General features: G+C 41.0%; 9 protein-coding genes and 2 long non-coding RNA genes across 30 annotated transcripts in view; 6 read left to right on the top strand and 5 right to left on the bottom strand.

Annotated features, from left to right (window-relative positions):
• LOC111246829 (uncharacterized) overlaps positions 1-5,062 on the top strand; it is a 108,454-nt gene extending 103,392 nt beyond the window's left edge. For 7 of the 10 annotated variants that reach the window (XM_086983400.1, XM_086983394.1, XM_086983398.1 and 4 more), the window contains 3 exons: positions 2,404-2,532; positions 2,869-3,316; positions 4,574-5,062. In XM_086983400.1, the coding sequence (XP_086839526.1) occupies positions 2,404-2,532; positions 2,869-3,279 (540 nt within the window). In that variant the 3' untranslated portion in view covers positions 3,280-3,316; positions 4,574-5,062. Of the gene's footprint in view, positions 1-312; positions 544-761; positions 844-2,403; positions 2,533-2,868; positions 3,317-4,573 lie in introns of those variants that run through there. The other 3 variants (XR_002671817.2, XR_015323529.1, XM_022797073.2) reach the window with 3 other exon arrangements.
• Positions 5,063-24,386: 19,324 nt separating this feature from the next.
• Positions 24,387-55,191, top strand: LOC111248132 (uncharacterized). 2 transcript variants are annotated; one of them, XM_086982604.1, is made up of 9 exons: positions 24,387-25,670; positions 25,870-26,003; positions 26,798-26,843; positions 27,161-27,206; positions 27,783-28,190; positions 28,632-29,226; positions 34,281-34,425; positions 51,821-51,966; positions 53,301-55,191. In XM_086982604.1, exons 2-5 carry the CDS (start codon positions 25,988-25,990, stop codon positions 28,113-28,115), a joined length of 441 nt encoding a protein of 146 aa, XP_086838730.1. In that variant the 5' UTR covers positions 24,387-25,670; positions 25,870-25,987; the 3' UTR covers positions 28,116-28,190; positions 28,632-29,226; positions 34,281-34,425; positions 51,821-51,966; positions 53,301-55,191. The 2 variants fall into 2 exon arrangements, with proteins under 2 accessions (XP_086838730.1, XP_086838731.1); XM_086982605.1 differs by lacking the exons at positions 51,821-51,966; positions 53,301-55,191 and adding exons at positions 35,429-35,803; positions 36,287-36,717.
• On the bottom strand, positions 29,994-41,638 carry LOC147756717 (uncharacterized). 2 transcript variants are annotated; one of them, XR_015323040.1, is made up of 3 exons: positions 40,898-41,638; positions 32,378-32,502; positions 29,994-31,293 (listed from the first exon to the last, which is right to left on the bottom strand). It is a non-coding gene; the product is annotated as an uncharacterized LOC147756717 (long non-coding RNA). The 2 variants fall into 2 exon arrangements; XR_015323041.1 differs by having other exon boundaries at positions 41,201-41,638.
• LOC111247974 (innexin shaking-B-like) lies at positions 43,138-46,720 on the top strand. The gene is made up of 3 exons (XM_022799616.2): positions 43,138-43,656; positions 43,998-44,175; positions 44,553-46,720. Exons 1-3 carry the CDS (start codon positions 43,454-43,456, stop codon positions 45,243-45,245), a joined length of 1,074 nt encoding a protein of 357 aa, XP_022655351.1. The 5' UTR covers positions 43,138-43,453; the 3' UTR covers positions 45,246-46,720.
• LOC111246773 (uncharacterized) lies at positions 54,594-72,422 on the bottom strand. 3 transcript variants are annotated; one of them, XM_086982590.1, is made up of 11 exons: positions 72,270-72,422; positions 62,512-64,057; positions 60,724-61,706; positions 60,200-60,517; positions 59,658-60,029; positions 59,063-59,454; positions 58,732-58,910; positions 58,266-58,600; positions 57,641-57,968; positions 57,299-57,438; positions 54,594-56,985 (listed from the first exon to the last, which is right to left on the bottom strand). In XM_086982590.1, exons 2-11 carry the CDS (start codon positions 63,962-63,964, stop codon positions 56,728-56,730), a joined length of 4,758 nt encoding a protein of 1,585 aa, XP_086838716.1. In that variant the 5' UTR covers positions 63,965-64,057; positions 72,270-72,422; the 3' UTR covers positions 54,594-56,727. The 3 variants fall into 3 exon arrangements, with proteins under 3 accessions (XP_086838716.1, XP_086838717.1, XP_022652671.1); XM_086982591.1 differs by lacking the exon at positions 72,270-72,422 and adding an exon at positions 70,594-72,198; XM_022796936.2 differs by lacking the exon at positions 72,270-72,422 and adding an exon at positions 69,446-72,197.
• Positions 72,423-75,543: 3,121 nt separating this feature from the next.
• Serinc (serine incorporator TMS1) lies at positions 75,544-82,496 on the bottom strand. Of its 3 annotated transcripts, none has more exons than XM_086982600.1 (5): positions 82,325-82,496; positions 78,526-79,309; positions 78,048-78,239; positions 77,834-77,914; positions 75,544-77,606 (listed from the first exon to the last, which is right to left on the bottom strand). In XM_086982600.1, the coding sequence occupies exons 2-5, from the start codon at positions 79,306-79,308 to the stop codon at positions 77,355-77,357; spliced, it is 1,308 nt and encodes a 435-aa protein (XP_086838726.1). In that variant the 5' UTR covers position 79,309; positions 82,325-82,496; the 3' UTR covers positions 75,544-77,354. The 3 variants fall into 3 exon arrangements, with proteins under 3 accessions (XP_086838726.1, XP_022654671.1, XP_022654672.1); XM_022798936.2 differs by lacking the exon at positions 82,325-82,496 and adding an exon at positions 82,035-82,318; XM_022798937.2 differs by lacking the exon at positions 82,325-82,496 and adding an exon at positions 82,035-82,318 and having other exon boundaries at positions 77,378-77,539.
• An 82-nt stretch (positions 82,497-82,578) lies between these two features.
• Positions 82,579-84,416, top strand: LOC111247012 (transcription elongation factor SPT4-like). Its single transcript, XM_022797528.2, has 2 exons — positions 82,579-82,964; positions 83,431-84,416. Exons 1-2 carry the CDS (start codon positions 82,815-82,817, stop codon positions 83,641-83,643), a joined length of 363 nt encoding a protein of 120 aa, XP_022653263.1. The 5' UTR covers positions 82,579-82,814; the 3' UTR covers positions 83,644-84,416.
• Positions 83,359-86,093, bottom strand: LOC147756716 (uncharacterized). The gene is made up of 2 exons (XR_015323039.1): positions 85,891-86,093; positions 83,359-83,586 (listed from the first exon to the last, which is right to left on the bottom strand). It is a non-coding gene; the product is annotated as an uncharacterized LOC147756716 (long non-coding RNA).
• Positions 86,094-86,266: 173 nt separating this feature from the next.
• Positions 86,267-111,036, top strand: poe (E3 ubiquitin-protein ligase-like protein poe). Of its 2 annotated transcripts, XM_022795744.2 has the most exons (27): positions 86,267-86,517; positions 89,570-89,636; positions 89,914-90,039; positions 90,341-90,621; positions 90,726-90,912; positions 91,155-91,401; positions 91,690-91,840; positions 92,020-92,193; positions 93,657-93,832; positions 94,241-94,474; positions 94,711-97,610; positions 97,836-98,027; positions 98,235-98,942; positions 99,135-99,464; positions 99,579-99,721; positions 99,907-100,232; positions 100,499-100,761; positions 101,041-101,313; positions 101,511-101,733; positions 101,954-102,256; positions 102,377-102,546; positions 102,781-104,739; positions 105,283-105,465; positions 105,717-105,941; positions 106,232-108,447; positions 108,734-108,974; positions 109,336-111,036. In XM_022795744.2, exons 1-27 carry the CDS (start codon positions 86,441-86,443, stop codon positions 110,572-110,574), a joined length of 13,614 nt encoding a protein of 4,537 aa, XP_022651479.1. In that variant the 5' UTR covers positions 86,267-86,440; the 3' UTR covers positions 110,575-111,036. The 2 variants fall into 2 exon arrangements, with proteins under 2 accessions (XP_022651479.1, XP_086838712.1); XM_086982586.1 differs by lacking the exons at positions 86,267-86,517; positions 89,570-89,636; positions 89,914-90,039; ... (2 more) ...; positions 91,155-91,401; positions 91,690-91,840 and adding an exon at positions 92,584-92,716 and having other exon boundaries at positions 92,066-92,193.
• A 764-nt stretch (positions 111,037-111,800) lies between these two features.
• Positions 111,801-115,278, bottom strand: LOC111246323 (TBC1 domain family member 20-like). The gene is made up of 3 exons (XM_022795749.2): positions 114,409-115,278; positions 114,017-114,232; positions 111,801-113,614 (listed from the first exon to the last, which is right to left on the bottom strand). The coding sequence occupies exons 1-3, from the start codon at positions 114,691-114,693 to the stop codon at positions 112,979-112,981; spliced, it is 1,137 nt and encodes a 378-aa protein (XP_022651484.1). The 5' UTR covers positions 114,694-115,278; the 3' UTR covers positions 111,801-112,978.
• A 4,760-nt stretch (positions 115,279-120,038) lies between these two features.
• On the top strand, positions 120,039-143,025 carry Not1 (CCR4-NOT transcription complex subunit 1). Of its 4 annotated transcripts, XM_086982588.1 has the most exons (22): positions 120,039-120,283; positions 120,894-121,016; positions 121,188-121,511; positions 124,771-125,260; positions 125,637-125,769; positions 126,069-126,454; positions 126,689-127,201; positions 127,459-127,781; positions 128,228-128,420; positions 128,750-129,034; positions 129,283-129,421; positions 129,968-130,116; positions 130,732-130,824; positions 131,086-131,687; positions 131,985-132,597; positions 132,881-134,015; positions 134,416-135,745; positions 136,127-136,458; positions 136,680-137,497; positions 137,696-137,789; positions 138,100-139,165; positions 139,394-143,025. In XM_086982588.1, exons 4-22 carry the CDS (start codon positions 125,078-125,080, stop codon positions 139,449-139,451), a joined length of 8,445 nt encoding a protein of 2,814 aa, XP_086838714.1. In that variant the 5' UTR covers positions 120,039-120,283; positions 120,894-121,016; positions 121,188-121,511; positions 124,771-125,077; the 3' UTR covers positions 139,452-143,025. The 4 variants fall into 4 exon arrangements, with proteins under 4 accessions (XP_086838714.1, XP_022652338.1, XP_086838713.1 ...); XM_022796603.2 differs by lacking the exon at positions 120,894-121,016; XM_086982587.1 differs by having other exon boundaries at positions 120,039-121,016.
• The last annotated feature ends 416 nt before the right edge of the window (positions 143,026-143,441 follow it).

Raw genomic sequence — 143,441 nt, 5'->3', positions numbered from 1 at the left:
CTGTGGTTGTTCGTACTGCTGTTATTACCGTAGCCTGTAATGCTCTACGTGAACTATTTCGCGTGGCATTGTCTTTGATTGAATTGAAGAAACTGAGGGGGGCTAGTGCCGTTGTCCACCGACGAATTAGCTACTAAGAGGAACCGAAGTCGATCGTCTCATTAATTGATTGTGTTTTTAATTTACCACACGACAGCAGCAGCAGCAACGATCCGGTGATGCTTGACATATTCTCGATGACACGGTAAGCACATGCAAAGATTTTAGCAGAAACGGTTTAATTGTTATGTTTATTGATTCTTTTGTTCATAGGTTTCCCGTACTGTGTAAATCAAGAGAGACGGACTCTAACATCTATTCCGTGTGACTGATTGGCTACCAGAGCAGCGCTATAAGTTAACAAAACGAATAGCTATACTTTTGTTGACGATTCTGACGGAAGCAAATGTGAAATAAGAATCGCTTTGTCACGATTTGTGATTTAAGGGATGCACGCGTAGGGGGCGATCAGTGTGTTAGAATGGAACACTGAAAAATCAGAAGGTAAACTAATTCGATGCTATTCATTGATCGCTTAGTAGTAGATGAATTCAGCACAATGGCTAACAGCTTCCGATATATATATATATCTTTAGCTATGATATCGTCGTGAACACTTGACAAGTACAAGATTTTTTGATACGCTCAAGTATCTTACGCCTGTTATAAGCTCCATTTTATTCAACCGTGTCAAGTCGTCACTCCTCATTTCCTCATTCCAGAGTTTTGCATCGCATCCGGAGGGCAGAATAGATAAGCGTTTCTGATTGTCTATCAAGCAAAATCTGACTGTCCGCTGACGTGGTAATTATCGAACCAGTCTCCTGCTGCTCAACAGGGAAATAATAACATACTAGACGAAGGGCAAAAATGCTCCGGCATATTCCAACAGCGGAAAGACTAGGAAAGGGTTTGACTATAATTCTAGTTTCACCCTTTCCTGCTCTCTTCTATTTTAGTTGGGTTTATTGATCTGTCTATAGTGCGAAACGTTTGCTGTACTTAAGCTAAGCAAACTTAACATAAAAATAAGTTGAAGTGAGTAACAGAGAAAGCAAGCAAATTTTTTAAGTTGCTTTTCCCTTTGAGCTGGTTTCCCAAAGCCTAAATTCGGTCCGTCTTTCAATGAATTCTAATTCGAATTCAATAGTAATCTATTAGAATTCGAGATCATAATGATTTTCTGCATCACTTGCATTAATATTTTCGTTGCGAACAACGAAAATATTCATGGGCCATTTATCTCGATGTGGCTCTGGTGCTCAATATTTAAATACTGAATCTAGATAATTACATGCTAGACTTACCGTGCGGGCCGATTGTAATGCTGCTCTGAAAAGCATGGGAAAATCAAGCTGTAGGATTCCGACCTGGGATCAATTTTGTGTGTTCTGGCCGGGTTGCCATCAGGTGGCCTACACGGCCCAAAGAATGCCTGCCGCTTGATTGTCATCTTGTGTTTCGGTCATTTCGACAAACGTTAACTTTCGGTCACGCTTATGATCCGCATCACTTACGGATCGTAGCAGCGAACTATGAAACCGATAATTAATTCGCAAAGGAGGTTCTCTTACAAGTTAATACGAATATTCAGGACAGAAATAAATTCAGCCAAGGAAAAAGCTCAGTATTGCTGTGGCTTTTAATTAGTGAAAACACTAAATTATGGATCTTTTTTTATAACAAACATTTAATTATTGAAGCTCGATAGAGAGTCTATAGAGGACGGTTTAAAAAATTCAACCTTAACCTCTTTCTCTTGGCTATCCAAGTTCAAGCGGCGCCTGATTTTACTAAAGGCTTTCCTAGTTGTTTTACTAAATTCCTACGAACAGAGACACACGAAGTTTACAGCACTGAGGATAGAATAGGACAGCACAGCAAAAACGGAAAAGGTTCTATCCACACCTATAAAGATGTTTCTCTTATATCGGGGTACTGTAAGTGAAATCGGAGCATATTTTTCTATAAACTTTGCTATGGAACAGTTAGAATTAGTTATGTTCATGCTGGGAATCCGCTGTCTGCAGCAATATTTGACGGCGTAAGCACCAAAACAACCAAGCTGTCATTGTAACCGGTGAATGACGTTTACCCCCCCCCCCCCCACGTTAGAACTCTTCTTTCAATGATGAGATGGACAAAGGATTCGTAACTACGTCTAGATCTATAATGTAAGTTATCTCTTTTCGTGTGTTTCTGTCACCCGCCCTTTTTTCTTGTCTTACGCGTTAAGAACGTTTTTGGTGAGCTATGAAAATATATGCATAGAATAAGTACCTCGTGGTTTGGCCTAACGCGCGTTTGACGTCTCGGATTGTTTTACGTACATACATCATAAGCTCGATCATTATCTGAATTTAGTTCCTCTTCTGCTGCTTACATCGAGTAAGCGTTGGCGGGGCTCATTTTTGGTGTGGCACTTTTGGAAGCGGACAAAACCTTAAGTACGATACGTCGTTAGTGTGCACTTCGATGACGTACCAATCGTTGGTACGTATCATAGTATTGTGCGTAAAAACCCCGATCATTATAACTTTATTGGGAGTTTTATAGCAAAGTCCGTGTATTTTATTCGTAGTACATTGTTGTAATGTAACATTTACTTTCGTTCTATTCAAATTCGTTTTGATACAGTCTCACTGTAATACGAAATAGAAATATTTTTTTTAGATTTTTGGAAAATATTTTGAACAAACTACGTCTTGATATTAGCTATGCATAATGCATACCTATATAGTATGCAGATGTAGATGTATAATAATTTTTGTACTATAATATCTCCGTGCTCTGATATAACACCATCTTTTCTATTTTCGCATTGTTTAGGACAAGTTAGAAGACCAGCTGGACGAGTATCGTCGTCGCGATGAGAAACGCGACCAACAGCTACGTAAGAATGCCAAGCTGCCTATCGAAGACCAATTGCAACAAATCCGTAATTTACTGGGAAAATTGCGACGCTTATTGCGCAGTGAAGAGTGTCACCTAATGATCGACACCGTTGAACACTATGTGGTCAACAATACGTGCAAGAATTCTTGCGAGAGCAATGGCGCGATGCCGGCGGTGAAGCTTGACCCACTGAGGATCCAGCCCGGACGGACAGCGACCACAGCCAGCCCAGCTCATATACACCGCGCATCAGTTGTCATTGAACAGAAGACAGTCCAGCAGAAGATTCATATAGTTGAACAAAAAGGAAATTGCCGAATCTCTGGAGAACGAAGACAAAAATGAGCAGTAAGAACCGTTTATCGAGAAAGAGGCATAAATAGTAAGTTAACTACTGAGATCGTTACAATATATTAACATGTGCTTGTCGTTAATGGTGGTAACGAAGAGCAGGATAATGTTCAAAGGGTTCTATTGCCAGTTGACTTATATCACAGATACGCTGGGAATTATGTAAAGCGGTTTTTCTCTTCTATATGTTTACATAAGATATACCAAAAGTGAGTACCTTACAATTTTGAGTGTTTACTTATTTGGTGTGTCATTTTTCATAATAATGCTATTTTAGATTATGATACAACAATTGCGTCCATTTTTTTTCGGTGACTTGATAAGCAATCTATCGGCCAGCAAAGTTTACTTGCTTCATATATATATATATATATATATATATGCGTACAGCAGCTACACAATATACATTTACGTCTATGGTTATTTTTGCTATCAGCTGTGACCCGACTGTTTCGAAAGCCAGAACCTATCAAAAACGTGGTCATTATAATACTAATGAAATAGATTATTCGCCTTAGGACATCTTTATGAGCAGAGAGTTCCGACAAAGCTGTGCCAAAAATGACCATCTTTTGTCAACTAACATTTTATTGGGTTGCACCTTACTACTTTTATTACTTTCTATATGATTTAATCAAGTTATTGCCACTCAAATCGATGGGGAAACCGATGGGTTAATTAGCTACGCGCTGCCATAACTGCCTGTTCCCTGTCTTTTATAATCGTTCGTCTGAACTGTATCGCTAGACCGCCTGCTTATTGGAGTACTTTTTCTCAAACTAACCCTGTACGGTACGGTAGTCATCATTTTTTGAAATGATAACAACTACAGCGCAGGATAAAAAGTGGCGCTTGAAGTTGAAACGGATCAGGCGCTCCGAACGTATTATTAAAATTATATTCCACTTGGAACCTGGCTGCCTGCAGTACTCTAATCTAAATGTCGAATGTTTAAAGGTCGATAAAGCAATACGCAGAACGGCTCAGACAGTGCTCACTGAGTCCTATTTTCGACGCGCAGCAATTTTAGGTCTTCGCAAGTTGTTACTCTCTTATATGCATGACTGCCAATATCATTTCGAATCCTCAGAATACAAGTTTTTTCCGTGATTGATTACTTAACTTGATCAACGCAAACGTATATATAATAGGTCGAGTTACCGCTAGTTAAGGCACTTTATTTTTATTAGATAAAAAAACCTTCGCCTCACTACATTACATGTGCCTTTTTCCCATTTAAATGAACGAAGCCTTTTTGCCCTTTCCTTCCGTGTAACGATTTTTACAGATCATTTATTCGAAAGTGAGGCTAAAACGGTTTTACAACTAGACAAAGCAGAAGCAATGGGCTCGAGGGAGAAACACGCTAACACCTTAATGAAGTTCACGCGAAATCAGATATCTATCTACCGATATCGTGCTCACCAATAGTATAAAATTGTGTAAGGATAGAGACGCGGGCAGCGCTAGCGAAGGAGACAAAGAAGCCGAAAGGACTGAAAAAATATAGAGAAAAGGACTGCAGCTGAACGAATGTTGAAAGAGAATCGCTGGCGTTTTAAACAGGTATAACTCGATTAGTCGGATACCACGCTGTGGTAAATCGTACATCGGGCATCTCCGCCAGCTGACCTTCCCTGACTCCGCGCAGGGACATAGAAGATTCATGCTGGTTTAATTATATATTCTGTAATATATAACTAATAATATAATCATTACAGTGGCTAATATTAATTACGACTATAATGAAACTAATAATAATGACCATTTTGTCTAAGTGATCGTGTTTTCATTTGATTTAATTGTCTACTGGTTTCTAGGTAGGCGCAAAATCACCTTAGATACTCGCATAGAATTCTGTCAGACCTATATTAAGGCCTATATTTTTTAATATACGGATGTTCAAGCGAGTTTAAATTACACCATTCGTATGTCGAAGGGTTACCCGCCAATTAGCTGAACTAATCAGTATAGAAGTATCTGTTGTTACCACTTCGGTCTAACAAGACTATTATTTGGTATCTGTAAAAAGAGATATTAGTTTATCTTGTTTGTTTTAACGTTCCATCGTGTAGCATGGGTTTCAAACTCTAGCGTAGGTACATAGGTAAACTAGTCAGGACCGGTTAGCCAACGGTAGTTATGTACACTATGTATTGTTCAAACGTGATCTCAACCTATGTTGATTTCTAGCCCTTTCTCTACTGAAAGTTTAACTGTGTTTCTAACGAATACACAATCACTCTAGCATACAGATCAAAGGTAATAACAGGGCAATTGTATTATTTTTCAAAGCTGCTTACGATTAGTACGAATTATTCAGTCACTGTCTAACTTCGGATGTTTTCGTATTGTGAGTGAATATGCACCAGTGAAACGTGCATTTATTCTCCTAATACACTTCAAAACAATCAAGTAAATCGGGTTTCTCGTTTCTTCGGAAACTTTTTTTCTACACGGACCCAACGATTCAGTCGAGCCCAGAGTAAACACAATCGCCTCACGATAAAGCTCCGTACATCTAGGTCGAGGTTTTCGTGATCGTTCTAAGCAGTTATAGGCGGATACGATATTTCTCGACTACGATTCGGCAAGGATAGTATTGCCGTGGCCAGCGGTTCAACAACGATCCGTAATATTGATTTGGCCAACGTAAACCGCGTAAGAAAAAAGCGGCAATTTTTCAACAAAGGCTGCGTATCGACAGATAGACACCCGCTATCCGCTGACGGTGCGACACCCGCTATCCGCTGATGGTGCGCGGGAAATGAGAGCTTCTAAGAGAAACGAATCGTGAGCGCTGGGCGCATGACGGATGTTGCCTAGGCCTAACTCCGACAAGATATGTTCGATAGCACAAACGGCAGCAGCGTTGGTCCCAGTGGCCACCGTCAAGTTAACTAAGGCGAACATAGCTGTCAGAATGGACAAAAGGTTCAGGCTAAAAGTAGCAGATACGGTGCTTGCTTAATTTTTGTGTGGACCTCGTTTAGCATCGTCGTTCTCTTATATGCCACGCAATGGCGGCCAGGTAAAATGATTGTGGTGTTAGAAGCAGCAGTAGCAACAGAAACAACAACAACGACCACAATAATGGTAAAAACGATTCGAGAACGATATTATGGACTACCACTCATAAGGTACCTGTGATGATGTTTACGAGTCAGAGAAGATATTGAATGTTTACATGACCGCTGCCTACATGTAACGCTTTTTTGTCTCAATTCTATTATAGCAATAGGTGATCTATGATAGTATTTTTTTTTAGTATCGAACGCCAAGGGTTGAAGTGGCAAAAAATATTTACAATTTCTTGGCCGCCAAGACAACGCGCTGAGAAAACGGCGCAAAAGTAAGTGATAAGCATTTTCCGCCACCGCTAGCCTTCATACATTTAGCGCTCCAGCCGAGCTGCTTGTTGCTAACAAGCAGTGAACCACCCGTGCTAATAATAATAATACTAGTAATATTGAGATACTTGCTGTGTCGACAATTAACACTTAACCATTGATAGCGACAGAATAACGATTTTTCACATATCGGTCCTTTACTGGCTGATTGCAGAGCGGCAGCGTGCGTAGAACACTTACCGCCTTTTTTCCCCGTTCATTGCTCCTCTGTTTATTGTAAATATCACGGCGGTTGGTGGCCGTCCAGCTTTAGCTGTACCTCGATCTTCATTGCACAGTACCGAACTCAGTTAAGTGCCTTAGTAAAAGAAAATGGAAGGCCGATGCACACACCGCCCTATATGGACAAAAGATGGCCAGAAGCATAAAGTGTTTAAGTGCAGAAGTGGCAGCAGTAGCAAAGACAAGCAAATCATAGGTAGGAGCAGATGGATGTTGATCGAGTCAAATGAGTCTGCTCACTCATGGGGCCGGCCTGCTTTTGGCTGGTTTGGTCCTAACACAGTTGGACGCTGTGTTCTACAAGTACGACAGATATAGACACATGCTAGGATTACCTCGTAGCCGAATTTCGGTAGAAAATGCATCAAGTGCTGTGGGTTGCGCCCAAAGCAAAACTGACGACTTAATGAAGTGTCCGATAAACACAGCGGGGGGTCCTTAGCATGGTATAGGGGGCGCGCCAGTAAGAAGTTGCGTTTGTAGCGCTGTCCGGTTGTACGGTGACGTGTTGTGGAGTCCACTCCTGCTGCTCATTCGTTTTATGTTATTCCCTGTCCTGTTCTTATTCTGTGATCTGCTATCTGATCCCAATAACTAATGCTTTCGGTGATTGCAGTGAGATGCGGCAGACATACACAATTTATTCCTTTTGTACAACAAACATAACCGTCGATGTCTGGAAGAACTTCGAGCGCTCGTTGTTTCGGCCGCCAGTAGCAGATATAGCATGAATCGGGAGAAAATACGATACGTATATACATATAGTTTACAGGGTACGATTATAGTTAACATGAACAGATGTTTAAGCAAAGATTAGCAGAACAATGTTTCATAGTACAAACCACGGATTTATTAATCGCTGACTCACAGTAGTGATAATTGACGAGCACAATTATTTAGTCTGAACTACAGTCGCCCTGTTCCCTTAATATCATGGTATATATATATAGGCAATCTGTTCCTAATTCAAGCAATGCTCAACAACAGCACCACACATAAAAGTCGGAACATTTACTTAAAGTTATATACCCAATTGTCGCTAAAAACCAAGTTTGAAGATATTCAATCAGTCATGGAAGTGAACAGATTTTCATGAATTACAATTAAGTATCATTGCAGCAAAAAATTTAAGTTTCCGAAACTGAAATTTTTCATTTCGTTGTTGACCCGTCTCATTAAGCCCCATAAAATTGCTTGGCTTAATATCCTAGATATCTTCAAAATCCAGACCCTGTTTTTACAGGTTTCAAAGATATTGAAAACGAGCTCCTAGGACCCACTATTTTAAGACGATTGTTTCATTACAACTTTAATTTGGCGAACGCACAATTAATATAAAATACAGATGTGAAAGATAAGGCTATCTGAGCTTACCACATCTCAAGACTATGTGATACACGAATCAATGAATTGTCGTTCGTGTCATGGGGAAGAAATTTAGACGCATAGCCTATCATTTGTGCAAAATATTATTAATAATTATGATCATGGATTAGAATTTACCGTGGGTAATTATTTATTCCAAATTCATGCCTACTACGACGGGCACATAGGTTTCTATCCAGTTGGGTTAACTTACGAAAACATTACACCTGTTCCTTTCTACACTCGTCGATATATCGTTATTGGGACTGTTCAAGACTCGCTTTTATATCGCATGGAACGGCCTATAATCAACAAATGACTGTTTCACTAGGCAGCAAATTATCATAAAGCATCGCATTTTCTAAGCAGAGTCACAGCCTTTTTTATGGCTGCTTTCGCTTACGTAAATGACTTCTTCGCATGAAACCCATATAGTTCAATTTTTGACCGATCTGACTCCGCTTGGGTGAAATATAAGAACAATCGGCATAAATGTCTTCAACCCATATTTTCTCAAAAATGAATTAGTTGCAATGAACTCGTCTATAGGTCACCTTATAGAATGTGTTTGAATATTTTACTCCCTCATTTCAGCCGGTATAGTCTCACCTTTATATATATATATATATATGTATGTATAGGGTTGGGCGCGTACAAGAATTCGATAAGTCGTTAGTATAAAAGGTCAGTCTATGTTCACAGAGTGGAAAAGCTTTGGGTTATATGTTTTCGACGCTTGTAGATTGCACATTTAGACAGTAAGCGCGACTTCGCACGTAAGTCGACGCTTTAATCAGCGATGTTTATGTTTCTTTCGAACCTTATTTCGCACGCAATCTTTCCTGTTCTATACCGTTCTGGTTGTATCCACGCAAATTGATGATCCGAAAGATAATTGATGGGTAACGCTGATTCCGGAATATGTGAGTCTGTTTTGTCTAAAAAATGTATAGCCATTAATCGAATAGTCATTGATATAGTTGGCTGTATTATTATATTATGATGACGATTATATGCAAATGTTATATATACACAATGAGTTTTTTTAGGATGCGGAGCTCACACGAGTATATCGTAGCAACAGCAGTAGTTTCTGACAGTGATTGTATCGGCGACAGCACTCGCACCCTAAGACCGCAAATAATGGAACACAAACTGTGCTTTACATTCTTTACACTAATTAGAAGGAATAGCATCAGCTGTTGTGTGAGGTGGTTCCTTTTGGTCCCACAGGCTCGTTCCGCACTTTGATGGGTGCTATTTCCTCTAGTTTTGATTACCTTTCCGTTTAATTCAGTCATTTTCCTAGAAAAGGTCCATTCCTTCGATGGGTGGTCATTGAGTACCGACGCATCAGTCGATCACTTCGCTAACGTTCCCATCCATCGAGCATCTAGACTCAAAACAACCAGTGTCACATAAGGAACGTTCGACGGAAACGCTGAACAGATCTCATGCGAGATAGACCGTTTTGCCACTCTTGCTGGTTCTGTTTGAGCCGATTCCCAAATTCGAAATAGCAGCAACTGGAAAATTGCAGGCACATGCCACATCGAATAATGTCACTCACCCCCCAGCCGGCCGGGAAACCAAGAAGGAAGGTAGTAGTTTCGATTAGGAAGTAGTCGACAGCAGCATCTTGAACGAATTGTCTGCCTTTACAGGAAACCCAGTTACTGATCATCACTCTTATCATCGTTTCGACTCTTATTGTCACTTGGATACTACTTCATTTGCGGCGGCAATGATGATGGGCGCAGCGACAGGGGTACCACTCCAGCGCTAGTAGTACTGTCTATTCTCTGGAGAGCGACACTGCCCGCAACAACTACTGAGCGAATGTGTCGGAGATGTACTACAATCGAACGTGCGTTAGCGTCAACATGTTGTACGGCAAACCAACATCGACTTAATCCACAGCATCTGCAACGATAGTGAAAGTTCTAGCCACGCAATACCACACGTATTCTCGTCCGCTGATATCTTCGACAGATATATTATTCCTCCATATCATTCTGCAATAATTCCAATCACCCTTCTCGTGTGCATTTATTGTATCATCTGGTCTGTCGTGTTGTATCGCGTAAGCGCATCAAGCACGACTGTGACAGTGGTGAAACCGGTAATCGGACCGCACTTGGCAACTGGGTTGAACAATAAAAGGACTGACTATTGTAGCCTGTGCTTACGTGTGCTTATGTGATGACAGCCCAAGTGTGGTCATCGATCGAATGGAAAGCGTTTCATCGCTGAATGCCAGGCGGCCTATACAAGGGCACACGACTTAGTCGACAATAACAGCGTTACATTGAGAAACGACAATGTAGTAATTCGCCCGTCGGCAACTACGTACGCAGGCGTTGACAGCAAATCGCAAAAAAAGGGAAATGACTCTTTCAACGACAACAGAAGCAGATGGATTTTAATGGCGAAAGGAGATCAGGAAGGTGGCGCCGCGATTAAGCGGCTGTGTTGTCGCGTTGTGGAATGAGCGCTCATTGCGCGGAAACCCGTTTGGAACATTTGCTTTGGAAGGAGGCTCCCATTCAATGATTGTGGCGTTTCTTTGGATTAGTCGGGATTGCCGATTCGGCCATTCACGTGCTGACGACGGGTTGGTCGCTCGCCACATTCGAGCCCTGGACAACACTAGTAACAATTGTAGTCCAATCCCATCAAAACGTCTCATATCTGTGTGCCCCCTATGATTAGCCGCTGAATTGGTGGTGAATAGTGGTCACGGTGGTAACAGTGGCAAACGTGGTCATACTGTCGGTGCTATTTTACGTGCCGGTTCTGACGTGCGCGTTCTGGGCCACCTGTCGTTCATCGATGTTCGAGGGAAGTTTGCTGGTCAGCGACAGCTAAACGTGACTGACGCATTCCCATCGTCGTAGTCTTGGATGTTTGTCAACTAGGACGAGCGGAGTGCATTGGAAAGTGTAGTGGGTGATCGATAGAAACAAGCAGAGATTCAGCTCTTGGGAGGAGATATACTCAGGGAAACAAGGAACACGGGTGAAAATCAGGAGTCATCTCCTTCACGAGTCAGTTTTTGCCGCCGTTATGTCTCTACTTAAAATGCTATTGCAATGGAACCATATGGGACAGATGTTTGGAATTGGCCGTTGTTCATAATAAGTTCACAGAGAACCAAGAAAACGTATTAGCTCTCGCATTACTTAACGGTCGATTTTCTAAATAAATTGTATGAGCGGAAAAAAACAGCCATAGATTAAAAGTTAAACCGTTTTGAAATGTTGGCTGACTAAGTCAACCATGAAGCGTCAAAAACATTTATATATCATCAATAAACCCCTGCCATGAATAATCAGTTGTGATGGCTCGCAAACTTCCGCCTGATTTTAGGATAAGTATATTCTCTTGTCTTAGAAAATCTAGTATCTATAAGAAGTCATTGCGGGATTTCAACAAGCGGCATTTACCTGTTGCCAACACAGACAACCATTTCGGTCATAGGCTACCTGTTACGTACGCTCTTTCCGAATAACTACCCTGTTTTTCATTTTTGGAGATTTTTGGCGTTTATCCCTACTTTTTTTTACCCTCTTCTTGATGAATATCCATCAACTCCCATATATAAGTGCCGCCAAAACAACGATCGGTCGGAAAAATCCCCGCATCTCGACTGGAGATGACAAAAACGTTAATAAAGGAAGGCGCATTGTCGCAGATGACGATGAGGGGCCCGGATCATCAGTAAACACTGGAGAAGGGAGCGATTACATGACATCGAGCTCATGTCGTTCGACGGAACTTCAAACAAAACTAAGCGCTAAAATGGGAAGAAACTCTGCGTACTTCACTGTTTCTCAACACCGGTTCCGCTGCCGTGGCCACAGAAATGACAGCGAAAGCAAAAGTCGTGCAGATCGCGATATAAGAGAACCAACATTAGCAAACTCAGCCCCAGCTAAAGCAGAAAACCAAAGCTGAAGTTTCGGCCATCGGCGCTCGTCTGACCGATCTGTCTGCCGACGTTTGTCTGATCACCGGCACCTAGTCGAATGTCTAGGTATATACATTTCTGATCTTCAATTTTCCCATTAGATTTCTTGCCCCTCGACTTTTTCATTGCTTGCGTCTATTGCTGTTACGGTTCCTCTTCTTGTGTTTTTGATTTGATGCTAGCATTTGTTCAATAGATCTACACTGCTTTAGGTGCGGTCCTGTGCGGCCATGTTACCTATCGTTTACTTACCGACAATAAGCGTAAGACCTCCTCACATTGGTCCTACATACACTCAAACACGCACGCGCCGGCGTCGACAGCCTTTCCTCTATCGATTGAAAGCGTGCCATCGAAGCCCCAGACGTCTGCCGGCAGTGGATACTAGCCTGTCGTACGCAGTCGATTTTGCAGTCTTCGGATCGCGTTTTCTCCTGCTAAACCAGCCGTCCCTAGCTTAGTAACATTTTTTATCCTTCTTCACTAAGGGCGCCAGTTGCCCCGTCGGCGACGGTGGCGCCGATAGCGCCAATGTGGAGTACCATCTCGATTTCTCCTAACCCTGCGGGACACCCAATAGTAAGCGCGCCACCGTTCATCTACGGGAAGCAAGAAACAACACAAGATTACTTTCTGTTGTGATGGAACAGCAATCGACAGGAAAAATGATTGAGAGGACCACGGCAAGTAAATGGCAAGGCGGGAGAGCAGAGGGAGAGAGAGAAGAGAAGCACTGAAGACTTGGACAAGATAACTTGATTGTCTTCTGAAAGTCTTGACATATCGAGCTCACTTAAAAGTCTGTCTCATCTAGCGCCGCCTTCTCGAACTTGACGCTCGGACAAATCGTTTGGAAAATTAGCGCGGGCGAAGCAGGTTCTAAATCAGCCGCTGCTCGAAAATAAGTCAGACGGCTTTATCCGATTATTCGTCCGTTTGGCCCGGCATCCTTTAACATAGTGAATATGCGCCTCGCGCATACATAAGGGGACGTGGTACCGACAAATATCTAGAGGCTATACTAGCGAGTTTAATCTGTAATTGTGTTGTTTTAATGAGAAAGAGGTTATGAACGTATATATCAGCATGAGATAAATCATCACCAAGGCTGAGACGTTACTTCACTGCTTGATCACCCTACAAAAAGGATTGTGTGAACAACTCATACAGGTAAACGCAGGATATTTCATATACAATAATCGTCTGGCTTACCACTGTAAGGCAATCGTGCCTGTGGATTATTTCGTGGTACACCATAGAGACAATTAGAGATCAGGCAATTAGAAAAATTGCCCTGAAGACAAGTAAATTACCTAGGTGGGCGATCAGCAATGACTACCTGGCAATGACGAAGCGTCTTTGGCGGACTCTTTTCATGTCTGTAGATATGTGTATGTTTGTGCTCTACACATGAAGATATACTTGTTCAGACGCCGGCCTGAACAGACATGTTACAGGCATATATTGCAAGGTATGAGCAGCGAAATGATCATATGGATAGCTGCAGATATACGTCGGAACAGCGCTCGCACAGGTGGGCGTTACCCAGACACAGAAGTCTACCCGATCCACAATGATTGACGCGAAATAGGTTTCCCTTCAGACATATTAAGCTTATTATTATCACTTCTATTACTATTATTATTATTGTTATGCCTTTATCAGCATTGTGTAAAAATACATAATCAAAGCGGACAGACACTACGACTAATTTCGTTTAGAGGTTATTTAAGGGTATACCTTCTATACTTATACCTTATGCTTCTCCTCAGTGTCCCACGGGGCTTTTGTAGATTCATATAATTAAGGATAAGCTGTTAGCAGTTTTTTTCCTTATACCTACGACGAAGAAAAATACAATATGTCTAGAGGATAATAAATCACCTGCAAAAGGCCTCCTACGCTACTCACAACTGACGTATCCTCAAGAACGGATTACTCTATTTTTATAAACCAGGCGCCTTGTAGACACAAGACACAGCCAACATACTTGAAGATTGGAGCTCCTTCCAATGTTATGTACACGAATGCGGCTATTCCACGGATCATTCAGGGTGAGCTCGAAGTATCTCTTCGTAAGTATACGAGACTGAGCACGCACTAGCGCAAAAAGATCTCTGCTAAGACTCGTACGTATTCGTACATACATGTGTGCCAAATATTACTAATATTGTCGAGACAAACCTTACGTGAGTGTAGTGAAGTTTGCTTTTCTACCTATATAAGACATTTGCTGATTACTTATTAGCAATTAAGTCGGGTCCGTAATTAGAGTTTCGACATATCTGAGGGCTAGAGTGCATAAAAAATATCTAGTATAAACTTACAAATACGTAAAAGAATTATGTATTACCCGACAAACGTACGGAGGCAACGTAAGCGCGAGTATGAAGCGAGCCATACTTGAATACTCTTAGAGATTATGCTTGAAATGCGCGGAATCTGAAAACATTAGGACTAGTTGGTCAAAACACGGAAAGGTGCTCGACAATGCCGTAATTTCTACTGCCGTCTACCAGTGTCCATTACATATTGAAATTGTTACCAGTTAAATCCTTCAACGTAACATAATTTCTTATTTCGGAAGATGGCTTTGAGGTCCGTGGGTCTACACCTCTAGTACGTCTAGCCGAGATGTTTTATTGATAACTATTACGACTATTATTTTATAGTGAGTTGGCGTGAACGGGCTATTCAAACGGTCGCGATAATGGTGGATGCGGTAGCTAAGGCAGGAGGATTAAGATTAGCTGCCAGTTTTAACTTCATGTTAGTAAGTACAAACGGGACGTTCAAATATGCCCGCCTTACATTGATACCGACATCTACCTACGAGCGTTCCTGGCACACGATGATTTCGATGAATGATTGAACTTAGAGAAAGACAAAACGAATCGCTCCAAGAAGGAAAAATCAGGCCTCCACGTGGCACACAACTAATACATCCAGTTCTTTGTGTGTTTCATGTCTGAAAAATGATAAAAAACAGATGGCGGATTTGGTGAACTGTGCAGGTGGATAGTATGCTGTCCTATTGCTTCAAAGTGCTCACTTTACAAAAAAGTCAGCTGCTACATGTTCGAGCGTAAAGTCACTAGTCTAGTATTTCTAATTTTAGCGAACGATATGTAAATCTTAAGTAGAGCCAACTTCTAACATTGCTTCGACGTAAATGTTTGTTATTGATAGTATACTACATGTCTCTCACCAATTTTTTTTTAGGTTTTTGGACTAACTAATGGGCGCTTGTGTTTATATTCACATTATTTAACATAACAATACATGCAAGTAACTATTTCTAATTATAATATTAAAAATACATCTATTAGACACCGTAACCACATTTCATATTTTGAAAGTTTCTCACAATAGACAACTAACGCATAACCTCACTTCTATCTAATGACCGCCTCTTGAATAATCCGGACCAATTAGTAACATGTTTACATTTAACCGTTCATTGCCGGACGATACTCGCATTAACGACAAAGGATGCCGCTATTCCCGACGGCAACAAATCTTCAAAAACGCAGCAGTAGATTAACATGAAATGGTGAGAAAGAGCCACTCAGCATTCGATAAGCCCCAACGTCGTTGCTAGCTTGTTCGTAGGTGCCTTGCCCTACAGTCACAAGCAATGAAGGTGCCCATGTGCCCTCCAAAGAATCGAAGAAACGTCATTGTTGTTATTGTTTTCAACAAATTAGGAGTTACACAGGTTCCGTACCAAAGTCAAAAGCCTCACCTATTCACGATGTTATGAAATAATTAAAAGCCAACAACCAGCGGTTGTTGGCGGTCCAGATAGCGGTCGTGCAGCTTTGATCTCGCTCACTCACTTTGGGCGATTCCGTTAAGAATCTTTTTCTCCTATACATCTCTTGGTTTCGACTAAGCGTCCTCAGCCTGTGAAGTCGCGCCGCGCTGCGTTTGCGCCACGAGGAAAAACGCATAACCAGATCTTCGTAGTGGCGAAGTGCGAGCATAAAAACTTCGCCAAGGTGAAATCTCCGTGACATGTCCCGGTATCGTAAAGGCACTCGTCGTCAGTATCGACCATCCGTCGCCAAAAACGGTCAGCGCCGATGTTTGCCGGCTCCCGTCGAAATGGCACGAAATGTACGCGGAAGCAGTGCGGTAGTACGCACCTTTTTGCGCTTGCGTTGTACTTCGAATCCACGGCCTCTCTCAGTTGTTGGTGCTAGCCCTGTTAGGTAGAGGCCCAGCATCGCCCTCTGCATTTTCGCATGGGTAGTGCGGACTCCTTAGAAGGCAGGAGGTGCCCGCGATGCTGCTCACTCGATTGTATCTGTTTGTAGTTGAAAAGTCCATGAATCAGACTTGTCGAAGTATCGCTTGGTTGCGCACATTCAGTCGGTTCTATCTCCCTCTCTTAAATAAAGCTAATTGCTTCTTCATAAAAAGCCGCGGTGGAGCCAGCTGATACAGTAAGCATTGATACAAAGGCAAACGAAGGCTAAGCCCCATCGGCGACTACAGAAGCTGAAGAAGTCAGCCGAGGCGGCGACAGCAACGGTACCAAGATTTAACAGAAGATGGAAAGTCGCTGTCACAGCAGTGGATGATATTAACGATAATTGCCTATAGCGATTTTTGCTCTTCTGCTAGTGTTTTTTCTTGCCAGTATGCACCTGTAAAAACACTAATACTGATGTATTTTTAATGATCTTGATGGATATAATATCTTGGTTATGCGCTGAATTTCTCTGCTGCGCCGATAAGATTTCGCAGAAATCTCACCATAGAAGTAAACCTATTTTTGATCTTTTTATTAACAGCAGTGCCTATCGAGCTGCGAAATATATATATATGGGTTTAGTTACCTATAACGAATATTGAATAGGCAAGATATTGTCAATATATGTATATTTTTGTGCATTGCCTACTGGCATTGTAAATATAGTGTTATACTTTCAGACAGAAATAGCCTTTCTTAAAAAATACAAATTTATATTCATTCATATTTATACTTGTGTACTATAATTCCACCAAGAAATCGCTCTATACTTTCGAGAATTCAGGCCACAAAGATGTTTTGATTTGAGCGTAAGGTATGCTAACTATACACGCCATAAAGAACTATCTAAGTGACTCAATAGATTTCGTTCTTATCCGTCGTCTTCTTGAGATGTTAAGAACGGAGTTTCAAGACCTAGACGTGCCCGATCCGCAAATGTGAGTGCTCGCATAGCTTATATGGACACACAGGTGTACATTGCAACTTTGATCGACGACATATTTCCCACCCATGAAATTTTATCTGATTTAGTTTGAGAGAGAATTTGACGCATAAATATTGTTACTCACAGAACATTTTGAGCTAACTAGCATTGCTGCGAAGCCTAGTGATAGAACTTGCTAGACTTAACCCACCCAGAATATCTTGAATGCGAAGACGTTTTAGTTTACCTACGGTGGCTGCAACAATAGAATAGCCAAATCTCCTGTCTTCACTCAGTGTACTAGTCTCTATAAGGCACGCTTCGTTAACTTTTGTATGTATAGTTGGCCTAGACATCGGCCATGACAGACAAGACTTTTCTCACTGCAACCGACGAAGAAGCCTAAAGTAGGTTGAAGGTAGGTGTGCTACAATTGGCCCACGCCTCTACCGGTCCAGACACGCCCGGGAAATTCTTCAAATTTCCTTTTTTGGATCGACGATCAACATGCTTGATTCATCTATCGTTTATTTCTATAGTAAATTCATTTATTATTAGTGGTCGGTGTTTGCCCCTCAATGTTGAGCGAAAACGTCAATCGAAGGGGTGGCACAGCCCAAGCCCAGATAGGTACGGTACCACGCCCCGGGAATTGTGGCCATTTGGGGTACCACGGATCGTCAACATGGTGACATGTGAGCAAATTGCCGGCAGTCAGCCTTCAGAGTTGATTGTTGGGCAGCCTCGAAAAAAAAATAAACCCCTTAAAATCCATGTAGGAGCATCTATTTAAGGTATAGAGAAGTTTTCATAACCATTTGCTTAGTAATTCTGTTGGTGTTGACTTTTCTATTTATTTGCGATAGATGATGTGAAAACCTTAGCAGAATAACAGTGGACCCTGCGTTTGAAAAGTAATGATCAGTTCAAACGATAGATTTATGAAGCCTCTATATAAGGTTTTCAAAAAGAAAATCGAAAGAAATAATCCGATTTCACTGTCGTGTTGTATCACATTCAAATTATTCAATAGTTTTAGGTTTGTATACAATCAATGCACGATGTAACCTATATATGACTTTCTAGAGTTTTATATACTTTTAGTTGGGTTCCACGTGAAGGAAATACCCATTGAAGAAGATGGCATCGGCACGACCGCACCGCCATACCGATCGTAAAGAAACCGATAGTAAATTGTTCACAACAGCGATACAAGTCTAGTCCAGCGCTTATCACTCTGCATTTGTTCATTCAAGATCAGCAGTTACCGCATATTTATGTAGCCGTAAAATGCACTACAAAAAAAAAGCTATCGTTCTATTGCTTTTGTAACATGTATATGCCAGGCAAGCTTTATATGCTGTCTAAACTTAGCGGATTTAAATCGCTGCACAAAATCGTTACACGACATCATAATTAATATACTATAAATCACTCGTATAATACGGACTGCGATGAACAGGTAACAGATATACAGACTACGATCTTAAAAGCTAAGCGTTGTGTATTGCATGGCAATGCCTTGAGTGCATGGAGTCGCTACGAATGGATGTTCTCACGACAGGATCTGACAAAATAGGAAGTATCTTTTTTTTTTTTTATAGAACAAATCCTACGGATCGATCGTTACACAATCGAAGTCCATTTGCTTGCCGCAGACGAGCACATAAAAGGTAAATTTGGGGAAAGTAAAGCGGGTATTCTTGCCACTCGGGTAACAACAGCCATCAACAACTGTTATATGTGCTATTCAAACAGGCATGTAGGTATTTAGTCGACTGATCATTGGCTAAGTCTAAATGAACGTGGTAAAGAAGACTTTGTATAGGTTGATGGTATCCGTTTTCCTTTCTCATATCGTCATGTGAAAGAGACTATTTGACAATTCCCTGTATATTTCGGATGAGAGCACGTTCATCCGGGAGTATTCTCAGGGTCTCCTCAAAGTCGCGTCGTGCTGATTGGACCTACACAGACGTCGAACCCACCCGTCTAGCTGAGGTACTGTGGACACATGGCCATGAGCGTCACCGTGCACGAGCAAAGCAGCAACAACTATCGGCGTTATAGGGTGGGGGTAGGGGGGAAGGGGTCTACAGGTGCGTTATTCGACATTGTCTGTCTGTGCGGACAGTGAAGAAAAATAACGGCTACACAAAGAAGTGAAATCAGCAAACATTTTTTTCCCCTAGCACATTGTACATTTGGCAATGTACGAAGATGATAGAGGAAAAAGCGATTCTATCGAGCACCCCTGATGGCAGCGGACTTCAAGATGTGTCGGTCATAGCGGCAACAGTATCGACACGAACTGGTGAAGATCATGTCGAAGATCACAACGGACGTGTGAGCATTTTCCGTTGTTCTTTAACGTACAAATGTATCACTTCAAAGGGTAGAAGCTCAGCTTTGCCTCTTTTTTGCCGCCTGTTCTTGGCGTCTGTTGCAACTGTTGGCGCTCCTGATGATGCCTGGTGGGGCTAACTACCTATCCAGCATAGCAGCAACAGTAGCGAAGTGCCAAGGTGTGCTCTCAACGAATTCACCGATTGTCACGGTTTTGGGCGGACGCTCACAATCAATATCCCATCCACTAATGAGGCAATACTGAACCAACTGACCCAGCCCACAACACAGTATTTCTAAATTAAGCTAGCTGCATCAATAGCCTCAGCAGCATTATTGCCACAACGCGTATGTGGACTGATAAAGGGAACATCGTATCTTTTCATATAACGTCCGTCTGTTTGCCTATACACAGCTAAACAGCACGACCAGCTACTTCGTGGCGAAGTCAACCTTCACCTCTGTGCCGATCGTTGATTGTTACTGCTGCTTTTTTACAACAATAGCTTCGATGGAACATGGGTTTTGAACGTCGCGGCCGCTGCAGCCTGCTTAGTTTCCTGTTTCTGTCAGTTGCTGTGGCTTCAGCATCGAAAGGCCATCGAACAGAAAGACATGACGCACGAAACACAGCAACAGTCGCTGTCGCCCTGAAGTAAATAACGCCGCGCAATGGAAGAAAACGACGTCAGTAAAGTGCAGTAATACCATCCGCCGCAGCAATACGAAAAGCGGCTGTAGCCTCAACAGAAGCAATAACCCAGAGCAGGTGATTCTGCAGCTGTCCTCTACGAAGACATTGGCCAGTAGCAACAGCAGCGGCGGCGGCGGCGGCGATGGTCCGGGCGGTAAAATAGTGTATATAACATACACGCGCACACGGACGTATGAATAACGTTACTACGTAAGTCTCCCCTGCGTAATAGTCTGCGCGACTTATTATGGTGCCCTGCAGTGAGTGTGCCCACTTGCTAATAGAACATAAACCAATCACCAATAAACGGTCGTTAGCAGACGACATAATAGTACCACATGGGCGACCACAACAACAATGACCGACAATAGCGACAATAACAATAGCAACAATGAAGCCACTGCAGCTGTAAGCAGCAGCAACAAGGCAAAAGAACGAACAATTATGTGAACGAATTAATCAATGTAAGGCGATAGTAGCTGTTGACTTTTTAGTCAAGCTGATAGCGCCACGCACGTTTCGGCGGTCACCTGCTCCGACAAAAGGATACAGACCAGGAGACGGAAAATAGTGGGAGAGAGAAAGGACGAACAAACTTGAGAAGAGAAGAAGGCTTCGGCGCGTATATCGAATCCCACAAACATCTAGCAAAAAAACAAAAAGCTCGAACAGCCGGCATGAGGCATTGCTCCGCCAGAGGTAACGAGCGTTAAATCATTAAGTGTAAGAAACTGAACATATTTGTCAGAGAAGAATATAAAAGCATCCTTGTTGCATGTTTATAAATCGATTGCACTATAAACAGATTGAGAGGTTTAAGCATATCCACCTTGCGAAATGCACTCGGGAAAGAAACTGGAAAATGGAGAATACCTCTGTCAGCTGTTGTGGATGAAAATGACGGGAAACGATGCTGCTTCTATAGTCCGAGCGACGGTGCGAGGACTGAAAAAAGTTTTGAGCACACTAATTGTACAATGAAAATCAATTTATAAAGATTAAGCAATCACCATTTTCATCATAAATAGCTTAATGCCACAAGTTTATTTAATAAGATATAATCGATCTTAAAGGAAAAGTTACAGTCAACTATGACTGATGGCTATATATCGCTCGTATTAAGTTTCTTATTGTCAAAACTTGTGCATAACATCCATAAAACATAGCCATCATAAGCCTTTATATGTATGTGCAAGTGTAAACAACTCGGATAACCTATTGAAAGTTATACCTAACTGATATACATTTATATTTTGAAAAACTGACTATTTCAAGCTTCACGAGTTAGTTGTAAGCTTGCATTAACGGGCTGTTTTGCTGGGCCATAAATTAAATAGATATCGGTCAAATACAGAGATGTCTTTTTGTTGCATCATGTATCTGGTATATATCAGCCCGATGACTGTTCAGCCGATCGTAGAAATCACTTGTTATAGATAAAGTAATGAATTGTAGTTTGCTATTCAATTGCGCTTGTCACCACACCAACCCTTGGTTAGATTAATCCGGATACGCCTAGAAAACTTGACGACCACAGATCAGATTTGCGTTACTTATTTTCACAGGATTAAGATATAGCGATATATTCTCCTTTTGCCAAAGTTGACAAATATCGACGTCGTGGAAACGTTTGCATTGGACAAAGGAAAAGATGCCTAGCATTCTTTCAATTTGACTTTTTAGTAGTGTTGGTAACCAATAACGAATCGAATAAGCGCATTTAATTATTTTTATGAGCCAGTAATACTTTAACGTATAGCGATTTTTATTAGGAAAAAATATCATGTCTATATTTAATAACACACAAGCACAGTTGTTTCTAACCCATTTGGCCAAGGGCAAGCCATACGGGCGAGCAAACTTCCTCTGTTAGGTTCATTTCGAATAACTGAATTACCTTAACGTAACTAACTCGCCCCGACTTCTCTTCAAAAGAAGGTGACATTGCTCGAGGGGCATCTTATGAAACAGTCATCAACATCAATTTTAAGCCCGTCAATCGCAGGTGACCTGTTCAACGCTTTTTGCTTGAAATTTTCAGTACATTCGTTGAAAGCAACTCAATTTTATTATTGCCGCGCAACCTTAAATCTAAAACAGTTAGGCCGAACATGAGTCAGGCAAAAATTGCTAACTAGTCAAGCGATGTTTTTGAATACAGCAAATGGCTGCCGTATCTCTCCAAATCAGCTTCTTTTTGTCTCCCTTCGTTTATTGCGATCAACAATTGGGCCTAGATTGAAAGAAAAAACCTTGTATATATGATTCACTGTTGCCCGCAGGAAGCCGTATTAATACAGCGGTCATTAAGGCCAATCTCGATAGGTTTCTCGTTTTTCTAAATGCATAGGTCTTGAGACAAGGAATTTATCAATAGGATTTTATCAATTTTAAGTGTATCTAAGTAGTTTTCTCAAACGCCAAATATTTGAAAAATGTACATATACACATATGTGTATATGGACTGTTTGAAGACCAGACGTTAAGTCAGACATATTATGAGCGCACCCTTACCCTTATGCGATACGGATGTGAGCGTTGTGAGACGAACCCGTCCAATAAATGAATGCAATGTCCCAGCATGGTAATTCATGATCCGATCGATTTACAGAACTAAATATAATTAATCTGGGATTGCCTTTGATCACATCAGTTTATGTCAACTTTGATGAATTTTAATAGTAATTAATAATATTACGCTTACCTATATAACAGTATAAATAATCTTGTGGTTGAATGCAGCTGCGAAATTCTAATACCCGTTTTGGCGTCCGATCTATGCACGTTTAAGTTGGCCTTGAAGAATTCTCGCATACCGCACGTACATGCCTGAAAATGCATTCCTGTTGCCAAATTGCTGCGACAGATCGGTGCTAAAGGCAATCAGCTCATATAAAGTTAAAACAGCGCAGGGATTTTAATGAATAGTATAGTGGTTTGATGATAACATCTAAGTTTACTCATACGTCAGCATTCCATATCTTTGGGTGTTAATAAACCCAAGGTTACGGATTTTATTGTAATTTTTTTATTGTAATTTTGCAATTTATGTAAAATACTGGTTGTTTTTACGTGTAGCAATTTTACTTGACCAGTACGCTGGCCGGTAATCGCTCTGCTCTGATATGAACTTCGCCTCAAAAATTCCTCCATTGCTGAAGTTATATTCAATCTTGATGAAACCCATCGAGCAAATGGAAGGAAAGTTACTAGGGTAAAAACTGTGTAGCTTGCACTTTTTCTTAAAAGAAAAAGGTAATGTTCTTTTAGAGGAGACATCTGTTATATTACTTATACTAGAAGGTGCTTCTGTTCACTCTAAGATGTTATCTCATTTTAATTATTTCTTAGGTTTAAGACATTTTAAATAGTTTAAAACATGAAGACGAGTATTACTTTTTGCGCAGCGGATACCGATTTTGAACAAAGTCCTAATCTCCATTTGGGTCCTAATTATAAAAAAAAAATCCATTAAGTACCTAGCTCACAACATCATCGAATCATTATTTTTTTTTTAACTTATTGAGCTCAATTTTTGTTTTTCACCGAATTAACTCGCTAGTTTATATTAACATAGCGCCAACTACTGATATGTTTTATATATATATAAGACTAATAAATGCTGCAGAGGTATGATCCATTAGTCGAACAGAAACAAAGTTAAACAATACTTTTGCTACACTAACGTTTGCTATGATAAATATAAATTTTGATACTGACTATAACAGAGGCGTAGTACAGGCACAAATATAAATGTTTCAATGCCTATAGATGGAGTTCGCATTCAAATGATCCATTGGATTAATACAAACATTTAAAAAACGTTTATTCGTTTTTTATTACATTCTTAATAGATATGACATAAAAAGGCACTATATCTACGATTTGATGATCAGAGCTTTAAGGGTAAAAAACAAATGCCAGTAAATTTCATATATTTGAGGTAACTAAAAATATCCATTTCATCAAGTAACGTAATACTTAAAATTAGTTTGGATCTTTCCATTTCACAACAGGTTCACAAACTGACTGATCTGAATTGATTTGTCTGTAAGTAGTATGGTGTTATGTATCGCAAACACGCTCACTTTTCTCTGCTCTTTTAAGCTTTACTTGCCATCATAAAATTTCGTCACTTTAAGTAGTCATCCTTGTTAGCCATATTGTTTGTTTCAGTAAATCGATTGGGTAGCAGTGCTCTTCAGATTTATTTTGGAGATAGTCCTAGTCATTTGTACTGGAAATTTGAGCTCGTTCTTAATATCAGCGTACCGGGCTGTTACGTTTCGCCAGACCTGTCTATGGGTAATGTATCCGATGCTTTGTACAGAGTATTGGTACTGAAGTTTTCGGTCCCAACAAAGGAAAACTATGCCGTTCGAGGATTGTCGTTTTTCGAAGGACAAAACTTGAGTTCATGGACCTGTGAGGTTCGTTTTTTCTACTCGTGCCCTTCTGCCTAGAAAGTGTGAGAAAAGCAGTATAGAACTTGACGTCTATTTTTTTAGGGCACACGGTACCTTATCAAGACTAACATGAAGGACCCACGTACGTGCTAATGACTAGCTATCTGTTGGGGGGGAGGGGGGCTAAAAATGGAACGGTGACAAGTTAGATGACTATCATCCGAATCACTTAATTTAAAGTCGATGCTCCGAATAGATGAAAGTAATTTCTCTCGTGAGAGATAGATCGAATGTACTAATTACCCATGTGACTACATATGGCAAATGCATAGAGTGATTTCAGCTTGTAAATGGCGCCTATCATAATAGTGAAACTAACAATCCCGACAGTATAATGTGTGAGCAGCATTAATAGATAAGCGAAGATTTACGAATTTCTGTATTTGGCAAAGCATAGGCTATTATGAATGAGTCTTCCTTCTTAAGCCGCTATTATAGCAGAGATTTGAAGTGAGTTCATCATATAGGTAATCGCCAGGGGTGAAAACATGAATCTATAAGGCTTCAACACTAAGCAAAAGCTGTTTCATGTCGCTAAAAAAACGAAGCTTCACGTTTGGAACGGGCGAATTCTAGGATAACAACGTCTATTTGTATTGTTTCTTTAACTAGCGTGTTTTAGCATGGAAACTATTTTAATGAACGTGTTATCTATATGCCAATTATTACACTAGTTATTAATTTTCTATGCTTCAACAAAATCTCAGCGTTTACGCGACTTGTATTAGCGTAAGTTTTTCACACAATCTAAACCGGCGCCGATCGTTCGATAAAACCAATCTATATGGCCACAAGGCCGAATGATTTTGCTTTTGCAAACTTGAGCAGGCTTAACGAGCTAGAATGTATTCTGTGCTTCGAGCAGTGTTTTGGGTGCGATTTGTAAGAAAATCTATTAAATTCCAATCTTCTATCCGTCCGCAAACAGCGAGAGATTCATTGCGGATAGTCTTGGCCTTTGGGAAACCACGAGTCTTCATTGAGCTCTAGCACGGACTGCAAATAATGAGACGTAGCCAAAACGATTCGCTCAGAGACGTTAACCAATGGCCAGGCGAAAAGGTTGGAAGAATTTGTGCTTTTTATTTTACTCTAGAAAGCAGACGAGGGTAAATTAAAAGAGAAAGCATTAAAATTGTCCGATACAAGAAAACGACAGACATTTTGTAGTCTTAATTAAGTGCTTTAAATTTATAGGCGGAATAGGATAAAACGAACATATCATTCACGACGTACTTTATTCAAATGACAAATCAGATATGAAATTAGCGGGAGGACTTATTTTTAAGACAAAGTTTATTTCGATGACGTTTAAAACTTTTGAAAATGTCGATGTCGAGTATCGTAAAATGTGTATGGCAACACTTCGACGGACTCTCAACTAATCGAAAATATGTTTGTTTAAAACATAAGTCTACAATGTACATATATATATATATATATATATATATATATATATATATAGAGAGAGAGAGAGAGAGAGAGAGAGAGAGAGAGAGATTTGCCACTACCGTTTTGAAACTGCTGTGAGTCGGAACGTTTATAACAGACGGCACTATTTTGTGTTTTCTGAGTATTTTCTACGAATTTTTACCATGTAGAAGCGTGTTGAGTTTGTAATCTAAGTAAATTACTATACACGATAAAATGCATCACTTTGGTCACTGTATCCACAGCAGATCCTTACACACCAGCCATGTAATAGTTTACAGAATGTGATATTGTAAGAGAAAAACGATAATTACACAGGGCGCATCGATGAGATAATCAGAAAACATACGTTTTTTATCAGTGCCCAAAAAAAATAGTGCTCGCCCAGTATAGAAGTCACTGAACGTGTGTGTTATCGACGCCAGGTTCCAACTTGGACAGACGGCCGGATACCTTGAACATAATTGCCAGGTAGGTAAGTAGACAATGTTCTTTTCGAATAGCCATTTCTGTATTCGTTCATCAATAAGCAGACTTGAAAGGGAACGCATGTCGACTCCACTTCGACATTAGCGATTTTTCCGTGAACGAATAACCTATAACATGCGCTCATCTTTCTGCTGATTACTCTGTTGTGATGTTTGAACCGGCCAGCGCAATCGATCAAACGAACCCGTAGACGCATAAAAATGTATATATATATATCACATAAATAGCTTTCTCGAATGTTCAGCTCGTGATAAGATGCTTACACTCGTGTATCTCTAAATGAATGTTTTGTGCGCCAGGACATATATGATTTGTTTAATCATAACTACACCAGCATCTAATCAGGTAAGTGCTCTAAGCCTTACGGATATACAAGACTTTACCTACCTTTGCACACCTCGAGGCGAATATCCTGTAAGGATCAATAGGGTTCCACCCTTTAGCAAGAGTCAAAATTATAATACAGTGAAATATGTAATGATTTTTATAACATAACTCGACGTGAAAAGTTTTCAACAAAAGCTACCAGTCTTATGAAAACGATCGATGATGTACGTGATAATATAATGTTAAGACAGTTATTGGTATTCTTAGATACAACTGAACTGAAGTTTTTTGCATTGACTTACCGCTGCCTATGACAAATTCAGCGTAGAATCTCCCCGTCCTAGTTTTGGATGTAAGACTATGCCGAGAAATCAAGGTGGTAATAATAACGTCTAACGAATAGAATGATCTTTTTGTTCGATAGACATTAATTTAAAGGTGGAAAATAGCAACCAACGAACAGCACGGTTCCAAGCACGGGTACAAAGCTGATTTCTCTAATTTGATTTTAAAAATATAAAAATCCGGACTATGTAGCCCTCTTCCGGTTAGGAAATCAACGAGTGTTCATTGACTCTCAGGTATTGATTAAAGGTAAATCAGAGAATCTTTAGCATGGATTCATCAGCCGAACAGTTATTTGTGAGGCGATTCAATTTCATGGCCCAAGTGAACGGATGGCATTTTGACCGTTGTTCAGGCCAGAGGATATGGTCTACTATGAGTCACGAGCAACGCCAGCCATATGCTGATCTCGATCACCAATTAGAAACTGTTGCGTGTTTGCAAAAAGAATTAACCAAAGCCCGCCAACAGCTTTGTGAGCAAGCCCGGGCTTTAGGGTACGGAGACGAGGAGATCGACTATATGCTCTTCTTGGCGCAGAGGCCCAAAATCCCATTTAATGGAAAGGAAAGACAACATTGAATGATTCTACGAGGTTTTCTTTAATCGTCAACAGCTATTGCCAATAGAGATTCAGTTAAAGTCGAACGAAATGAGGTAAACAATCACTTCACAAACTCATTCTAGATAAAAACCAGAATATAGACTAAAAATAGAATGAATATATTGGTCAAGTTTCCAAGAAGCATTTTCATAGTATTATATTATTACTTCATACTCAAAGAGATTATACCGTGGTGTTTATGGCAAATAGAAGAAATATTTTTTACAGCAGATTTCGCTTGCCCTGACAGCAAAACGATCAGAGATGAGCCACATATGATGGGCGGTGCATGTCTATTGCCGTAAAAGATGGAGTTGGTTTTAGAAGTAACACGATTGGAAGTAGGTTGCTATGTAGTGTAATCATCAAAGTGGCTTCTTAGTCGAGTAAAAGAAGACTTTGCGACCATGGAACTTTATCAGATTCAAAAGCCACGAAGTACTGAGCGTTTCTGCCGTATAATATACGTCAATAGTAATACATCTGATTTTCAGTTATTCGAGTTCTTGAAGTGCTCGTCAGGTGATCGGCTTCAATAATAATGATATTATCGATGTAGTTCTCAATCATATATATCCGTCACATGCAGGACGGTATACTAAAACTCACTGCCACAGCTACCGGTACGCGTGCGACTGGTCTCCAGTCATGGTAATTACATGTACATACTGCCGAATGCGCCTAATGGAACAACATTATAGGTTGTTACGGCCAACGACACAACAACAAAAAGGATGTATCAAGTATCATAAAAACGAATAAGGATGTCCGAACGCCTTCTGGCGGAATATACTACGCACGTTATCACAACTATCGGTCCGGTTTTCAGCTGCACGTCATCAAACGGAAGTAAAGCGATGCGGCAACGTCCAACCACCCGCAAGGTATAATTGACGGCCGTACAGAAACTTAGCCGAAAGGCTCATTCAATTAATGAATCGATAACTTAGTGCTGTTAGATATTGCACAGATGGTCCAAGTTTGCATTAGCCACAAACGTACGTCAATGAGTCGATTTAAGCGGTCGACGGTAAGGGTCACTGAAGGAAAGCACGTCGAATGAAGAAGGAAACGGCCGGTATCTGTACGGTATGTAAATTGAAAACGTGCTAGCAGTCGCGCGCAAGATTTAACGCTGTCTAAATAAACAGTTAACCAAGTTAGTCGCAGGTGTAGTTACTACAAGTTCAATGTTACGCTTTTGACACCATCTTAAGTATCTTAAGGATAAGGCTTAGAAAACTCGAGACCAATTGTTAGAGCTTTTCTTTTCGTCAAAAACCGAGGATTGATGTATTGAAGATATAAAAATATTTTCCAGTGCAAATTTTATGTAGCTTACAGCCACTTTGTATTACATGTAGTATCTAATATTAGAGGCATTAAGCACCAGGGGTATAGAAGACGGAATTTTTGGCAAGTTGATAAAGATAATGGGAGTTCTTCATTTGTTAGAGCATCTTCATCGCGAACGGTGTTCTACGAATTGGCTACTTATTCAAGTACCGAATAAAATATCAGCCTTACTTTACCTCAGTACCGTTATCTTCATGCTTCAGATTATCAATCTGTAGGTGCTTTAAAGTGAATAATACCTAAATTGTCTCGTCTTCGATCTTAGTCGTCCTAATCTTGTCAATCTTAACTACAAACTCAATAGTTTAGTATTTTTCGGTTTAAGAGTCGGCAAACACCCAACATCCGCCGTTAGACAAGCTTAAGGCCGCTATACAGCGAGGCTTTCGACTAGTCGGGGCTTGAGTTTTAAAATGCAGCCTATCTGACTAATGCTGAGACTAATTTAATAACTAATTAACATACACGCTTAATACAAGCAAACATAAATCAAGATAGGCTCAAGTTAAAATGTTTATTAAATAATGAGCAAGAATCCAGGCCAGCACTCTATGAGCGTTTGGTGTTATAAACTCAAAACATTCCATCATGTTAATTTAAAGACTCGAGCGGTTCTCCTTTCTTTGTTTATATGCTACGGTTTCGATGTTTGTAATGGTTAGGGTAAAGCGCCGATGATCCTATTCATTTTCTCTTTACAAAGAGACCGGACTTTGATCGTCCAGCCCAGTTCACAAATGGAATAACACTGAAGAGGTCAGTGAGCATTATATCTACAATTTATCTATTCGCAGAAATGTTTGCCCCGAGCACCGGACTCCATTGCGTGCGAGACTCGTTTCCGCCCTGTGCTTTTTATTATTCCCAACTAGTTAAAATACTGGGCTTCTCACATTTCCTATAAGCACTCACACATGTTGAACTCTATACTTCTAGTGCCTAACTACGGACACTATTGAAGTCAATTAATACCGCCAGAAATACAAGAAAATGTCCTAACAGTGTAGAGGCAATTATAAATTCATTATTAACTTCTGGGCAAATGTCCTGGACGTGCTGGCTAAGTTAAGGTCGTAACGGTGCTAATAAATGCCTTTAGAAGTATTTCTATTACATGGTCTTTTGGAAAACAGCTGAAGATTTGGCCTCTCGGCGACATCACCGCCGCGGCAAGTGATCCTTGCGGCCGATTAAGTTCCGACCACTGCTTCTGCGGATGGTCCTTGCCCTGTGTTCGGTTTGAAACCATTAAATACTGGGTTGGCTGTCGAATTCTAAGGTTGTAACGAACGAGCGACATTAGTCCAGCAGCCATTGCAGAGATGGGACAAACTGTATTACGTTATGCTTAACTTGTCCACATTTGCATGCTTTTCTATGTGATATTCTCTACATGAGTTTCTATATGAGAACTGGTAGAGATTCCCGTTAGATGCTGTCTTCGACACAGCGAGGAACCGATCCCACAAACGCTGCCAAAATGGTTCAGTCAATGTACCCATACGGAGCCATGCGAGGCAGTAAATGCTACAATCTGAGTTCACTCTTCCGGCTTCAGCAACCGACAAATAACTTGCGACTTTATCAATGTTTGACGGTGTCTTATGTGCAGCATAGAAGAACTGTGCCGGTAGTAATATTCAATGTTTGAAAAAGACAGAGTGGAGCAGAGACTTAATAATATGTCGATTCGCTAGTAAAATCCGCAATATATGGGGATTAATTAAACGGGCGATGACGAAGTCTAAGGGTAAAGCGAGGTCCATGGGTAGTTTGGGGATGCTGGCCAGGAATTTCCGCCTGTAACAGTCAGCATGTAAAAAAACAACAAAAATGCTTAGATTGCATCCAAGTACATATACCAATGCGAATGTTTACATGAAGGTTTATGCAAAAAACGTGTTGACTGGCTTACAGATGTCAACAAACTGAACCAACAATGTAAGTGAACAATTTTCAAAATGTCAAAAAAATTAAATTGATAATTAATTATCATTTATGTTTAAATGTATTCAAAACTATTCGTTCTATCTGGGTATGAGGGCTTCAATTTCCAACTTCCTTAGCTACTGGCAAAAAACACCTCTTTTGCATGTAGTTCTTGTAGACATTTACTTCGATTATATGCGCTACAAATATATGTGCCATTGAACACATTACGGGTGGAAATACTAGTAGCTACATTAGGTCCAAGTATCGGATCATAATCCTCGAAGCCTATGGAGAACCCGGCACATCAATATTTTACGACCAGTCACTGGCCCAATTGCTTCGGGTGCGAGGAGACTAGTGGCTATTTGGGGGAACGATTCGGACGATACGCTTTGTTTGGATTGCGTAATCAAAGATTAGATAACAACGTGATCGTTGTTGTACTAAAGTAACTTCCTTTTCCTTTTTAAAGTGTTTCTTATTAAGGAGTCGAAGCAAACGGAAACGTGCCTAAGCGATGAAGGCAATTTTGTATACTTCAAGATATTGTTATGCGAATACTGGGCGGAGAAACGGTAATGTGGCAAACTCCATTTATAGACGCGGGTGGGCTTTATGACTGCATCGAAAAGAGTAGCATACACAGTCCCTGGCCGTACGTTCGATACGAACATAATTAATATCTGCGCTGGTATAAAAGTATGTTCTGTCAAAGCAACAAGCATCAGTATTGTTTAATGTATATTCTTGGATTCGCGATTGGTGATGTTCGAGGGTCGTATCGGTGTTATAAGATCACCACTATATCGAAATAAGTTGTTAATTTATCACTTGTCTCACTTAGAGTTTATTCCATGTACGTAATATTGCAATGTTCATTCAATATCCAACGACGTTCTTACAGCGTAAGTTTGGAAAAATTTTATTACTCATTACTATTTCTTCTACTTACTAGATACTTTTAATTTGTCGCTGAAATAGCCAAAGCAATCGAACTGCCGAAGCTCGGCGGTATGAAGGGACGCTTGCGCCTACTGATTCGGCTAAACGATGACGTTAATTTCTCGCCTTTCGTCCCTGAAAAAAAGAGAAACCGGTAAATTTCGAGCGCTTGGCAAGTTTCCATAACGCTTCTACATTCTCACCATCTATGCTCTTGTGCATATAATTTATCGAAAGATAACGACTATCGGTTATTGATGGAAATGGCGCTATTCAGCAATCGACTAAGCGGGTTCTGATCATGTGACCATCTGCCTATTTTGCACGTGTCGTGGTGATATTCCACTGTTTAATACTGCCGAACCCACATTTTTGGTCGCGAATGTTGAAACTGTTCGACGAGAAAAAAGGTAGCGTACTCTATGGTTAGAACAACTGTACAATAAATCAATCAATATGGGTTGATCTCAGCAAATGCCTAGAAAGTGAACAGTTCATTAACTAACTGATCTGCTAAACTAAACTAAAAAAAAAAAAACGAAATAAATAAACTTTTTTATCCAACAAAGATGAGCCAATTACGGGATTTCTGCTAGTTTTTAGATCAATATTGTGTTAAATAAGTAAGGTACGAAGAGCTGATCAAGCGGTCGCAAATGGTTTAGTGTAGAATAAAGTTAGTTAACGAACGCTTATATAATAGACACGCTTTCTCCTAGATGTCCAACTTTATTATACACTACAAACATTAATCTCTAAGCAAACTCTTTCACAAATAAAAAAAAAAACAGGGAATATAGTGGTCTATATGATTGCTCGATGTAATTCTTTCTCCACAAATGGACATGTCGTTGCCTCTAGGCTGATAAGCATTCAATTAATTGTCCCGTAAGAAATTGGACGCTTCGAAAGAATCCCCACTGGACGCAGCACACCTTCGCTACCATTCTTTCTATCCCTCAAAGACTTCCTTGACTTTTCGCGACCTTACCAATCGTTGGAGTAGCTCTAAGCTCGTTCAGCAATTTTTCTATTGTTTTTTTCCATCGTATCAAAAAGCTTTCCCTTTAAACTGTTTTTGTGTAGTTCTGGGAATTGGAAAAAGTTGCGAAGCCAGATGCGGTGAGGTTGGAAAAGATGCGGTGAGTCATCGAATTTTCTGTAGATGTCTAAAATGAATAGTGAAGTATGGATGGTGATGATAAAGAACCTAAGACCGATTGTGGCAAAGATCTAATCAGAAACACTTGCTCAACCTGCTTAAAACTTCCTGATACTACTATTTAATGACAGTGGAGCCGGACGGCGTGAATTCGTTATGAAGGATGCCTTGATGACCTTGGTTTTGATCGGGGTTCATTTCTAAATGGATGGTCGAAATATATACGCGCATGACCATTCTGAATTACTTGTTTAAGAACGCTTGGCTTTTCCAGCAGTGCCAAAGGCTTTCCTGATACGCTTCTTCAGAGGCGTTTACCAGCTGGACGCTCAGCCGCTTCAGAATAGACCTTGCCGTTAGCATTTTGACATGAAAATGAGATGATATAAACTATTTGAAATCTCTATCTGTTTTGCTAGCTCTCTCATCATAGTTCACCAGTTAGCAAGTACGAAGTGTTTATCTTTTATGGATTCCTGTTGCAGGCCTTTTACATCCATTAGGTAGAATATGTAACAACGAGCACTCCACGCATTCGGTTATACCGAAGGAGTCCTTATTGCAGGATGGCCGAACAGCATGACTTACGCTACCTATGATCACAGGATACAGAATAGAGTTATTGCATCAAGTATCCAGCTCACCAATCCACAATATGGTTAAATTGACATAAATTTAACCATATTGTGGATTGGTTGGACTTCTGATACATCACTTAACTGACTTTTACCTTTGGTCTCGCTATCGGCAGGATCACTATTGAAGCTACTGCAACCGTCACTGCGAATGCTCGTTCTTATAAATGTTGAAGAGCAACCCACAACCCTCGTCGGCCTAACAAACTACGCTTCTCAGATGGACGACCCTTGCTATACACGTTGTTTCGAAGAAAAAATGTGAGCGTGTGTTAGATATGATATAATCTATATGTTTTTTGTCTGTAACACCGTTTTATTCAACGACCTAATCATAGGAACTATAGGTTGGCGTGACGAGGCAATTTCCCATTGACGGGTTTCATTACACACCGTTTATTATAATAATTAAACTATAAGCACCCATAAATCGCCACCGAAACGTCGCGGCTACTTTGTTATTTTTAAACTGGAAAAATTTCTGAACTTGGGAACAAAACTGCGTAAACAATGGGGTTGATGAACAAAGATATGCTGGCAAAAATCGTTGAATACTCTGAATTCTAGTTAAAAAAAAAAAAAAAGACAAGACGTCTTACGAACTGAGGAACTGGCCAGTTGTGTGAAAATATAGACGGATAATGTCGGCCCCATATGCTTTACACGATCGTGTACATAGCCTCTAAGTGAGATATGAGACATGCTTCTGCTGTTATAGACCTAGACCTTGTAGCCTAATCAATATTATTCGCTCCATAGACGACTGATATTTAAAATAACGTCACAATACGACCTTCGGCTTCACTTAACAACTAAGCATTGATAGTAGCAGTATGCAAGGAATACCGAAGGATTTGGATTCTCTTAGCTAGTAGTGTTCCAAACTGAGGTCATCTTCTTTGCAGCCTCCGCGACACAAGCTAAGAGCAGTTCCATTCGTTGTATGTACGTTCTTACGTCTACGGAAGCCCCATTATCAGACTCACCGCTATCAGACTTATCACCCTGACGTCATAATGTGTCGAAAGTACCTTTTGCCTTATCCGTTTTATGACGGCAGCGTATTTTAGGTTTGACATGAAAAACAGACCACGAACTTAGCTTCGGTAAAGCCAATTGCTTAAGAAATAAGACTGCGGATATCTAAACGTGATGAAAATGTTTATCAAATTCAGATGCATAACTGACTCCCTTCTTATCACGCGTGGTACTAATTCCGCGATTTTTAGCCATCTTTCGTTGATTTGTATATGAGTAATTGCAGTCTCATGAACGCGCGTCATACATCGACTTTTACCAAGTACTACTATTGACTACTGAGAACAACACTCGCCGTTCTAACCATTCTGACCACTGCCGACGCGGCCTATTCGAGTTGACGGCCCCTGCAAGCGACATATGAGCATGCATGTACGAATTCTTGTTGCATATCCGCCGGCCAAGTGAGGCTTTCAAGACATGTTGCACCGGCCATTTCCACCATCAGTCGTACTTTGCCGCGCCGTTAACTCCTACATTTTTTGCATCTTTTTTTGTTTTCACGTCTTCGCGGCTGTCATTTTGTGAGTGCGATCGCAACAGTATCAGTAGCGTCCATTGGTACGCTCCTCCACACATATGCTTAAGTAACTTGAAGTAGGTAAGTAACTTAACGAATAAATCGCTGTTCGGACTGATACGGCTGTTGGCAGTCATTAGTTTCAAAGTGCGTTTACTATAAGCACATCTTTCAAATCAGTACATCATTAGAATGTAGGGAAATGGACAGACAGCTGGATGGGGAAACGTACATTTTTTTATCGTTTATTTCTTACCGTTCCATCAGTTTGTTTTTCTTCCGTGTTGCTTTATTCAGTTTGATTCGTTTCATTGCCTAACGTAACAGGCTAGCAAGCCATGATATTACGGTCAGTATTTCGAAAATTTCGGGCGATGAAAATGGCTACGGCTCGGGAACCTTCGTGAATTAAGAGAGCGAGGCCGGCCTCGTCAGATCGGTGTCGTCTCTCATTAGATAGCGCCGACAGCAAACGAACGATACAGTCCGACACTCGGCCTGATAATCGTATGTGTTAAATTAATGTCCATGTAATGTTATGATCTATTTCGGTTGTCGGTATAGGTCGAGAGCACCACAAGGCTTAGGGACACGGAAGAGTGAAAAGCATGGCTGAAACACAGCCTGTTTCAATTGGCACTGCCAACTTCGAACGATGCTTGGAGCTGATCACTCAATGAAATAGAGGCAGCATTTCTTCTTTCGTGGTATATTCTGCTGTTCGCGTCCGCACGCCGTCAGCAACGGCAAAGTTGACTACGAAATTTTATGCAGTCTCGCGTCTATGTGACGATGATGGGTTGGACCCTGAGCGCCTGCGCGCCGTACACAAAAGCACCGTTCGGAACGTTATACGTTTCAATCGATGATCTAAACAGAGAATACAAATTTTGCATGATGTCGTCGCTCGTCAAACCTGATCACAGTCAAGCAACAGCAAAGGAGGCGTTGACATAAGGTGACGAAAGGTATCATCCGAAAGTTCTGCCGCCGAAATTTTGTTACGGTGACGTGTTTGGCTAATAAAACCGACTTTATCCAGACACACGGTTTGTTTTACGTTGGAAGAGGCCAGCCGTTGGAAACAATGCTCGGCGACAGTAGTATCAGACGTAGAATTTTCAACGTTTATTCGCTCTATCGAACAGCAGCGCTGTGAAGTGCCCACTTGATTGACACAGTTGCGAATTGTTTGTCCATTATAGGACGCTTTGATAGCGAAGATCTTTGTTGAAGGACAACTGTCAGAGAGCCCCGATTAGCCCTCTGGAACTGCGTGGTTTACGTAGCGCTGATGTAACGGTAAGCTAATGATTTGTTTCTCTGATATTGTTATTCAATAGATGTTGTCGAGAAGGGCTTACTATGTATTACTTCACAGGATTTCCAAACGTCAACTCAAGATCGAAAGCTCGTTCAACTTTACAATGCTAAAACGCATTACCAAAACTATCGAACTGAAGCGTCAATAGCCTCAAAGGGTTGTACTATTTGAGTAAGCTTGGTGTTCATCGCAGTCGCTGCATCCGTACCGATATCTATGCTCCATTTCTTCAGAGCTGAACCGTCGACAAATCAGAGTCTCTGAGCTCGACAACTTCGCGAAGATGTACTCACAACGCATGATTGTGAGAACGTATGGGTTCTTTATGGCAGCAACATGTTGTCAGGTCGCACGGTATACGCCCAGATACAAAGTTTCTGTCAGATTCTAGACACGTCAATGAACTCTCGTGTAATATCTGCGCCGAAATACATACGCTGGTAGCACCTTGATGCGTTAAGCCAAACCCAATCAACGAGTTCCATATACTAATATGAAATAATGAAGATAAACACATGAAAATGATAATGGTTTATGATGATCCTATGGCTCAATTCAAATATTACACAACAAGTTTAACAACTACTACTAAGTTGGTTGATGTTAAGGAATGCCTAACGGCGACACCGGCCGTAATACTCGAGGTTTCTACCTATATATAGACCAAACGATGTAATGGTGACGTGATTGTCTACAAAATTCTTAGACATGTGCTGACCTGAATTTGAAATCGGACGTAGATAGACTTCGTCTTATGCTAGCGACCAGCACTCCAATGCGGAATTAATGGCAACGCAAACATTTGTTTTTGACTTCACCTTCGTCTAGATCATCTGTATTCCTCTCATATATATTGTCCACTTACAACGCTAAAATAATTCACTTCAGAGCGAACCTATACTTTCGGTGAGCAATATATTATACATGTAGATTTGTAAACAATGGCAACGGTATCAGCCTAGGTAGTCCAACCTCAGCTATATAATTAGTAAAAGAATTGAGATAAAGCAGCTACTCTTAGCACTTTCTTCTAACAACAAGGTCCAATCGTTACTTTGTTAACTACGTAAACTACTACAGCAGCGGAACCACCTTTATTCGTGATCTAAGACTCAGTATAGTAAACCTGCTTACAATATAGGTCTATAAAAGTAGATCTTGCAAGATAAACGCAGATGCGCAAGCCCATGACAAAACGCTAGGACACAGGCTAAGCAAGCGAAAACAATTGGACGACTGGGAAGTTTTAACTTGCTTAACAAGCGCGCACGGGCCATGCACTCGAATTGGAACTGAATCAAGACCTGAGCGCTCACTGCGCTACAGTTTCCCCATGCGATGACATAAAACGATCTTAACGGCTAGGCAGAATTATCGATGAACTAGTCCGGTTCCTGCGGGTGTGTAGGGCAAATGTTATGATGAAGTCGGTTCCTTTTATGGCACTCATTGAACACTAAGCGGCTGAATCAATCAATCAGGTGGATGAAGGCTTTAGACTAGAATTTCTTTGCCCACTTATCTTGGCTAGGCAGTTTCAGTAGCTGTGCAAACAAATCTTTCCCAAGGATGATTAGATACCCCCGCAACAATCGTAATTTGGGTAACTTCCCAGCTGTTCAGTTAACATTATAGTTAAATGCCTCTATAAAAACTAATGTCTCGTATATTAATTTTTATAGTGTCGCAATGTTATGAGGCTTAAACATCTTATCCGATATCTATTCATACGTGTAGTATTAGCTGCGCTCTACTCAGGTAGTGAATGTAAATAATAATCATATTCTTTCAACATATGTTGTTTGCGTACGAGTATGGCACGAGTGTCGATCGGGTACGTATAACAGTCCAGCCGCCGTCTCCCTTCGCTACCTAAAACAGAGCCTTGTGCTTATCGAGTACTGCCGCAGATGTTATTAAAGCTTGCTAGCTAAAAAAAGCCTGACACTTATAATGTCTTGTTTTTTAAAAATTATTTTATTATTATTATTTTTTTTAATTCTTTTTTATTATTTATAATATAATAATATTATATTTATTATTATTATATATTATACATATAAACATATTGTCATATTATTTAAGATAAGAAAATCAGTAAGCATGAAAAAATACATCTTCCATTTCGGTACATTTTTGAGCAGCATACGGTTTAGTGTAAGCAGCTACGTTACAACGTACCATCGCCGGATATGTATATTCACGTTATGTGTAGATCATGTAGAAAGCTAGGCATCATAATTTGACGCATTTAGCTGGGTTACCAGGAACCCACAAGCCGCTAATTTGAATACGTATGGGATTTATTCTGAGAATTGTTAGCAGTCAAGCTAAATAGCTGAAAAAAAGAAAAAAAAAACGCGCTAACGAAAACAAAGATGCAAAAGATCTCACAAACGTATATAAAATTTGCTCTTCTCTTGCATTGGCATCGCTTTTTCGTCGTGTAGAAGCCTCTCCTGGCAACACAACATGACGAAATTACCTTTTGTAGATTGAGCATTGTTTAGCGATTTCCTGCGACTGAAGCAATCTGAAGCACTCAATTCACCGTAATTGATCTGTATGGCACGAACGAATTATGAAGATCTCTATAGATTTTACCACAGTCCGGCAACCTCGACCAGAATCCAGTTTTTTTAGTCTACGTTAAGCTCTATTCCGCAGAACTAACGACCGAATCGCGTTTTTGCAACGAAAGGCGTAGATGTGTCATGTACCCTAATCGACTTAGACAGATATTGCTTGCTGGAGTCGGACAGATTGCCGAAGTGCGAATTTACCCTTGGACACAAATAATCTTTGGCGGAGAGCGTACTGAATTCGCAAATGATCGGCCATCGTTTAGGATTGAGCAACGGAATCGACTTCGTGGGTTTGCACTGCTCGGACCATTAAATTAATTAAAAAAGATCGGATCCCAATGGCAAGTTCCTCAAAGACGGGTCCAAAGTAAACATCAATATAAATAGAGGTGTAGCGATCGCACCTTGTTTCAAATGTTTGTCACTTGACCGATATCGTTGCCATCGTATCGTCCGAGTCCTCTAAAACTCTGATTTCTACTTGCCAAGCACCGGTTCAGTAGGAGTCGTCAGAGCATTCGTAAAGGACATAATCAGAAGTCCATATTAGTAATAATATATAGGCACAAAAAATTCATTACATATTTCTCTGACAAGAACGGTGTTTAGTCGATATGGGATTCGTCCTTCTATGCAACGGCAATCGCGTTTTCGAAACGCTTATGAGCTACGACCTTATTTAAAAAAATAGGGATCGATGCAGATTTTGTCGTTAACGTTAGTCTAATGTAAACTATCTAGGAATTTAACTACCTGAAGGACCGCGAAAGAGACCGAGTTTGGTATTTCGCAGGGGCTTCATTTAAGCAGACGCGTAAAAATCCTAGCGTGATTGAACATAACCACACACATGCTCAGATCTAACGGTGAAAACTTTTTGCAAAATCAAGTTATGAAAATTTAATAGTTAGTCAAAGAAAGACGAAAGACGCCATCAGGGACAAGTTTCCATCCGAATGCTCATAAAGGAAGATCAGACGTCCGAGTCCGAAACGAAGACAAAGGTGGTAATTTTGAGTTGTTGTTCGCAAGTGCGGCTAATGCTACTCTGCCGAAGTAGAAGCCAGTAGTAGAAGCTAAAATCAATGAAACTGTCTGTCACGGTAGCAAAAGCCTCAATAACATAATGAAGTTTCTACGGGAGCTTGAACATGGCCTTCTAGGTCTGAACTATATATTTGTGAAGAATAGTCAGTAAGATTTTTTTAGTATGCTTGGAACGGAGCATTCCATGATCAGACGAATTTACGTTGAGCGTCGACTCACACTGACTGGCGTTGTTAGTATTCTGTGCGGGATGCCAAACTGATGTACCGGCTAAATCAGTTATAGCTGCACACCTAGAACTGGCGTCCTCTGCGTAGCATTACACGAACGGCAGAGATGCGAAAGTTTCTGCCAATCACGCGCGTTTTAACTAGAAGTTTATGAAGCACTTTGTCAGACTCCATCTCATCTTTTTACTGAGCTATTCATCACGTGAAATTACTACGCCGTTAGTTATGCCAACTTCTAGGGGGACGTCAAAATGATAATCTATATCAGGGGACTAACGGCTCCCAAACTCACGGTGTTGTAGTCCGTACGAGAGCGATTGACGCTCGTCAGCTGGTCCGAAAGGTAGTACATCAGTGCGAAAACTAGCTTCCGTGCAATTACAATGCTAATGTATTCTATGCTATGATGAATGAATTTAACTGTCCTTACAATTTGGTCCCTTTAAAAATTACTTTTTGGTGATTAATTAAGAACTTCTCCATTGTATCTAACTCCATTCGCTGTTATGTAGAACATTTTGATATCGGAGATTAGCATTGACATAATGCCGTCAGTCTGCCGCTTCACAACCAAATCCTTCCGTAACTATGCGACGATTCTTTCCGAACAATCCTGTCATTTGTTTAAGCATAGCGTCCCGTGTATATTGATTGTCATAGCGATAGCCGTCCCGCAGAGAGGGTAACAGTGATCACTTTAGGCATGTAGAAGCTTTTGAGTAATGTGACGTGCGACTCTATGGCAAAAATGATGCCATAGTCTGTGTAAAATAGAAATAGCTATCTATGAATTTAATGTTGACAAGTTGCCGCACTAAAAAAAAACTAGCTAGTTTCATACTGGTCTGGCGAACATCTTGACGCAAGGCTCGGTGCCGATACTAACACGATAGCCTGTTAAAAAGAGCAGTGATGGTAGGCCAAAGATGCTTGAATAGGCAAGACATCGACGAAGCTGCCTCTGTTTTAATCCTCTGTCCTTAGGAAAATATAGCGTATCTTTCACATCAACAAACAATACATCATTATCTGAAAAGATAGTCGAAAACAGGTCCGTTTCTCCGTTACGTCTGCGTTGGTCGATAAAATCAACGAAGTGTTTTTGTGGTAACTCCATTTTAAGAGATTAAGAGAAAGTTGTGTGAGTTATTAAGATCACTTTCACAGAAGGACACTTAGATGATCACATGCTTTTTTTCTTTTTTTAATATCTGAACTAATAAAAGCATGTGTGTGCATTTTTGCCATAAATATAGGAAGTACCGCCTTCGAACAACTTTATATGGGATTAATTTGTCACCAAATTTTAAAGTCAATGAACAGGTTTTAGCTGTCCTTTCTTCAGGGAATCCGTAGATGCCGATATTAAAGTTATCTTCATTAGTAAATAATCGCTAGTGGCTGAGTTTTGGCAATAAACTACTTGTGCTTCAGAATCACGGACTACGCATTCGATACTAATTGCTCCAATATACGTCAACTACACGACCCTTCATGGAACTCATTATTTCTGAAAGATGATTAGTACGTAACATTTTCTGCAGTTGTATCAGTTCATAGATCAGGTTTCGGATAATTTTACAACGGGAAAAGATGAAATTATAAAGGAACGCAGAAAACAGAAGATCTACAGATCTTCAGATTATGTTGGGTCAATAGGAAGGGTGAATGTTTAATGTAGAATCTTCCTGCGTATTCGTTTGCAAAACAAATCGATTTGCAGTACTGCACTTCGGTACGTTAATTTCGTCGTTGCACGCTTAAATGATCTATACATACATACGTACAATCTAAACTCAGCGCGCCTTACTCCATGTTCTTTATAGTTATTAGAAAAATTAAAGGACAAAATGAAGACATAGTGAATCTACGTAAGGATTGGGTTATCTTATGTGGCTAAGGCGAACTACATACTCCATCTTTACAGTTTGATTCTGCGTTCTGGTAGAGCTTTACCGCCTTGAAGTTCCTCTATACCTGATGGATAATATGATGATTTGAGTTGCGTAACTAATAATGTTGGCAAACAATGGTTATGACTATGACTTATTATGTGCGCCCTATCTAAGCAAGTGCCTCGCGTTCAATGGGTTCGCATATGATAGCTAACATGGATCCTGCCACGCACCCAATGTAAAGGCACGTTCGCATAACGCGCAAACCCTACACATCAAAGCTGGTCATTTTGAACGTTCTTTAGACTCTAGTTAATATTGCGAGCAGACTTGTGTTGTCGTAGAGTAGCAGACTTGTACACAACTCACTGCCGACATTAGCGTCATTGATTCTCGCACGCTCATAGTCGATAGGATTGGGCCAAGAAAATCTTTGTGCCGCTGGGGAACTTATGCCCTAGTCATGTGGGAAATCTTTCCCACTTCGAAACCGCTAAGCTTTTCCTAAAAATTTCTTCATACCTGACCTTTCAAGCAAGCTGCGCGAGTTTAAGCAAAACCGTAAAGGTTTTGAACCTTTTATAGAACCTGGTTCTTGTCGCGACATCGTGCCAGTTCTTTCTATCGTTGGCCGATCTACGTGTCCAACTATGACACGTATAGATGGAGCTCTTATCTCGGCGGTAAAATATTTTAGACCGAAATCCAATCACAGCGAAGACCTTCTACTAAGCTCGATACATTATAAGGTGGCTTTTGGAATAATTCTCGCCTGTGCGATCCTCACTGGACTTACTTCGTGGTACTCCCCGATTGAATGCACTAGGCCGTCAGGCAGTGTGTTCGACATGTCGTAAGTAACTTTCTATTAATTGTTCAGCTGATTTTAGAAATGGTAAAATCATGATGGTGCGAAAAAGTGACGGATTACCTCATAAGCATCTCATTGTTATGATGCAGTTCTTATGAAGTGCGACTGTTCCCTTTTTGTTTCAAAGTCCATTGACACGACTGGCAGATCGTTTGCTACTGAGGTACAAGCTTTTATTCGCTGATTATGATTTAACATAAGTAAGAACGTATGCGAATGCTAGGATAGCATTTGAACTTTTACCTTCACGCGTACCTCGTGCTATGAAGGAGGCTCTCTTGGAGTAGTGCTTCGATCATATGAAGATTGTGTGATATTTTCAGATACGTGAGACAGAAATGCTATGCATATTCCTCGTACATTATTGAAGGCCCACACGCTGACGAAGGGATCTTTCATGGAATTATTAATCGAGCTTCAAACGAGAAGAATTCCTATGTCTACGTTAATTATTACCAATGGGTCACTCTCTGCTTGGTTATACAAGCCGCAAGTTTTCAGGTATTATCTACCCTCGTGCGAAGCAAACATTTGATCTACTTTATCAAGTGGACAACCAGTTTTAACAGTGATACAAATCGTTTTTCTTAAAACATAATTTTTTCGTATCGTACCCCATTGTCGTACACGCTTATTCAGCATCAACTGTATTCTTAGAGAATTCAATTGCTCGGGTGGATTTTTAGCGTCCTTTCAGCAGTGTAGCTAAGCGGCTTCGTGGACTATCTAACCTTCGTATTGTAGATGCTAGATGTTATAGATCTTAGCTTCAGCTGTTTGTACATCACGTAACGCTCGAATAGAAATTTATCTTCATCATATCTAATGAGATTTCTTCCATTACCTTGCCGACTATCTTCGCTCTATCCTTAAATCAGGTTCCTCGCGTGTTGTGGAAAGCCTTGGAAGGCGGCCGAACCCGTAAACTCGTCGAACAGTTTAGAGAACTCGAGGCTGCTACGAACAACGTACGTGTTGAACGAATCATCTTGCTGGCTCAGCGACTTCAATCTCGACGACAAAACGAGACCACTCGTTACTTCTATATGTTCTTGATATGCCAGGCCTTCTACTTTTTCAACGTTATAATACAGTTCTCGTTAACTCAGAACTTCCTTAACGGCCAGTTTATCAGCTTAGTGCCGAAGTGGCTGAAAGGAATGCCTGTGCTCAACATCGTGTTTCCGAAGGCGGTCAAATGCGATCTAGAATCATACGGATCTGGTGGCAGTACCGAGCATCAGAATGTAATCTGTATATTGGCGATAAACGTTCTCAACGAAAAAATCTACATTCTTCTGTGGGTCGTCTTTATGCTGGCTTTGGTGACGGCCATCTTGCAGTTGGTTTACGTCACCGTGATGGCGACTTCAGAGAACTTACGCAACAACGACCTCGAAATCCCTGAGGAATTCAGAAAAGGCAATACGAGCGGTAGGCCACTAGTGACTCAAGGTGAATGGCTTTTGCTGAGATTCCTGAAAAGCAACCTGGATGATAGCCGATTATTCGAAAACTTCATTAGCGAATTCATAAAGAATCGCATCCATAGATACGTAAATCAAATCTAATTGTCCTACTCGTTCATCGTCGATAGCGTATTGCAAGCGTCCATCGTAGGAAATCGAATTAGAGATAGCGAAAAATCACACATTAGCCCAAACCCAGAACAGTAATTAGCCCAAATTGATGCAACTAAACATTTTCCACTTCGAAGGAGCGGGTATCCAAAGATCAACACACACAGGCACTTGTGTATAAATATACGCAAACAACGCTGCATGCAACCGCTTAGACACCATTTTTTTTTAGATACCAAACAGACACATCATTCGTATGTTGCTGTTATTATTATGGCTGTCTACTAATACATGGTCACTTTATATAGCTGCGCGAATTCACGTTATGCGATTGAGTCTGATCGATAGTTTTCCGGTTGGGTTTCATCCGATTTTTCTCTGTTCTCTAAATAGATATCATTGTTCATATGTATACATAGTGAAACATATACTGTATGTGTAAGGAAGGCTCAGTTTGTTTAGCCATCTCAGTTCGCCCGTGCTGCTAGGTACTTCCTTACACAAAAAATATTGTCCTATATAGTCAGCTTGCGCATAATATGCGTAGGACCTCGTTCGTTTTTTGGTCAGTTATTAGAAATGATGATGATGATGATGTGTTTTCTGAGAGCAGACGGATTCTCGTCATATGTTGGCATTGCAACCACAGCATTTAACGTAACCGGTAAAGGATTTGTTTCGTTAATACCTCTCTAACAACTACTCATATTAATCAATTTCGGCTGGATAGATTAACATTAAAGATAAACACTCGACAATCTTTTAGGAACACATTTATTAAATGGGTACAGTCCAGCAATTTTCTACTCGATAGAAGCGTTAGAGCATTTTATTCTGATGGGCACCAACATATCTTCGTATATTAGGTAACACCTTTTGCGTTTTTGTCTCGCCTTGTTCAGCTCTTCCATTTTGTCTGACGATTGTTGACGCCTCCATTGTACCAACTGGAGGCCATTTCCAAAACGTTGTATATTACCGCATCGGTTTGGAGCCGTTTAGAGCGCAAACTCACTGAGTGAAATATGTAAAACATACCTCATGTTCAGCGCTGTTCTCCCATATAGTCAAAGGAAGGACTTAGACGGTGCTCGGACCACTTTGCCTATTTACGGTAAGCTAGATGCGACAAGCTGTCCCTTCGGTCATTTCGCACACACACACTATAAGAAGCAATATAATCATATTCGAGCGGGAAACCTCGTCTTCCCGCAGCGCCTTGTGGATCTATAGCACTAGCTAGGCCACATTTGGTGCGTGGCTTGTTTTGCGTCTGTTGAGTTTCCATCAGAGCTCATAGGAGGAATGGCGACCTTATTTGGCTGATTGTACCAGCTTTTGCTATTTGTATTGAAATTTCCATAAGTTTGGTGCTCATATTTGTACCGACGCTTCACCTGCGCTTAACCGCTGTTCGAGTCACACCAACTTTACTCAGAAAAATAAATGAAATTATTTATTATCAATCTGTGTATTGCAATTAGTAAAGCAACAGTGACTAAAATAGTTTAAACTATAAAGTATAGAAGAGAACTGAATTAATAGTAGAGAAAGCTGCCGAAATTGTGGCAGCTTTGAAGACCGAATCACAGCAACAATCCATGTGATCGTCCTATAAAGCTATTGTTTTTGAACAGTACAGAGAAAATTCTGTCATAGAATGAACGAATTTTTCTTCATCGTCACACGTGATCAAATTCGGTAACTTTAAAAGCTCTGTGTTCAGCGCATGTAAAGCAACGTATTATCTATAATATAAGCACAGATGATCAAATTCATCTACATAATGTCAGTTTTTATAACACGAGTTTGTTTTCGCATCATCTAGTATACACTCAATAACTGTTTTAGCATGTAGGGTAGTTGCCATGTTTATGTATTATCAACAGTATCGTTATTATAACTACTATTATCATTACATATACTACACATATGTGAATAGAGGAACTTGTTTATTCTGCGAAGAAGGTTACATGTAGTTGTTTATTTACAAAACCAAATGTCAATTTTTTTTTAGAACATTAGCCAAACCTTGCATGACTTCAACAGCATTTCCATGCCACAATCCCTGACATATACATCTGAGGATGTCGACTGTGAACTTCTCAACTCCTTCAGCTATTTATTTTGTCTAAATAAATCCTCGGTATCGCCTATTCGGTGTAGCATTAAGAACCTGCCTTTACTAGAAGGTCGAACTGGGGGTGAGTCTTGCTGGACGGATACGAGGTTCTGTCAACAGACCTGTAAAAAAACCTGGCAACAATCAAGATGCACATTACCTGCTCAAACCATTTTATTTTGTAGTAGAACACTGCGGATGTGGTTTTCCTTCTGGCCTCTGTTAACATGTACTGGAATTGCGATGGGCAAATATAATCGCTCAGGTTTTTTCATTACGACCTCTTGTTGTTCGCGAGTTTCGCCAGAAGGAGAGGAAAAATTTTGTTGAACAAGAGTAAGAGGGGCAATTTAGAGACAGAGTAAAGACCTAGTTAAAATAGGACGCCACCCTATATCACGGCCAGCAGCAAGAGGTGACAGTTACATAAGGTAACGTAGCTTGTGCTCTGTGGGGAACAAATTGAGAGGTAAGAAACTAAGGAGTAACAAAAAAAAGCGAAAATATTTCTTACAAAACGGTGCATTTTTCGGGCAGGAATTTCAACAAAGGCGTCGCTTGGCCTTCACATTACTCGTATATTAAAAGTTCGGACGATACTTATTACGATGATTGCATAAGCATGTTCCAGGAAACCTTGTTTGTCAGTCGCTGTATTACCTTCTTATAAAATTAAAATTAAAAAAAAATTGATTCTAGTCGACCCTTATGTCCTTTATCCGTTACAATTTATGTAGTGCAGAAACCTGGTTGTCTGTGGCAACATGAATTGAATTAGATGAATCACGACTAAAGAATTATTATAATTACTATAACTGTTAATTATTATTACCTATAGTTTGCAAGGCTATGGTATAAAAGGATAATGAGATGCAATATACTATTATATTATCACACAGTTAAAAAACATCTCACTTTATCTAGTAGAAGACAACAACCATAGCACAACAGCACTTCCCATAAACGTATTTTCATAACATTTGTGGAAAGATCAAAAAGCATCTTTTCGGCTTAGCTAAGATGCTAATTTCCTAACAAGTTCGCTATTTATCACGATGTTTCCCTAGGAATACAGGGTGTCCCAAAAACACACTATTTAACAAGTCATCACTCCCTGAGTGTTCCCTCTATTCAGCTGAAAGAACAATCAGAAGTTTGTGACATGTGAAATACATTCGCAATGTATCACGCTGAAAATTACAACGTCGATCTGAATTATTGGGAAAAATGAGTGGACCAAAAAAAAAATAAAATTGCAAAATTTTCTTGGAAGTATCAAAATTTAACAGTAGTACGAGAAGAATAACGTACGGAGTTTCTAGCAGATCCACTAATACGATTTACAGTTGGATAATATAGAGGTAACTTGCAACGATCGGAACTATTTACGAAAGAGTAATCAATCAAACCGTAAATCTGGTATCAACAAATCAAATGTCCATCGGTTACAAGCTTTACATGAAAATGACTGAAAAAAGACTGTTCAGCCAGACACAGGTCCACGCTGCAGAGAGATAAGCTAGAAAAAAGTAAGCGGGTTTTCAATTAAGACAGACGCTGCTCCAATAGTTGAATCACAAACGTGAACTTCACATTTTTAATTGTACGTATACAGCTATATAAATCCCTGGTCATTTCGACGCTCTGCCCTAAATTATAATGTATCGAATCGATATTGAGTCATTGGCGTTTAGTTACCTTAGAATTTACCCGTTTGTGAGAAACGTCTGTCTTGAAAGTCTGCTATGGTTGAGACAAACGAGTTCGTTGCCGAACCGCACATGTTAAAAAACAACGGCTTGATGGTGTACGCAGTAAACCTAAGCTACGAAATACATACAAATTTGTTTTAAATATTCAGTAGTGAATGCGTTGAAATCGCGAAGCGTATTAATCGTCTCCTAAAAACTTTTACAAAAAAAGCACACATTTAGATGATCATATTCGATGGAGCCCACACAAATAATCATGCAGACCTTTTCCGAACTCGTACTGACGGATGTCTCAGTAGAATTAGTCACATAAATTACAGCGTCGATCCGAATGCGGTTATCTTAGACGAAAAGAGCATGCAGATTGCCTCTATTACCTGACGACATATTCAAAGATATGATGAAGTCACGCGTATTACGCTGTTACGTCATTTCGATCAAATCACTGCCCGTGCTCGTTATCTCAATGCTGCCACTTTTTAGCAAACAAAATTTCTACTTTCTAAACAATGACAAAGGCGGATACGCAACGAGGGCCATACACGAAACGATTAACAGCAAAGGACCACTGCCGGTCGGACATTAGGAAAAAGGATAGCATTCTCGTTTTTATTCTCGAACGATTTCGAGAATAGAAAAAAGATGATCAGATAATTAAGATGATTATTACGATCCTGCGCAATACGCAACATCTGTTTAAAGACCGTTTGAGCAATGATATCGCGTACTGTTGATTTGTCATAGCTGGTCTTCTGTCGAAATCCATACGAAAGAACCAAACCGCTGAAAGAAGTAGGTTTTTTTTTTATATATATAAGAACTTCATTGAAATAAGGACTGAAAAGGCCTATTCGAATTTACTTAAGCCATAGATACGAACTTCTAAAGTGGAATCATAGAAGCAAGCTCTCCCCGGGCAGACTTCCCGTAGTATTACTAACAGTGTCTATAGTTAGGGCTTGAGAACTTTAGAGATACCGTTTACAAATGTACTCACGTACATCTATGCCATTTGCCTCGCTGACAAAGTGAACCCCGGGGGAAAGAAATTGCGTATATACCGCAGATAAGGGAGACCGCAATGGATGTGCAGCAGCGGAGAGATAATGACCACGCCGGGGCTACTAAACGTAAGCGAAATCCCTACTGAACATCTGAAAGCTAATCATACACTGAATGAGCCTCTACTGACCATGGTCCTGTTTTGTTATACGGCTGAACCGATGTAATGGTCGAGCTAATTGCATTATGTCTCTTTCAAATTGCTCTTCCTCAAGAACTCTACAGAAATTACCGGAAATGGGCCTGATTCAAAAACCGAGTGCGCTTGACGGAAGAATTCTCCAATGCGGTGGTATCTGAAGCTACCACAAGAGCATCTCCAAATTGTCTCACCATATAAATTTAAAATTTTGCAAATAGCTATTTGTTTTAGGTCGAAATATAAAGATGCTGCATCGTTTGCTCGCAGGACAAACGTTATGATGAGTTTGTGGTCCAGTGAAGTGACGCTTTTCATATTCACTTCACTCTGTCACGTCTGACAAAAATGGACGCGGAAAGTCTGACCTACAAACCGGTGCTGAGGGAGAATCTGATTTTTGGTAAATGTTTAATTATATATTCTCGAATCGGTAGCCGTGAGACATACGCATGCGAATAGATACAACAATTATTGGTCGAGCTGAAACCCTTTGGTCAGGTGTAGCATACATTTTGATGTTGAAAAAATCGGACTGAACTTTATATTGAGTAGACAACTTGATTTAGCCTAGTTCGCAATACCGGACCGCGGCTAATATTTGTCTATGTAATCGTACTGTTTTATACCGCGATCTTATAAAATAACATGTATTAAACACAAAGCACTCTGGGGCTTGGATTCAAACCGTTTGAGCTCTACTTAAACTAAGCAAATGTTTGGGGGTTCATTGCAAGTATATCGATAATCCAAAAACATACTAACGATCGAAATTAAAAGCACAGAGAACTAGCGGCTGTAACAAACTTCGCAATTTCGAAGGCCTAAATTAAATCATTTAAAATGGACGCCATGTTAAAGTCTTCTTTAAATCGTTCGAATTTTAGCTTACGTTAACAGCAATGTTGTAAATGGCTGAGTATCGTCAATCAACACCACTTAGCTTGTGTGACCATAATTTGACGTGGGGATTATTATATAGTATCATCTGTCTTAGCATTCTAGTTATTCGAATTCAGGCGGTTATTACTAGTGTCGATGATATATATATATATACATATGGCTCTCAACATTGGTTCAATCTTACAACTCGATCGGTTTAAGAAGCTCGAAAAAAAGTAGTAAAGCAAATAATAAAGCTAATGAGCGTCAGAGATAAAATTCGCAATGACAGCGCCTTCGTAGCTTCAGCTAGAGCTCGCACCAAGAGAAATTTACGACAATCAAAATAGTGCGAACGCCAAAATCTAAGTTACAATTGTGCTGCTTCTCCGAAGTTCATATGCTTGAAACATTGGCGCCTCATCGGAATCCATCGCCAAGAACGTGTTCGACTCTATTTTTTGTTAATAGCTTGAGCTCTACGTCTCCGTCGCCGAAAAAAACTATTTACTAACAATTGAAAAATGTACATAAGCTAGTATTTTTGTTGGTAAAAAGAGAAATAACTACGTGTATACGCACAATTATGGATTCTAGAAATACAGAACTATTCTAAGTAGGCGTTTTTTTGTTTTATCAATGTATGTAGTTATAGGACAGTTTTTCTAAACGGACGAGAATAACGAGTAGGAAGGGACGAACCAACTAAAAGACGTGTCGTCACCCGCTGTGCCACGCATGGCTTCTACCACAGATTCTGCAGGAAACCAAATTTGTTTGAGTCTCTCGATACATGTAAGTACTTTAGAGGAAAATTGTGATAGATAACATGCCGCTTGCTGCCCCTAGTGCCATCCCTAAAATATCTGGCAGATTTTTCAAATTTCGTTTATAAGGCTTATACGACGCAAACTGTTTCAAATTGTCCCTTTCTGAGATTACGATATTGTGCTGCTGATTTATGTTGATGCAGTTTTTTTCCAGCTGCCGACGAAGGTGAATAAATACGGTGTAATTTTGTTTTTTTTTTCCAAACTAACCGATTTACACCTCGCGCTCGACTAAAGTAACCTAGCCTATGACAAAAAGCTAAGCTAATTTACTTTAATACACCATTGTTCGCCCAGCTGACAATTGCGCATTAGGAGTATTTATTTATTTTGTCGCTTATAATCTAATATTAGCTTTTTGCTACTGTCATCGCTTCACACGTTTCTTACATCTTTCGTTTGATTTTTCTTTCTAAGTCAGAAACATAGCGTCATAATTATGCGATTGCTACACTGAATGCCGAGCGGATTGATTGCAAACCAATCTACCGCGACTGATAAAAAATACGTCCTTTTGCTGGCACAAGATGCACTGAAATGGAAAAACTTCTCTGAATAAATAACGATATTGAGTGTTATAATTATCTCTCTTTATATATGTAGTTCATATTGGTTATTAACTATGAATAGAGAACATCAACAGTGTTTGCTTAGACGTCATATAATAGTCTCCCACGTGGCGAATCAGCGAAGAAATTGCCACAGAAACCAATGGCTATTAGAACATAGATGAGCGCCTTTCTAGCGTCGTTCCTAAATCTTTAGATATAAAGCAATAACAGAACAGTGGCTATAACATAACACCATGGCCGTTTACCTCCGTCTTTACGATGGATGTATCAACGATGTTATTAACAATTTCATCATTATATATACATAGTAGTAGCGGTAATAAGCGACTGTGCTGTCGAGGCTAAGAAATAACAACATATTATTCAAGCGAAACACGATGTCGTTTATATTTTTTTAGACTTCTTTTTCGTCGCCGTTTTTGCATCCGCGTTAAGCTCTCGACTTCTGTTGAAAAGCCGTTTCGCCAGGTGTCGTACGGTAATCATGTGACCCCCCATTTGGTGTCAGCGCACATCTTGCTAAATGTATCGAGAAATGGAAGAAAGACCCTTATGTTGGCCTGGTCTTTCATTTGCTATTGCAACAATTTTGTGTATTCAGCATATGCTCTAGCGCCTTTTGCTACTTTTGAGAATAGACGTTAGTGAGCATCCATGAAAGGTTCGAGCTTTCATCGTTGTTGTGTCGGTCAATTCCTTGATTTTTACACACTTTTACTGGTTTCAGCGCATACCCACATACGCCCATGCACACACAGACCTGAGCTCAGAGGTGCTTGGTGGAAAGTACCGTATCTACAGAAGAATTCTGCTGGAAACTGGATTTTATTATTATAACCCTGATGGAAACCGCTGGCTTTTCTCGCATCTCAAAAGGCGTAGCTGATCACTAAATGTGTAACCGAGGTGTTAAGATTAAGCCATCATTCAAGTGATGTTGTTAGGTGCCGTTTAGGATGTGAGAATCGCTAAAGGTTGTAAGGGATTCAAGTATTTATCCTACGTAAGTAGTAACTATGTCGTTAGATCAAATACTGATAATACGACTATTATACTTATTTTACATCAACGATATTAGGTGTAGATCATTAGCAATTCGCTGGCGCAATGAAAATTTCTTAACACGACTTCTTTTCTTCGTTATGAGTTTCTATTCGGAGTAGGGTCCGGTTTAAATTTGAGGCATTCTCGTTATTTATCTATTTGTTAATACCGAAATCACCCTTGAACGCCCTCAGTGTACGCTAGTTCCTTACATTTTATTAGAAAGTTCTCCTCTGAATAGGTCTCCTTTTGAAATTATACTACGTTTATTTGCATCTAAACTATGGACGTATGTATGCAGTATTTAATTTAAGGATCAATGGTAACGCATGTTTTTAATATTCAACGCGGTCAGCATACCAAAGACCTGATTTGAGACAAACAAAGAGATAAAGCATATTTTGATCCTGAATAACACGAAATTTCTTAGCAAGAGTCTCTCTCGTAACTTCGTAGAAGTCATCTGCTTCATGTGCCTTAACCAGCCCGCAAGCTCATCGCTCCCGGAATACCAACTATATTAAGGTACACAAGTATAGTAAAATGAAAGTGCCTGGTTAACTCGAATAATGCGTAACGTGATCCGTTCTACGGAACTTATCATTACACATAATGAAATTTTTATATATAAAGCGAGTCAGGTCTCTATCCCAAATCCAAGTTTATACATACGTAGGACCGATCAATCTCGGCAACGGCAAGAAAGAGTTTTTTTCACTTTTAGTCATAAGACTTAGCGAAACAAGACTCTTTATTGAAAACCTCATGTCTAAAAGATGTGACGTTTCCATTTTCAAAAATACAGAAGAAAGCATTTCTGACTGGTAGCATCTATGGTGCCCGCGATTGGTAAGGATCAGGTCGAGGGTGTCTTGATTAGTGCCAATGTTTTTATGTATGGTAGGATTCTTCATTGTCGGCTGCTCAGACGGGGGACAGCCACTCGCTTCCGATACGAAATTATAAATCGTTGTCATCGTTGTTTACCGCAATAGTTTATTGTCGTAAATTCAGCTATTTCATTAATTGTTGTAGGTCGACCATCTTTTACATATGTCTGTTATCATCATCATCATTGTTATTATTACTATTGTGTGAATGCCTCTATATAAAGCGTATATAGAGTCTGTCATAGTACAAAAAGACTCCCTTTCCGGTCGCTTGTGTCGGCGTCTATTTTCCCTGTCTTATTTTCTTGCACTCTCACACTCTTCATCCATTTTTCTATACGACACCTTTCTGCAATTGATCTACATTTGTGTATATCCATTGTGTATATCTATTCATATTTATATTTTATATACTGTGTATATATTTATATATATATGTATATGTTACAATGAGTCAGTTGCCTTTTTCTAAAATCAATGGCCTTTCTTCCTATCAATTCTGATAGTCGCATAGTGATGCACACATAACAAATTCAAGCACACCTACATTTATGTGTGCGACGTCTGCATCCTGTCGTTCTCTTTTTTTCACTTTTCTGAGACTTTATACAATGCAATCCACGATGACAGATAATTGCGATAGACTGCGGTTTGCAACTTTCCCCTTAATTTTTTTTTCGGAACTATACACGAGAAAGCGAAAGGCAAATAATGAAGCTATGGCTACTGTTGAAAGTGACGAACACAGCGCTTACAAAAAAAGACTGAACACCCTTTTTGGACTCTATAACAGAGGTCGCCACCATGGACTTTTGGCCATACTAATGTCTCGTATAATGGTTCTGATATTCGTATTGGCTCTGATGACAACAAGTAAATGAAGCTCATTGATAACTGAAAAACATCGTGCGTGTGGAAGACGATAAAAACCTAAAGAAAACTGAGATGTTTCGGGTACATTTGTTTCAGATCAACCTACATTATGTCGCACAATGCATATTATTTGCTCTTATTTCCGACCGTTGGTCAGTTGTAGTATCGTCCTAAAAGCAAACGTTACTTTCCTATCGAACAATCGAAGGAGATCCGATGCTTACATTGTCTGGACCAGCCCATCTAATTCTACTTCGTTATTTTCCATTTTAGTGTTTTCTTTGTCGACAACCAGCATACTCACGGTGGCTGTCAGCGTAACGTTATATATCTTTGCTTTGTTGTGTTTTTATTTCGATACAAGCTAAATACAATTAATATAGAAACGTACTGTTACCTTCGCCGACCTTCGGCATCGATCCTTGACCGAGGCTATTTTGTTCCCCCTTGTATATTTGTGTGACTCAAGCACGATTCATTTGCTCTGTTAATCTTTGTCCGATCCTCCATATTTCTCCTAACATAATTCACCATACGAAAGCACACCATTCAGTTAGTCAGTCACACGAATGATCATAGACCCAGCGTTATCAGCATCATCCCCATAACGTTCAACCTAACAAATTCGTCATCAATCGTCAACTACCTTCATATCATACCGATTCTTCACATATATTCATATGTCGTCATATTCCTATTTATATCGACTGACGACCTGCTTGTCTCACTGGTCGCTGGTCAGGTAATAGCATTGAATCGCCTCAAAGTACAACACAACTACAAGCTTATTCCTTCCTTTGCCCCAAAACCCAGTTACATTCTTCTTTATGCATAAATCCTTATTTTTGTAACTCATTCTCATTCTTCCAATTCTGTGACTATACTGTGGCACGATCCCAGAAATCGCCTTTTTGACTTAACTGGACATAGCAGGGTTCGACGAGATGGCTGCTGTTTGCTGCTACTAATAAAACAAAACACATCCCAATTTTTTTAAAAGACATATTTTTCCTTAGTAGCCATTTGGCCACCGTACGGCCTTAAAAGTTTTGTCATTACGGCAAGATGCCAAAGATGCTTGATGCCTTTCCTGCTTACTCCGTATCTCTAGACGTCCCTTCTATTTTCTATCTAAATAGATTAATTTACTAAATTCGACGACCGGTTTGATAATAATGGTCATTGCCGTTGCTTCTGTTGTAGGGATTGAAGCGAGCCCACATACGCGCTCTTATGGGCGCTCAAGCTCAAACTCATTGCTTGACGATGAAGGTCGAAGCTACTTCAACAGATGCCTCTTTGTTATTCACAGTCCAAGCTCGCCCTGTATTCTGTTTCGCGCATATTCTAATCGAGATCAACATCGGTGACAGAGGTGTCGCTTGAGCTTGACGAACTAGGCGGGCTGTCAGCTGCTCCGAGATCATCAACGGAGTCTTTTCCGTTCTTGGCATCCTTCGCCAAACCTCCTGATGGCGCCGGTTTAGCCTTCGGCGGAAGCAATCCATGCGCCCGTTCCTTTCTGGCCTTTTCGCGTTTCTCTTTCTTGGTGGGGTCTTCATTCTCATCCTCAGACTCGCTTGAAGACTCAATTTCTTGTTGTACCTATAGATGTGCCATTCAACGTAAATATTAATTGAGAACCACTTTATTAGGAGTCATAACTGCCGAAGTGAGTAAAGGAGAAACAACGTTGCATACCAAAATCTTGCGTAGAATGTCCTAATGTTATCCTATTGGATAAGTTTTCCGAAACGTAGAAGATAATAGCGAAATATGGCTGATTTACCAGCTGTGTAATGTAATCCTTTATGTTTACGAAAAAGAAAAGAGAAACATAGACAACGATTTTTAGATTAACAGCTACATTAATAGGCGGTTGTCCAAATAGATTTTCTTATCATGTGGGTGCACGTACCAGGCCCATATTAATCCACTGCTGCTTGACACATTTAGGTCCCGTTAAGCTGACTTTAAAATCCGAACAGCTCTCAGAACTACGCAAACCCAACTGTGATAGAAATCGTTCCAGCTCTGGATTTACATTCGCTTTATTCCCTGTTAAGGGAATAGATAATGTATACACTTAGTTATGATAATCATGTTCTCCTATATTTTACTTTAGTGGTTCTTTAAATATATTTACTGTAGGTTCGACGCTTTTGACAAAGATATGACGCCATTAAGCAATGCAGAAAAACGGTATTTTTCAAATTTTCCTTCTTTCTTATAAGAAAAAAAATGCAAACAGATAACCTACCCTTGGCCTGTTTCGGTACACTTGTTTTAACGGGCGTACTTCCAACCGAATTCGAGGATGAAGTGTTAAACACTTCCGTAAAAGGCTCTCCAACAACATCCTCAAACTTCTTGCCGCTTCCGGCGTTGCTGGTAAACCCGCTGCCAGAAGGTTGCGCTGGTTCAGGCTCAAAGTCAGCCCCTCGCTTACGCTTGGCACTCGTAGCTCCGCTGGTCGCTTGCACCTGTTGAATCTGCTTCACGGCTGCTTTACGCTTTCCGAGCTCAATTGATGCGCCCTCCTCAACGCCGCATTCGAGCACCAAATGCTTGACTAAAGAATTTCCATCCTGTTCATTGAAAAAACAGTCGTATATTGAAACTCCGTTGATATCTGTTTTAGCGGAAACTCCCATTAGAATCCGCTATGTTTACCCGGATTATACGCTTTACAAGTGCTATTTATGGTGCATCTAAAACAACTGTTACTATATATAATTGAAACATACGGCACTTATCTACAAAGCAAAATGGTCAATTATGTTTTAAAAGCTGTCAAGAAACCCCGTAAAAAGCTACGTACTTTTAAAACAAAATGACTAGACAACTATCATAAATTTCAAGCATTGAATATACTTTGTACATACCTCGAATTTCTCATCGCATTTCTTGCACCTTCCAATGAACTTTTCAGGCGCATGTTTGTTGTCAAGTAGGGGCGTGGAAACGATAAATTTGGGCACGGGCCGACCTCGTTGCGCGTGCATTTTGAGCATATGGCCCGTGAAGCTACTCTGACAACATGTGAAAAAGTGGCACTCGGTGCACCGTAAAACACGCACGAAATGATCCTCGGTGATTGGTCGCTGGCATTCCCGACAGTCAAAATCCTCGACATCCTCCGGTAGTCGTAACGATGGAACCAACCAGTTAACCGGCGCGTCCGGTTTTTCATCATCGGCAATTTCAATAGATTCGCCCTCTGTAGCGTCAAGTGTATAGCATATATTTAACCGCCACGGTTATTTTGAGAACCATTCCAAAAAGCCAAATACAAACTAAACTATGACAGAATTCTATAAAGTCATTAAAATTTCGAACCACATCTCTTACCCTTAGCAGGAGGTAAGTGTGGCTTTTTCCGTGGCTGATGGACAAGAACTGGTTTCTCGCTGCTCCATCCGCATCCGTTAACTTTGCCCTTACCCGCGAGACCCTTTCCGTGGCACTCCTCACGGTGTGCGCGCAAATCTTTCTGCTTTATGAACGGCAATGAGCACTGACTGCAGGTCCTATTATTTTAATTAAAATTAAAAAAAAACATTGAATAAAATACATAGCTCCATTGTTTGGCAAATGGTACAGTTGGGCATAGCATGCACTAAAAAACATGTGTGATATTAATTCACTGTTTGTATCACTCTACTTTTGTTATGGTTTTTACCTTGGTGTGTTGTTCATGTGTTTGAAGAGATGTGAATAGAATTTGGTTGTTCCTTGAACTCCAGTGACCACTTGTCTTGCTTGGCAATAGTAGAGATCGAGACAGAAGGGACACTGTAAAGCATTGCACCCCGAATGTCGCTCCCGAAAGTGATCGATGACGTGATGTTTGAACGACGAGCGGAAGTGACAGATCTTACAGACAAATGGCATATCTCTAGCACAGTGTGTACTTTTCATATGATACACTAACTGTGCCTCATCAGAAAATGCTAGCGAACAAATCTTGCAGCAAAGCCGTTCTGCCTCAAGAGACACTAGGTGAACCTGCTGTACGTGAATTTGACAGTGGTACGGGGTCTCTAAGTCCCGGAAACAGTAACGACAGATAGACTGAAAGTACAAATCAATAGAAGCAAACAAGCCCGTAGTCAGAGACAAATTTTACAAAATCATATATAGCAATTCTCAATGCGGTCTTTTTTGCAGATACTTGACTGTCCTTCGGAGAAATGAGAAATGTTGGAAATCGGGAATTATCCATCATACATCTAAATACGACTATTTACAGACTATGTCTTAGATACTGTACTTACTAAATGCCCAATGTCCGGATTGAATTCCCGATTACTTTCGAGATGCATACTGATGTGTTTCATGATCGAAATGTTGTTCTTGGCGACCTTCTTACAGACGGGACAGCGAAAAAACATTTCGCCATCGGCTATGTACTTCTTGTGCTTGGGAACGTGGCGCTCTCCATCACGCCGTGCGTAGTAGTAGTTTTCCAGAATAACTGTTTCTTCCTCCTCTTCGCCAACGACGGTAACGTCGTCGTCTGAATCGCGCCGCTCTGACAATGGAAGTCGAACTCCCAAAGGGATTTGGCCTCCCGGAGTTACAAATTGAGATGCTACTTGCAAGAGAAACGAAACTCCTTGACGCGAGGTAGGCAATAGTTGGGCAATCTGTAGTCGGCAAAATAAAAGCAACAGATTTGAACACACAATACTTTTATATTGAATAATACTCCAGGGCGAAGTTTTTTAAATGACTATTTAGTAGAAGAGGATCTGGCAAAATATTTTTTTTATCGATATTGCATGAAACTCCAAGTGAAGAAGTTAAAAGTACCCACCATTCTCCAGAAACACTCCCGAGGTCCGAAACGACCAAATGCCCGGCGCCACTCGATCTCGTAGAGGAAACCTTCAAGAATGGGTTTGTGGGCACTTTCTAATCGGAAGTTACCGAAGTGGTCCGATAAGTGAATGAGTAAAAGGTTGTCTAAAGTTGGTGTCTCTGTCAGTACTGGTGGAGCTCTCAATGATGCCTGTTCGGCTATCAGGGCCGAGCGCATTACAGGAGAACGCGTGGTTATCAGACCATCACGAGCTATCCAAGCACAAGCGGCTCGAGCAAGGTCCACTTCAGATGTTGTCACTGCAGGAAAAACCTAATAGATAGAGATTGTAGAATTACAGTAAATATCTCGAAGATAATAAGGAAGACACTTGCTTTTATATCAAATTATTCTTATTAGCCAGATAGCGTCTGACTATGGATAATCTATTGTTTCTGATCAACAAAGAGAATTGTTCACAACTATATAACTCATTTAACCTTCTAAACAATTTATTTCAATAATCTTGTGTCGCCTACCTTTGCTCTAAACGTATTGGTCTTCCTGTCTATAGCAGCTAGCACCACAAAAGGATCCATATGGGCGGCTGACACCTCAACGATTTCGCCACCAGTGCCGAGTGGCAAGACTCGTTTCACAACATCCTTATGACAAAGCTCCTGGATACTGCGCCATATACTGCGCACAATAAATGTGTCCACGCCCGTCAACTGAGCCGCTTCTTCGCATGAGTGAGCCAGCACCCACGATTTGATCACGTTGAGAAAAGTATAAAGCGGCACTTTTGCGTACCAGCTCAGCAGCGTCTGCTCGGGCCGGAGTACGTTCCACGTATGTTCGCATTTCTTGCACCGCCATACATAACCATCAAGAGCTCCATCGGCCTTTGTTGCCTCGGCGTCGGCATTACACTCGCAAGCGTAATGACGGCTTCGGGCTCCACCGCGCGGAGTTAGGAATCGATGCTTTACCATGAAGGGTACGGGATCAGTATCCAACTGATGGATAGCGAACTCCTCCTCCAGTTGAGTCATCTCAGCCTCGCCCTCATCTTCGAGTTCGCTAAACGGCGCCGACTGCGTCATCACAATGCTCGGACGCAACTGTTCCGAACCTAGAGGTAGCACGGTTACGTAGTTCCAGGCACCCCGGCAAACTTTCGACGTCACAGTTTCGAGACGATAGTGCTCATCGTCTTGTCGCCTTACAACGCCCCCACTTCCGTCATGTTGAGCAGCACTTAGGCGACTTGCTCCCGCACTGTTTGTATTGTTAGCAGTGATGTTAGTGTTGTTTTTGCGATTCATGATTGATTCATATTCGGCGGTTGTCAGTGGCCGGTTATCGAAGGCCAATTGGAGTTTTCGTTTACTCAACTGATGAATTTGATTTGTAATGCTATTGTAACTATGGACTGCCGTTCGGAAGGCATCGATTTGACAGGGCGTTAGGGCTTCCTCAGCGCACTCCATCATTAAGTCATTGTCAATGAGAGCTTTTGCTGTGGACATAACAAGATAAAGAATAAAATAAATGTACATTAAACGAGTAAAATACAAGATACATTGTATACGCTAATGATCAGTTCCTGAGATATGTAATTTTGCTCATCTCGACCTTTGCCAATTATACGTTAAGATATTTATGCAGATATGCTACAACACGGTGCTACGAATAACTAAAGTGTCCACATTTTATAGCATATGATGAAATAAGGCACCAAACCGAGACATTCTCTTCAGCAGATATAGCTATGCAATTTGCAAAACTTACTATAATTATCGACTACTCTTATGTAAAATAAAATTTGGCGATTTGCAATTAATGTTGGATGTAAATAAAAAAAAAAAGGTATCTAAAAAAGTGGTAAACAAATTCTAATAAATTATGGCTGTTCGGCGGCCATTTTGCGTTCGATAGGTTTATTATTTCCATCCTTTTTTTTGGCTATTGGAAATTTTTACCCTTCAAGTCGATGCTTATAAAATACCTAACAAATAGATCTTACAGAATAATTTGGGTACTTGTTAAGGTTAAAGAAGACCGAAAATAAATAATAAATATGGTTAGACCAACAGTTTGCTCGGTTAGCAGGACTTGCTTACAACCGATATTTACTAGTGTCAAGAACCACAAATACAATGATTACTTAAGTTAAATATTAACTATTAATATTAAATATTAATAGTACGTTAAGACCTTAAAGTGGTTAGTGAACAAATATATTATTGTACGAAGTATAATTTAAGCGTTAGTAATAATATAATTATTGTTTACTAGATACACACGTATCCGTTTTTACTTACGCGTCGTACAGTACGTCAACCTGGGTCTCTTGGTGGGTGATGCTTTCCTCTGGGCAATTTTACTTGAAATTCCGTCGCCCGAGTAATCCTCCCCATCGCTGGCTGCCATCGCGGCGAGCGTTTCAACGCTCAGATTGGACTTGACAACGGTGTTAGTGATTTTTCGGGCAGCTAGTCTGGCTGCGCTCCTTCGCGATGAGCGGACCGCCGACTTATCGTCCTCTTCGCCAGTGTCTTCGTCCTTCAAGTCCACGTCGACGCCTAACTTGCGCAGCTCCTTCTGAAGTCTGCCGCGCATCTTTCGGTGTTCACTAGAGCCTGTGCCCGAGTCAGATGGCGGTGTCGCCGCCTTCGAAGGCGTTGCACCCGAGCTTCGTCGGCTACTGCGCGGAGACCCAGATGGAGAGTCTGTGCTCTGCTTGGCTTCGTTGTCCTTAGCTGCGGCCTTGGACTCCTCTCTCTTCGTCGTCATTTCATCCTTAATGACCACGGCTTCCTTATTTTCGTCTTCAGTTTTAACGTCGACTGTCTTACTTGCTTGCTCTTCTTTTACAGTGGCTTTATCTTCTCTGTCATCTGCCATCTTCATCCTCGTCTTGTTACTATCAACTTCATTTCGTTCACTAGAAGCTGTAGCGGCAGTGGAAACTTGCCTTTGTTTGTTAACTTCCTCTTCGACCTCGTTCTCATGGTTAATGGCAGACTGAGGCTCTTCGAAATTGGTTGTCGTTGCTAGGGCCGCTTCACTATCAATCTCCATTGGCTCTCCCGCGAGCTTTTTTGTCCCACTCAGATCCTTATGCTCTTCCTTTTCCTCTTGTCCGTTGTCAATTGTGTCCTCATCGTCGGGTGGAGGTTCGGGGGTCTTTTTTGATTCGTCGACCTTTGGACCAGCGATTGCAGGTAGCTTGTCTTCTAGTCCGCCTTCTTTAGACGTAAGAGCAACAACAACAGCTGTTTTCTCAGTTTTGCTATCAAATACTGCTGTCGTAGTTGCTTTCTTATCACTAAGGGACTCGTCTGTAACCTTTGTTTCTGACGATGCAGAATCCTCCTTAACGCTAGGTTTGTCCTTCGATGTGTCGTTTGTTCCTCCTGCTTCCGGCTCACTGTTAGGCTTCGTGTTCGCTTTACTACCCGAGGCAGCAAAGGAATCCTTTTTGGTTTCAGTTTCCCCAGCTTCATCGGGTTCCATAGATTCTTCCGCATCCTTGTTTGCTTCAGCACTTTTTTTTTCCTTTGACTGAGTCCTATCCCCTTTGTTGTTTTCAGGAATATCAAGAACTGTCACTGCGACCCCTCCGTCAGGATCTTCAACATCTTCATCGCCCCCACCTCCTTCACTTTTCTTAGCTGTTTTTTTGCCAGAGGCATCCTTGTCGTCGGTATCTTTTTTAGCAGCAGCGGCTGCTGCTGATGCTCTCTCCGTGCTGACACCCTCCGCGTCTGCCATACCGCTTAAACAAACAGGGCCTAAAGTTACCTTAAGCCCGTGCCTACCAGAAGACAACCAGTAGAGCTACTCCAAATATTTAGCAGTAACAGTCTTAACAAAAAACAACAGACAATAAAGAGAACAGTTAGTAGCAAGTTCTAAGGTATCCACTCGGCGCTTCTGTAAATATATCTCATAATTCTAATGGGTTGCTTTAATGTAACGTTCATAAATCTGAAGTGAGCTCAAAAGTTAAAGACCTCAGTGCTTTTCTGGCCTAATATATGTATAAGGTATAAATATTGAATCTAAACCGCTCGCCGAATATTGCTATAGGAAAGTAGCTTTCGTAACTCAAGACTATAAATTGGTGACATTAAATTGTCCATGCTAGGAGAACCACACATGAAAAAAGAATTTCTAATTTCTTGAAACTATCAAATTTTTAAGAACATATGTTGTCTACAAGAGTCTCTGACGGATGCTTAGATCTTCAAAGACAGCTGTCGACTGTCACATCGGGAAAAAAGTGAAACTAGTTTTGATTAACTGACCCAGTTCGGAGTTAACTGCATAGGAAAATAGCAATATCAACATTGCGGGCCTTAACAAAAATGACAGCACTACAATGACGAAAAGACACGTGCAAATTAAAAACATCAACACAACTTCACCAAGCATGTCTCAAATACCTGTAGTCGAGACCATTGTACAATAGAACATTCTGTGTACAGAAATTTTGTTTAATTTGATGCTTTTTTGAAACCCGATACACAATCTAGCTTTATAAAACAGTACTACATAATACGTTTGCTTGTAGTATCAATGTAAGCCGCACTCGATTCTTGTAATAGCTTGAAATTTTTTAGTATGTTTAGGTTAGAAAACACATGATTCCTGATTTCTGACTCACATGGGAATAGAATTCTTATACGTATCGATCGTAATCCATCTGTGCCGTATGTTTTCATTTACATAAGGCAGCTTTACCTGGCTTTTCAATTTTAACGTAGCATCAGAACAACGTACGACTGCGTAACTTATAAAATTTTCTCGGTGTCAAAGCTACTATCACAACATCTGCGTTAAGCCATCGAATCGTCTAGTATTCAGAATGATCCTGTATAACTAAAGCATTTTTTGTTACACTGTCAACATATTAGTTAACTATAAACCCAACTGTCTTAACTAGCCAGCAATGCGCGAACATTAACTACGTTACCAGTGTAAGAGGCATGACCTGAGGATATAGTAAGTGTTGGACAACTTACACATAATAAAAATCTAAATTAGTTGATTAATCGATGTAAAAATGTTAATTAAGGATTAAAACACATTCAGTACAAAAATATAGACAGTGCAACTATGTTAGCAGCTACGAAAAAAAAAACGTAGATGTGATTGTACCATAGGTCCTTTGGCTGATACCTTATGAAATAAGTTTGCTGAGATGAACGACGAATTTTTTAGTGGCCTAAGTTGCCTTTGCAGAAAGTTTACTTATTTGTGTGATTTAACTCAGTCTCATGACACTCACAGCCCGATAGGATCTTTCAAAAAGTTGGGGTTATCTGCGTCAAACAGATTCCACTCTGATATAGTTATTAGGCAAGATGTATCTAACCATAGTATGCTGATAGCACATTTCTATGACTTATATGCCCTGGTGATAATGACAACTAAATGAAAACTAATATATAGCATTGCAACTAAAGTTGACGTATCTAATTAGCTTTATGAAATCGCACAAGAATTAAACGAAAATTATGGAATTAATAGAATTATTATTACTAATTGTTAATTATTATTCTATAAATAAAAATACTGTATTCCAAAGACATCGGTCGATAACAGATCTATTAGCTAGCTAGTGAACAGTTTCGAGACACTATCGTATCTCCTGTAAACGTTAACTATCCCGAACTGTAGGTCACTAGCATGCAGAAAGATTTCTTTCGTAATTAACATGTCTAGGTTTGTATATCAGCCTCATATAATCCGTCCTTTACCCTGTACCGATAACGATCGCCAGTGATACACGTGAAAAGTGCAATCAATTTAAAATGAGGCCATATGAAATGGGCATACGCCGAGTTCAAACTTTTGTTGGAAGCGCCACCAGCTTACCATTGTTATTTCAAGAGCTTTGTCTGCATTTTCAGTTGTACTGCAATAATCGAAAATGCTGTTTGTCCATTAGTAAGTATCTTGTCAATATCGCCGACTAATGTTGGCCATAGATAAAAGACAATCGGGGTTTCAACATGTGAAAATCAGCTAAGAGCTCTCAATCGCCTCCGCGTGTTGTCCATCGCTGTTGCCACTTGAAAAATTGCAAGTCCAAAAATGTGGTTGAGGATTGTCTAACGCGCGACCCACCGGGCGAACTACTCTGTAGTTTTTGTAACAGAATAAACCACAATACGCGCGCGAACGCACTAATCGAAGTTTTCACTCTACGACTAAATAACATTATTATAATAAAGCCATAACTAACGACATCAGTGGCATCGATGACAATTTTCGTCATAAACTCGTTAATAAATATTTATAATAATTTTGTAAGTTATACGCAGCTGTAAAGAAAAGGGCGCGCAAATTCGAATGAATTATCGTATCGACCAGTTTTTCGTTTCTAACAAACCACGAACTTGACCTAAAAGCTGTTTTAATCTACGCGAAGTTTTCCTTTTCTTGATTAAAATACAAAAACTTATCCCTAAGACAATAGCCGCTTTTATAAACCATCTCAGAACGTAACCTAAGTAATAAATCCAACGACATAAGATGACACAAAGATAGAGACCACTTCATCCAGTTCTCATCAGTTTGCTCACATTTTTAGCTACCTTTACTATTTTATTGCTAAAACGACGTTTAAATGCTGTCTTACGCATTTTCGAAGCGGAGGCAGCGCAAGAGTGACAGCACTGTCGGCCACGCTTGACACTCCCCACTCCTTGCCAGTCTCCCTAGTGAACCAAAACAAAACCAGTAATAAAAACGGGCGATAGACAACCAAGACACTTAAGAAAAACTCGTAGTGAATTAAGGCAGCTATTATTCTATGTAAACGATAATTGTGGTTCTTTATACCACCACTTTATATACAGAGTAATAATCAAAACTCCAATGTCCAATACAAATAAAATCAAATTCTATTACGCTCTTCTAAGCTAGGCTGAACTTTAGTACAGGTGAAAGAGCATAATTTAACCATTAATGTAGCATGCTTGAAATTACAAAAGAAACCTATTCAGTTTATTTTTATAAAAAAATAAACACAATGACCGAGCAATGTAGGAGATCCCCATATTGACTTCTTGACGAGGCTCTGTTCAGATCTACTTTTAGCCGACTTTTTTCTGGTAAACCATGAATACTAAAACTTTCACACATAAGGAACAACAAACGATAAAATTATCCATAGTCGATTCAATCCAGAACCTCAAAATACATGGTAACTAGCACTGCTGAAAATCGTTCATTTTAAGCCAACAGACAGTTCAGTCAGCGATTTATAGATTATTTCCGACTCCACTTCTTTGGTTTCTACAAATATTAATGTTCTACAATCTCCCACATCAAATTTACCTCTTGCATGATATTTACATTCATATGTGCAAAAACGAAAAATTATTCGTAGTAGTCACTATTATATTCATTTGATAGTAATGACAATTGTGATTTTGCTAATCCGCCTGATAAGGTTGCGGCCAAACAACTCGTTGCCGTCCTTGCGAAATCCTCTGTGCCACCATACTCAACAACCGTTACAGCAAGGATCAGTCACGCAGAGAGTCACGCAGTTGGGGATTCTTTCCAGCACTGCGCGTAGTTGTTGATCATGCAGCCCAATGGGCGAACCAACGCTCTTCCGCAGGAACGAAGTTAGGTGATAATAAAATTTATAGGTACATTGAATAGGGGTAACCCTTTTATTATGTTGATCGAGAAAAGGAAAAATTCTTACAAAAGCTTTGGCGCGTGCCCTCGTTATCTTTTTTCTACCTGTTTTTCTGTCTTCCTTTTTCTATGACTCAATCATTCAAAGTATAAAATCCTAGAGCGTGCCAAAAGTGTCTATGCTCATTAAATGGCGCAGCACCCCCTGTTCTACCACCTGGCAACGGTGGTCGGTAACAGGCAAGGAGTGGGGGTTCTTGTAACAGCAGCAGCAGTGGCAGCTGCACTTGGTTACATTGACGCTCGTGAGTCAACAGGCGACTAAGGCGAACGAATATGAGACACGCTCGGGCACAGAACTGGCATCCTGTCGTCTACTTTCCTCTTCGCAACAATCCCTACAAGAGACGCAGGACGGGTTTTCGAGAAACCCTCATCTCGCCTGTGCTGTGGTGAGCGAGAAAGCAAAGGGCTAAATGCATCATGTACATGCCCAATCATGGTCGGGCAAATAAAAGAGAATTGCCGAACAACAAAGCATTTTGCAGATCAGCTGGGCCGTAAGTGCTTGAAAATAAAATTATGAATGAATGCCGGAATCTTAGCGCTTGTGATACTGAGGACTTTATTTAAGGTCAAAAAGACTATTCGCCAGTTAAGTCCAGCCTGAAATTCGACTACCTCCCTCTAGCTCCTTGAAGCAATCTCGAGCAAATGCAACGACAGAAATATTAAAATAGTAAGAACAAAAACACGAATAACAAAACAATGATGACGTAAAGAAGTAAATAAATTTGGCCAGATCACAATTGGAGAGAGCGTCAACCGCATTTATCTTACGCAGTGCGGCATCACATTACCCGATTTAAGGAAATACTATAGCTTTATCAGCTGCTTGGGTAAAGGCCCGTGAGTTAGCTTCGCAGAGGAGGTTGTAATCATTCATTTAGGCGTCAGACCTACGCCATGTGCAGATAAACATTCATCACAAAATAAATACGCATTAACCCATATTTACATAAATATATGAATGAATATATAGTGTAGAAGATAGCACGTTCTTTTATCTACTGAATATTTTCTTATATGCTTGCCTTCGATTTTTTTACCGATCGTATAGCGTGTGAAGTAAATTTTTTTCTTTGATTACTGCTTGCCTTACGAACAGAATATTTATATTGTACTAATATTCCCAAATTGCTTGTTTTCCAGCTTGCTTCAACTGACCAATTTCATTAACCAAACCATATCCGTGCAGTATTCGATGGCACTTTATTTCCCTTTCTCTAGCGAGTATTAATATTGTTATTACTACTATCATTATTTTCATCGGACAGAGGTGCGAATTACAGGTCGTAGCCCGCAGCTCCACTGTATTCAATCTGTTGTACAATACAACACCCAGCACACTAATGTAATACTTCTATGAACAAACCTATTACGCCAACTATATCTTTACATGGTTCACAGTATGTACATTAGGTTTGTACGAAAGACTATGCCGACCAAGAATCTGCGGTTAACTAAAAAACGAATCTACCTAGTGCTAACAGTTGTACTATAAAACATAAGAACACTTGAACGCTTGCTTACATGGTTGTCCTTTTGCGAGGCTCGTCAATTGCTACTGTCGTTGTTCTTGTTGTTGTTGTTGCTGCTGCTGTTGTTGTTGTTGTTGCTACTCCTGCCACTGCCCCTTATTTCACTGCTACTGGCCAATATTCTACAGCACATATGTATATGTGTATATATGTGTGAGTATGTTATCTATATATAAATATAAATATATAGAGGACAAGAACATAACACAGAGGGGGTGGAGGAGGGGCTGTTGTATACGGGACGGAAGGATAACTAGCCAGTTACCGCCGCCGTAGGCCAGACCAACCAACCAGTCCAGCAGTTAAGTAAGGTACCGGCGTCAAATCCGTGTTCCCTCCCGGCCGTTAGTGAGGTAGCCGAGCGGGTTGACGGGCCGCTGTTCGCACTGACGGTGTACACTCTTCGCTGAAGCTTCGCTCAGGCACTCCGCTACTGCACCACTAACAACACTCCTTGCTCGCATACAACACAGCACAACTCCACCACTACTACAGCGATGGCAGTAGCAGCAGCAGCAGCCTAGCCAGTCGACCAGCCGCATAAGACGACAGCAGCAACAATAGCAGCAGCAGCAGCATTCAGCACGCAGCAACAGCAGCAATTCTTCTCACAGAAGAGCCGCCATAGCCACGGTCGGTGGCAGCAGCAGCAGCAGCATCGTTACGCCGAGCACGGCAGCACAGCATATACATGCAGCGACACAGCGGCCACTGAACACAATCGGTCTACAGCCAATCACACATCCACAACGAATTGCAGAGGTAGCATTAGTACACGTCGTAGCAGGTACGGTAACAGCAGCAGCAGCACTCACCTTCTCACCTGAGTGATCGGCTGTGGGTGACTTCGTTAAGTTCTTGTTTATGTTCGTACGTGACGACTAGATGCGGCGTGGAAACCGATAGTGTTCAAGCTAGATGGCACTTAGGTCAGCTTTCAAACGAGCACCATTATCGTCTGCTACTACTGCTGCTGCAGCGCTCACAGCAATGGCAAGTAAATACACCCAGAAACCGGTCGGAGGACGACAGCATGGAGGTAGCACTAGCAGTAGCAGCAGTATATAAACACGTATAGAGATATCTATAGCTAGTAATAATCGTTGTCGTAGCTGCAGAATGCACTTGCTTGTTACTCACAATTTGTGATGCTGCTAGGGGTGATAACACAGGCGCAGAACGCTGTGCTATAATGGCTGTGGTTACATCGGTAGTATTATCAACATCAGCCTTGAATGGCCGTTACTAACAGCAATGTTGCCATCAGCACCAGTATCGGAAGGAGCGACAGAACTATGCTGTGGCGCGACACAAAACGACACCAACAGCAGTAGCAGCAATAACGAACAACCAACACTGGTGCTGTTGGTGACTTTGGTGATGATGATTTTGCCCGTTTGGGAGAGGGTGGTGCAATAACAAAATAACTCGGCGGGTCTTTTTGCCTTTCAGCTTGAATGTTATTATTACTTTTATTAACCAAGTTATTAATGGAGATCATTACATAAGCGAATTTTCCAACAATTCTTTTTTTAAACCTGAATATTTCCTGTGAACATGTAACAAACCAAACTACGATAAGTGGTTGATGTGTGTTCTGAAAAAAACATTTAAGCTACAGACGCCCAGTAACGATGTAAAACAAGGAAGAAATGGATTACTTTGAAAAGACTGGCAAGGTCTTACCCTCTGAAAAATAATCTACCTGCCTATAAGAAGGTCTTATAGGCAAGTAGATTTTTTCACATTATATATATATATATATATAACTCGACTGCCTGCACGGCTTGTCGATGTATGGGTTATCTGAGTGATTCGTTTAATTCTCAACATGGCGTTGTTTAGTTATTGCAAGCACACACATAGATAGCTCTTATCCATTAGCAGTAATCGCAGCTGTTGAACGTGTGCCGGTTATGAAAACAGCCTGCTAAAATAGCTCCGATTTATGCCGAACACTCCGTATATATGTGTGTGCTTGCATAATGGATAAGAGCTATCTAAGTTGAACAAACCCATCATGGTGAGAACAAGAAGCTCATCTTTGTAATACTGTACGATGTCGTTGAACTTAAGCAACAAATAATAAAACTGCTTGGTTGTTTCAAATTAATGATCTTCATTGCTGCTTCCGAAAAATTCAAGAAAAATTTCCACCACTTGGGGCATAAGGTTTACAACAAAGTTTAAATGAAAAGGGCTCAAAAGTTTACGAAAATAACGCAAAAGTATCTCTGATTGTTCCAGAATATCGACGCAGAGATTAGGCAGAGCTGACAAGACGGACGCGTTTATCGGGATTAGTTAACCAAATAAACTTAAACGATGAACTGTTTTTAGGTTCCTCAAGTCTTTTTGCTATTTGACTGTTTCAACTTTAGATTTATGGGGCCTTGGGGTACTATGACCAAATTTTAATTACGCTTAATTTTTTAATGTCGACCATGTTCGAGCGAGATTTCAACCAGTGTATACGTACCTATGTACCGTGGCCAAAGGCAGTTTCTATCGATGATTGCAAATAGTTTTAGGTTGTTTTTCTAGGTGTAGCTTGGACGATTAAAATTGAGTTCTTGAAATAAATGATCTCCCATTTTGTCCTGGATATTATATTGCTTTAATATAAAAATGATAAATGATGTTTGGACAATGCCTAAGTTAGTAGTCGAAAATCGATACACATATGCCCGAGCACTTTCCGAGTTAGTTAACAGGCACTTTTTATAGTATACTCCTGGGGAAATTACAATTTAGGAATATATGCGCGAGGTCCTGATAGGTCGCGTTTCATACCAAGAATCTATTTAATAACGTACCCAAATGTTTATATATTTCCAGTTTATCCACTTAGTACAACATGATACCAAGAAATGTGAAACTGCAAAAAACTGAACAGTTGTCGAAGCCAACTCATATGACGCACTAATCTTAAAGTCTGGCCTCCGCCAGGAATTTCACAACCCTTCCCAAAACGGGTACCTCTTGGAGCACGCGACGTTCATCGTTCGTTTCACTGCGTGGCCTGGACTATTCAACGACCCATCACATGCAGTAGCCACGAGTGACGGGTCTGCTCCTGCCGCTACTGTGACTACCTGGTCGAGTTTCATGTTTTCGACTATAGAGAGCGTTGTTGTCGTCCAGAGAGCGTTGGTGGAATCCAGTGGTGGAAAACAGATTAACGCATTATGCTCAAAATCGCGCTATTAGACGGAAAGTCATCGCAAATATTTGCCATGGATATACCTGTTTTATTTACATTTCATTCGATATGTTAAGTTGATCCAGAAGGTATGATTACGTTTCTGGCAGCTCAGGCCAGCACACCAGCTTGGGGAAGTTCAGTTAAGTTCGCATGGGCATCAGGGCTTTGTGCCTCCTGTTATGACGCAGAGCCTAACGTGGCTTATTAGTTTTGTCTTTGTTTGAGTTTTAGTCAAACATACCATTCGTGTACGACTATATATTTCTCACCTGTTTTTTTTTCTCTCAACTGGGCGGCTAACGACATATGCGCTTAGGCTATATCTTACTCCTAAAGGCTAATATTGATTTAATTCCTTGGTTAAAGTTGTTTCTTACTTTCTGTTTACCAGCACATTACAAAAAAGCATTTCCCCAAACATTATCGAGGATAACTTCGAAGTTAGATCGAACTAAAGATCAAGAAATCTTGAATTCGGTTCAAGAAATAGTGCCGCACTCTTAGTTTTATGTTGTTTTCTACCGATCCAGATTAATATTAACAATTACCGTTGACTCCTTTTTATAATGTATATTGTGTGGCGTTTCATCGGTTGTACTAATCCGTGTTTCTACTTAATGAAAAAGTTTTAGCATGACACATAACAGAACATAAAAAATTTTTAATTACATTTATCATGTAGAATATGCTATTGGCGGAGCTTGAATTATAACTTTTTCATATATGGCCTTGGTTCGGCACAGTTTAGAATTAACTCTTTTTTTTTTATTAATTTGGAGTTTCTCGCGCATGCATCACTTGCTGTTTGACTTGAGTAGCAAGCCTTGTCTCGCTTCAAAACAATAACAAATAAAAACACTGTATTTTCGTAATTTCCAATTCTTTATGTGCCTTCTTGCGAAGGAACACTTGTTTCGATCTAATGGCTGTGACCCTTAACCGTACAAAACACTAGTCAAGAGCCTACTCATCACGTAGGCTAGCACATAGTTAACTAGTCATTGATGGCTATTACCTGTTATCTTTCCTTGGTTTTTGTCTTAGGTTTTCATCTTGCAATAACTTCAATTACTGCTTTCCCATGGTGTCTACTCCATTTGTCCTTTGTATTTACTTATTAGCATTAGAATTAAATTTTCTTCCTTTTTCCACTATTGCTTATATGTTACTCAGCTTCGACAAATCACCTTTCCACTCCCCGCTCCTCCACTGCGCTTACATATTTTAGTATCATAAAGGGAAGAGAGACGTTCTATTAAGAGACATTAGACAAACAGGTCTATAGATGTGTTAGCACGTTCCGCTACTGAAATGTATTAGCCGTAAGAAATCGAGATTCACATGTTCTAAGACGGTAGAGAGATGTTGGTCTTTCTGGAATAATTAGTAGGAGAATAATTGACCTTTGAATACTACTAATTGCTTTTTTATTTTAGAAGACTGGTGCCGAAATTGTGGCAGTGATACTTAGCTCTAGTTAGAGGTATCTTCTCTGTAGTGCTAGGGAAGGAATTAGGTTATTTTGACCATTTGTATCTTTAATACCTCAATGCAGATCGGTGCAATGCCATATGACGAAACGCCAGTGTAAGTCTACCCGTAGACGACTGTTTTTGGATATGCTCGCTATTGCCTTTGACAGCGATATCTTTATTCGTAGATAATCTACGTTTAGTCTGGTCTTAAAATTTGCAAACAAATTAACTAAACATCCGTGTTTTTCAATCAAACACGTTGTTACTTATCTTACTCTGTCGTAGAAATGTGTTCTCCCAACTATCAGCTGTATGAGGTTAGCGAAAAAAGCAGAGCAGGATTCTCAACGTTTTGGATGTCGCCTGTACAGGATCTATCGAGTCAACTTCAATTCGTTTAGTAATATTTAGTCACACACCGAACTGTTTTCATTGGACTACGTTGAACTTCATTGTGAGAATTATAGCGCTTAAGAACACAGTGCAGAAGTCTTCAAAATATAAAAGTGCGTCACAATCCTCTACTTGTAATGTACTCTACAAAAGTAATACTGATTATCGGTGTATACAAATTAAATTTAAGTTGTTCACTTGAAGTGAACCTAGTAAAAACTTTTGTTTTGGAAATAATTGCACCTCAAACGAAGAGAACGCTTTTACGCGCTCTATTGTAAAGGCTACGATGGTCTGTTACAACGAAAGCTTTTAGCTACTCGAATAATCTGAACGTGAATGATATATATACATGATACGTATGACTAAATGAAAAGGGATCAACAGCTAGAAGCCTGTCTCTAATAGGAAGACTAGTTGCTAGACATAATTACTTTTCTAGCTTGTTTCTCTTTTTTCATTTCTACACCAGATCATATCGGAGAAACTCCAATAGCACTTATTCCGGTTAGCCCCCTAATGGAAACAAATTTTTGATGCTATACTTCACAAGGGATGATCCCGAAGACTTTTTTTCATAATTATAAAAACTGTAAGTCTTTAATAGGGTATGAATGAAGTCATCTTCGGTTACAACTATTATTTGCTAGGTTGCATGAACTAACTAAATAGGTTAATATTTTTTAATTTACGAGCCGCTATCAGTGATCATCGGCAACGAAACACTTTCCTACGCTGGTCCAACTCGTTATCAATTTATTATGAAACTCATATAGATGAGTTTCGTATTCCTTGGTAGATAACGCGAGTTCTTCACAGAGACCTTCACGATGACAAAAGTTAATTTTATGGCAGCAAAGGTTGCTCGATCCAATTTCATAGTGTCATAAATTAAATATTATTCGACTTACATGGATATACTACATCACTGGTGCACATCAGGCAAGCAATGTGAAGGTTTAGTCCGTACATATATATATATAAGTAAACCTTGCAGCAAAAAAATACACCATCCAGTTTCGCTTCTGTTGTGCTTATTAACATAGACAATAAGTTTGTTCTTTATTTTTGCCATTTGTATTTATTAATAATAATACAAGTGACAGATAGCGCTGTTGTGCACCCAAAAATGGTTGCTAAACACTTATGCGTATAATAATAATATCACAATACCTATCAAATACCATCAAAGCTGTCACTACTCTCAAAAAAATATCTGAGTGTCCCGTCAACTACACTTTGTTTGTCACTTGGTATCCACTCTATATCCATGTAATAAATGAAAAAGAGAGAAAAACATTAGACGCGCATTTTCGTTTGGCTAAGCAGTGATTATCGAATTGATCGTTCACTGATGACGTGGTACCTCACTGTTCCAACAGTGAAGCTACAAAACTGTCTTGTTTTTCATCAGCCATTCCAGATACACCGTCACTGGAAAACCGTCTGGCTCGAGATAGGCAGAGTGTTTTACACCCGCCAACACCTCGAATAATACTCAAGAGCTGCTGCACGGGACTGTCTCAAATATGTACTAACCTTGTAATCAACTACGGTTTTTTCAAGCATTTATAAAGAAGACAGAAAGAATGGGAGTTAATAGCTGCACGCAGAAGTAAAGCTGTAAAAAAGTGTTGAATACTTTTCTCAATAAGTCAATGATTTTCATTGTTTTCACCAGTTCATTTAAAACAATAATTAAATCTAAGCGTAGCCTGAGAAGAGTAAAAAAAGGTACTACGAGTTGAAATATGACGACAATACCATCTCATAAGTGCTATTAAATGTAGCAGTTTAAATTCAGTCTAGACTCAAAAATCCAATATATTTAAAATGTCCTAGACATATTCTACTAGATACGGCTCCACCATAATAGTCACAGCGCAAAACCTGAATACTAGAAACTTGTACTTCTATAGAGAGATTACGGCATTCGTTTATGAAATTCAGATTTGCGTCAGCCTTCACCGTAGGACTGATCTTAATTTATACTTGCTCGGTATAGGAATACGTCCGGTTTTCAGATCACAAGCTGCTAATTTCCCCTACCGAGCAAAAAACTATTGAAAAAACATCAAAGGTCAATTTCTGTCGGTTCTTCCAGCTTCCTGTTCGACCTATCTGTTCTCAGTGCTTTGCATTTCTTTCCACTTCACAACTCCCTTTTTGAGTGCCTCACAGTTGTCGTGCATGAATTATTTACCTAGTAATTATAAGCGAACGCATAATGCTAAATACAACAATGCACAGTTTGCCAAAGGAAAAGGTACTATCTCCTTATAGGTGGCGGTTTGTTGATAAACCGCGCTTCACGCAAAAAGGATGCCACGTCTATACCTAAAACCAGCTGTATTGGTACGATTATCTGCCACGAATGCCACTACATGGGCAAATATAGAAACAAACAAAAAAAAACAAAGCTGAACCATCTTCTCATTAGGATAAGGGGACATTATACAGATGTAGATATAGTCATTCTAGATATTATAAGTTCCCAACTTGTGATTCCATTAACACGCACAGGATACAAGTGATTTGGTTGCTTATCGTTATCAATCGGACATTTACGCAGCTAACACGGTTTTATAAGCACGTGAAAAATGCTGGTAGCTGGTTCAGGGACCGCAGTGAGACTGTTTTAACTATAGGTTTGTTTTTCTTTTAAGCAAAGAATAAACTGCTAAACCTTTTAAACGGCTGCCTAAAAGTGTCGTAAAACGGCAGTACTTTTGTTTAAATTGTCGTTGATCGTATCACTGTTGACAAGCGAGGCCGCATATTAAGTTCCTCGAGGAGTGAGTGATTTTGATTTTTGTCGAACGTACTTTTTAGGAGAAGTCTCGATCTCGAAGGACCAGCGGTGCCAGAAGGGTCCATGAATAAAGCGCGGCACACACCCATGACGAGATAATTTTCACCCACATTGAGCCAGGATTCTCAACAAGGTTTTTGCTCAGCGTCACATCACCAGGTTGATACCAGTTGGTCAGCGTCATCATCACATAAAGGGTGGCTAGAGCAAACATTAGATGGAAGAACGACCAAGAGTAAACCACACCATCTTCTTCATTATCCCACACCTAGAACGAGACCATTATTGAAATCAGTACGAATTTCGAGCTTCGTACTAAACACGATGCATTACCATTGGACTGCAATCGGTTCTAGTGTTTCTCCCATTACATAATACCTAACAGCTATTTTAGTGGATTGGCTGAAGTGCATTGCAGATGACAATTATTGATTTGTAATCATTCAAACATTATTCAGTGCGTGTCCAACCAAAATATAGAGACTGTAGACAAACCTTAGCATCGCCACTGACTCCACCTGAGCGAATTCCTTTCTCAGCCTCATCGTTGTCGCTGATTCCTGTCAGCTTCCCTACCTTTATGATAGTGAGTAGTGCGAACAAACATTGTTAGATAAAGGTTTTGTGTAAGGTAACCAATACGTGCATAAAATAGTAACTTAATTTCAAATGATCAGAGCTTATTTAGATGCTGAAGTTCAAAAATTACCTGAGTATTTGAAGAGTTTCTGATCGACGAATAGAGAACGCAGCCGGCAAAGATGATAAGTGAAATGATGCTCTGGAGATCAAACTTGTTGCCCTTTGCGGTGATGACCGGTGGAGGCATACATGCCACTTCCCCGGAGTTGGTCAAGGCGGACCATGTTAAGTAGATGATGTACAGACTCACCGCGCTAGCCTGGTTTTTTTCACATTGGTATTGAAGCACCGACCAAATATTATGTATGTAAATTACTTCTTTCCTTTTCTTCTTCCATTTCGAAAAACTTGGATCATGCATACGAATTACGTTAGGACCCTTAATTTTAAAGTTAAAAGCTAATGTTAGCGTCAACCAGTATTGCTATTATTTAATATTGCTAATAGTAGCAAGCAGGAGTAGTAAATTTGATAACTTAGTTAATATTAACATTCATACATGCAACTTTGGAGGGAAAACTACCCTAGAATTTCATAGTGCCTACCTGCAGGAGACCAGAGGTCGGCTGACGTTCCTGAACACTTGGAAGAACTGACAGTACAGAGATAATAACGCAGAGAATCAGATTGAAACTGATGAAGAACTTCTGCAAGCTACAGGCATCACTGGTCGTATAGAAGACGAAGCATAGCGTAATCGCGGTGATTGTCAGAGCGTACATTCCCAACGTAGCCGAAAGGAGAGCGCAGTACCAGCCACGTGATTCGTTTTCTTCAAACTGTTTAACCCAGTTACCGGCCCAGCCGTGTGCAAAGTCGATAATCAAAATTAATTGGATGAGAATGAATAACGAGGCACCGATCATACCGAAGTACATCCAGACTTGGCCAAAGCTTTCGCCGTCGCCCATGTAGAATGATCCCACCATGAATCCTATAAGAACGACATATTTAATGCCCCAAAAGCCGTTTTGTAGACCGGCTCGACCATCTTTCGATGTCCGTACACCGATCATTATGACAGCCATCAGAATGAAAAACATTGTTAGTGCGAACATCAGCCGATACACCGCCAGATAGCCAACGACGTCTTTGCAGATGTTCGATGAGGTACACAACTTTGGTACTTTTTGCAACCAGTCCGATAAAGCAGGTGACAACATAATGGCAGCCGTAATTGTGGTAGCCACCAACATCAATGCGTACATGATCCTCGTCGATGTCGAGTTGCGGCAGGTAGGGCAGGCACCGCAGCACAGCGAACAGGCCGTCGAGCCGAAGCAACATGCCAGCTGCGCAGCTGGGATTACTGCTAGAGCAGCTCCCATCCTAAGATGTAGGAAAATAAAAGAGAAACACACACCAAAAAAACAAGAGTTTGATTAGAATTTTTGTTCTTAAGTTTCATGATCATTTTTCGGCTGACTGGCAAATAAAATGTATTATCGAATGATACATACAAAGGGTTTTTGCGCAAAAAGGACTAAGTCTACGTTGATTATATTCAACTTTGTTAAATTAAAAATAAATAAACCCAGTTGTCCCTATTTATGTAGGGTCAAATTACATTTTTGGGTTCAATTAAGCAAATCTCGCCTTTTTACTAGTTTCTGCAGTAGTAAGTTCCGTTGATTGGATTTTGACCCCCTGCATAAAAAGCCCCATTCTTGCTAACGGTTAACTTCTTTACAACCAAAAGTTTTAAGAGAATTTCCGTTGCAAGTGTCCCCAAGATATTTTGTTAGATTATATATATAGACATCTTTACAACGTTTTATTATACAGCTCACAGCTTCTACAATTATGGGAATCAGTATGAAGGCGGCGTATGATATGATAAACCATATCGTAATTTAACAATATGTAAATCTGTAGATATACCTTTTTCCTATAGCTATAATATACATGCACGAGCTTAAGTAAACGGGGGCCGTAGGAAAATGCATAAAATGTTTCCATTGATCGATTATGACGACTGTCATTTGGTGTCCTTAGTAGGTCTTCTTAGTTAGCCCCTAATCTGTTTGCGGAGAAGGCAACTTCAGCTCACTTAAACTACGCTGGATCTGAGACAGAATAATATTTATAGCCAGTAACATAGACTACAGTTGTAAACAGCGAACGATATTTACATAGTGCTGTTCAAAGGAATGTAAAAAGCGGATAATATAAATGGGCACCACATTACAATTCATTTCACCAATATGACTTTGCTCATAATACAGTATTATGTTAATTAACACTCAGTTTACTACAACTTGTCAATTCAGTAGCTCTAGCTAGGATCATATCTTAAAAACAATCGCCATTTTCTGATATATGCCAGCACTCTATAGTGCTGATCGCATGGGATTTTGTAAATTAGGGGCCAAATTTGAACCTTACAACGCCTTCCAAAACAAGTAATTTCCTTTCGTATTAGAGTCTACTGATTAAATGATCTGATCAAAATCTAGCTGGTCAGTTAATTACGTTGTGACGTTAGCAGGCCCTCTGATTCTGCCAACAACCATCCTATTACCTAATATATCATGTTTAGGTCGGGTCACGATTTCTTGGCACTATGTTTTGTAACGGGTTCATATGAGACTGTGATGTCCACCAGTTAGTAGTAAAATCTTTCATTCAGACGCATTCGATAAACGATGTAAGCAACAGGAGTTTTGGTCATTGATATTCTGCAGGTTTAGCCCCACTGTGCTCATTAAAATTCATGAATAGCACAATAGGAGTACAAACACATATTTTTACAATTATATATACATTCACGTAATTAGAATATAATTTCTGGACAAAATAGTTAAAACTCCACTAGAAAAAACGCGTCTGCTCCAAATCTCTTTTGATTGGAAAATTTGCATAACGTATATATAAACAATAAATCACAGTGCGCGATAAACAAAATAAGCAAACAATTCGATTTTCTGCCCTTGAACTGGTATATCCAGCCATTACGCTAGTCACATTACGGAACATGATGATCGTCACAACAGAAACACCATCTCTAGTGATGGGTTTAATGAAAAAACATGAATGATTTAAAAATGTATGTTTGACAAGGCTCGCTTTATCTCCGTCTTTGTTTCTGCCATGCAAATCTCCAAACATAGAGACGAATATGCAGTCTCGTAAAGCTGCTTGGGCGTGTAGAGCCGCTGCTTGAGAATCAAAATTCTCTAGTTATGGTAATGGCAGATTTTCACCACTACCGTCAAACTCTGGTAGGGAATGTAGAAAATCAAGCCTTATTTACCTTATCGATATGTACTCTCAGGCACTGAATTCAACTTGCAACCCCTAATAGTGCATATAAAAGGCAACTTAGCCTTGTATTGCTGAGAAGCACTATTAGTATGCAGAAATATTTATTAACTCCAGTGAGGAACTCTAGAAGGAATTTCAATTTAAAATAAGTCTTATCTTTAAATAGACAAAAGCATTTTGGCTCAGAATGCCATTTTTCTTGTTGTGCTTCTTGATGCCCACCATATCTCTCGATGTCGTCAAATTTTGTTGCCAATTAAAGCCATATGATAATTTTAATTTAATTCCCCACTATCACACCATACGGAGGAATCATTTAGGTATTTTTTACCTACTGCATTCTTGCAGCGCATGGCTATTTGAAAAACAGTTAGAACTATATTCTACTGCTTTCGCCTGAACAGCTGATCGATAGACAGCGCACTGCCTGAAAGGGTATATAAAAGGCGCATTCACTAGCATAACCGGCACCCTTCTTCGCTACTACGTCTTTACTTCAGTAAAGATGTATGAAATCACACGCATTTAAGGAAATCTCATCTCAAATCATCGCTAGTTTTTCTGGTCCAAGCCATAGTCCTAATACTACAGCTCAGTTATACTACGCCTTCTTGGAAATTGAAAACCCTTCGTTGTTGTTGCTCGTTGCACTTCATTAGAATCAAGGGCCGCTCGAAAAACGACGATGTTCGCTTGCCGTCGTCCTTCGAATTTAAACTAATCAATAACAGCACTCTTATTTTATGCTTACATTTGTGCTATTGGAAAACCGAAAGAAGTACCACTTTACCTGATGTAGTGTTGGCTAGTTAATTCAACGAAATTATCCACTGGCGTTGGTTGGCCACAGTGTATCAATAATGCCTCAGTTAATAGAAATGGTTCCAATTATCCACCTAACTCGTTTATTGTCTTTGGACGCGCTTACGCAGGCAGCGGCTACTTATGGGGCATTACGCAGCGCTGTATCGTTACACTAACAGGGGCAACTAGGTACAAACAGGCCCGCCACATAGCATGTCGGTCAGTGAGTACTAGGTTTAGCATGTGTTAATACTGACATCTAGGAGTGCTCGGTACCTGGGAGGAAGAAATGCGACTCTTCTATACAATGGATGAATTAGTAAGAACAACCCTCTCCTTTGCTAACCATACATAGACTTCAACAGAGCCTCAGTACACGGCTGGGACTGTTTTGGCTCTGACTTAACATAACGACAAGTTAATTGCACTAAATATAAACTAGAAGCATGCTCTTTGGAAGATTACACGGTAATGTTCTATGGGATGATACTAATGTAGCAATAGTATTCTATCGACTAATTGCGGCATACGAATGGTTCGAGAATTCGAAATCACCCGCGTAGAGAGGGTAGATTGTGGAGCGAAGGTCGACTGCGGTTTGAGCGCGGTGAATAGTAAATAAAAAGCCGGTTGATGGTGGGGACATAAGATGTCAACTATCTTAAAGTGAAGAAGTTCGACTACAATAAACAAACTAAATATTTCGAAGGCTGTTGTGTGCACAGTTTGAATTTTGGGTAGTAAATATCGACTCGTAAGCGTTAACATGACGGCGTCAATGGACAATATCCCAAAAGATCTGCGGAATCTCCGTGCGTGCATGCTGTGTTCCTTAGTCAAGAGCGTCGATCAATTTGAAGACTCAGGTTGTGAAAACTGTGAGCCTCTTTTACAAATGAAATCTAACCGTGAACAGGTAAACAGGATAAATGACACACTGCTCAGCAAGTTTTCCATAAAAATATTTTAATATATAATAGAATTGTTGCAGCTGTTACTTCACCGACGTAATCGTGTGGTATTCTATTTAAAGTTTGTTTTATCTGTGTATCTTGGAATTACAAAGATCAAGTCTTCATAGAGTTCAATTCGGTCATTAACACATGGAATTATGCAAATTTACCAAATCAAAAGTAAAAAAAAAAGCTTACAGCTCGCGATGATAATTACTATTTATTTTAGTTGCGTTCGAAAATTGGAGCGTTATATGGAAAGTAGTATTAGTACGACTACATGTAGTATTTTAGTGGTCGCAATTTTAGCTTCCATCATACGTAGATAGGGATACCTAATAAAAAAAAGAACATGTATTTTGTACAATTTATGCAAAAAAACAGCTTTATCGCTTTACTTTATCGTATAGTTTTGCTTCTGTGCTGCAGGTATTGAGCTGTACCTCTACAAACTTTAGCGGACTATTCACGTTGATGCATGCCGAAGATAGCTGGGTAGCCAAATGGCAGCGGTGCGTAAATCGCGTGCCGGGAGCATACGCCATCTCAGTCTCTGGACGCCTCCCTGCGGGAATGATTCGCGAACTGAAGAGACGCGGTGTCACATATCGTTCGAGAGACACCAGTGGATATACGGCATAAACAACAGAGTGTAAAACTATTCGTTTAGACATATTAGTTTGAATATTCACATGTTCATATAAAGTGGGCGTATCTCCTTTCGTTTACAGTATTTCACGTACATATGGTGCGCATGCAGCCCACTTCTATTTATTCAGCACAAGGCAACTGTGTATGTTCTTATCATGTGTACATCTTTGATCCATATGTACATCTCCATCAAAATTAGTTGCCAAATTTTCGAGAAATGTTAACTTTGTACTATCGAACAGCGCTAACGGAAACATGAATAATGAGCTATAATGTTTATTTGTTAACATCGAGCGGAACGTGCAAGTCCTAACTGCATCTTGCAACATATCCACCCCTACATAAACTCGAGTTGCTGAAACATGACCATGAACATTAAAATATTACACAAAAAGCTTTTTTTTTTTCAAATTCTGTTGCCTACTTCGAAATTCAGCGAATCAATTTTGAGACAAGAGTCAAAAAATACAAGACGTGTGATATAACGATAGTATCGTTCGAAACCTGAAAGCATAAAATGAAATTCAATTATTGAATAAGCTAGTTAAGTGAAATTTTTCCTGGGTTCGCGTTTTCCGTGTCGATATATTGGATAGACTAGCGCGTGTTTCCTGTAAAATAAACTGTTCCTATACCTGTATATTATATGAAGATTATTCTTTATATACTCGCTGCTAAGTAATAGCAACGACAAAAGATAACTTATGAAAACGTAATGTAACTAATAAAGAAGAGGTTACAGAAAATAACCGTTGTTGCTTTAATTTCCTTGTTCTATGTTTTTGTATCGCTACGGTATGTATTCAGCTGTGCTAAATGTATTTGTATCAGAGCAGATGCCAAAACCTGACTGTGCGAACCATGAAGCAAAGAGCCATTAAAATTTCTACAATCGCGTGAGTTTTGAGAAGTATAATAGCGGAGCAGTCGTGAATTCGTCATTACTCAGAATGCGAACTAATTAATAATGTATTTTTGTTGAGAAAGTTTACAATATGTGATTCGAAACTAAACATTAATGTACGTAATGTCAAAAAACTCTTTATAATATGTATATATATGGCTACCGGAATCAAAGCCATTGTTCCCATAGAGATTGAGCGGCGCTAACAGAAAAAAGATAACCCCTTAAGGTCGCACTTTTTTCACAAAAAGATAGTCTTTTCCGAAATCCCTGCAAAATTGGATAGGTTTAACAAGCATATTTTCAGGGCAACTTATCGCTGGTTTACAGCTGATGTTTTTCCAAGGTATTGAAAGGTGAATGGAAAACGACAAACACGTTCCTTGTCAGTACAATACCATAACTTATGTGACTGTGTATGATAATGCGAGTAAAATTTGTGTTCCACTTACGCTCGCATTTTTTTGACATTACGTGTTGACAAACACCAATACGCTATGGGCACACTACAAATGATGAGCAAATCGCGCGTAGTTTTGTGTTCTTCTCGATGATGTTTGTTCTAGTTTTGACTCACTGTGTACCAATATATGCCTCTCCAACCGCACACGGTATTTTTATCGAAGGCGGAAGGAATTACTATGACACTGCCCGGTTTCATACTGAAGGTTCTAGATTAATTGTAATAAAAGTGAACCCTTTGCGGTCGATCTTAACTGCTTACTCAAGCCTCATAAGCATTACACCTGGCCTTCTGTATACCGCGCCGCATGTGGAAATGTGTATGTATATATATCTAAAACGATTTAACTAGACATTTTGCTCCAGTAGGTTATAGTGTTTCTCTATTTGTCACCACAGTATCAGTGGCTAGTAGTACTGTCAGCAGAACACGTATAGTTAACAGAACGTCTTGAAGATTCTGTACTAAAAAAACTTGATTCTGTTGAAGGGTTTCTACCAAGCTTTATTACGTTAAGGCAAGCAATTATCACACTGATTAATATATAACTAACGACTATCGTATTCTCAATTCACTGATTGGCGCACAGGGTACTCTGGGAAAAAAATATTTTTCTCACTGTTTCTGGACCGTATACTAATTGCATTATTCTAGAAACTTGATTGTTTTCAGAATTAATACGGCAGTAAATACAAGGTTCCGCAATAATGCGCACAAATAATGATGTTGGAACCTTAAGATCGCCTAAATAACGTACTTTCAAATATATTTGATAAGATCGCAATTTAAATATTACGCAAGCAAATGCGTTGCATTATGGGCATTTTATTTGTTTTATCTAATAAATAGCTAAAACAAGGAGAAGACGTACAGTAACACTCTATGACTCTTAATCAAATGTGTTTGATGCGTTTTCGCATTCCTCTGCTTTACGTGCCACCATAAATACTTTATATGTAACACTAAGCATTTGTACGATGCCATCTAAACTGTAAACATCCAATCCCGTCTAGACACGACGTAAGAGATGCCACGATAAGATTCTATTTTTGTTACGATGTTCTTCGCTGGCATGACACAGTACGCGCCTTAAACGCACATTCAAAAAATAACTGTTGCTACACAGGTGCCCAAAATAGTAGTTCCGTACTGTTTGGGTTCCGTAGCTTAGGACGTCACTCGGTCCGCGCATTAATGCGACGGTGTTTATCTAGCTGCGCTGCCTGCATCGCTGGGTGTTTTAGGCGACGCGGCCAGTCCTCGCGAATGTGCTGTTATTGTAGTGGTAAAAGCGGAGAATGGTAGTAGTTACAGAGTGACACGAATTGGGACTTCGCTGCAATTCGGAGTATTTTCGGCTTAAGAGTGAAGTTTCAATTAAGAGTGAACGGGGGCTCGGCCCCTGTAGAGCACGGGGTGCCATGGCCGACCGCACAGATGCTCTGCTCAACGGCAATCTCACCGAGGTGCAGGCGGTCGTTGAGGCCATCCAAAGAAGGTGAGTGATCTACCTAGCGATATGACCGGAGAATTAACTCGAAAAATTAAAAGCCCCACAGATCTAATATGCTTGGAATTCGGTTATAAGCTTTGTAAGTTTTCGGCAATAGGTCCAGCCGATATCACAGTATTGTACCGATAAAGGTACATTGCGATTAGAGACGAAGACATTTTCGCATCATTTCTGTTAGTGGTATGATTGTTATGCTGTTATAGTCTAATGAGCGACTGTGTCTAAGTAATCATGCACTTTTTTCTTCAGTCCCTCCGGCCCACGTGCAGACTACAGCACACAACGATTCGTTTAATCATTAAAATCAGCTTCGAAAATGCGAGTCATCTGGGATGATTTGCTAATCAACCGTTACCTGATAGAGATACATAGCGGTGATAGGTAGATTCTTCAATGCAAAAGAAAAACAAAGGAAGCTGTCGGCCACTTCTAATGTGCGTCAATCTGGGCGATGTTGATTTCGACGCCTTTACACATTGGCAATATTCTTTCCCAATCGTACATGCTATGTTTAGCATCGTATGGAATTATGGTATTTGTTATAGTACATAGTCTCCGATTCCAATGTCAATGTCTAATTAAATATTTTGCAATTCATGATGTTTGTTTTAACGCAAGCATCAAACTGCGGTCGTGTATCTTTTTTCGTTGACAAAAAATAAAACTATATTGCTGAATACTGATATTGGAAGACGAAACACCGAGTCTCGGTGCGCATGGAGTTTATCAATCAGCGCATGGATCAAAGGCAATCGCCAATGGTTTTATCTAAACCTTCAAGGATTTTGTTTTATTTGTAATATTATAACAGTGGTGTCCGAGGTGTGAGCGAACACATTCATGCGAATTCCGCTAGTATGGTTACAGCATCGAGTTAGCGACTAAAATTGAACAACAGCAAGCCTATAATGTAGGGGTAAACGGCCATATCATGCAGGTTTTTGGCATTCGTATAAAGCAGGGTTGCACTTGTTGTATAGAAGGAGTTTTAAAGATGTACAAAGTGCCTTGTTCGCAACGATCATTTTCTAAAGCAGGCTAGAAGACATGGGAACCTCGTTCCCATTACCACAGTTGGATTTGGTTATTTAAATCAATGGCTGGGATTGGCAGCAAACTGTTCGATATTGAACATTCAGTACTCAGATTCAGCCACATCGCATATGCTATATATAAAATATATGATAGAACGTCATAATTCAATTTTATGATAATCATAATGTATAAAAAGGACATGTACTTATAATACTAAAGGGTCACCCGCTTGGTGTTTGTAAACGGTGGCGCAGCCTTGTTTTCTAATGTAGAAAATAAGAAATTGTTGCCTTCGATTTACGATCTAATAACATCACAGTCAATAAAACAAAGCAGGCTTTTTGCTTAGGAAGAAAATAGTTCGGTCAATGAGCTTTTTAAAGTCATTTTGGACCCAACAAACAAATAGACAGAGATAAACTTACTAGTATAGGTAGATTGAATGTATGTTGAACATAATAAGCGTGTTTACTTGGATCTGATGTATCTAAGGTAAAGGTGGTAGAATCAGTATAGGGTCTTATTCATTTTTAGTGAGCATAATGTTCTTTTCGTATTCATTTTGAAAGCTATTTGATACAGTTTACTAGTGTATGGTCGTAGTGTGTAGTCGCTAACTTCAACTAACACTTAAAGTCAGTAAAACATAAAATTGAAATCGTTAAATTCGATTAAAAACAACTACATTGGTCGCGTTTTTGTTTTGTTTCTTATTGAAACAAGAAGTCTTCATATCCTAGTAATGGAAGTAGTAGTGGACTAAAAAAGCTAGCGATAATCTTGCATTCAGCTGTGTCCAAATATTGGTTTGTAATGCCATGTAATAGCTACAGTGAATAGACTTGTTACTCTTTGTAGGGTAAAAAGAAAATCAGCGGTACTGTCTTACACGAATAATATCCAGTGATATAAAATGGCGCAGTGATTTTATGCTTATGATAAAGTAGGGATACATTTACTTCTCTCTTTGGAATTGGAAAATTTTTAAATTTAAACTATTTAACTTTAATCGATACAGTAATTGGCATCCTTATGACTATACCTGTAATTATGTAGTTGTACTTGTTGTACACATTCTGAAAACACCAGATTTTGCGAGATCACGGTTGAACGATTTTGCTGATATATTTTTAAAAGTCTCGGCATTTTCAAATACTGATGCACATTTTTTCATTGTTAACCTCCATGAGTAAGCTCGTCATTTATTTGATTGAAATAAATAAATTATATATATTTATTTATTTTTATTATTTACCTTTTATGTGTAGAGCAAAAAAGGCCTCTGACTTTTCAAAGAATATTTTTGCTTATTCATTAGAGACGCCCTAATAACCGTGAATCTTCCCCATTGTTACTTGCATTGTGTATTTTGGTTAGGGTATATTGTTTGACTTGGTACTATTTTTTCGTTGATAACTTTGCTTAGCTCGGTGGGAGATTTTTAAGCACTGAACGTAATGGCTGGTATTCTTAAAAAATAAGCAATGCTAAACCACATATAACGCAGCATGTTATGGTTACTAGTTGTTTCTTTGTTGCTAATACAAAGAATAACAAACCCTTCCGCTGCAGCATTAAACACAAGAATTGTTCGAAACACAAGAATGAAGGTTCGAAATAGATTAGCGTTGTAGTCCGTAAGCCAGATTGTGCTCTACTTAACACCACTCTTTGGTATTTAGGATTTAGTGCCATGGCAAACTCGGTACTTTTTTTTTAACCTTTTAACTTGATATAGAGTAATTTTTGCGAAATAAATTATTGTTATTCACGTGCATTCTCAAAGCTCATTATAAAAGGACCTAATCTGTCTTCGTACGAAGACAGCTGTAATGTATATTTCGACTGGTTCTACCGCCTCAAGAGCTTACATTCTGGGCACGTTACGTACATCGTAGGCAGCGCGAAATAAAGATTGGATCGAGAAGTCCGCAACAAAACAATGGACCTTTTGCATTTCAGCTTCACACAAATAACTTTTTTTGTCTACGTCGTATTTCAGCTGTATAAAGTACCCATCAGAGACCTTCCTAGACGTGGCCCTTCTGTGCGCCAACTATATTGCAAAGGTAAAGAAGCAGAAAGAACATCAACACTAAGAACATAAGAGAAAATCGCCTCATTCTTCTGAAGAAATTAAGTAACATTTGTAAACAGAGAGTCATCTACTACTCTACAAAAAAGAGAAATAACAGGCAGTCCAATACTACCTATTAAAATAACAAGTAACCTATTGTCGCGTGCTATGCTGGGTATTCATGACAGTACTGTTACAGATTCTATCAGAGATCGTGCAACTGGATAATCATTGCTGCTATGAATTAAGGAGTATCTGTTGTACTTCAGGTGTCACCTGGACTGAGCCGAACTCAATCAAAACAACTACACGATGCAAGCATTTCCGTTCTCGGCAGGATGCAACGAGAGTTGGTCAACGAAAAACTCATACAGAATAGCGACGTCCTCGCAAAGGTAAAAAAGAATAATGAAAATATGTTATAAATGCAAATCGAGATAAAATTCGTAAACTCTGCATTCATTTTATGTTTATTATCAGTTAGCGCGAGTCAAACTGGTTGTAACGTATTTTGTATGCACAGTGGGGAGTAGTAAACGAAAATGGACCGCTTTTCTGCGGATCAATTCTGATCGACATGTTGTCATGAATAAGAGAAGCGTACGGCTGCTAGGTGCATGCAAGACTACAGATGAGGTAATCATATTTAAAAATAATTTTTCAGTGCTTGTATAATTGTTTGCACTGTCTGTCCAGATGTCCCAAGTGATCCGCGTTTTATCAAAGAAAAGCGAGCGTCTCGATGACTTCGTGGCGCTCCCGCCGCTGCCAGTAGACTTCATGCCGGCGTTTCCTGGCGGGGCCGAATCTCAGGCGGCCTCCGGCCGAACTGGCACAGGCGTCCAAAGACATTCTTTAGATCCCATTTTAGCTTGCGTTGAGCTGACGCTTTCTCCCGAAATTAGTGGCCAGCACGGTGGATCACGAAAAACTGTCAGCGATAGCAAACCCGTTCTATTTGCCCGTAACAGAGAATGGTAAGTTCCCGTTTGACATTGCTACGTTCGATCAGTAATCGGCCCGAGTAAGTGCGTCATGTTATCATAACCCGCTTTAACCTAGTTTTCTGTTTTGTTCTTAGGATAGCGTTCCATGGTGTCGCGGATTCGTTAATGCGCGCAGCTCTTTCACTTCAGCGGCTTCCACTTGTGGAAGACGTAACTCGGCTTGAGACTTTGCTCTCAGATGAAGTGCTCGTGCAGGCTGCGCGCGTGGTTGTTCGAATGGCTTTACAAGCTCATGACGATGATCGGACCTTGAAGTATTGTGTGAGTTGCAGTTTATAAAAGGAACAATAATCTGTATTAATTTTTAACGGCGATATGTGTACGTTCGTATTTGAGTTTAGATTCTTTTAGAACAGACTTCATGTTTTTTGACGAATAAAGACATCGTGTCCAAGTTTCATTCTAGTCACTCAGTTACAGTGTTTCTAAAAAAAATATCTATATAAGCTAAGGTTATCTGACTAAATATCGTTATCGTATGTATAATATTGTTTGCTCCACAGCTAGATATCTACCAGACGCTTACGGGGCTCCTGCGCAGTTCTTCAGTTCGTCAAAATGTTCACCTATTAACATGCGTTGCATTGGTTCGGAGCAATAGTGCTGACAGTGGAGCCTTACAAGGCCATAGCGTGCCTCTAAACTGCACGTTGATTCAACTTCTGGCGGAATTGTTCGAGTGTACATTGCATGATGGACGCACATGGTCAATTGAGGTGTTAGAAAAAGATATCACTTCCTCGTTCAGTGGTTAGTGTTCCTTGTTAATAACAACAACACTAATGATAAAGCCAATATTTACTCATTTGTATACCCTCTTTCTAGCAATACAAGGCTAAACTTATATTGCAAAAACCTGCCTTCCTGAGTCTACACTGCGGTGATTTTTAAATATAGAAGTTTAATTATCCAGTGAAATTTTTCGTAAGTACAATTAGCTAAGCTGACGTGACTTTCACTTACCACCAGTAGCTAGTGACCCAAAAATCTGTGCAATGACTTTAAATGTCTTTTAATTGTTGGGTGATTAAATTGCAGTTGAAAAGGTTCAGCTTATATTGGAGTTGCCATTATGCAATCATTTGTTCAGTTGCATTTCGGTAGGGTACCGGAAAGCCGCACTGCTCGCTAGGCCAAGTTCGAGTCCTGAAGATGACGATGATGATTCCGAACCTATCCTCGGCGCCTGGTACGGAGCAAAATCGTTTTTGTAACGTGTATACTATCACTAACACTGCATATTGAGTATTGTGCAATCGTTTGCCGATGGCTTGCGTATTGAACTGAACTTCGTATAACGCTTAGTAGTCTTACCTGTATTGACTTTACTGATGAATTTTAGAATAAATTCTTTATTCTGATTTACAGGTACGAAGAGGTATTAAGCCAGGATAATGCTGGTGCTGAATTTGGCGGAGAGCACAACGACTCTGGTGATTCGAACAGTGGTGATTCTCACATGCAGTTGGCAGCTAGGGCCGTTCACCTGCTTGATGCACAGCTAGTCGCCGGGTTCCCGAACATCGAGAAGTACCTTGCCAGGTTGGTGACATATATTAGGCTCTTACAAGCGAATACGACGGACTTTGAAATTGAATAACTTCTAAATTGGTTATGCTAAAATTATGATACGTTGTATGTTGGAGGCACTAGGAAAGTGCTTTCAACACATTTTTGATCACTAAACAGACGATTGCATAGCGGATTTGGGAGGACATATTTTACACCTTTCGTGCTCTGCCAGCTTCTAAACAGGCCTATACATACCATTCGAATTCCCATATGCAAATTACTTTATTTGTGGCTTTTCAAAGTAGGGTGATATCCCTGCCCATCGGTTTTTGCACATGGAAAGCCCTGTTATGACACGGGCTTATATCGGTTAAATAAAGGGGTTCAAGCCAACGTTGGATATTCTTTCGGTCAACGCAGGAAGTAATTGAGGCATGGCGATGAGGTCTGGCGTAGTCGTCAAGCGACTGTGTGGTTTTGATTGCCGTGCCAACGGTCTGTGAGTCTCTTAAGGAATGCGAGATAGCGAGCTGCATTTATTATTTCATTTTCGGTAAGTATTTCATAGAAGAAGATGCCCCTGTTGTCCATTGCTACCATTACCATCACCTTACGTTCGAGCCTAATCAACACTGCTGTTAAACTTGATTTATCTCCAGGGCGACACCATTCTCTCGCCTGGACCATCTCTGGGTAACGGTAGAGATTAATTCATGCCCCGTTTGTGGCGACCGTATACTTCAGACGGGTCTTTCGTTGATCAAAGTTTCATAAATTGCGCATGGAATGCACTATACACAGTTCCAACTGGTTTGTAGTCGATTCACGAACTTCATTTAGTTTTCGCATTTTCAATATTTAATTCTATAAGACGCTACATGCTAAATTCCAATTTTGACCGAAAGACCTCTTAGATTCCAAGCTTTACTTTCATGAAAAGTCTCTTCGATTGCGGCAACGCCTTTTTGTCCTTCGGGTCCCAACATTTGGTCGCCTCCTCGATGGTTTTCAACACTCCAATCGCTGTCCTTGAAACGTTACGTCGCGTTGATTTGTGAGAGTAAAAATATTCTTGCTGGAGTAAACTTAATGGGTTTTTGCCTAAATCTTTCTAAAAGAAAGTTTCTAAAGGAAAAGGAGTTTTAAAAAACTTTTTTTCCTTTAGTATTTATTTTATTTAGAGTATTTGCCGGACGAAGTTCGTGCACTAGCGACGCGTAGTTTAAAGGTCCGCCGGATTCGTTTGTAGTAGCCTGGTGTTTCGTTACTTTTGACTTAAAGAGTAAATGTCGTTTTGCAAGCATCGCTGTTATTGTTAGTTTCGCAAAGCACTCCCAGTCGAGGCTGTTGTTTTTTAAAATCAATGTTTTTTGGTAACTTTGAACTTTGTCTTTGTGATAATTATCTTTGACATGCCTTTCTGACAACTATAATCGAGGCTAAGATACCAACGTTGTAAAGCGGTGCAATTTTACGTGCGTTGATTCTTACAGAGAGCTGACGGCAGCCCATATGCTGACCTTGGCCAACATCGTACGCGACCTTGACGGGGGGACTGTTGCTCCTGGTCAGAAGCAATTCGCCGTTGCTATTCAACGTTTGGTACATAATCTGTTTGCAAGAGGTGTTCTCAGTCGTGATATGCAGGATACATTGCTCAATACGTTGGGTAAGCAATTATAAGGGTGAGACCAAGTCTCGTGACAGTTTGAAAACTTAATTTTTTTTTCAGTTATTTTCACAAAAGATTCCCTTAGTTGAATGTATGCAAAATACATAGCATACTCCTCTCTTTTTACTTTAATAGATGTAAAACGATGATTGGGGTAATTTTGTAAAAATTTCAAAGAAGAAAACTCCGTAAATTGCATGTTGTTTTGAATATGCACAGATTTAAGTTCTTTTGGTGTTGAAAGCATTTCTGCGCGTTCTTTCAATAATAATTGAGCGCTAAATATATGGGCGACTATGATTTTTCTTCGCCGAGAAAATTTAATTTTATGCTAAAATGCAATCGGAAATTTTCGTCGTTGTATAGTTAATGTTTGTTGAATCTGCCCTGCTGGTTACATCATAGGCATCAATCCTTGGAAGTCGGGCGGTCAGTGGCCATTGGAGATTACGCCACGATGTCTAGCCGTTCTGGCACAAGCGATTCTCCTTCATCCTGATCCTGAGGGAGCGAAAATTGCCGTTTGGCAAAAGGCTATACAGGCGTTAAGCACCCGATCAGCATCCCAGCAACAGTTAACAATGTCTGCTTCCGAAGTGGACTCACAGCAGATCAGTGGTGCGGCCCAGTCAGCAGAGGGTGAGGTGTCTTTTTCTTGTATAGATTTACTCTTGCATGGGAAGTGGTTCCTTTGTACTTCTACTCAAGTAAAAAGTCCATCTCTACTTCCGATCGAAGGGTTCGAATTTGTCGCTGGATTACGCTTCAACAAGTACTATGACTAATTTTAAACCATTTTGACTACCTTGACTGAGGTTACAATCCAAGGATTGGAGGAAGGTTCCAATTCTAACTAAACAGTTACGTTATTTCAGCTGGATTTGAGCACGCATCTGTTGCCGCTCCCTATGGGCAAACAGCAGATTCAGTCTCCGAAGATCTAAACGTGGAACACGCACAATTGCTACTCTATCTGTTTGATTCAATTCCTCTGATGCAGCGCAAAGAACTTTTGCTCAGTCTTGTCGATCCGATCTGCGCCGGTGATACTAACAATAGAGATGCATCGCAGTCATTTGCGGTACCAGGGTCAGGCGCTCGAACTTCGACAAGCGCGAGAGACCAAGAAAGCGGAAACAACTACTTGCGACTTGGACGTTTATTGCACCTGTTTGAGTATCTCGTTAAGCACTTGTATGCGGCACCGACATGGCTGACGGATCAAGTGACCGCCAACATCCTAGGATGTAACGATGGTTCGAGCACCTCTAGTGGATCCGTAAAGTACTTCTCCTATAAGGAACTTGAGGAAAACTTCCACATGCAAGAAGGTTCTCAGCGAAAGCTGAAGTTCTATACTTTGTGCGAAGAAACCCAGCCTGGACAGTTTCCTAAGCTTGACGGATTCGCCATTAACTTCCTACTCTCCACCCAAAGCCGATACGAACGACTGTACAAGCGCATAATTGATCTGCTCGACGTGGCTGGCAGCGACGCCGAGCAGCGTGATAAAACACACTGCACAAGTTATGTTCAGTTATGCGGAGCCCAATACGTCATGTGGGGAGCGTGGCGTCTATTTTTGAGTCTCCCACCCTCTCTTCATGCTTTGGAGAATCTCAATTCGCACCCACTGCTGCTCTGCGTACTGTTGCCACGTCTCAGCCACCGAAATCTGTCCGCTTGGGTAAAAGACGGCGTTGCGAAGCAGCTAGAAAACAACGCCGACCCGTCAGAAGCGCTAGAGCGAACATTGGCAAAGTTTTCTGGCACCGACCACGAAATCGCGCTTTTGGCCAACTTGATAACACGTTTGGAGAAGAATAGCTGGACTGGTACTGATCTCTTCTGGCTAGAAGTTGTGTTGGGCAAACTGCAGCATTCGTTCAACCACATCGGTGAAAGTGATGATCAAAAACGAGAACAAGTATCGCCACTGCTCGGGCGAGTCCTCCATCTTCTACAACTGTGTCGACGTTCATTGCACCGTCTCGTTCTTGATGAATTTGACTGCGGTGGCTTTGTGGCTGCTTATGATGTTGCCTTGGAGATTGCCTCATCACGGGCGATGGACACCTCGGTGACTTGCGTCACATTGGCGGTAGCATCATGTCTTCCCGAAGGCCTGTCATCGATTCTGAATTGCAGCTGGAACTGTACGCCATCCGATGGCTGTCATTCGGTGGATTCATGGAGGGCAGATTTTGCATCTGACCCGCTGCCGTCAGAGAGCTTGATCGCAGCCATCGCAGCTGCACACATCGGAGCGTTGTCCAGAACCAAAAGTCTTTCTCTAGCGATTCCCCTGAAAAGGGTACTACATTTTGCTCTTCGATTTGCCAACGACCTTTATGCGATGCGACAACAGCAGGTTGCCGAACAGGCGAGTGGTGAGCCGGCTCAAGGAGCAGACGATTCGTTGGATAAAGCCGAACATTGGTATGTGGCCTCGCTTGTGCCACTGCTCCTTGACGCTACCACAGAAAGCCAAAGTGATTTCGCTGCGCTGTCGCTGCAGGACTTGCCCGGTGGCTATGAGAATGAAATGCACTCTCAGGTGGTTGGCCACTGCTATCGTCTGCTGACAACACATATACGGGCCATTGGCAACATGGAGCTCATCTTTGACGAATGCATTAAGTATCTTGAAAGTGTGACCGAGAAATCCGCGGGGCGTCGGGCGCTCGCTCAGCTAGCTGAAACAAATGATCTGTGGGCTATTCTATACAAGGCGTGCAATGTTCCACCGTACGCAAATTATGGTCTAGCGGTTCTGCGTTTCTTTACTAATTTGTGGAAGTTTGAAGAAATCGCAACCAAACTAACAAACGTAGACAATTTACTAAAACACCTGAATGCTGCCAAGCTACAAACGTGGTTGTACTCAATCGTGTCATGTGAAGATGTTTTGGACGACACTCCAGCCAGCAACGAACGTCTGCTAGAATCATTTGTCTCTTCTGTGGTCTGCGCTGTGCGACACCCTGACCTTGATCAGCTGCTGTTTGACGCCTTCGCATCCCTGGCGGAACGAGTAGTACCTGCTGCACTATCAGGGGGCGCTTTCACTGCAGCTTTATCAGGCCTGGTTTGTCTTGCTACCTGCGGTGAACCGCGGTGGCACCTTGAGCTAGCTCAAACCTGCTCGCGCTGGTTGGACTCGCAGCCTTCTGAGGTCGGTTTTGCCGCCATTGTCCACTATCAGGCTAAGCTGGTTGCTGCATTGAAAGCACTCAACACGATGGACAGCGGCGATCGCGACGATGCGTCCTCAGACGAGATCTCCTCGGAAGCGGCCTACGATGAGGACTCGGCCGAATCACTGAGTGATGACGAAACTACCCGTCTATGCACGTACACGGTTACCGCCCGCGATTATATGAGCCAGCATTGGTATCACTGTCACACATGCGGCATGGTTGAAGGGGTCGGAGTTTGTTCGGTTTGCGCCAAGGTTTGCCATAGAGATCATGACGTTACGTATGCCAAGTACGGTTCATTCTTCTGTGACTGCGGCGCCAAAAGCGACCGCAGCTGCCAAGCAATGGAAAAGAGGACATTGGCCAATGCTCTAGCTAGCGCTCAAGTTCAACAGACTGTTGCTGCTGCAGTCCCTGGTAGCGTTGCTGGTTCTGGAGGTGGAGAAGAGTCACAATTGGCTGCGCAGAGCTCGAGCTCGGTCGACTCGTTGGCCTCGAAAGGAGGTAACAGTGGAGCGACGGACAGCGGCAGGGAACTACCACAATTGGCGCTTGCCCTAGCACCTTTTGAGAAGGTACGCAAATATGGAGTGATACGAACTGATAGAATATATAGAATAGAGTGCATTCTGTAGAATTAACGACCTCCTTAATCGTCTGACTTGTATTGATTCGAACTAATATTACCTGTACTAAAGTGCATATATACATATAGAACTGCATATATTTGCTTTTATTTTCGCCGTCTTAGGTTATTTGTATACAGAGTTATAGATATAAACATGCTTACTTGACCACAGGAGTTACGTGAAGTTCTTTTGGGTCCTCGAACGGTGGAAGGAGTTTTGGCAAACGTTGTTGATAAGATCAGGCCAAAACTGAAAGAGGATGCAGCGACTTCACCCATGGGAAGCGCTGTCCGAGCTGAAAAAGCGCTGCGCCAAATGCACGAAGGACCTTTGACATTTGAGACTGTCGATGATCTCATGCAGGTTAGTGTATGGTTATTCCATAATATTATTCGCATGGCATCATTCAAGAGTACAATTCAGTAGATACACTGTAATATTCGCGAGGCACTGAACGTTTACTGATACCACGCATTGCACAATGCGACGCTTGGCAGTGACTACCGTATTCATAAATTGCATAGATATAATTTTGACTTTTTTCGTATTGAATGCATACGACGGAAACAGGTAACGATCGGCTCTCAAGAGGGCGCGTTCGAAAATGTTAAGATGAACTTGGGTGGTGAGCAACAACTTCGACAGCTGTTGCAATCACACCATGTTCGAAGAGTGGCCATGTGCGCATTGAGTCAGGGGGCTGGCGCAGGCCGAAGACAACAAGTGGCTGTATCGCACGAAAAGGGCAAGGTGACTCTCCTACAGCTGGCGACCTTACTCCGACAAGCCGAAGCACCTCGAAGGCGTCTAACCATTACACGGCTGGCCAGCGCACCTGTGGGCTTCACGGCTCTATCTGTCGTCGCGAATCCCGCCACTCCGGCGGCCGACGATCATCTGGCAGTATGCGGTCTTAAGGACTGTCACGTACTGACGTTCGGACAGAACGGGGTTTTGTTGAATCGCCTAACGGTCACTGTTGGCTTGGAAGGGCAAAACTACATCATCAAAGCAATTTGGCTGCCTGGCAGCCAAACGGAACTCGCCGTAGTAACGCACGAATTTGTGAAGATTTTCGATTTGGCCGTCGACGCTGCCGCACCGACGTATCATTTTATATTAGCGTCGGGCAATGTGAAGGACGTGACATTCGTTCGATTGGACGCAAAAGACCGTTACATGGTGGTCATGTCAACCAACGGATTCGTCTACTACCAACAGTTATGCGAAGAAAGTCTAGCGACGAATGGAAGCTTTTATGTCACTAACGTCATGCAGGTTTGTAGTGGGAGGACCACACTGTATTGTGATAATGACAATATGAGAATCAAACAATGCCTATGTAGATTTTATGTGGTATCTTCTCGCCATAGCAGCTTGGCCGTTTTATCTTAATGGGACTATTAAGTCAAAAAAGTTAGTAACCAGGTAATATAATTAATTACCCTCACTCGCCGCGTTTTCGTGTAGGTCGATCATTCCGGCATGAACGGAAGTGGAGGGACATCGATCTACTATTCGCACGCGATGCAAATGCTTTTCCTCAGCTTTACTAACTCGAAGACGTTGATGGCCCCATTGACAACAATGGATGGCACACTTGGGCCAGTCTCTCAGTTGCAGTTGGCTAGTAAAAGTTCGTCCGCGCTGTCAAACAAGTTGGCCGGCGGACAACCCCTGGTCGCTTGGAGTGAGGTTCCCCACCATCCGGGCCTTGTGCTAGCAATGCAACAATTTTCTAATAATCCCGTCGTTATTCTGTTGCGTCCGGGGACTGCTCACGTCCAGGAAATTAAATTGGTATGAAATACGACTGAAACGTGAATAAAAAATGTGTAGTATACATATTATATATCACTGAACGTTATCTTTTTATTAATAGTGCATTTAGTTGTGCTTATTAAATGCTTGCAGCCTACTGCGAAGTCGAAGATCTCAGATATGGTTGCGTTACGACATCCGGGCAATGGAGGTGAACTTCGTACAAATCTGGTTGTCCTTTGTGAAGATGGCAGCCTGAAAGTGTTTACGGCTAATGCGCCTGAGACCAACTTCTGGTAAATGACTCTTTCGTCTAATTGCCGTTTGGATCCATTTTTATCCCAGTTCTCTTTTCATTTTGTCGCCGAGAGTATTGCATAGCGAGCGTACAATAAAGAGATATAACTTATAACAACGACAAGTTCAATTGAAATGCATTGAATAAGCATACAAACGAATATCGTGTTCTTTGCTGCTATAGGCTGAATTTGCGTCCCTCGCCAATAATCCCGGCGAAACGAGGTACGTCGAGACGAAGAGCCAAAGAAGCATCGACCACAGCTGCAGCGATGCAACCAACAAATCCATCATTGGTGTCCTCGGGGAGGCCACAGTTCCCCATTGACTATTTCGAGCATTGTAACCCGCTTCAGGAAGTTGACTTTGAGGGAAATGATTTACTCGAGGTGTACAATAGAGAGCAGCTGAAAACGCGACTTTGCAGTAATTCGCTCTATGTCGTCTGCACAAAAAGTGGTGGCTTCAAATTAGATGTCATCAATAGTGATAGTAGCATGGTCATAACAGGTTAGTTTAGGCAGATTTGCAATTTCCACACGTTTCTATTTAATTATTAAAAAAGGTATTAAGTTTATTTCCAACGGTGAAATTGCATTCCTACTCGAAATTCCGTAGGCGCCAGTGATATGTTTTTAACGGGTTGACTTTGTCACAAATATTTAACTCAAGAGTAATCGGCCTTATCTATAATATTTTTATGGGATAGAGGTTTTTCACGAGTGTATATAAAATGGCACGACTCACGCTATTTTTTTTTATCTATTGTTTTCTAGGACTTCGCATTGCTGTGGGATCACAGGATATTCAGCGTGTTCCCCCTTATGTGGAGCTGTTTGGACGAACTATCAATTTGGCCTGCTCTCGGGCGCGCTGGTTTGATCTTCCCCTAACTCGTGACGAAAGTCTTCAAGCCGACAAAAAGGTCACGCTCACCTTTGGCGTGTCTGGTGATCCCACATTTGTAACAATTCTAGATTCTGTTAAAGTATATGGTCGAACAAAGGAATCATTTGGATGGCCCGAAGACAATGAGGAGGTAAAAAAAATAACCAGTTTTTTCATATGCAAGGCAAAACTATACGAAACTAGTAAACAGGAAATAATATAAACCAACGTTGAAACTGTTTGGCTGCCGTTGCATTCTACAGTAAGAAAAAGTACTTTAGTATAATGGTTACCTCGAAAATTTGTAGAAACAAAATTATAGATGTTTTTCCGCAGTGTAGCTCATTTGCCAAATAATCGGATTTCGCCTGATTAAATATCGCTCTTAAGCACGAAAATAAACACGAAGAATCGCCATTGGCGTTTTCAGCTATTGACGAGCAGCACGTCGGTGCCAGGTCAGCAGTCTCCTTTATGGCAACAGTTGGAAGACAGTCTACAGTTGGTTGAGGCGAGTTTTTCGCTGATCTCGAACGAAGAGCGGAGTCAAGCAACTCATGACGACAGCGGACTACGTAGCCGTGCACTGGACGTCGCCTTGCAGCTGCTGCTGCTGCCAATAAGTTCGCCGCAATTGCAGGGGCTTATTAAAAGCCTGTTATCTGCACTACACGTATCATCAAACGAGTGTGCCTCGAGAAAGGTAAGCTTGCTTCGTAGATTTTGGAGTTTTGCACATGTTATGTGGGATCCGTTTGTCGTTGTCCAGTTTCAACGAAATACAACTTCTAAGATGGTGATGAAATCATCAAAAACGTTTCGTCAAGAGCACATTAACTCGTTTTCGAAACAATGAATTGCTTGAATCAATGACAGTTATTAAACTGTTTGTCCTGTCAGGACGAGGCTCTATTACAGCATGTGGAGGACTCACTAAACAGCAGCCCGGATGGTGAAGCCTTCTTCCGTTTAACATCAATTACGCGTTCAGTGGCCGCAACCCGCGCGGACCACATAGCTAACATGACACAGCCTGGCTTTGTTGACCTCTTGATGTCTCATTTTTGGAAATTGCTCGCAATATCGCCCGATGATCCACTTGTGGCTCCTGTGACCCGAATCGGTAGGATCTTTGTCGTTATCATATTACTATATTGCTTTAGTCAAATGTTAGCTTAATATGCTGCTTACATTAGATTCAGACATTAACCCAGTATTCATTAATCGTTAGTCGAAAAATTTACCCCTATTTCAAATGTGTCAGTTACGAAAGAGTGTACCCATCGACTCTATTTAATAGACTTTGTTTATATAACCCGGATTATCGTCATTTATCATTGTAGGACTGGCTCATGTTGACGCGACAGTTCACAACCTGGTGGATATCCTGTATGCAATGCTGGGCACTACAGATCCCGGGAGCCAAATCGTCAAACATCTCGTCGATTTGTTGCTCTACCCACACGCTCACATTGGGTTCGGTGCTCGTTCGGCACTTGTACGAGCGGTGCGACCAAAACGGTCGCCAGGGGGCGGCCAGGGCGGCGCAGCGAGTGGCAAAAGCCAGTCTCCCGCTTCTGAACAACTACTCGGAGATATTGGGCCAATGGAGAGCGATGAAGAGTTATTAACGTCTATTGTCGACCGTAAGTTTGCATTAGCTTTCCTCTGTTTCACATGAACTTCTCCAATTGTTTTCAAACATGAACAACGCTAGTACTTTATAATGATTTTGCTGCGCGATGTGATTTTGCATTCGTTTGTAGTTGATAAGAAGAGCAGCGCCCTTGTATGCAACATGCTGAGCCACGTCCGGCGCCTTGAAGACGGGATTACTGCGGTGCCCTTTCTCCAAGTATTGCTATCGCTTGTATCACAACCAGAACACGTGGAAGCACTCGTAGAAACGGCAATCGATATGGGTGCAAATATCACGGTACGTTTCCGATGCCAGTTCGATTTTTCAACTTTTTTTGCCGATAGAAACCCGTCTTTATAGTTGTGCGTCCACTACACAATAAGCGATCGGGTCAGCAGGCTTTTTTAGGTCAGATTCGGTTTGTGAGTATTGAAATAACCTTTTGAATTATCCTAAATATTCATACAGATAACGGATCTGTGAATAAGCCATATCTTGCTACGTTTAAATAACATTGACATGCAATTCCAGGTCGAATCAACAAAAACCAGCCATGTCCAATTCCTACTGCTCAAGGTATGCTCAATTCTCCTTGGACGAAAGACTCCGGCTCGCGCAGCAACAGCTAAACGCCTCCTTGAGGCAAATATGTTCGACAAATGCTTCGCGGTGCTCACTCGATTACTTGAGCATTGGAAAACGTACAGTCCGCAAATAGAAAACGGTTTGCTCGAATGCCAGCGTTTAGACCTGTCATCGGTTGACATGCTACCCTTCTTCCAGAAGACCTTTGTTCGATCCCATGCCGGCGATGTGTTTGAGGATTTCCGCCAGGCACTCACCGAGATGATGCTGAAGTTGGCCTGTCAGATGAAGCAGACGCTTCCTGATCAAACATTCGCTTCGATGAGCCATTGGCACGGCCTTTTGTGCGAGCTCATGATGGCACCGCAGGCCGCTTTTGCCAAAAAGGCCGTTCGCAAGCTCCTGATGTTGCTGTGCGGTTCGAAAGAAAGCTACCGACAAGTTCGAGATCTGCACGCCTTCGGCGTTCACATGGCCGCAGTGCAGGAACGTAGTAAGCAATCCGACTATGATGCGCTTATCGAGCTGATGGAACATCTAAAAAGTTGCGTTGACGTCGCTTCACTTCGTGTCTCTAACTGGCAGCGATTCTGTCTAGCGAATAAGTGGATCCTGGCATTCCTTCTTCGGGTATCGTTCTCATTAAACGAAGGTGTAGCGCCAGCAATCTTGCAGTTGTTACAGTTGGCAATCTGTGACAACAATAACAATCAGCCTCAACCATCTGGTTCTTGCCAGCAGCAATCACAACAGCAGCAGCAACAACAGCAAAATAATCTTTCAGCTGGTGCTCAAACCAGTGGTCAGAAGGATAAGGAAACCTCGCAGTTGGCAGCCCAGCTCGTCGCACAGCTAAACCTTAAAGTAGACGGTCCTCTGATTTCGAAGTTCCTGGTCAGCTTCCTGCTGGATTCAAACACAACCTCAATTCGTTGGCAAGCACATTCGCTTATGCATCACCTGCACTCAAACTCGGCTCAGGATCGACAACGTGAGATCGTCAACATGATGTGGTCGTTATGGCCCCAGCTGCCATTGTATGGCCGTAAAGCATCACAATTTGTCGATCTGCTCGGTTTCTTCACGCTCAATCAGGAGGGCGGCGATGAGCGAGGCTACGGCGAGAAGATGATGGGTGTTTTGCAGAAACAGAACGGCATTATCGAAAAGCATCCTAACACCGCTATCTATAATGCGATTCAGGGTCTCGTCGAGTTCGATGGCTACTATCTTGAATGCGAGCCTTGCCTTGTGTGCAATAACCCTGAAACGCCGTTTGCGTCGGTGAAGCTCAGCCAGATTAAGGTCGACTCCCGATTTACGACGTCGAGCCAAATCGTGAAGCTGATTAGTTCGCAAATCATCTCGAGGATGACGCTGCGTATTGGTGACGTGAAAAAAAGCAAGATGGTGAAAACGGTGAATATCTACTACAATAACCGAACCGTACAGAGCGTTGTCGATCTGCGCCATAACAAACGTTTGTGGAACCGCGCGAAGAGTTGTCCGCTGGTTCAGGGACAGACTGAATTGAAAGTCGAGTTCCCTCTGCCAATTGTGGCATGCAATTTGATGATTGAGTTTGCAGAATTCTACGAGAACCCATTGGCGGCTGCCGAGCCCCTCCAGTGTCCTCGGTGCTCTACGCCAGTGTCAGCCACGCCAGGAGTATGTGGAAATTGCGGCGAACAGGTGTTCCAGTGTCATAAGTGCCGCCAAATCAATTACGACGAGAAAGATCCGTTCCTGTGTAACAACTGTGGTTTTTGCCGTTATGCGAAGTTCGATTTCCATCTGTACTGCAAGCAGTGCTGTGCTGTAAACCCAATCGAAAATGAGGAGGAACGGAAGAAAGCTGTGGCGTTCATGAACAATCAGTTAGACATCGCTGACAAGAGCTATACGGCAAGTATACCAGTCCTACACTAACGTTTATTGTCCCTTGTTATAGTGTTCTTATACTATAGTGGTGACGTGTTCGGTCACTAAACCTAAGGACAGGTGAGGTGGTCTGGATTCGAAAGGGGGTGTAACATTTTTTTGTGTGCTAGAAACGGCCAGCCCACTGTAGCTAAACTTAATGGCAGTAGTATCAGGTGTTGGATTTGAAGCATCTACTATTTATTATTTATTTATACAAATTTCTCACCACAAAAACGAAGACTACCATATTGAAACGAAAAAGATTGTGAGGCTTTGAATATACGAATGGCAATTACTCGAGTTATTCATGCTGTAGACCTGTCTACATTTATAAATGGAATGCAAATTAAGCAAATATATCTGCTGTAAATTGAGCAGTTTTTGTTTGTGGAATAAAATATACGTACATGCGGGAGATATAAAAGATACAAAAGAGTAAAAATAAGAATAAAAACAAAAATATGCTATAAATGAGTCTCTCTTTCTTTAAATCATAAATAATATTCGCTGTGAATAAACGGACAGGTGATGCAAAGTTACAAACCGGTCCTGGAAAGTCTTCTGGCACGAATCTACGAACGGGAAGAGAGTGAGGGAATCACACATCCGCAACAAGGACATGTCAACCGTTCGATTCAACAGCTAGGCCAAAAATACGGTAGCGACTGTAAAGCCACCTTTGACGAACTGTCCGCCACCGTACAGAAGGTAAGTGCCTGTGCTGCTATACAATTAAATCCAATTGTTCGTTTCTCAAGGCTTCTATTTTGTTGCCATTTACTTCGATTTATTGACTAATTAGGAAAGAATAGTTTTTTAACTAGATATATAGAAAGAACTTTGAGAAATAGACCTTAGATGCAGAATTGTGCTGCAGCAGAAGACGAAGGGATGCTTGCGAGTAACGCATATTATTACTCAACTATATCGAACTTATTTTGGCCGGCATTTTTTCGTAGGTCCTAGCGTGTCGTAAAGAGCTAGTGGAGATTGAGTGCGCCCGGCGCGGTGTCCCTGCTCCCTCACAAAGTAGCGTCTCCTCAGGCCGATGCTTTGGTTGTGTGTCTGCTTCGATTGAACTAGTCGTGACCCTTCTGCGTGCGATGACTACAAAACCAGCATTCGCTAACGTTCTCTGTGAACTTGGACTAATCGGAGAGCTGCTATCCTGTAACCTACGGCAGGTAAATATATCCAGGCTTCTATTTAATTAAACGTCGCAGACTGTAAGTTTTAGACGTTTATGCAATTTAGTGAGACAATTATAGCGTAAATTCGCTGATGACTTCGAAGTGATTCATCATGGATTTCATCTGCGGCGCGATATAGACTAACTTTTGGGAATATCATAATATTTTTTTTGTGTAGAAACGACAATCCTTTTGGAAAACAATGACTAACGAAACAATTGTTTCGACATTTACGCTTTTATTTATTTTTTTTTTTGTTTATTTTGTTTATTTCTTTTTTACAGGGAAGCTCGCGTCTTCGACGAGATGTACGCCATTTGTTGGTGTCGCTAACTGCGGATAATCCCCAGGCAACCGAGCTGCTAAACGGACTTATATTGGAGAAAGTTCAACTTGCATTGCGCGGAAACTCAACCGACCTAGTAGCAACAGTTCGCCATGAGATGTCCCTGTTAGCACTTTCTGTTGCTAAGGTTGATTCGTGCTGGGAAGATAGGCTGCGTACTGTATTCATCATATTCCGTCTCACGCAGCAGATGGAGTTCGGCTCGCATTCTGTGCTTGAATGTGTTACCCTACCTTGTCTAAAGATCATATGGGAGGTTGTTAGCCAGTCAAGAGGCCACATCAAATGGGGTCCTATGGATCGGACGTTGGATCTTGATAAATGGATCATGAAGGACGCTCGTCACGGATACGAACGATGGGCATCGAGGATTGGCAGCGTAGAGGAACAAGTTCCGGCTTCGGTAAAACAGGCCGCCTTTAACTGGAAAAGAGCTACAAGAGAAAGTACTGGGGCAACAAACAAGAACTGGTTGGAGCACATGATGTTCAATCCGTCATCCAGGCAGGCTCGGGAGGTTGCCTGTATGCTGACTGAGGCTTTATCAGAATCGCCTTGGTGTTACAGCGAGCTTCTCGATATGTTAACAAGCTACCTGGATCAAGTAGGAGTTGCCGGCGAACATGGAGCACGCTTTATGGAGCTTTACCAACAACTCATTCGTGACGAACCGTGGAAGCAGTACGTTGTCATCAAAGGGCTTATGACAAAAATATCAGTGCTCATGGCCGACGAAATCGGCAAGCTAAACAAGCTTGAGGAGACTGCGCTGACAGCCGACTTGACACAAGGTTTTGCCTTGAAAATGCTCACCGAAGTGTTAGCTTCACTTCTCTCTGTCGATGAGATCAGACAATACTTTAAAGGACAGATGCTAGGCTCGGTGTTGGACGGATACCTCTGCCTACGTCGATTGGTTGTCCAGCGAACGAAACTTGTCGACGATACCCAAGAGAAGCTATTGGCCCTTTTGGAACAGATGACCACTGGAACCGAAAACGAGACGCGAGCGTTCCTCGAGTTGTGTGTAGAAACAGTGAAGAAATTTGGTGCAGATGACATTCGCACACCGGTGTTCATTTTTGAAAGAGTATGCAATCTAATCTACCCTGAAGAAAGTGAAGCTAAGGACTTCCAGGTCTCTTTGGAAAAGGATAGTCAACAGGAAGACTTCCTTCAAGGGCGTATGCTTGGCAATCCCTACTCGTCTAATGAAGCTGGTATCGGACCACTAATGCGCGATATTAAGAACAAAATATGCGCTGATTGTGAATTGGTGGCGCTACTCGAGGACGATAACGGAATGGAACTACTTGTATGCAACAAAATCATCTCTCTTGACCTGCAAGTAAAAGACGTCTTCAAGAAGATCTGGTGTGTAGAGAGCAACCCTGACGACCCTATGCGTATTGTGTATCGAATGCGCGGTCTTCTCGGGGACGCGACCGAAGAATTTATTGAGTCGCTCGACAGCAAGGATTCGATGGCCATTGACGAGGAACAGGTGTACAAACTTTCGGATGTCATGGCAACATGTGGAGGTTTAGAGGTGATGTTGGATCGCCTCAATTCGTTAGATGTTGAGAAAGCTACCCCACTGCTCCAGGTCATCCTCAAATTACTGGGGCTCTGTATTAAAGTTAAGAAGAATCGGCGATGTCTTGTAAAACTCCGTTGTATTCCTACACTGCTTAAGACACTTCGCGCATCATTGATTGCACGTCAAACTCTAATACCTGAACAGCTTATCAACCTGATTGAGCGCGTGATTCAGGAAGCTCTTGACCAGGAGTCTTCTGTGTTAGAAGATTTTTTCACGCACACGGGAAGTGTAGACGATCTACAGTTCTTATTGAAACGAGCTAGCGACTCACCGCCACTCCTAACGCCGTTAATGCGAATTGTGCCATCCTTAACGCTGATGGATGATGCAAAGATGTCTACTCTATTTGACCATTTCCAACCGCATCTTGACTTCGCGCTCTTCGATGCCCAACGAAATGTTGAATCAGAACTAGCGATGGACGGATTTTGTGTGCTGGTACAGGGTCTCGACACTCATCCGCTTCATCATCAACTACGTGATTGCTTTGTTCAGAGGGGCATTTTGCAGTCCGCCATTGATTACCTAAACTGTAACGCCCCACCGTCAAAGTAAGTAGTACCAGGTTATAGAAGTTGTCTCTAGCCATATATATTTGAAAATTATTCCAGCTAGATCGGTAGCTCGTCAGTATATGAATGGGGCGAACACACACCTAAATAAGCAGTTCATTTAACTCTATAATCAAATTTCTATAGATACCTTAGTTGAAAAATATGTAACTAGTAATATATAAGTTAAAGATCTCGAAGATCAGTCATTGACATGCATTTATAATTTATTAAGCCAGCGATTAGCCAAACGTTTTCACTGAACAACGACTGGACTTCATTACAGGAGCACCCTTCTGGTCATCTCTGACGGGTGGAAGCAGTTCGTGGCTAAACCATCGTTAAAATTAATTCTGCGTTTACTGTCGGGCTGTTGCCGAGGTCACGAGGCCAGCCAGACACTTCTTGGTGGCACGATTCCTATCATTCACAGGCTGGAACAGGTATCTAGCGAAGAACATGTTGGCTCTCTTGCGGAGAATCTTATGGAAGTTCTCAGAGAAGGCAACTCAAAAGTAAAAAAACAGGTAAATAAGGAAGTAATTGGGGCAGACTAGTAATAGTAGTATTAGCTCAACTAACTGCGGTTTACTCGCATTTTAGAATTTTGTAGAAGTCATTGTTTCGATAGAAGCGCATGGTGACCCATTTGTGCAATTTCTATATTTTAAAACCACTTCTTTAAGTGTATATATGAAATTTTATACTCATGTATGATATTAGAGTGAATTTAGGAGAAACAAAGGGCGTAGTTACTGTTCACATGTGTGCATTATGGTGCTATTTAATCTATTTTTTTTTTATTTGTGATGAGAGCCCTGAGTTTCTTTTTCTTCAAATGGAAGTTTATCGCGTAAAATTCACACTGAACGATTATTCTTCTTTAAGGTTGACGATGCACGTCGACAAACTCGGGCTGAAAAAAAGAAACTTGCTATGGCTATGAGGCAAAAACAGCTCGGTGAGCTGGGTATGAGAACAAACGAAAAGGGCCAAGTGACCAAACAAGTCGGTGGCGGAAGCAACAACCTGCTGTCGCAAATGCAAGCGTTGGCTGAAGAGCAAGGGCTGTCTTGCATTATTTGCCGTGAAGGGTATCGCTTTCAACCACAGAAAGTGCTAGCCATTTACACGTTTACCAAGCGCTGTCCAGTCGAAGAATACGAAATGGACCCGAACACCTATGGAGCCCCAATGGCTCCAACCCCACGTAAGACTCTCGGCTACTCAACTGTAACGTACTTCAATCTCGTTCACGTCGAATGTCATTTGAACGCTGTTCGTGTGATGCGTGGCCGAGATGAATGGGACTCGGCGACCCTACAGAATTCAAACACCAAATGTAATGGTCTTCTGCCCCTTTGGGGCCCTCAGGTGTCCGAGCACGCGTTCGTAACAGCTCTGGCGCGCCACTCGACTTACATCCAGGAGGCGACAGCGCAGCATGACGTTGGACACGTGTTTACAGTACACGACCTCAAATTGCTCCTCAGCAGGTTTGCCTTCGGCAAGTCGTTCTCCAAAGACACCGGCGGCGGCGGACCGGAGAGCAATATGCACCTGGTGCCATATCTGTTACATTTGGCCGTCTACACTCTGCTATCAACAAAGGCTGTCGCCAGAGAACAAACCGCAATGGTAAAATTCCTTGATATGAAACTACCCAAGCTGCACCGGAACTTCTTCGAGCAAGATAGCCCCACCTACCAGTTGACACTAGCACTGGCCATTTGGCCGCCATCCGTGTGGCGGCAAAATCGTCTTGCGTTCATCCGTCGACTCGTACAGTGCGGTCAAGCGCGAAGCTACGGAATGAAACTGAATGACTATTCGACAACGCTGCGAACGATGTCCGTTTACAAGCCCTATCTTTTGATGGCCGCGCTGGTAGATAAACTCTACAATGATATGCTCTTGATTGAGAAGGAGTCAACGCTTGAGTCGTGGACTCAAGATCTTCACGACTACATTCGGCACAACGATCAGGCCCTCTCCGACAACGCTAAGAAAGTATGCGAGTGGTTCATCGATTTGGACAGGCGGTTTGATCGAATCGAGGTGCTAGGCGAAGCTTTGAGATTGGATCTTAGTGGCAGTTTTCTTGAAAGCGCTCTCAAACTCCAGTGACTATAATAGCCGATATTCAATCTGTTTGAAATACTGTTTTTAGCCTCAAGAGAAGAAATAGGTGGAAAAAAACGAATCATCATTGACTCATACACACACAAATATAGATATAGAAATACTATGAAAACGCCACGGAAAGACGTAGCATACACAAGTGATGTTAAAACCGTGATAAAGAAAAACAAAATAAAAATGCGCGTGATTATAATTCAATATGCTGGCGGGAAAAGTTTGGTGTCGACTAATAAAATAAGTTATTTACGAATTATGTGTCAGCGGTTGTCAGTTGTAGAGAAAGAACACAAAACTGGTATGAAATGCGTGCGTTTGACGTTTTAACTTTTAGAGATGACTTTTTGGTAAAAATTAATCAACTAACGAAACTTGAAATACTTGTACCCAGATGACTTGTACCCGTGAAGTGTAGTCAATAAATGAATTTGTTTAATCTACACGTATAAAGCTCTGTCTGTTCATCCTAGGATGGTGCATGACTGTGGTCGTATATCCCAAATGCCCTATGTGCATAAAAGTCGAGGGAAATGTCTGGACATTCTCAAACATAGTTTGAAGTCCGAGTTTTCATTTACAATTACTCTGTTTGCTGAGAATTCAGCATAGAAAATTGCGAATGAGCAAAACGTAAATTGATGATGGTATGTGTCCTGATATTACAGTATAGCCTCTGTAGGAAAAGTGCTTTAACATTACCCAGCCTAATATTCTCGGATTCTTTGTAACTAATTCAAGCGTATTCTTCGAGAAAAAATTATATCATTATTTATTTTTATAATACCTGTATTTGTTTTTATACAATCCAGTTTTGATGTTCCACCATACAGCTTATTGCAAACGATGTTCTCAACCTTGAGACGTTTCGTTGTATCAGCTGACGTCAATTGGCTATCGTTTCAGGCTTTTGAGTTGGAAAATAATTACTCTCCTAACACAGGTAGGTACACTCCCACCATGTGTAGTTCATACTATGACATACCTATTCTCGATTCAACTTTTTTATTGAAAATTTCAATGTTTCTTTAAATCTACATAACTGGTACAAAACAGACTTCTCCGGAAATAACCTTAAAAATATCAAACCAAAAATCAAGTTCGCTAAAGGACACACAGATGCATCAATTATATACGATATGATACTACAGTGATAATAATTGATCACATGCACTCTTAAAAGTGCACACTTCTTTTACATAAAATTGTAGATAATAGACAGTTGTGTTACTTTTGATTTATTATGTTCCTTCTGAATATGGCGAACATTTTGAATGTTACCTTATTTTTGTTGATAAAAGTTTAAGATAAACGTACTTTCTTCTTCAGCTAATGAACGCTGAGCCTGCATTCTGTTTCTTCATTTCGGTCGGCTTTCGAGATACGCATATATTCGAAATACAGTCTAAATTGTTATTACGCTGAGCCTGCATTCTGTTTCTTCATTTCGGTCGGCTTTCGAGATACGCATATATTCGAAATACAGTCTAAATTGTTATTACGCTTCTGTTTTTTGCATCTCAACGCCTGCAACTATGATGCTAGTGAAATATCAGTGGGCATTAGAAATGGTGGTAATCATTATAAAAAATCAGTAATGATCATTGGTTTACATATGCTACGTGCTTGCGTGTACGACTTAACATGTACCAACTGCTGGGCCATTCGCAAAAATTTTTCCACTCATCATAGTATAATCGATCTATCTAATATTTATACACATGCAAACTATGCAGACACAACCGTCCTGGAAATTACATCTTACCTGCAATTGCGGTCGCAATAAGGCAAGCGACCACTCGATTCAGCATACTTTTATTTAGCTTTGTTCAACAATCAGTAATAATGAAACATATAGGGGTTTGTATCAGACAAAATGAGGACACGCTGAACTATTCAATCAATGCTCTGAGAAACAGGGCCCGTGAATGGGGAATAATCCCATAGGAAACCACTGGAAGCCGTTGTGTGCAGAGAAATAGATAACATACTTCCATTATCATCACGAACCGTTGCAAACCATAAGATAGTATCTACATTCGATTAGTTATTCAACAGTTGACAAAAAGCCAAAAAAGAATTCCGGCCTGTTCCCAGAAAAATTTTTTTAGCCTGTTTCTGCCTGCTAATGAACAAAAGAGTAATAGTAGGCCCAGTAATGCCGAATCAATTGCCCAGCGGTAATTTTCGGCTAATACTAAAAACTCATAATATAAAAGAAGTCTGCCTCGTCCACTCTGCGTGTAACTCAACATCCGTGTACGAACAGTTAAACGAAAAAAAGAAACAATGCACTTTTAAGTGCTCTTGGGTAATACCATGCCATAATTATCGCCAGACCGTCACAGCTTACACTAAACGATTTTACGGCGTAACAACCGTGACGAGAGTCAAATCATCGTTCACTTGTTGGTAAGCTTCGCTTACGATACACCTGGTATGCGATAGCCACAGTAACAATGATTACGGCTCCAAACACGCGTTTATTCCATGACATGCTGCGTAGCTGGCTAAACGTCATACCAAGCAGGCTTTCACGCCACTGCTGCTCCAGCTCAGCCCTAGCCTGATTTTTGGCCTGGATCGCCCTTAGCTCGTTCACCGGAAAGTAGGCAGCAAGCTTTCTCGCAAACGTCACATGCTTCTCAAGTTCACCATTTTCGAAATTGATAGTGCTTGGCACCTTTGACAGATAGCTGTGCACGCTAGCCATCGAACATTCTTCTAACTGAAGCATCTTCGAATGAGACAAAACCAGTGAAGCCGTTAGATACACAGGCATCAGGTGCGGGTCATCCTCTATTGCCAAGAATAGATCGTATAATCGAACAAGACTTGGATAGTGGTCGAGATCGTGGCCGAACCAAGTAATACACCACGGCACACAAAACATAATACCACACTGGGACAATTCCAGAAATTTTCCTAATTCGGGATCCTGTGTATCCACTAGAATACAGACAAATTCAAGCTGTTCTGCCGTAGCCTTCATTGACGCCTCCATATAGACACGCAATTTCACACGGGACACCTAAAAAACCATATCGAAAGATCGCATATAATCGAAAAGAATAATCATAAATATCTTGTTTTTTGCATAATAGGTATTACGATTATCCAGAATGAATTCCTGTACAATGATGTACTCTGAAGTTTGATAATTATATTTAGGAATGCAAGTACATCGTTAACAATATTTCCGCTCGTTTTGTGATCTATATTCTGCAAAATATATCTTACTCTGTATTGTATCCTATATTAAGTTATTTGCCAGTGCTGGCCAATACGAATAGAACCTTCCTATTATATATAACGGCATCGCTAGGGAACGATGCTTCAAAGTTTTTGACTATTCGGCACAAATCATGAAAATACATAAACTGTTTGAATTATTGGTGCATGGATCATAATAAACGAATCGAGGCGTGGTTACCTTCTCAATGATCTGAAAAGCGAGATTTTCGTCGCCATTAACTACCAGAAGAATAGTAACACAGATATCATGGTAACCCTGATAATAGTGCAGTTGCGGATTGGCTACGAGTACGCGCATGATGACTTTCACGAGCTTGTCTTGAAGGTTTAACCGACTTTCTGTAGGAATCGATGGTGGAAATCGCTTAATCGAACGGTTCACGTCGAGTACAACCTATTAACAAGAGAATATCTGTAAGTTAGAGGCATAACTGTACATACACAAGCATAGCTTTAAAATTGCCACAAACGACAATCAACAAAAAAAAGCCCAGGGATCTTCGAATGAATTACCGACGATAAAGCTAATACAACCGCTATTTATAGGCTAGTTATGCACTGGTTGCTAACCTGCTCATAACTTGTATGGCTTTTAATTTCATCTTCGGTCGATTCCTTAAGCACTGATGTTTGTTCTATGCCGAGAAGAATTGGCCAAGCTTGTCTTCGTAGCTCGTCATTTAGGAAGCCACCATCATCACAAGCCATTGCGCGAAGCCTAACAACGTCGCATTCCTTGATTGCGTCCTCGATTTTGGCATGTTTCCGGGCGCGTTCATCTAATATCAGTGACATTTGCTCTGTGTCTCCTATATGGCCATCCCCTGTTGCAAGCTCAGCTTCTTTTAGTGCCATCGCCGTTCCTTTCAACAAATGACTGTTTAAAGTACTTCAACGAAGTAAACGTCAGATCTTGCTTATCGTTATGAAAATACGATAGAGACTCTACAGCTGGATTAAGTGAATTCAGTACCTCTTAGCACTTAAGCACCAACTTAGCAATCTGGCGAAACGGTACTGTACACTTTCGTTCCAGTTTCCTTTGCTTTCTGCTTTACCTAGCAATCAGTGTCATCATTATCGAAAGAGAGTATTTGTTTATTTCATGCATGTAGCACGCGGGTTGACTCATAGTCGACTTCCGCAATTACAGGATCTCGGCGCCAACCACGATCGCAATCAGGTAACACCTTGATACGCCTAAGCAAATGGCGGCTGTAAAACGGTAGATTAAAGCGATCACAGCTAATAAATCTCTTCCAGAAGTAGAAATAGGTCGCCACCTAATGATGTCGTGTCTTCCTAAGAAGTCGTGCTATGATTTTTATCTATTGTGAAATTAAACTGACAGAAGACCGATCATAACAATAATTCAACAGCTGATGAAGGAAAATCGTATGTTTAGCTTAGCTGTAGAGAGGCCTTTGGCTCCGTATAGTACGAAACTGTTGTTCGTGCGCGCACTAAATTTTTTTAAAAATATAGCAGCTGTTTTAGAAGACTTGTCTCACCTACAGGTCGATAATGCCTTCTGTCTTCTAGCTAATCTTTTTTTCAAATTGCGATTTGGAGCCTTGGTCTGCAGCTGTAAACCGGAAGCCGTTTCGAACGTCGGTTCTTACCAGAGCAAAACACCCCGCATTTGATTTATATATATATATACTTAATGTATGCCTGCATTAACTTGCTATAATTAATTGCCTGCAACTCTCTACCAAAGTGAGGTGTACATGCAAATTAATATGCAGATGTTCCATGAATGGAATTTTCCTGATTAGCGTTCCTGAAAATTGCGCTTTTCACTAATAATAACGCCCTCATTTTCGCTAGGAACAGACACTTGACGTATGATGATAAAAAATATTGCGACGAACAGAAAGGACGATCAATACAAGACGAGCATGCTCAATGGCAGCCAAATGAAAAATTAGCAGTAGATAATTGAATAAGGATGATACTGTAAAATATGAAGAAAAGCTTGGAGATCCGACAGAGTCCTAGGCCAGAACCACATGTAAGAATAAAATCTGAACATACAATCATCTCAACAGTATCAAAGTATTGCAGCGGAAAGTATTGCCACACCCACACAAAGTACGCGAAGTGCTGGTTATATGTGTCTGAAATCATTCGGTGAAGTTTTGATGCAACAAGGCGCCGTAGAGAAAAAATTGTTGAACGCGCACCCGTTTCTACCTAGGAAGGAGAGCTTCATGGTTATTTGTCGATAAAAAATTAATAATGCATAGCAAAGCAAATCTACAAACACAGAACAATAAATATGGTTTCACAATAGTATGGCAAGTTACACGAACGTACGATGGAATTAGGACGCAAAGGAGGAAATGTGGGAGTAGGGCGTTAACCTTAAAGGGGTTACTGTTTCACATTAGAAATAAGCAATAATGAAAGTAATGAAGACGATCAGGGTGAGTGAATTATAAATAAATAAAATAGATGACATTTAGCCTTTACATGAATTAAGATAAAATTGAATCAGAGTACAGTAAATGTTTATATATAAACGGTTATGATAATTGGAAGCTAGCAGAATCCAGAGAGGGAAATTTATTATAGACGCCTTATAGAGGTAATGCTGACAAGTGCTTCGACTATTGTCTTAGCCTATTCTATTTCGTTAAGCATCATCAACTTCTGGCAATGAAGGCTGATGAAAATAAAACGGATGAGACTGATGGAGAAAGTCAGAGTTTCGGTATAGATATGCTACTAAAACACGAACGAAATACGAAGGAGATTGGTACAATAGAATCGCTACCAAAATTAAACATCCATTTTTTCTTAGAAAATATGTCAGTTAGAATCCTTGTACAATGTTGTATTTTTGAGAGAAAAGTGTATCTAATTTATAATCCACACAAACGTAACTAAGGTGCAGCGTACGGAGTACGGCATGTAAATTTAGACAGACCTTAGCGGGCTGTTTGTCGTAGCGCTTATGCGTTCATTCGTGATTTTTAGTGCTGAAAAAAGCTTGTTCTTTTTAAAACATCACAACAAAGAAGTTCGTAATTGAAATAAATAAAAGCTATTATACAATATCTTCGCCTCGGACAAACCCCTCTCAAAATCAAAAATGTTCGTTTTCTATCCGAAATCGACTAAGTACGTAATTGTCAATTTTTATGCGATTCTGAAAAATCTGAGGAGAGTTTCTAAAATATACTCGACAGATATGAGATCTAAAGAATAAAAAAAACTTACAAAAATAGCTCAAAAAGTTTTTTGATATACCTGGATTCATTTATACGGAAATTAATGACCGTTTTGGATACAAAGTATCAAATGTTAATCGGATAATCAATATTGGATTCCAAAAGTACTTTACTAATTTTTAGTGTTTTTTTTAAGTACTTTTTAATTATCAGTTGTTATCAGCCAAAAATTCCTGCTAGAATTTTTGTATGTAACGTACCTGAACAATAACTCTTATTACAGAACAATAACAAGATTATACTTACCAATTTAGTTGTAAAAAATTCTTTATTAATAAGTGAGAGAACTCTTTGGAAATAATTAGTCAGTAGTATGTCTTGAATTGAAACTAGTGGCGATCAATGGTGATTTTATTGGATAAACATGGCCGCCGGGAAGGACATTTAGCACATGCAAAAAATTTCGTTCAGATACCTATATGAGATATATATCTCTCTATGTGGTGTTAGAAATAAACTATACGGTAATGCTCCATTATAAATGCCGCACCCTGTATGTAGTAAGGTGGCGTGGTAAGGATGGGTAATGAGCAACTTGTTAATTGCTTATTATGGTATCCACGTATATACAATCATCACTGTTCCAATTTTCAGCGCTGGTTGCCATGGAATATGATTGTCACTATGCACGTTCATAGGTCTGTTGAGGAAATTCCAGATTAGGCCAGGGAGACCCGTCCCGGCTGAATTTTTTAATGAAGGCAGGTCTTTGATGCTATACCTAAAAAGGCCATCTTGAGGGATTTACACAACCGAAACACCTAGTAATGTTAAAAGAAAAAATAAAAAAATATTCAGTCTTAGACGATGAAGAAGGACGTTAATATAATAGGAATCGATTTGCAATAGCAGACATAATACTAGCGTAAACAAATCTACAAACAGGCGGTTACGTTGTTTCACATATATATGGCCCGGAGCTAGAAGTGTTGGAACTGGAAGCCCAATGCTCAACGACGCTGCCTTCACATAAACAGCAAATAAAGTCATCTATTTCAATAAACAAAAAACATTAGGTAACTCACCAAGAGCAAGGCAAACCAAACGGCCTTTTCAGGACTTCCGAATCTCAAGCAAATTTTGGTCATAATAACGAAAAAAAAGTTCAAAAGAAAACGAGGGCTACTTGAGATTAATCACACTATATATATAATTAGCCTTTTACTTATGTACCAATAAACAAAATATGCTTAACGACAAAACAGGGGCCACGCAAAACCCGCGGGTGGATTTTGGTTATCTCTGACTATAAATACGTCAATGAAATAGTAATGCAATTTTGGTCTAGTATAATAGGAATTCAGCATTTGTTCTAAACACTATTAAAAAATGCTAAATGCGTGTCAGGATAAAGCCGCTAACATGCTCAGTGACGTTGCAAGCTTCCTATAGCGTGGGTTAGATGAACAGCTTGTGGGTACTATTGGCAGCTTTCGTAGTTTGGTCTAACCGTTTAGTTAACTTATTCTAAGGTAAGATAGGACTCCATGTGAAAAACATATGCAAGTTTCATGTACAGCATAGCACAACATTAAGCTTAAAAGCTATGCGCAATAATTACTCTTTCAAAAAGAAAGTTTAACTTACGCAATTTTCGTATCTTAGATATTTATTTTCGGTTTGAAGGATTTGGAGAAATTTCTGACCTTGTCCGAATGCATTTTCTATAAGTCTCTCCTTCTTCAATTTAACCAAATAGCAGTTCACTACTTAGCTCAGCTGTAATCAACTTTAGCTAGGAAGACCAACCATTTAAATTGTACTAATAGAACTAAAAACCGTTAATTTTGAATTAATTTTGATTTAACCGTTAATTTTGAAAAAAAAAGTTACTTTTGAGGCATATCGTAGTTTTTCGTAACACTTAAAACGATCTTCAATTTGAGCTATATGTTACAGATATTTTCTTAATGATTGAAAATTCTCAGAGATAAGACCTGCATCAGTAATACGATAATCATCAGTAGGAATGACCTGAAAAATGCTAATTTTAAGAGAACAAAAAACTATGTAAGGCCCGCTTGGCTACTTTTATTCCTACATAGAAAACCTTCAAAGGCGCTCTTCCCAAAAAGAGAAATTATCAGATGAGCTCTAGTCCAGTAAGATATTTATAAAAACAGAAGCCGTGTTTTTGACGTCAGAATAAACGAAGAATATCATTCTAGCTAGTTCGTAGTGTTAGGTACTCTTATCTGAAGTAATGACAATAGCCAGCGCGACTAACTTGTTATAGAGTTCGCTTTTTTAGAATGAACATAACGTTTGGCTTGCTGTTAAATTTTTGATGCTTTTAACCCTTATGAACGTATTTAACTAGCATTTTTGTGACTCCTGGCAACTATCAATAACTATAAAACATATTCTAATATCTCCTAATTTTCTACTTTAACCGAAAAAATCATTCAAAAAGCAGAAACCCTTATCCAATCATATTTCGGATACTTAATAAAATATGTTCTTTTATGAAATTTTCCGCGAACATATTTTATCAATGTACATTTTGATATGCCAAAATGGCAAATTTCTTCGAACTTTTTCTCCATTTATAAGCGTAGCAATAGAGAAAGTAAGCGAGTGCAAACGCCTTATTAAAACCCTGATATTTTTTGCTTAGTTAGTCTGATGATCATGATGGCTGTATCGTCTTGTATTTTTCTTTTTGGTATTTATTATACCCCTCTTGTTCTTAGTGTTTACTGAGTTTTGACACGCTTATGTGAACTCATAGCTTTGTGTATCGATTCATGCTATAATTTTACGAGCAAACGATTATTTTTGCTACTCTCATACAGTTATGTATTCTGTCTTTGTGATAATCGATATGACAGGCGTTCCCGAGCGTTTGATCGATCAACCGACGGAACGACCGACCGACCGCCCGCTCGTTCGCTCGCTTGCTCACCCGCCCGGCCGCCTCTTTACCGCTCGCCGCAAGCATTGATCATCACCGTCAGTGCGACCATTGAGCGGCAATATGGCGACCGAGGCTTGATACTTACCCGTAGAGAGATTGTTGGTGTACCGATTCGGCTTTATGGCCTGGTGGCGAGATTAGTGCTGACTTTCTATTGGCCCTGTAGCTGATCCGTCCGTGAAAATGTAGTGCAGTCAAAACAGAAATGCGTGTTTGACATTCAGGACTGGGGTACCAGCGTCTACATTAGTGACACCGTCCCATTGTACATATATTATGCTGCTAGAAAGAGGTGATTAGCCGAAACTCGCAGTTTAGACACCGGAAATCATATAGATACTCATCGATTCCTCTTCCTGCTTTATCTACCCCGATATTTTCACACAAAATCGACGAGCGCACCTATCCTTTAGAAGTTTGCTTATGGTGATACAGTGCATAGTGTAATCCTACCACATTTGCCTACTATCAGTGATATTAGTCACCGTAGGCCGCAATCATTCGGCCGCGGGCCGATCGATGATGTCGATTCGAGTTGATTGTGGGTGGTTTGCACTTACATTCTCATCACTGCTATGATTATATTAACTACAGTCGATTACACGATCCCACCGAGCCTCCCATCGCGTTAGTGATAGCCAGTGCTAAATCATTCTGTACTTATTATTGCACGCAGCAACAGTCATCACAGCATCCCGCTGATGCTGTGATAACACCTCTATCGGCAGGAGCAGTACTAGTAACAACCCAGCATAACACATGTATACGCGTCGAATGAAAAATCTGCTCAGTCTGTTCTCCTCTCCCCATATATATACATATATATATATATATATATACGCCGTTGCTTGCTATTGTTGATGACTTGTTTATTAGCTAGCTCAAGTTTATCCTTGTTGCAGTTAATCTTTGTGTCATTTTCGAGTAGATCGAATGGCATAGACATCACACACCTGATATCCTTATCGTGGCCGCTAGGCAAATGGCAGATGGTCGCTACTAGGTTGGCTAGGCGAAACTGCTTCGTACGTACGATTTGCGGTTCTTTCTGTGTTGTTTCCTTCTCACTTCGTTTTGTTTTCTTGATGTTGTTCATCCTCACACTTGTGCGTGTTCTCGTCTCGTCGTCGTAACCATCATCATTTCATCGGGTCTATTCGACGTGGTATTGCTGTTTGTGTGGTGTGCCTTTGCAGTAATCTGTATCTGTACACAGTGTTGCGTGTAAGTGCGTGTGTATCGACGACATTCAGCAAATCATTGTCTTGGTTCATTCACTTGCGACCGGGAGGACTGCTTCACTCAGTAGCGACTTTCGTTGGATCCCCCGCTAACGAGGTTGTTACAGAAGCACTTTCACCCCACCCCCTTTAGCTTGCCTCAACCAGTGGATAGAAGCGCAAGAAAACGTGCATCTAAGAACCCCACTCGATACTGACAATAGATTAACATAACGTTATTGATCATTGGCGTTCGCCAATCAATTGTTCGCATTATCTACGACGAGGAGACTTACTCAGGTAAGTGAGGGGCTTTCGGATCTTGGACAGGACGTGTATCTGTGACTATTAGTGGAGATTATGTGAGCAGATAACGGTTGGCAGTGATCAATGATTATGTTATTATATGATAAGATGAATATTATGATTTTCTTTCAGGTTTTTTTTTTCGATAATATCGACATGTGTGCAAATCAATAACGGAAGAAAACTGGGACGCAATTTAGTAAACTGTGATTCAGCTTTTTTCTCGTTGTTGCGTGAAGGGTTGTCGCAGTTGAAAAATAGTTGCAGCAACAGTGAGTTGCACCAGTTTGGTATAGCTAATGAGGCTCACAATGAACTGTATATTGCCAACTAGTTAGTGCTGCTATTTCACTTCATGATCAAACGTTGATGCGGCCAGTTCTTGATATCAGTAGTCCGTTTGATTGTAACATTTATGGCTTAATGGTTTCAATTAATAACCATCTGTTTTTCCGGCTGCTTTTGTAACGCTTATCGCTAAACCTTATACTAGCTCAAAGTACACCAACGTTGTAAATAGTATTATCAATTTGGTCCGCATTTTATATGTATGAGTTGGTCTGTCTAAATAGCGAGAGCGAATCAGTTGCGATTTATCGATACTGTCATTCTCCATCTACCTGTCGTACCCTTTCCGATGAGCAGTGATTCTCAAACATAATGGGGCGGGTTCAGATCTGGCCAACCCCCGTTCTGGTGAGTCGTCTGAGACAGGCGCAAATGGAACCAAGAGCTTTCGTTTCGAATGGTGACCGAACGTGCCATATCCAACTAACTTATCAAGCCAGTGCATATTTCACATCACCGCGTATCAAACAGCAGGGTTCTGTCAGTCCACCATAGCAGTGCTGGTGTAGCTCATCTTTTTCGCCTGCTTTCTGTGACTGGTTTTTCCTTATTGTTGTAATCGGTGCTGCGGCTGCATGACTGGCCACTCTTGGTCACTGCGAGCAAACCACCGACAAACTGAGCGACCGGCCAGCTGCCAGGCAGGCAGCCAGCCAACGAACCGTCAAGGCTCTCGTCTATTTCGGCAGAACCCAAAGTAACAATTATAGCGCCGAGAGTAGGCGGAAGCTAGATAAAGTAGCTCGTAAAATACATAGTTAGGTACACAATTTCGGTAAAGTAAATCGCAAAGCAACGGTAGGTCGACTTGTCTCTGTCTTTCCCTGTAAGAGGTTGGGGAGTTTTATTATCGAATAGACTGGAAATCGTATCATCTCTAGTCGCTACGTCAATAACACATGGTTGCGTATGCACATAATGCATAACGATTGAGTCGTTTGAACGCTCAAGTATACGTAAGTGTGATACGATCGACGAGTAATGAAAAATACAATTCAGTCGCAGTAGTCACTACTATGGCGATAGTAATGGTGCTGGTGGCAACAGAAGCGTATGATAAAAGATTTGAATAATGTACACTATATCCGTGGGGTATCATGAGCGAACAAGTTGGTATTTGTTTGGACGTACTGCTGTTTTCGATATTTCAATCGAGGTTTTACGAACATGATTGTGGTTTTAATTTCATTATGCGTACGCATATTTGTAGAAATAGTAGTCCTCATGCAGTATTTGTGGAGTATTTTATTAATCATGTTTAGTTGGTAGGCTCCATTTGGCTGTCGATTACATGGTGGACACAACGTCAGCGTTTCTCTTATAATCACAGTATTTTGAGCCGATTGGATACGGCTGGAGCGTTTTTTTTTGGTTTAGCTTTTGTTCATATCGATTCTCGGCAGATGACTCAAGATGTCAATAAGGGCAATTAATCAGCCTTCCTGGCTTCTGATATTTTACGAGCTTTTAAAAGATATTCATTGACTTAAGCAATCTGCAGCTGTGTATGTGCGCGACCAGCTACTGCTTTTTATTGCTCATCATCGTTTATATGAAATTAGATTTTTTGACACGGTAAAGCTCAAGTCGAATTTCAAATTGAAATCATTTGAAGATTGCTGTGATTTGATGGTGGTAGTGGGGTGTCGGTTAGACGGTGTGAGGCGACTGGAAGATTGACGTAGACCTTATTTCGTGCCACATGCTGCAGATGCTATGCCATGTAATCTTTCTCGGGTCGGTCTCATTGTACGACTGAAGCTTCTGCGGTACGCATTGATGATCGCCAAAGTATTTCTGCCAAAGCTGTCTACGTTAGGTAGCTGGCTATATTATTGCTGTTGGCAAGTAGAGGTGATCTTATCTAGAAAGTATATGAGTGCCTCATACATTTGCGAACACATCTTCTTCTTGTAACGAACGCCTGCCATATACTGCGTATCGCCTGGACTCGTTTATGACCTAATTGGTCGTTTTACCGAGCTGGAGCATGAAGCTTATGTATAGTACTAAACATTTTACGTATCACTGTCTCGCCTCGATTACATCTTGAAGTTATTTCATTTCCATAGCACTTGATAAATACGTTATCGTGCTAATTGGTTGATCGTTCACCAAGATTTGAACTATTTTTCAATGAATATCATTTGATTTTGCTCGGCGGTTGGCTGATGGTATAGACAGAAAAACTCTGCCACCTGTGACATTTGTCTGTCATACTTATGCTGGTACCAACAATAACTATGAAAGATTATTATCTTAGCAATGTATTTCTACCTGTGGCAATTTATACTGCTGTTTGCTAAACACAACAACAGAAACAATTTTTTCATTTCCATAGTTATCTATAATCTTTCTTTTTACAAAGTAGTAGAACTAGGGCTGGCGTAATCTGCGACAAATCCTGCCATTATCATCATTATTATTATTATTATGGATAACTTTATTTGAATTCAATTTACTTTTAACTGATGATAGCTCACCGGAATGTTTGCCATGGGTATATTATCGCCAGAAACAGCCTCCAAGCGTTTGTATACATAGTGATTCATCGTTACAACAGACGGATTGTCAGCGATTTATGGCCGTTCTTTTATCTATGCGCTAGTCAGTAGACTGATATTACCAGATTGCAGTAGCAGTAGTACCATTGTATAGTTTTTACACTAGCCTTACCTATTCCTATGGATATCAACACATATGATTTAGGCTTTGTCTGTTTAATATTATTTTTAAGTACAGGTTCACATCCTATTTATAGCTCCGTCATGTCGTTTTGTTTAAGAGTACAGCTACATCCAGATTGTACGATTGCTTGATGAATTACTCGAAATTAAGTAGGTACTATAAGGTATTGTCGTCATCGTAAATAGTTGGTTTCAATCTGAGGCTTATTTGTTTGCAGGTGCTACATCGCTACGTTACAATATCGCGTTTGGCTAGTTAATAGTAAGTCTTAGTTTATGTGAAGCAGAAGCCAAATTTTAGTTTCATACAACAGGACGGAACAATATTGAAACGACAAAAGTGTTTGTGCCGGGCTAAGTGGTGACCGAATCTCTTTGTACGCTATCATACGGATTAGTAAGCACCTCAAGCGTGTGGCACCCGGTTAATTTATCTAAGGTAGTTGTAGAGCACTGAGGTGACCCGCCGCTGCGCGGGGGTGTAGCTAGCTGCAATGATCCTCTTGCGAGGCGGTTGTCGGCAGCATGCACTGTGATCCCTGCAAGGCCCCCGTGCAGGCCAATACCCTCTATCGTGTTAAGTACCAGTCTACGCCGACTTCATCATCATCATCATCAACAACATCTTCACAATCATCATTATTATTAACAGCAGCGTCGACGAGTAGTACGGGGCCATCGAACAACAACAACAACAACGTTTTTCCGGTGAGTTTTAGCATTACAACTCTACACTAGTAACAAATTACATCTTACACTATTGCCTGTTAAGAATGACTCGTTGGGCTTTTTTTAAAGCGGTTTTAAAAGTAACTATACCATAGATGACAGTGTGTAGGCGCCGATGGGCAGCTATAGCAACCCAAGCGCGTAGTCACAAATAATATTTCACATAGAAGGCACATTTTTTTAAGAACAAAAACGCAACATAAAGCGTCAATGAATGTAGTGCTTGTAGGTGTGGCAGCGCCCACTGTATATGCTTCCCGTCGCACGCCTCTAAGCACTGGAAGTTATTCTAAAGCGATCGTTGGCCAGCACACGTACCCTGAAGTTGTCGTTAACTTGGACTTACACCTTTCAGAAACCGGTATCGAGATCATTAGCTTTACAAAGTGGTGAGATTTTTGAACGGCGTGAGATACTTCGCGCGCTTTTACAGCGTGCCTCGGCGATCGCGAGAGATCCCGGAAAAGACGAGAACACCCGACAGCACGGTTTGTATCAGTTGCATGCGAAAGCGCAGCTTTTTTTTTGATTCAAGAGTGCTAGAAGTGATCAATGTCGGTCAGATTTAATTAACCAAATCCCCATATTTAATTTTTCTTTTACAAGAAGAACCTTCCTTTATTATGCATCATACAGAACGAACTGATTTGATCCTTATCTAGTTCACATATCGATGCCATTAATCCTCGGTGCATATATGTAGTAAGTAGAGCTAAGTATCAATGAGTGGAACAATTAATTAATCATTACGAAAATCAATGGCTTTCATTTGTATAATCTATTACAGTGCGCGCTTCTCTGGAGGCTGCACTGTGCCCTTCGTTAAACGGGCTCACAAACGCGCATAACGTTGCAATAGCTCGAGCCGCTCTCCGCAAGCCCCTTGGTGAAGTTGCTCTAGACTCACCAACATCGTCAAAAGTTTCTGCTGCATCTGTAAGCACTACAGAGGACTCGACTCCCGGAACCGCCCGTTCCTTAGTCACTGATTACGGAGTCAAGCGAGCGTCGGTCAGAAGCATTGTCAACACTATCTGTTCTGGACTTCCACTAAACGTAGAGGCCCAGCTAACACTTGAGTTAGCGCTGTGCAGTGCTGTAGGCCCCTGTATCAGCGGTACGAGGGGAGAGGTAGTCGGTTTAAAGGCAAGCAACGAACATCTGCAGTTGAAGGTGGGTTGAAAACCGTCTCAAATTCATGACTAGAAACTATGCTTGTTTACGAACTTAGTGAAGGTCAGACTGTTCTTTTCACGATTATTATTATTATTATCATATATAAAGTTAATGATGGTAATAAACTTTTTTCGTCGACAATAGTTCAAATTATTATAGTGACTGTGACGATTCGTATTGATAACCGTTATTAATCAATACTTGCTGATGGCTGCCACATGTATTTTGCAGGTCGAATCCATTCTCGAGTCCGTCGAGGCCAAACAATTGCTCTCGGCTTTACCCTGTGACCTTCTCGAAGCAATCTGCTGCTCTGTTGACCTGCCGCTGCGCAGAAGACTTGTGCAGGTAATCGGCAACCGACAGCAGCTGCGGTATCTATCTGAACAAGCGAGCTCGCCATTCCTCCTGCGTGCTCTGCTTAGCGTAAACGGTGATTGCGCACTTAGTCGACGTTTGGATATTCAGCCATTGCCATTCGAACAACGATCGCCGGGTAGGGGTGATAATCGCCAGGAGGACGCAGAAGACCTAGTGAATCGCTTGCTCACGGCGATGGCCGCCCGAAACTCGACTTTGATGGAGGCGTCCACCGCCGACAAATACATAGCGGAGGTAGGCCGTTCGCTGACATCATCAGCGGAAAAGTGTGAAAACGAGATCCGAGAGTTTTCGAGGGTGATCGGTATGACAGGCGCAAAATTCGTGGCTAACCTCATCAGTGCCATGTGTAAAAGCCACTTTGTAAGTATTTCTGTTCGATACCTAGTTGACGTAGCAGTGTAAACATAGTTTATATATAAACTATGTTCAATATGATGTGATTTTAGCAAATGAACAAGCGCACAATCAAGCAGAACAAGCATAGAGGTGTGTACAAAGCTCGAATAGTATAAAGTGTGAAAATGTTCACATAGTTGTCATTTACGTTCATTACCATTTTGTAGTCCTATTTTACTTGAAGCTCCCTAATCAATAGCATTCATTTTTTGTGTGTCTAGCCGGCTGGAAATGATGATCCCGTATGGATGAGCCCTTCGAACGTGTTAACCGGTGGATGGCCTGGTCAAAAGGATACGCAAGGTGGGGGTCAAACTAGTGGCGTTGTCGGAGGTGGACCCCAAGAAGCGCTAGACTGGAACGTTGACGTTCTGTTTCGAGCCATTATTGCCGTGGAAAGCGGGCTAGACTGGAAGGAGGTGGTCCGCCAGTTTGACAACCCAAACTTCCTTGTTAAGGATCGCGCCGGGCTCAGGTTTTTGTGGCAGGTGTTGACCAAGGCATTTGACGACGTACAGAGAATTCCAATGGACATTATCTACGGGTTAGTAGGCATATTATATGTCGTTTATTGTTATTAAATGGTAGTATTCCTATGGAAACGCGTTTTTCTTACAAGTAATTTTCATGGGTGTGGGTAGTTGTTGACTTCTCCGCGTCAGTGGTGTCGAAACGTAAAATCATAAACTCCACTGGAAGTAATGTGGCACGAAAGCATCAACTTCAAATACCAAAATCTTTGTTTGGTGTTTAGTTCATTGTATTAGAGTATTACTGTAGTGTGTTTAAACTCATGCCAAAGGTGAGCATAAATTTTATTACTTGCCAATGTATTTTGACGTATAGCAACGTGATGTCGTTTCGATCGATCAGTCCGGTCGTCTTAAGATATAATAGTTGCTCCTCTGTTCTATTTTATAATATAACTACATGTATTTTACATACCTTGCGTCGTTTCACTCACTCGATTTTCATTGTTGGTATGTACAGCAAGTGGCAGAACTGTGAAGGACAGTTCTTCCTCCTTAAACAAATGTTAACGTGTCCGGATATCGTCAAGCTTACCGAGTGCCTACCATGCACGAAGCCCGAGCCCGTGGTCGCGCAGGAGAAGCCTAGCGGCGGCGGCGGTACTGGCCCAGGCCACGACGAGGACTCCAACCCGCTTTTTGTCAATTGGAAGGTAAAATTTACTTTCCATTCGATATTTTGCTAATTCATGTCAATATCAAGCTGTCTGTTGTAGAAGATACTGTTGGTACATAAATGATGAGGTAAGACTCATTGTTATTTGTTTCAAATGTGTTCACAACTACTGGAAACCTAGAAATTGATTATTTGGAAATGAGTTCTACAACCTTAATATATTGGTAGAATTCTAACTTAGCAGGATGTAACGCAAAATAGATAGGCTCTACTTAATAAGATATAGTGAGTCATGATTACAAGTCATTACGCAATTTCACCTTCGTCCATGTTCCCGCCTCTTTCTCGTTTTTCCACTTATATTAGGTCATGGAAGTGCATGACACCCTGATGACGTTGTGCGATCGTCCCGAGTTGCACAATGAAGTTCAAAATCTATATAAAGCAGCAAAGGAATCGTCCCACGACACAATCACGATAGCGTTGCTGCAGGTCAAATCACCAATGACCCCTGGTCGGCGCATCCTACTCAAGGATTTGATGCAACACTACCTAGGTGGAGGAGCCCATAATGCGCAGACTATCCTGCACTTCGCGTGGAGCGGCTCAGCCGCACAGCCGATGCAACAGGAAATGCACAAGATCGTTAAAGTTTGTATCATAACTGCTAACGGATATATTCATCGTTGTCTTTATTTTCATCAAATCTAGTAATCAACTTAGATAAGCGTACGATGTGTATAAACAACCATTTTCCAGTGTATAGCGAGAAAGATTTCTTTCCAAGAAAGTTGTTGACATAGAGAATAATTGTGTTATTGTTAATGCGACGGGATGGAATAAAAAAAAAAGCTGGTTAAATATATAGATTAAAGGTTTTTCCATTACTTGATTTTCAGGAAGCAATGGTCGAGTACTACACGTCAGGAGACGGTGAATCGAGCCGATTAACACGTATCCTTGAGCTTGCTCAGGAGATTAAGTGTCTGCAAAGTCTTCTTGCATCGGCACGCACACTTGATGCCGTCGGCCAAGTAGGTAAGTTGACTCAGACTTAATAATAAAAAAAAACCTTATTTATTTTTTAAATATTTAAAATCGTATTGTTTTGCAAAACAAATCAATGGAAACTGCATTCATCATTTTCATATTCAACACGGTTATGATTTACGTCAAAGGTAGTGGGTTATAACTGTTCGTTTTATGGCTCATGGTAACTTTAATTTGCAGAACAAATCATTCACAAGTTCTTCGTATTCATAGTGTCTTTTTTGGGATATTTCTTTTAGCTATAATACCTACCACCTTAAAAATTTGAGGAGCCTATCTAATACCCCGATGTCCGAGTTATTGTTTTTAAAAGCTTGACTTAACTGATGCAAGAAAACAGCAATTTAACGGTTCTAAGAAGTACATCTACTACGTTCCCTTAAGAATAATGTACTTTTATTGGATAGCTTGTGTTCCTGTTTTAAATTCTTTCGTATTTCTCGTCTACATTGCCTTTAAATGATCCAGGAGGAAACAAGTATCCTATAGACATATATATGATTTTGTTTGTTACGTGATTGTCGCAATCCACAGGCATTCAAAACACGATTACCTTCGCCATTGATCTTGCTTGCCTGGCGTCCCGTCGCGAATATCTTAAACTTGACAAGTGGATGGCGGACAATCTGAGCGCGAATATTGAAACGTTCATGCCGGCCTGTGTGTCGTTCCTACAACGGAAGGTACAAATGACATGATGGTCTGTTTCGCAGTGCCTTTCCCGTGCTCTGTTGCTGTTCATATCACATTTTTATATACATAGTTATCCATCTTGAAGTTCGGTTTTCCTGAGTACATGTTAAGCTAACGAAACATAGCAGTACGAACATAACCTATGATACTGTATATACAATATAAGAAAAATGCCGTTAGTTAGAAGCGGAGAAGGTATGGGACGTGCGAAAATATAAACGTGATATATTCTGAATCAAATGTTAGAAAGTTAAATTTTCATTTTATTTTCCTAAATAATTTAAAGAAGTTGACATGGTGTAATATATTGATCATATGCATTTTTTAGGGATATTTCAATAGTTTTCAGTTATTATTATCAAAAGCAGGCATACTTGTAAAACTCATCTATCCTATAGACCTTAGCCTATAGTTTAAATTAATAGTCGAAAACTTTTACATCTGGTATACACGCACATGACAGACGCAAGGGCTTATACATTCACCAAGTTATTTGGTAAAAAAAAATTCTTTACAAGAATTTATAGCATGAAAACCACGAAACGCAACTTCTTTAACTAAACTAAGTTTACGGATAAATCATGATTTCGACAAACATTTTGCAGGTGCCCTATTTGGTCGGAAAACCTGGCGAGACGGGGGCTCACCTTATCACACAAGAGTGTGTCCATACAATGCTAGCCACAATGTTGTCACAGGTAAGCAGCAATGTGTACTGTAGTATCTGGATATATATATATATATATATATATATATATATATATATATATATATATATATATATATATTCAGATACTACAGTATATACGTATAGATATTTTTTTGCCTTTATGTGCCGTCGTGATCCATTAGTATCGTGTTTCGGTTTAATGATGCTACATCTTGAAGTATCGTTTTTTTCACTATTAGGTTGCGAAGATACATACCAACCTTCCCTTGCACGCATGTGCATATTACAGGGTCCTCTAATCAAAGATGAAAAACTTAAGATGCGGCTGGCCGAAGTCTTCGATCAGGTTCAAAACATGATGGAGAATTTCAATGTGATCGGCGGCAAACGCCGTCCGGGAGGAGGTCCACAGCCACCTCATCCACCACCTCCAGCTCATATGTCTACAGGGCAGGTACCGCCTGGCAATTTCCACCATCCACACCCGCAGCATCATCCGGTGAACCTTGGACAGCCACCGCATTTGCCGCCCCCGCCTGCGCAACCGCAGAGCGATATGCTGGGTTTCCGCAATCCGCCAACGGCAATGCAGCCGCATTACTCGACGGGGCCGAACAGGTCGAACCAAACACCCGGACAGGTGTTTGGTCCTGGCGGACCTCAGACTCACGCCGGGCCAATGACGCTCATGGGCGGACCTATGGGTGGAGCTGCCGCTCTTACGGCAGCTGCGCCGCCGACTACTGAGGAATTCCTACAAAGTGGCGACTTGACAAGAGTACACGTCTCAAAGGAAACTGAAGATGAGGCGAACTCGTACTTTCAGAAGATCTACAACCAACCTCAGATCAAGACAGAAACGATCAAGGAGTTTTTAGACATGCTTAAAAGGTATGCCATTCATTAAACCGGTTTTTGCTATTTAATTAATATATCCTATATTTAGAATGACGAGAAGGTCATAGACATGAGATTCGGATTCCATATAAATATATGGGTCTATTAAACTGCGACTTTTCCCAATTAACAGTGTTTTTTGCATACTATGGAAATCATAGAGTATTTTCGCTCGTTGTCAGAAGCGCTGTCTTATCTTCAGTTGCCAAGATCGTTATTATTATCATACGGTCATTCATGAAGTGCTCATACTCAACGCCGACTCTATTTATTCGTATTGCTGAACTGCAGATTCAGCAATTCAAACAAGCCAAATGAACGTGAGGTGTTCCAGTGCATGATCAGGAATCTTTTCGAAGAGTATCGTTTCTTTCCGTCGTACCCTGACAAAGAGTTGACGATCACGGCTCAGTTGTTCGGTGGCATAATTGACTACGAGCTCGTGCGTTATCAAACCCTAACGATGGCGCACAAGTTCGTCGTTGACGCGATCAAAAAGCCACAGAACATGAAGATGTTCTACTTTGGTATCGTTGCTCTAGACTGCTTCAAAACGAAGATAAGGGCAAACCCCTCATTTTGCCAACTTCTACACTCGTGCCCAACGTTCAGCATGTTTCCGGAGCATTTGCAGTTATGGGTGGAGTGCGGAATGAAAGGACAAGAACCACCTGGCAAGCCTAAAGGAGTGATGCCTCTACTAAACAATGGCAAACTCGCGCATTCGAATCCTCAGCAGGGCGTTAAAAAGAGCACTGTTCTGGCCACCGGCGGAAAGCCCTCCATTGCTGCCGCGACGAATATCGATACGTTGCTGGGTGCCTCAGACAAAGTCGAGAAAATCATCGAACCAAGCGAACATACAGCTGACAAGATCGGATTTATCATCAACAACCTGTCGCAGGTTCGTATCGCCCCATATTTGATGTTTCATTTTTGTCATTGCACATTATTAGGTTATCCTTCAGGACTCTCATTTAAGTTGAGTCATAAATGCAATTTCTATGAATCAGGTAAGTAAGAGTCAATTGTTGTTCATATTAGCTCGATAGAAAATGATGGAAAAATTATTCATAGGAATGCCTATCATCGGCTACGCAAAAAACATGAATTTTGCTGGTTGATTATCTAGGAAATAGATCTGCGATCTCTTTTAATTATATATATATATTTTTTAATTCCTACAGGCTAATGTACAGCAGAAATCTGAGGAGTTTAGGGAACTGGTAAGCGAGGAGTTATTCCCGTGGTTCGCCCGATACATGGTTGTTAAACGAGCTTCGATCGAAGCTAATTTCCATTCGCTGTACGTCAATTTCCTTGATACAATCAATTCTCAGACGCTATCGGCTCTTACGTTGAGTGAAACCTACCGCAATATTCGAGTTCTACTTCGCAGTGATAAGGATGTATCGGACTTTACTGATCGCGCTCTTTTGAAGAGCCTTGGTCACTGGCTAGGTTTGTTGACGATCGCCCGAAACCGACCTATTCTCACACTCGACATCGATCTCAAGGCGCTACTGATCGAAGCCTACCACAAAGGTCTTCAAGATCTTTTATATGTTGTGCCATTTATTGCTAAGATCCTTGAGTCTGCAGTTAAGTCAAAGATTTTTCGGCCACCTAGTCCGTTCACGATGGGTTTGGTCTACGCCCTTGTCGAATTACACAGCGAACAGGGCCTGAAACTGAATCTCAAATTTGAAGTTGAAGTTCTGTGCAAGGCTTTGTGCTTGGACGTTCAGCAGGTAAAAGAGGATGCTATACGCCGTGGTTGTTTCCACGTCCTTAAAGATCACGGTAAGCTCGCCTTGCTGGATTCACCGCTTCTAGGCCCACCGCCAATCTCACAGAATCCACCGAATGTCAGTGTGTCCGCGCCACAAATGTCAGCTCCGCCGCAGGTTACTAGCGGACCGCCCCACCCGCATGTGGCTGGCCAACCCGCTCCCAAGGTGAATGAAATCATCCCGATGATGCAGCAGTTCAATATGCAAAACGCGGGTACCGGCGGCGGCGCCAATACGAGTATGGTGCCCGGCAGTGGCATGATGCATGGCCAATCCGGTCCGCCTGAAGAATTTTTGCAACAGCAACATCAGCAGCAACAACAGCAGCAGCAGCAGCAGCAGCAGCAACAGCAGATGGGCGTAGGAGTACCTGGTGTGGCCCCACAAAACACCCAGGCCGGTCAGGCTGCTATCATGTCGCAAGGCCAACAAGTTTCTAACAACCTGACTCAAGCACAGCTGATGCAACAACAACAACAACCGCCTACGCCGCAGTATTCACTTCGGGAGTTTAATGCGGTTACGCCAAGTGAGTTGTGGTTGATTACGATTAGTAAGACAAATTGTAACGATGTGTCTCACTATCCTTTTTTTTAAATCGCATTTAAAGACGATACATTTTTTACAGTTATCCTTAAATAAACACTTTATATACATTCGAAGCTCACAAGACGAGACTTATATATTGAGATATATATATTTCAATAACAAGTTTGCAAAGTAGGCTAATAATCTAAAGCACACTTCCGAGCTTAAGACTAGCTGACATGTAGTGACCATACTTAGTGTGAACGATTTCGATCAATGAATGTTTTTCTGTTGTGTCAGATATATAGATTAACAAGTTCGTTCTTACACCATCCATGAAGTAGAAGTATGCATGCTAATACTATATAAATATATTGCACATTTTTTTTTTCTCATTTCAGACATGCTTCCTTCATTGATCTCGATACCGCCCAATATCCCGTTGTTTCAGACGCATCCTAATCTGAAATTGCATGTTCGTAATTCAGTCGAACAGAGCATCCAGGAGTGGATGAAACCTGTCGTTGAACGGTGTTTAAAGATCGCACTCGTCACTTGTGAAAATATTGTTAAGAAGGATTTCGCTTTGGAGCCTGATGAGAACAAGATGCGCCTTTCGCTGCACAATATGGTGCGCGCCGTTACCGCGGCCATGGTCATTGTCACATGCAAAGAGCCGTTGTTTATAACGATTACGAACAACGCTAAGAAGCTCCTGCGTGATGCTTTGAATATGATTGCTTCACAGGGCCAGATGCCGTTTAACTCGAAGGAACAACACATCGACCAGGCGGCAAACGCCATTGCTAACGAAAATGTTGAACTCGCGACTTGCTTTATTCAAAAGACGGCTATCGAGAAGGCCGTTAACGAAGCCGACAAAAAGTTCTCTGCCGAGTACGAGGCCCGGAAAGTCGCACGTAAAGAGGGCAAAGTCTACTGTGACCACAATGCACTCAGTTATCAGGAGCGCATGCCGGAAATTCTACGATTGAAGTTAGGTGGTACACCAGCTCCGCAAATGGCTGTCTATGAAGAGTTTGCTCGAAACGTGCCAGGCTTCGCAAGCTCACCGGGACCTGGGGAACGCCCTGGAGTAGGACAATTCGCAGGAGCCGGTCAGCATGATGCCCGATCGGCAGAAGCCTATTTCGCAGGGCAGTTTGCTAACCAATCTGGTCAACCAGCCCAAAAGATGCCGCAAGCCCAGGCACAGCCGCAGCCAATGATGATGCCACCTCGCGTCCCGCAAATCGAGGACAATGCCAGTGGAGGTGGTCTCGTCGAAAAGATGTTCCTTGAACTGGAGATGTTGGTAAGCTATATCACGACGCACATGTCAAACACTATACCACAAGCGATGCCGGCGGCCAGTCAGCTTGCGATGAATGTGCACGTCGTGCAGGAAGCCTTGCAGGTGTATCGCCAGTCGAACTACGAACTTTCGGCTGGCTACATGGTAGTTCACAAAACAATGGAAAGTCTTCTGGAAGGCCTATTTATACTGAACCACCCAACCTTGTCGCACTTGGAGGGTGGGCATGGTCATCCGCATCCATCTGACTGGTCTAACAAATACCGCGAGACACACGTTCTCGTCCTAAAGGTTCTGGCCGATCGCTCGTTGCTTGGATTCAACATGAAGCTGCCGAGTATCGTTGCAAAAGTTCTCCTTGAGCACCCAAACGAAGAGGCCAGATACAATCTAGCGGTGTTCGACGCTCTACTCAGGTTTGTAGCTAACCTTCACATATTCTTGTGCGGTGATAGGGAGTCACTTTTGCGTGTGCCGTTTATTGCTCTTATATTGTATGGCAGACGGACTTCAGCTAACTTGAAAAATTTCAACGAGATCAGTCTTGAATATATGCAAATCATAATCCCTATCAAAATGGTAAAAACCAATACAGTAAACGCTGCTCACTTAAATAATGCATCCATTAATATTGCTTAGTGGTGTTATATACCTGTGCAGTTAAATGATGTTCATCTGTAACAACCTGTTTAAAGCAAATATGCTATTTTCCGTTGTTTTCGCTTCTAAATTCAATGACCAACAACTACCACATTTTTTTGTAACTCTTGGTGATATGTTTTGTGGCATTATTTCAGGTCTAACCTGCTTTTCGTACCGCTCTTCGATGTACAGCTGGCAAGCTTACTTGATCAGTCTGTGTCGTTTGCTGCTCTGGCGTTCGCAAAAGACCTAGTGCGCGTTGTCAATAGTTACCGAGAGAGTGGTGTTCTGCCAGAAGCAGATATGCCACATACGCTTGAGGCAATTTACCATCATCGGCGTCTACCTCCGCCACTTCCGCCGCAAACGAACCCGCAGCAACAGCAACCACCGCAGCAGCCTCCACAGCAGCAACAAGCGCCTTTGACGCAGCACCAACAACAGCAGCGTCAACAGCAGCAGCAGCAACAACCGCTAAACCCCAACCGTGAGTACGATAACACTATCACCAGACAGATCGGCAAAGAAACATTTAAAGGAGAATTCTCAACAAAGCAGTCTTTTGCTTTCTTGAGATTTCGGTTAAATCTTTAATTTAGAAAACGAGGCATTGGTTGTCGATAATAATTTTCGTAGCGTCGACCGTTTTATCACATAACGTAAATCTATCTACGTCGAATTCCTTTTGCTTTGTGTCCATCGTTGCAGCCTTAGGAGAAGAATTTGGTGGTGGTGGTCCTGAGCTTATGTTGGGCCAGCGACCGTTCGCAGGGGGTCCCGGTGGCCAGGGCAATCAGCTCGAATATAACAGCCCGCCAATGGCTATGATGCATTCGGGGATGAGCGAGGCGCGGAATCCAGAGAACGATCCGCCTGATCTTCAGACCAAGACCGAGTGCTTGTTACAGGATTGGGTGTCGATGTATAGTTCGTCGCACGGTAAGGACTCGACGAAGAACTTCCAGTTGTTCGTTCAACAGATGAACATGCAGGGCATTCTTAAGACGGATGACCTCATCACCAAGTTTTTCCGTCTTTCCACCGAAATGTGTGTCGAGCATACGTATCGCCAGACGACGAAGGCTGTCCAACAGGTTAACCAGCAGGCCGCTCTATCTCCATCTCAGCCAGCTGGCGGTGATGGCCTGAGTGGCAGTAGTGCCATTTCGGCCACTCATAATTCACCAGCACTCGCCGCTCACCAGTGCGTCAATGTCGCCCGGAACAAGTGCTTCCTGACACTAGACGCCTACGTGCGTCTGATTGCCATGCTTGTTAAGCATAGCGGCGACCAGTCCAACCCAATCACGAAGGTGAACCTACTGAACAAGGTTCTAGGTATCATTGCAGGTGTCCTTGTCCATGATCATGAGACGCGAGCCAGTGAATTCCGGCAACTTGCCTACCACCGAATGTTCTTGATGCTGTTCCTCGAACTGACAGCCCCGGAACCTATTTTGGAGGTGTTCTCGTTTCAAACATTAATGGCCTTCTGCAACACCCTGCATATGCTCCACCCTTCTAAGGTGAGTCTGTAATAAGCAAAAATGAAATGCGACTAAGCGCATGTCGAAAATTAAAAAATATAAAAAATAAATGAAAATGTCAGAAAATAACAGATATAGATGCATATCGAACGACGATAGATTAAGAAAAATTTCTTTGGCCTAGTTTGGCCGGAGCAATGATATATCCACGTGTCTTGATTTGGTGTATGTATGTAGGTGCCTGGATTCGCTTTCGCTTGGCTGGAGCTGATTTCCCATCGTATGTTCCTCGCCAGGATGCTGGCCATTACTCCTCAACAGAAGGCCTGGGGTAAGTTCACTTTCATGATCTAAGGACTCATCAAATTTTACAGTCGTATCATGGCAGGTATTCCGTCGTACGAATAGAGTTCGTATGATTGTTCTCGAAAGTCATCGATTGAAAGACTGCCAGCGCGAAACGATGCAAGCTAGATTGATTATTGGTTTACGTCGCGTTCTTTTTTTTGAGTAATGGATCACTAATTATTCGTAGTTGCGCTTAACAGTTACTACAGTCAATGATTCCTACGAGACGCGCCTTTTTGTAAAAGAGTTTTACATTAATTTATATTGCGTTTTGTCTATTGCCTTTGATTAAGGAATGTTTGCCCAGCTACTTCAAGATCTATTCAAGTTTCTTTCACCGTTCCTTCGTAACATGGAGCTAACGCCTCCGGTGCATTTGCTGTACAAGGGCACAATCCGAGTGTTGCTCGTTCTGTTACACGACTTCCCGGAATTCCTTGTTGATTACCATCACGGCCTGTGTGATCTGATCCCGGCCAACTGTGTGCAGATGCGCAACCTTATCCTTTCGGCTTTCCCGCGGCATATGCGCCTTCCTGATCCATTCACGCCGCTCCTGCGCGTTGAGACCATCCCGGAGTGTATGCATTTGCCAAGAATTCTACCAAATTATACAACCATGATCCAGTCATTGCCTCTACGCAAAGACCTCGATGCGTTCCTTAAAACGCGCCAGCCGGCCGGCATTGTAGCCGAGTTGATCGACGCGCTTCTCGTACAGAGCAACGCTCAGGGAAGCAGTGGCCCGAACGAGGCTGGGTCGCGATACAATATTCCACTCGTCAATGCGCTTGTTTTGTACGTAGGTTCACAAGCGATTGCCATGATGCAGCCGCAGACTCAACAGCAGCCGTACCATTTTACCGAAGCTGGTGGCCGCACTCCAGCTGGCCAGAAACCGCTCGGTGGTCCTCAAGCTGGTCAAGGAAACTCCATCCCACTGACGTGGCAGTGCGTCGCTCGGACTCCGCACGCCGAACTGTTTGAGCAGCTCATGGCGAAGATGGATAACGAAGGGAGGTACTTGGTACTGAATGCCATTGCCAATCAGTTGCGCTTCCCGAATGCGCATACGGCGTATTTCAGCGCGCTGACTCTCGCACTATTCGCAGGACTACAAGACATCCAATCAGTGAATGCTGAAGAGGAGGGTGAAGCCGGCATCGTGTCGCGTCAAACCATGACACCAGCAATGGCCAATGTAGTTCGGGAGCAAATCACCCGCGTACTGCTGGAGAGGCTAATCGTTAACCGACCTCATCCATGGGGACTTTTGGTCACCTTCGTGGAGCTGCTCAAGAACACACAATTGAACTTCTGGAAGTACGAATTCATCCGTTGTGCTCCTGAGATCGAGAAGTAAGTGTTCCATTTTGCCTGTCTTGCCCTACATTACGTTGTTAGAAGATCTATATAATATGCATGACTTTGTTATCTATCACCGGTTAGTGATGATACAGTGTACATTTTAGTTGTAGGAGTCTTGAAGACTTCGCAGAACTTCGCTCCAGCGGACCGGTAACGTGAGGCAATAATCTCGTGTGTTTTTCTCCTTTCCCCAATATGATGCTTCAAACACTATTTCAGACTGTTTGATTCAGTAGCGCGCTCCTGCGTAGGTCCTAAGCCCGTCGGAAGCGATTAAACGACAACGATCTCTTGACAACAACTAGCTCTACCGGCACCTGATGAATCGACATCACCCATGCTGAACGAAACACATCGCAGTTAATGTGCTGATATTAGAGAAGACATGGTCAGGTACAATCAAGGTAAAAACTGTAGCGCAGTTGTTACTCGAAGAGCTCCAACCATCCGTCTGTGCAACACACATAACAATATACCGACAACAACCACAACAACAAATATTCAAAAGAACGCGGTGTTAAAGTATTTGAGATAAATGCATTTCACCAAGTAATCACATACAGACGACGACGACGACGACGACGACGACCTTCCACAGTAACAAGGAACGCGAGTTAAAATCGCCTCGATTTTTTCCCGTCGCTCTGCGAATACCCTATCCAAGTTCGTAATTTTGGTGGCATACTGCACCAGTCCAACCGTTTAAGTAATATAGTTGCACATTAGCCAGTCCTACGAAATATACACGTAACTAACGTAGAATGACCAGTAGCGAATGTACGACAAACAAAAGCCATTGTACTAAACTGGTAATGTCAAATAGAACATAGGAAAACGAAACGCAAACAAGATTATTGAATATGTAACAAAGATCTAGTGCATCTTAGAAATAAGAAATGGGCGCAGCGCGTGCGTATGAAATCGATACTAAAGCAAACGATGTATTATATTGATGCGCAGACCGCAGACGGGTGATTACTATTTTTAGCAATGAGTATACAGTGAAGAGAAAAAGACAGTGCAGTGATTTCAACAGTAATAATAATAATAATAATAATAAGGAACCAGAGAAGATAAGGCAAACAAAGCGCGTGTGATTCAGACGTCGGATTTAGTCGTCGAGTGCTGCTGCGGCTATCGAAACGAGCGCGGATGTTGTATATACATATAAATATATCTTATTATAGGATATTTCAATGTGGAAACGATACATAGCGTAGTGTACAGCAATAGCTGGACTTGTAGAGTTGAGACGGTGAGATGAGGTTAATAAAAGTCAACGAAATATAGAGCAATGAGAAGGGGTTCAGGAAAACCGAGGATGTATGTGATTGTACCGGGCCCTGCCAGTGGTTGGGCTGGCCCAACGTGTTTACTGATCATGTGTAGATTTGCCTTTGGTGTAGGTCGAGAGAACCATATGTAACAACTTCTCAACGAACGGCCTTAAGCAAAAACAGGATTTAGCGAATTTAAGAGAGCTGATCTTATTTACGTGGTCGTAAAGGGCCTTTTCTGCCACTGCAGCCACACGACGATACCGAGATGAGCTCACGCCATTTACACATGGTTAATGAGTGTTCGTGCAAATGCTAACGTTCGCCAAAGGGTGCGCTCAAGAGGTCTAATTCATGCAGGATGTAGCATTTTTCCAGTAGTCGTTGGCATCTCTCCTAACAACCTTTGACTTTTCATAGCACAGAAGCGAACATTTGCACATATAGTGCTACATCCGTGTAGCGTCGCATTTAACGTTTTTCCATGCGCGCCATCGTCGTAACTTCCACTTCTTCTTATGTTCTTGTATACTATCATGTAACTTATATGTTAGCTTGAATATTTATATATCGATATACTACAACCCAGCTACAAAAAAAATTGTTGTCCTAAACATAGACATGAATTGATGTGGATGATGTATAAACTTACATGATAAATTGTTTACAAACATCCTGCTTTTGTGTGAGCCCGTTGGTTGAGAAATCGTCACATATAGTTTGCTTATATTTCAAGTCGGTTGATTGGCGCAGTTTTCTCTTTTTAGTTGTGGTCACAAGCAAAATCTATGACTCGTACGTATGACACTTGAAACGAACAGATACACGTATGCACGTAGACAGAGAAAAAGATATATAACCTGAAACCGGACCAAGCAAAAAAATATTTATACGTATATATATATATATATATATATATACGTATAAATGTAATGACGACGATAGTGAAAACTAATAAAAAAAGTAAACACTACTCAAAAGGTAACAAAAACTGATTGCCCAGCGAACCTTGTTAGCGTTTGCCCATAGCAATAGCGACGGCAACGCGAAGCTAGCGACAACAAAACACAAACAACTAAACTAATTAACGCAGCCGATACAATGAGATAAACTAAACACTGCTACGTGATAATGATGGCGATTGCAAATCAACATCGATATTTAGGTAACTACTAGTATATGGGAAAAAAACAGGTCAATAAATAACAGCAAGTAATTACACGCATACATGTAAACTTATATCATCCACATAGATTCATGCCTGTGTTGTTGTTGTAAACAGGTTGTAGTATATCGGTATGTAAATATAAGTACATGATAATATATAAGAACACATCGAAGTGCGACAAATTGTTAGTAAGAGCAAAAAAAAAAGAGCAGTAATTAATAACAGTTACTGAAAGTTATGACGATACCGCGCGTAGAAAAACGGTGCAATTAGCAACACTACGCCACACGGATGTAGCAAAACAGGTGCACCAATTTTCGGTTTTTCTATTATGCAGGGCCAAAGAACAATTATCAACAAGTGGAAAAAACGTTGAATACATACATACAGATCTTATTGGGACACAGCTAGCTAGCTAGCTACCTACCTCTTGCATTGCAGAACTGTAAGCTTTATAAACGCACCGTTGGTGAACACTGGCGTATGTAAAAGCATTCGGTGACCATGTGCAATTGGCGTGAGCTGACATGAAGTCACCCCGGTAGCGTTGTAAGGCTGCGATGCCAGAAGTTGTCCTTTGTGAATTCTCTACATTCATTAAATTGCGATAATCCTGCCTTTGTGTGAGACCGTTTGTTGAGAAGTCGCCACATATACTTTACTTATATTTCGTATAGTTTGATTGGCGCGGTTTTTTCATTGTGGTCGCAAGCAAAATCTAGGACTCGTACTCACACATGAAACAGACAGATACACGCGTGTATGCATGCACACAGAAAGGGACAAACAATTCGCTGTGATGAATAATAGGCACAACCATCGGCAAAAATCAACTAAGATGTGTATCTTATATGCTGTCATTTCTGACCACTTATTTTTAGGAAACTGTGATTCGTTTCGGGTTTTAGTCTGTGTTAATAAAGAAAAATGCCGTATATATATATATATATATACATATATAATATTGAAGTCGATAACATCGAGATGACAATTGAGCGTATAGTGAGGGAATATGTGAAAACTATAAAATTCAGTTGCTTATATACGGTATGATAACTACTAAAAATATCTAGGGTTTTGCCCCTGGCCTGCAAACATCACAAACAGCTTGCGTCTATTCGTGCTATATAGGTTATGTTAATAGTTACTAATGTACGCGGAGCGATTAATTATCGGTAAATCTTCGTCGGTCTATTTTTGCGGCGCTTGGCGCGATCGGGGGATAGTGCCATTTTGCCTGCAAGGCCGTGCGGTGAGTAAATTGGTTTTATGTGCGTCGTCCGCCTGCCGTATCATGTATGTAGTAAGCAAGGGGGACGAAATGAAGCGAGAGAAAGTGCAGGAATGAATGAGCTAGGTATGAGCATATCGTTATATATAAAATAAAAAAACATTGCTTCAAAACACTGAAGTATTGTTATTTGATAGCGAGCGCGTGACGAGTAGCTAGCTACCAGGCTTAATATGAATTTTTCTACATAGAAGTAGAACTACGTTAGCTGCGGACGATCGCAGAGCAGTTACTGTTCCTTCAATTCAACTTACAACAGCTTTAGATTTGGTTTAGAATTGACGACCATTTAATGCTTCTACTGCATACATTATAAGACTCGTCTCCATTATGAACAGTTGGGCGAAACGAGTGTTCGAGTGAAATTATTTTTCGCACGGGACCATAAAGACGTCAGTGAGACTTAGTGCCCTTGTGACAAAACTTGTAATGAGGGTGCAGCGGCGCCCGGCCGGCCAACAGGCCAACGAATAGTCTAAGGAAGTTTATGTTCTATTTGCATATGTGCACTTTTCTTGAATCCATTATAAC

Source organism: Varroa destructor, unplaced genomic scaffold, assembly GCF_002443255.2.
Source record: "Varroa destructor unplaced genomic scaffold, Vdes_3.0 BEIS01000003.1, whole genome shotgun sequence".
Taxonomy (NCBI): domain Eukaryota; kingdom Metazoa; phylum Arthropoda; class Arachnida; order Mesostigmata; family Varroidae; genus Varroa; species Varroa destructor.
This window is presented reverse-complemented; position numbering and strand designations above follow the sequence as displayed.

Coding starts and splice junctions, on each gene's coding strand:
- LOC111246773 (XM_086982590.1), bottom strand. CDS start 63,964: ATGGCAGACGCGGAGGGTGTCAGCACGGAGAGAGCATCAGCAGCAGCC. Junction 60,518..60,723: donor CCAATACGTTTAGAGCAAAG/GTAGGCGACACA, acceptor TCTATCTATTAG/GTTTTTCCTGCAGTGACAAC. Junction 56,986..57,298: donor AGTGGATTAATATGGGCCTG/GTACGTGCACCC, acceptor GCACATCTATAG/GTACAACAAGAAATTGAGTC.
- LOC111246323 (XM_022795749.2), bottom strand. CDS start 114,693: ATGGCACTAAAAGAAGCTGAGCTTGCAACAGGGGATGGCCATATAGGA. Junction 114,233..114,408: donor GCCATACAAGTTATGAGCAG/GTTAGCAACCAG, acceptor TCTTGTTAATAG/GTTGTACTCGACGTGAACCG. Junction 113,615..114,016: donor CTTTTCAGATCATTGAGAAG/GTAACCACGCCT, acceptor ATGGTTTTTTAG/GTGTCCCGTGTGAAATTGCG.
- poe (XM_022795744.2), top strand. CDS start 86,441: ATGGCCGACCGCACAGATGCTCTGCTCAACGGCAATCTCACCGAGGTG. Junction 92,194..93,656: donor ATCGAGAAGTACCTTGCCAG/GTTGGTGACATA, acceptor TGATTCTTACAG/AGAGCTGACGGCAGCCCATA. Junction 102,547..102,780: donor ATATGGGTGCAAATATCACG/GTACGTTTCCGA, acceptor ATGCAATTCCAG/GTCGAATCAACAAAAACCAG.
- LOC111247012 (XM_022797528.2), top strand. CDS start 82,815: ATGACGGCGTCAATGGACAATATCCCAAAAGATCTGCGGAATCTCCGT. Junction 82,965..83,430: donor TGAAATCTAACCGTGAACAG/GTAAACAGGATA, acceptor TCTGTGCTGCAG/GTATTGAGCTGTACCTCTAC.
- Not1 (XM_086982589.1), top strand. CDS start 125,078: ATGCACTGTGATCCCTGCAAGGCCCCCGTGCAGGCCAATACCCTCTAT. Junction 126,455..126,688: donor ACGAACATCTGCAGTTGAAG/GTGGGTTGAAAA, acceptor TGTATTTTGCAG/GTCGAATCCATTCTCGAGTC. Junction 130,117..130,731: donor TGTCGTTCCTACAACGGAAG/GTACAAATGACA, acceptor AACATTTTGCAG/GTGCCCTATTTGGTCGGAAA.
- Serinc (XM_086982600.1), bottom strand. CDS start 79,308: ATGGGAGCTGCTCTAGCAGTAATCCCAGCTGCGCAGCTGGCATGTTGC. Junction 77,915..78,047: donor GAAACTCTTCAAATACTCAG/GTAATTTTTGAA, acceptor ACTATCATAAAG/GTAGGGAAGCTGACAGGAAT. Junction 77,607..77,833: donor GAGTCAGTGGCGATGCTAAG/GTTTGTCTACAG, acceptor GTCTCGTTCTAG/GTGTGGGATAATGAAGAAGA.
- LOC111247974 (XM_022799616.2), top strand. CDS start 43,454: ATGACACGTATAGATGGAGCTCTTATCTCGGCGGTAAAATATTTTAGA. Junction 43,657..43,997: donor GGCAGTGTGTTCGACATGTC/GTAAGTAACTTT, acceptor TGATATTTTCAG/ATACGTGAGACAGAAATGCT. Junction 44,176..44,552: donor TACAAGCCGCAAGTTTTCAG/GTATTATCTACC, acceptor TCCTTAAATCAG/GTTCCTCGCGTGTTGTGGAA.
- LOC111248132 (XM_086982604.1), top strand. Junction 26,844..27,160: donor ACCTTGAACATAATTGCCAG/GTAGGTAAGTAG, acceptor TTTGTGCGCCAG/GACATATATGATTTGTTTAA. Junction 27,207..27,782: donor CTACACCAGCATCTAATCAG/GTAAGTGCTCTA, acceptor TATTGATTAAAG/GTAAATCAGAGAATCTTTAG.